The following is a 140675-nucleotide window of genomic DNA, read 5'->3' as shown; positions in this document are numbered from 1 at the left end:
ACACATGACAATTGATGGGTGTACTAGTTTGATTCAATATTTGTCCCAAATTTATTGATTTGTGGATTTTTTTTTAGGGTAAATTTGTCGCATATATATCAATTTGGAATATTTAGTAGTCGAAAAATAATTACCAATTTGAAAATTTTCATGATAAAAATTAATTTTAAGTAAATTTATCAATTTTAAGTAAATTTATCATTATCTATGATGTACATAATGTACATTGATATACCGCAAATATACCATTTCCATGTTGTATGTGGGAAGCGTAATGCTGTGTGAAATCATTGCTGATTGCTGGTGAATTGGATGATGTTCTTGCATTTTATTTTTTTAAAATGGCATTTGCTCATTGCTTAGCTCCCATGGAAATGGTATTTTGCTACACACACGAATAGTGATTGCAGTTGCATTTTTCACTTATTCACAATCTCTTAAGCATTCTGTTGCATTGGGCTTTCTCACGGATTCTGTCAATTGAAGAGCAAGAACTCAAAACCAGCACACCCAGCAAAAACCCCAAAGCACAAGGTCACACCCAACTTCACAGAAAGAACGCGACAAAGTCCTTGCTTACATTTCATATGCAAAAGAGAACCCAAAATCATAAACAGAGACCAAGATCCATGTGCAGAAAACCACCCCTGAGACCCTAGTAATCCTCGGGAGCCAACGGCTGGTGGAGCGGATGATGCGGCGCCTCGGTCGGTATCACCATGAACTCGTAGATCAGCCCGGCCAGCGCAGCCCCAATAAACGGGCCCAGCCAGTAGATCCAGTGGTGCCTCCACCTCCATTCCACAAGTGCTGGCCCGAAGGCCCTGGCCGGGTTCATGGATGCCCCGTCGAATGGCCCGCCCACCAGGATGTTCGCCCTAGGATGAATCCGATCGCGAGGGGCCCGATGATCCCTAGGCTCCCTCGTTTCGGGTCGATCGCGGTCGCGTAGAACGTGTAGACCAATGCGAATGTCATCACCGCCTCCAAGAGGAGCCCCTCAATTCGCCTTCTCCAGAGGCCAAGATGAGCCCGAGCGGTCTCTGCGAAAGCAGTGTCACACTTCGAATTAATTGTGAAATCAGTGCACAAAAAGAAAGTTATGTGAGTGTTTAGTACCTCTAGGAGAGTTAGCAACAAACATCATCAACATCACTAACTTAAACAACATAATCGACATCTGTCAGTGAAAGTTATTCCTATGGAGAGCACATAAAATATTGTACCATTCCTGCAGTGATCAGCCTCAACAGGAGCGTGGCGACTATAGCGCCAAGGAGCTGAGCGATCCAATAATATATGGCCCTGATCAGTGAGATTCGGCCTCCTACCAGCGCCCCAAAGGTGATGGCTGGGTTGAGGTGGCCGCCGGAGACATGGATGCTGGATGCAACAGCGGCGGAGAGCGATAGAGCGGACGCGAGCGCAATCATTATCAAACTAGTAACTGTCGTGCCAGTGTCCGTGTACATCTTATCTGAAAAGAAGAAAAATTGGAAAGGAGAAAAAAATTACAATCCTCAGACATACATTCCCAGGGTGAAAGAGCCACAGATCAAATCTTGGATTCACTGGTTAATGTTCCTAGTGAACAACATGAACACTTGGATCCTCCTTAAAACTAAAATTACCACGATCAAGTATACCAGCACAGTTCGAATTTATTCGATCGGCGTATTATTGGTAAAAATCCTAACCATTCGAGAGATTTCTCACATCAATGAACTGTGCAGATCAAGTTGTGTGCATATAATAACCTCATGGACTAGACAGACTGCGAAAATGAGCCGGTCAAATTCCGTCATCTCATGCTGATCATATCCGTACATAGCAAGTGGCACATGAATCACATCGTATAATCTACTTACTAGACTCACAAATAGGAAGGAAAATCAACTGTACTTGTGTCGAAACTACAAGGATGACGATATACCGAGAGCGAAGATGGAGCCTTCAGCCGCAAAGACGAAGATGAAGGTGGGAAGAACTCTGCCAAGGCGGCCCGGATGGAGTCCGGTGCGTGGCCTCGTCCTCCCTCCGCAGCACGTAGCTCCGAACCGGCGGCGGCATGGGTGTCAGCTAAGGCTTCGCTTATCCCTGTTCACGTCCTCAGCTACCCACGATCCCAAACAAGAGTCAGCAACACCCCGCTTCTGATTTTCCTCTCGTTCCGCTCGTTCTCGGACGGTTCCGTTTCTTCTATTCTCTTCTCTTTGCAGACTATAATAAGACGATGGAGGACGATGGAGTTGGCGATTCCCTGCGCTGCTCTTGATTCTTTGCATGGCCGAGAGGTGGAAGCGTCGTGGTGCTTGAGCCTTGGACTCGTGCGGGACACTTGTGGTACGGTGCGCATGAATCGCGACACGTATCGATCACGTCTTCTTGTTTTTCCTTCCTTTCCGCTCTGAACATGAAACGGTCCGTCGTCCCTATCATTTCGCTTCTTGCTTGTTCTTTTCTTTCGTTTCTCTTGTTTGCTAGCTATATATATATATGTATATATAGCATGTTCTAGTCTTTATCATCTTGTGTGCATATAATTCCATTCGATCGTGCTTATCTCCTGGATTTCATGCGATTTTTATGGCACAGCATATCGAAAGAGTATACACCTAATGGTAACTAAGAGTTTCTGTGGGGTAACAAAAGAAATTTTTGGATCAGGAAAACTAGCTTTCGACCTATCAATTGTACATAAATTTTCAACATCGACCGGACCGTTTTCATAACTAGCAGTTTTCCAGTATTGCTGTAACTTCTATCGTAGAAAGCAAACAAATTCTATGCTCAGTAACCTGACTTGTGAATCTATCTATTGATATCTCCATGTGACGACAAGTTTTATATGCACCGGAATGACTGTCGATGAATCTTCATAACAGTAATTTTTACACGATGTAATAAGTTTTTGGAGATTCGATTAAAAATAAAATATTGCCAGTAATGAGACAATTGTCCAAAAAATCATAAACTTATTGTACTTTTGTCAATTTAATCATAAATCTATCGATTTTGTCAATTAAGCCATGAACATTTTCACGCTTTATAAATTGAGTCTATTGAGCCAATTTTGATTGGAACATATTGATGTGGATTTGTCCATCATATGTGGCACGACCAGCGCCGATGTGGGCAAAGATCTCGCCAAAGAGCACTTGGTTGACTTGTTTGCATATTGGAGTTAACATAGTAAAATAGAAAAAGAAAGTCAAATGTGGACTTGGTTGACTTGAATTACTTGCTATAGTTATTGAATATAATCAGAAGTTGAAAATTACTAAGAGTGTCTGAATAACTCAAGTATAGATGTAATTTCCACAGTATTGCTTAATTTAAAGTAAACTCATGTGCTACTCTTCTTGTGAACCATTTAAATTTAGTGTCCAGTTTATTTCCTTATATTGTTTATTATTGTGTTCGATTACTTTTCGCAATATTTTGCATTCCCATTCAAGATTGATTCCTGAGGCTGATGCTTTTCTTTGGCATGCTTATTCTCAAGGATTCATCCCTTTGTCTCCTGAATGTGTCTTTCCTTGAGACGTCAAAAGGACGACCTAAAGGAATAATCCTTCAGGCCTCAGAGCAAACATCATGCAATCTAATACACACCACGAATGAGACACTGTCCATCTGTGCAACAATTAGAGCTCTGTCGATGCCGGAACCAGAGGCTTGAATTACAGGCTTTATTAATGCTCATTACATAAAGAATAGGAGGATCAATATCTAAACTGTCTGTCTACGATGGCGAATTGCAAAATGCTTCAAGAATGTGAATTTCATTGATGTAGCTAGGCCAGGCTATAATCAATATTTTCATACTCCACATCGCCAAAACTATCACAATTGATGATCAGCACTACGTACAACGAGTGTTAAGTCAAAAGATGCACCATGGGGTCGAAGCGCTTTCGTGCGGTATCTGCAATCAATATCATAGGGGATGCCTGTTGAGTAAAACTGAATGCGCATGATCTGCGTTGAAAGAATGAGTTAAGAGTTGGTTCCATGCGCAGCTGGAGTGGCACAACTTGAAGTCCTTTCCTTGAAACGGTCATGGGTTCTTCAGTTGTTATGTTGGTTCCCTATCTCGATCTCTTCTATTCTTCTAAGAAGTTCGCTCGCCTCGGGTCTTCTTTCTGGTACTAAGTCCGTACACTCCAGAGCTATCTCTGTGAGCTTGAGCATGTCGTCGTGCCCTTCCTTGGCAGCAAATATTTCTATATCTAATATATCGGTGGACCACTCGCCTTGCACCGTCTTTTCACCCACTCGGAAAGATCGCTGGCTGTTCCCTGATTGTCAACCATGGTCTCCCCGGGTTTCTACCGGTAATGAGCTCTAGTATTATTATTCCGAAACAGTAGATATCAGATTTGTGTGTAAGCTTCTTTCCTGGGAAAATTCAGGCGTCCTTCCAATTGCTAGATTTTCTAATGACTTCCTTGGCGAAAGTAATGGAAAGAACCCGAAATCTGCTAACTTAGCGCAAAAGTTCTGGTTGCTATGAGAGATAAGAACATTGGAAGACTTGAGATTTGCATGCGGAACTTTCTGAGATGATGACGACTGGTGCAGGAAACTCAGGCCCTTGGCTATGTCCTTAATGATGGACAGTCTCGTGTCCCAAGCCAGAGGTACTTTTCCAGGTCCTCTGTTCTCTGGCACCCAGAAAATAGATTTTAGGGCCAAGCGGTAAAAGTCAAGCACATATCGTAATTAGATGACACGACAACAACGATAAAAAGTAAGCACATATCGTATTTTGATGACACGACAAAAACGATAACCATAAATCCTTTTGTTGGTGTTTGACAGAGGAAAACATTTTGAGTGATTTTCGGAAATATCCAATGGAAAGGGTAAAGAATCTGGACTAACCATGTAAAAGCTCAAACAAATTGCCATCGGAGACAAATTCATAGACAACCAGCTTTTCCTCCTTGGAATAGTAATAGGATATGACCCTGACAAGGTTTTTGTGCTCAAATTTCCCAGCATCTGCATATGCTGTTTGAATTCTTTCTGGCCCAGCCCGTTCATGTTGTTGAGTCTCTTAACAGCAACGACTGCACCAGAGTCTAGTGTTGCCTTATAAGTAGTACCGAGTTTCCCTCTTCTGAGTACTTCAGCTGACGCTCTCAGTAGATCATCCAAGTCGAAAGCTTGACTCTCCCCGTTGAAAATATCAAGTTCCACTGTTCTTTCTGGATCCTCCCTGCTCTTTGATTGAAGTCTGCTCCTCTCCATCGTCTCAACCGAACCACTGACTGAAAAGACAACCTCAGAGCATGAAAACCTTTTAAAAGCTATTTTCATCTATTAACTGTCTAACTGTCAAAGCATCAAACGAACGAATGAACCACTCGGAAAGTTCCCATAAATTTCTTACAGATAATGCACAGTTGAGAATGCGCTGCTAGTTTCTAGGATTAATGGGCAAGACTTAGTGTCTTATCCATTCTTACCTCGGTGGTCTTCTCTTGCTTGCTCTTTTCTACCGGACCCCATTTTACAGTAGAACACGACAACGGCCACAGTAAATAAAGGAACCACAACTGCCGCTGCAGCAATAAGAGCAATAATCCATGCTCGTAGACCTTTCTTTGGCTGGGCCGGTGGTGGAATAAATGGAACGAGTGAAGGAGTTGGCGTTGGTGGAATATATGGAGGAGGCGCCACCGCACATGGAGTCTCCAGGGGTCTTCCACAAAGACCTGGGTTGTGATCATAGGAACTACTCGGAAACTTTTGAAGAACACGAGTTTGTGGAATAGGGCCCTCTAGATGATTATATGAGACGTTGAAACCTATCAGAGTCAATTGACTCAAAGGCGGGATCCGCCCGCTCAAATTGTTCTCATGCAGCTCTAAATTCTTCAATCTCGGCAGGTCGACATAGTCTAGAGGGATTGGACCGGAGAATCGGTTACCAGAGAGCAACACATCTCGCAGGTATACGAGATTGGTAAGGTTAGGAAGGGGACCGGAGATGGAGTTGTCTCTGAAGCTAAGTCTACTCAGGAAAGTCACATTTTCCAGGAATCCAGGAGGGAGAGACCCTGTGAAGTGCAATTCATCAAGTACAAGGTGGACAACGTGTGAGTTCAAGCAAGAAAGACCAACCCATCTGCTACTGTTGCTAATACAAGGCGGTCCTGACCAATTTGCTCTCAGGCTAAACGTAGGAGACTTCAGATAATCTCTTAGCCTCACCAAATCATCCCTTTCATAAGCATAATAAACACCATGAACACAGAGTGTAATACTTGAAAACTGAGCTACAAGAATCAAATGGCAAGGCCAAGCAATGCATTAGAAGCCAAGATCATGATCAACAATGGAACTAAAGATGAAAACAAGCATGGGTTTTTTTTTTTGTTGATATCAAGAAAACGGAAAATCAAACGGGCTGTGTGTTTTTGCCAGAATTTCATACCTGTTAATCGCTACCCTTTGACGAACTGTGCAAGGCAAGATTCTGCTCAGGAGCGGGCGGAACAAGGAGTCGTTAAAAAATTCATGACAAGCCGACAGCTTTGAGGAATATTTGGCAACGATTTTTCATTGTCAAATTGACAGCTATGTTGTTGGTCGGACTTTTTCTTCCTTCCTTCCTTCCTTCCTTCACTTCAGGATGAAAAGCGTAGTTCGTGGGAAGCAAAGATGACATGAATGGAATCCTGCTCGAGGGAAAGACAGAGTCATGCTCGAGCACGAACTTTGGTCGTCGCTCGTCGAAAGACATGCATCGCCATATTCTATCTGTTTCAAGAATCAACAAGATTATACAAATACGTCGTGGGTCCATGCATGTTCCGACCCTTTGTCATGCCATGCCACGAAGGCTGAGCCGAGCTCACAGGCCCTGAAAGAGGCTACGGACTAAATTTGGGCCTCGTCCAATTGAAAATGACGAACGGCGGGGCTCGAAGGAGCGCTGCTGCCGCTCGGGGAGGCGCGCGGTCACTCTTCGTTCAGGCTTCACGAAGCAGATTGGCCTCGCCGTACCCCTCTCCCTCCCTCCCCCCGAGCTCCGATAGCCGCCGGCATTGAGCGGAGGTGAGCTTTCTCTCTCTCTCTGTGTGGCTCCGTCACTTCCTCGTTGGACAAGGTTAAGGCCAGGCGACATTGTGTCGTTTTGTTTCGCGCATGCTGGTGCATTGGCATTGTATTTCTCTGCCGGTCAGGCTTGGCGAATAGGTGAGGCTAATTATGTGATCCGCCCCGATCGGAAGATGCTTTCCTCGTTCATTCCAAGCTGTCAATTTTGATCATTTGCATTTGTTTCAAGCGAGAACTTTTATTCGTGGATCTTGATGAAGACTGGAGGAGACAAATGATTTGACTTCGAGGTTAATTAAGACCTGCTTAGTAATCATCCTATTTTCCTATTTTTTCCATTTTATCGTTTCTTGAAATTGGAAAAAGAAAATTGTTTGGTAACGTTGGCTAATTTTTTCATTCATCAAAATAGCTAGTGGCTAGGGAATAATTCTGAAATAAAAGAAGTAAAAAGAAAAATTCTAATTCTTTATTCTAGAAACAATTTTTTGAAACAATGTCATTTTTTTTTTTCCTTCCTTCTTCTTCCTCTTCTTGCTGATGGTTAGGCCTTAGGATCGCTGGTCAAGCTCGATCTCGTACCAGCCACCGTGAGGTCAGCCTTGCTATGGTCGAGCGAGGTCAACTTTGCCTAACCATGGTGAGTCGCCCGATCATGGTGAGGCCAACCTCACTTACCTCATTGGGCCTTGTCTTTGGCTAATCGTTGGCCATCATCGAGGCCTAGTGACTAGCTAGAGGAGGAAAAATGAGGAAAAAAAGAAAATAAAATAATTCAAAAATATTAGAAAAATCTCAAAAAATTATTAAAAACTAAAATAAATTTAAGTCACAAAAAAAATTTGAAGGTCATATTAAACACTTTTCTGTTTTTTTATTTTATTTTGAGAATAAAAATTTTAGAGTCATACCAAATGCATTTTTCTGTTCAAAAACTCGTCTAAGGAAAAGAAATGAAAAAAAAAAAAAAAACTATTTCTAAACATTAATGTTACCAAACACACCTTTAATTCCAAGATGTTTTCCGAACTGTTTCGGCTCTATGAGCTGGAGAGGCTGTGGATGCTGTTTGATCTCAGCAATGATGATGAACATTTTGTTTTTTAGCTACCCTTCTCATTCAAAAGACGCCTTTCTATAGGAAATTGAGATGTATTTACCTCACTGTCCTAGTCTTCTCCGAGCATCATTTACTCTACAATGGGACTGGCTGCAAATTTCTGTATTACTCTACATTTTGTTTTTTAGCTACCCTTCTCATGATATTGCACATAACTACCTAGTGAATTTCTCAGAATCTCTCTCTCTCTCTCTCTCTCATAAAAAAATCATTGACTGTGGCAATGACCAAAGATCTGGGTTATCATCATTCACAGGACTAATGGATCACCAAAAAGTAGAAAAATAAGTCGTCCTTCATATGGAATAGAGGTTTCTGTGGATTTCACGGTCTCATATGTTTGTGCAACTGAGTTAATTTTCTATTATTCTGCTTTTGGATCCTTCAAAATGTTGTATAGGATGTTTTGCATGTTTCACTACTACGTTGCTTACAAGCACCATTGTGTTGCTTTCAATCATTCAGTGGATAGGTTTTCAGCACTTGGCGGCTTATTTCTTCGGATTCATTTTGTACAGACTATTGTTTAGACCAGACCTACAGAAGGGCTTTACTAGCTTTCGGAGCAGTGACATGTCAACTGGCCCAGGACTTGATTCTCTTATAAATTGTATGTCCCTTGACTACCGTCTTCAGTTTCTTGCTTAATTTTCTTTAAGATGTCACATGGGAGGAGAAGAAACCCAAAGTGATGCGAGTTGAATTGTAAAACAGGCCATTGAAGTAGGCTTAGGATGACGATCCATGAGAATGGTCTTGCTTCACCATTGAGGAAATGAAAGGAGGCTTTCATTCTTTTTGCTCTCATATGCTTAGATTAACATTTCGCTACGCATTTAACATAGCTTAGGATGTGTAAATGCTATGCAAGAAAAGTAACAGCAATATGCTTGTCGAAGATTAACTGGCTACTATATGAAAATCGTATAGACATATGCAGCACTTTTCTGTTTATCTCCAACCGTGAACTTGCATTGTTCATAGCTGTCCGGCTTATGGTGTGGTCGGCAATTTTTGGAGGCAGGCTTGTGTTTCAAGCCTGTCCTTTCTTGTTACTTTACATCATAGGATGTTAAATTTTGCTCTGTCGAAGCTAAATGCCTAATGTTAACAGGGATATCTGCTCTACCTACGCGTTTTCCACTCAATTTCTTGAGGCGTGAATATTTTTCTCTGTTTTGCTCTTACGACAGTTGTGCGCAGAAACAATATCAGTCATTACAAATGATGGATGTAACATTGTGGTACGTTTGGCCATTAATATTTCTACTTCTATTATCCTAGAGTTGATGATAACTACAATGTTTAAATCTCTTTAGGGGCTCTGAAAGGGCTTTGACCTGGCAGCACATAATATTCTTGATGAACGTCATGAACGTGTTTACTCCACAAAGGTTTGTCTATGATCCATTTTTCCTGTGTCGCAGTTTTGATAATCTGATCTCCTAAGGCTTTCAGTAAACGGAGCCTTAACATGAATAACATTCTGGCTCATTGCAGGAAGGTGTGCAGCGAAGTCCATCTCAGTTCAAGCCCTTTTCTGTTTTTCTTTTCCCTTTGTTCTTATATCAGATACAACAGAAAGCAGAAGAAAGGAAATTGCCGCATTTCGATTTTTTTCCATCTCCGTTTTTCTTTTTACTTTACTTTAGCTCTGTGTCTGCCTCAAAGTAAATTCTGTTAATGAAAATATTTTTATCGGAATATTCCATGTTCTGTTTTCACAGAAGCATTGTCGGAGAACTAGATGAGGAGCTTGATTCCAATCTGGACTTGTCCAAACTGAGAGCTTATCGCCTTAAGCCTGTAATTAAGTGATCATGTGCCAACACTGTCAGATAAGCAAGCCAGTCAGAGGGTTTGTTTACCAGGCTTTGCAGTGTATCGTTTCTATGACATAATACATGTGCTACATCAGAGTTTCGTGCATTTTATTTCGTCCTAATCGTATAGGTTGGTCAATGATCTGTCTAGAGAAAACTTAGTACTATTTGTGATTCTTGCTGATGCAGAAATGTGGTTGACGACCTATCTAATGGGCAGTCAGCAGTTGTATCATCAGGAAACTGAAAGGTCGCTGACGGCCCATCTTTGGTATGTTACAAACTAAACGTTGATTTTGAATATTTGGGTTGTTACTTGTTACGCCCCATGTGTACTTGGTTGGCGATCCGGTTCTAGACCTCCTTGGTGTGAGGTCATGCCCCATTATCATATGACTTTGTAGATTTTTGAGACCTTAGAATGGAGAAATTCCTTATGACTGGCCACAGCATTGAGAATGATAGATTGGTTTCACCTGATTGCACCGATCTATCATCAATTTGGAACAAGGATTCTACTCCTCTGTCCAGGAATTTGATCGATTTGTCGTTCATACTTCAGACATTGTGTCATTCACCCTTTTGCTTAATGGAGATGAAATGGGGCTTGTATTGCATAATCCTATTGTATAAGCTAAATGAATCTGAACTGTAAAATCTAGTAGGACCTATAGATGACCCACTTTTTCAGATGGTTCTCATTCAACTTCGACGCATATATTAGGTTCATCTATTGAAACACTACCAAAGAGAACTCTTGTATTTTACGTTTTGGCCCATCCCATACCAAGCCTTACAGTTTTATCATCCTAATAGTGCTGTAGCTTAGGCTCGCTTAACTTTAGAATTTCAAAGAAAAGTTTACCGTTATATCAAAAGGCATCTCCATAAGTTAATTTCAGTTTTTACATATATATTTTACAATTACTCTACCCTTTTTCGGAGCATAATTCATTCATTCCTACCCCATTCGTCATCTTAAAAGCCATTTAGAAGCCGCTCCTTAGCTAAGCTCTCTTTGGCCCTGACAACCACTGTTTGCTCTCGTCAAACCGGATCATTACAGTATCGTTATACCCATAATCGAATGTCAAATTCAAAAGCCCTAACACACATTACCAGGACTATAAGATCAGATGAATCCATTCGGCATCTCCAATGGTCAGCGGACAATCGAAACCCCCAGATAGCTCATCCCAACACGTGATCTCAATGGTATTTCACTAAGAAGAAACAAATTTGAATCTTATAGCTTCTTCTTTTTTGGGGTATGGACTGGGGAACGAACTGGCCGAGCTCCGATCGCAGACAAAATTTCCTTCTCTTGCACGCTATTTTACTCTTGAACGTGGAGGACTCCACTTAGAAACCAGTGTAAGAAAATAAGAATAATATCATCTCGATTACCTCAAAACTATGTACCTTCATCTTCCTCGGGGCGAATTTGACTCTGGAGATCTGACTTCGGATGGAGCGATTTGGGATTTACAATATGTTTAGCATTCAATTCCGTGTTCAACGCTCCAACTCCCACTTGGATTCAACGTGCAGACAATCGTAATTAATGACTATCTTATACAATAGTTTTTTCCACATGACATGACGGTGGGATTCTATTTTAGGGGCATCTGCAGTATTAGACGCAATACATAATTACTATCTCTAGTCTTCATCGACGCTAAAGTCAAAGTGTAAACTGCACTAGTTACTTTGGAGATGCCATTAGAGATTTGGGAGTGTGCTCAGGTAAATTCCCTTTTTAACTTCAACTTGTAGATGGCAAGTTTCCTTTTGCTACTCCGGGAGCGCAAACCTAACTAGCTGGCTACATAGAGGGGAACTAGCACAATAATCCACCGCCGTGGCCACCGACTTAGCTCCGAGTTTCCCAAGGCAGAAATAAAACTCCGACTATTGGATTCCAAGTCGAATGCCTTAGGTAAAACACGAACTGGAAAGAAAGAAGCCGAATGCTAGATCTGTTCAGTTTGTGGTCCGGTGATTACAGCGTGAAATCGTTTGTGTTTCTCTACCCGTTGTTGAATTATTGATTTTCCACTTAGTCGTTCTTGGTTAGAAATTTGCCATGGACGTTATTGGGAAGTATCTTCGGGAAATCACTCAATCCAGAAAAACTAAATCACATCAACAACGACATGTCACCACTTTATAAATTGATCTTTCACCGCTTAAGACCACTTGCATACCGATAAAATATCCGATTACCTCATAAATCGAGTAAGACGGGACCTAAAGTCAAATATGGAGTTGTTTACATTGATGGAGTAGCAAGGCGAATCTATGTTATGTGTGTGAGATTTTGTGAGGCTATTACTAATTATTTTAAAAGTTTAAGTTTTTGAATTAGACTTTTTAACATAGTATCATAATTAGTATCATCAATTTGCAAATGCGTGTCCACCTTCCATTTGTCAAATTCCACCCCATGGGCCGCTCATAATTTGGCCTACATGTGAGAGTATTGAAATATTGTCTCATATCACTTGATAACGAGTTTTAAATGTATATAGTCTCTCTCCATCTATTAGCTTAAACTTTTTGGTTGAACTTTCTGACAATATGTGTTTGATATACACACGCATCACCTCATGGAATTAATTTAATTCTTGTATTTTTCTACTCTGGAATATGGTTGGCTAAGCTTACCATGTCGGCTGAAAAATTTGAGTTCCACTCACAAATTTCAAGAAAGATCATTACGCAACCAAATTGCGTGCACCGCAAATCAAGAGAGCACTAGATACTGCCTTCTTGACACAAAAGTAAAAGAAACGATGCTGTTCTACACCCGAACCGTAGAATACAAGGTTTGGAACAAGAAATTTCAGCCCCTTTTCGGTCGATCCTTTACGTTGATTCTACGTACCATGAGCCAATCAACTGAGCTTCTCTAGCTTCACAGATCACAACCCATGTCTTCATCCATGCATCTTATACGAAGACCCTCCTTCATGTAGCAGTTGACCCATGTATTCTGCACGACTCAGCTACCGTATGTATATTTTTACGTGTGTTTGGACTTACTGAGATGAAATGAATCACAGGGTTGACAGCACACGGTGCGAAAGAGCACCGTCCTCGGCCCGTCTTCTCATTTCCGGATTTAATATTATCCTTAAAGTTGACTGGGGCTAAGCACGCTCTTCCTGGTCTTCTGGTTCGTCCTGTGCAGTTAATAAGCAGATAATAATAAGTTAATTACACATGCAAAATCCTCATGACTGCACATGGGGGGTTGTACTGCTCGAGAGTGAAGAGCTGTGTGTACTTGAGATAAGACATTGTATGCCGATTTCCATCCTCGATAGTCAATGCGGATGGAATTTCGAACCCCGGTTGCTACTTCCAATTCAATTCAATTCAACAGATCCAAGATTTTCCAGCTTACTTCATTTATGACATTATTTTTTCTCCTTTCGATATGTCAAACCCTAACTTCTACCTCTCTTTCCCCTCTCTATAAATAAGTGGCATAGACAAGCAAGTTTCTTCAGGCCTTCCACTAACCCTTAGTGTTGCCAAGAAACACTGTCTAGGTTAGTCATGGAAGCCCATAGTACTCCAATGTTCATGACCCTTCTCTTGTTGTTGAGCTCCATTGCCCTCAGCAACGCTGACCTCTATGGCAACCCCTCGCCGCCTCCGCCACTGGCCGGGCCAGCCCCACCTCCACCCTCAGCTGTGGCCGGGAAGGTGTTCCCGCCCCAGTCGGTCCAATGCAATGACCCGTTCACCAAGTGCTTTGCCCAGAACATCACCTGCCCCCAGCAGTGCCCAGCCTTCAAGCCTGCTGACCCAACTGCCAAGGCCTGTGTCATTGACTGCAACACCCCCAAATGTGAAGCCACTTGCAAGAGTATGTCTCTCAAAACTCTCTCTCTCTCTCTCTCTCTCAACTTGCATTTCCATGCAGAGAAGCTGTATAGACTTCTCCTTAAGAGGCCCGTTCATAGCATTGAATGATTCATGCATATAGATTATATATGCAGTCGAAGATCTTCTTGAATAATAATGAATAATCTGAAAAAAATTCTAGTGCACTAGGTAGTAATGCAACATGATTACGCCATTTGAACCATTGCTGGTGTTATAATTGCAGACCGCACAGCCAACTGCAATGGAGTAGGCTCTGCATGCGGCGACCCAAGATTCATTGGAGGCGACGGTATAGTCTTCTACTTCCATGGAGAGACCAACAGCCACTTCGCTCTTGTCTCTGACCAGAACCTTCAAATCAATGCCCGATTCATTGGCCGCCGCCCTGAGGGAAGGAAGCGCGACAACACATGGATCCAAGCCCTAGGCCTGAGGTTCAACCGCCACACCTTCACTCTCTCCGCCAAAAAGGTCCCCCACTGGGACAACAAAGTTGACCAGCTCGCTTTCACCTACGACGACCAGCTGGTCCACATCGCTGACGGTCACCTCTCGAGCTGGTCGGCTCCGAATAGCCCTCTCTCAGTGGAGCGGACTGCTAACCACAATGCCATCACTGTAACTCTTCCTGGCGTCCTGGAACTTTCCGTGACCGTAGTGCCCATCACCAAGGAAGATGACAGGATCCACAACTATCAAATTCCCGTGGACGACTGCTTTGCGCACTTGGAGGTGCAGTTCAGGTTCTTCGATCTCTCGGAGCAGCTGGAGGGCGTGCTGGGGCAGACCTACAGGCCCGATTTCCAGAACCCGGTGAAGAGAGGAGTCGCGATGCCGATCATGGGAGGTGAGAAGAAGTACAGAACGTCCTCTCTCGTGTCCACGGACTGTCAGTACTGCATCTTCAACCCAGAGGCCACGTTGTCTGCAGAGGCGAAGCCGTTGGCATTGGAGTCGGCAAACGCAATGGAGTGCACCAGCAGGTTCAGCAATGGACGTGGAGTAGTCTGCCGCCGGTAGAGATAAAGCCATTAATAGGGAATATATATGTACGGTTGCTGGTGGAATAATAATGTTGAGAGTTTTTGGGTTCTGTGATAGGGAAAAAGAAGATGGAAGACGATACTAAGTTAGATTGCAGTAATATTGTGTACCAGTTAATGCATGTGTTGTATTGGAATAAGTGACTTTCATTTCAACTTCAAGCATTGTATTCTCGCATTGACGCGTACATTTCTCTGAGCCACTATTGGAATTCATGAAGTTAAAGCAGAGATTCATGCCTGGGATCTCATTTCTTTACTAACCAAATCTCCAAAGCCGAGCTCCGAAATTACAGCTGGATCATGAGCTTTTGAAAGGACATCGTCCCATTCTTGCAAAAAACTTAATTAGACTTGGATCCGTAGAAGTAAGAAATTATTATTGAAAACGAAAGTGAGTTGAACTTAGACCAAATCCCGGTCCTCTCATCGTAAAGAGAAATGCTGTCAAAATACGCGTCAGATTGGCAATTTCAAGTTTCTACAATGAATCGATCACAAAAAGTCTTTAATACTCTTTTTAAGACATTTGCACCAGGAGGCAGAGCGAGGAAATTTGGTAAGCTTTCAAGGCAATGTAATAATTTAGTGCCAATTCGATGTCTTGTACTACATTTCCTACTTCGAGTAAACATCAAAACTGAGCATGCAGAACGGCACATATGCATCCACTCTTCATTCTTCGATCCTTCCTCGTTGTCAGAACTTTCATATGCTATGCCCAGCAAGCTTTTTACAGGATTTTCCGATTCAATTTTATCCTCTGCTTCTGTTGGCGTGGGATGCTTCTTCACCTGGTCAGCCTTCAATTCGGAAGTCACATGATTATTGTATATGGTGGTTGCTTGATTCGCATTTGGTGGGCTAGAAACCTTTTGCCTCTTAGGCTTGATTTCCACAACTTTCTTGAGGAGAACTTGCTGCCTGCGTTAGATGGACAGTTAGAACTGTTAAGAGGAGGAAAAAACCTAAAAATTCCAACCTTGCACGTGCACTGAAAAGAGACAATACCTGATCCCACTCTTTGGTTTTGGTTCGACACAAAGAGGCAAAGGCACGGATGCAGGAGATGAATCTGCTAAACTTGCAGCTCTGTGTCCTTCAATTAAGTAAAAAACTCAATGAAAGCACTGTGACAGGGCCTCCATTCTACCTCTTTTAATGACCTCTACATCTATATGTTATCAAAACAATGACAGAGAAACATTTTGACACATTTTAAAGCCAAGAATTCGCGCATCAATGTCAAAAAACTATCCCAATCAAGGCTTCAAACATCAACAAAGTTGACCATCAGTTCTCTGTTCTCCCAATCAAGATCACTTAGGTGGCAACTTAATCATAATAAGACAATAAAGAGATCCGAAACATAATTTTCAATGCGCATGCCAAAAGAAACAATTAACCCAATATGTATACTTTGTTCCAGCAGATACGTCTAACTATAACAAGAAACTGAGATCGCACCTGTTGGTGTTTTGCGGAAGCGTGTGTTAATGTGTACAAGAGAGTGTTAGAAGAGAGTACAAGGAAACAAAAAAAGAACTTTTTTATTATTGATTATAGTACAAAGGGAAGGGAAGGAGCTTGCTTACATTTGTTGGTTTGCTACGCTCCCCTCTCTACTAAATACAACATTCTAGATTTATGTGGAATGTTGTCCACTTAGACTTCTTCTAGGAAATTCTAGATTGTAGTTTATCCATTCTTCTTCTAGAGATTTCTACCTTCTACACTTTTCTTTTGCCACCTAAGCTAGATTTTCTTAAGGATTTTTCTTGACTTTTCTAGCTAATATCAATCTTGAAATTTCTAGAAATTGGATCAATAGTTTAACACTCCTCCTTGATTAAATTTCATGTTACACCAAGCTTCTTCCGCAATGTCTCAAACTTGGCTAGTGGTAGTGCTTTAGTAAAGATGTCCGCCACTTGTTCCTCGGTTTTGCAATATTTCAGCTCGATCTCTTCATTATTTTGCTCCTCTCGTATGAAGTGATATTTGATGTCGATATGTTTGGTTCTTCTATGAAATACTGGATTCTTTGATATAGCGATTGCGGACTTATTGTCGCAAAGTATCGGAGTTGCTTCCATCTGTGCTTCTCCAATGTGTTCTAGAATTCTTTGAAGCCATATTGTTTGATTGGCGGTCATTGCAGCTGCAATGTATTCAGCTTCTGCAGTAGACTGTGCCATTGAGTCTTTTTTTTTTTTTTTATGCCCATAAGAATATTGCAGAACCCAGTGTGAAGGCATAGCCAGTAGTACTTCTCCTATCATCAACTGAACCTGCCCAGTCGCTATCGGTGTAGCCAATGAGCTTGGCGTCTATACTTAGGCGATATCGAATGCCATAATCTATGAATTCTCTTGGCAGCTCCAAAGTGAATTTGTCTCGGACTTTGCATGAATCGTGATAGTAAACTTGTCGCATACATAATATCCAGGTTGTGTAGCGGTGAGATATAGACTCGCTAATCAAACTTCGTAGAGGGAGGCATCAGCTTTTTGCTCCATCTTCTTTCAATAGTTTCTCATTTGTCATGAGCGGAGTTGAAACTGCTTTGCAATAGTTCATCTTGAATTTCTTTAAGAGGTTCTCGATATATTTTTTCTGCAAGATAAACACTCCTTCGTTTTGGTCAATCTCGATGCCAAGGAAGTAATGCATCAAGCCCAAGTCCGTCATCTCAAAAGTCTTCATCATTTCTTTTTTTGAATTCTTGGATCATTGTCTCATTATTTCCTGTATATATGAGATCATCTACATATAGAGAGACAATGAAAGTGTCGGACTTACCTTGGGTCATGATGTAGAGTGTCGGCTCACTCATACTCCTCCCGAATCCTTGCTTGATGAAGTACTCATCGATTCTACTATACCACGCACGTGGTGCTTGTTTTAACCCATACAAGGCTTTCTTGAGTTTGAGAACTTTTTCTTCTAGGCCTTTGAGTATAAAACCTTGTGGATGTTCTATGTATATTTCTTCTTGAAGATATCCATTTAAGAATGCCGACTTCACATCTAATTGATGGATCTTCCATTCTTTTGTGCTACTAGGGCTATAAGTGTTCGAATAGTATAGAGGCGAGCAACGGGGGCAAAAGTTTCAATATAGTCGATACCTGGTTGTTGCAAGTATCCTTTCACCACAAGCCTTACTTTATGCTTCTGGATTGATCCATCCGCGTTGAGCTTCGTCTTGTAAACCCACTTGACGCCAATGATCTCTTTGTCTTTGGGTCGATTGACAAGCTCCCAAGTTTCATTTTTCTCGATCATCTTGATCTCTTCCTCCATGGCTTTTATCCAGACTTCTTCTTTGGATGCTTGTTCGTAGTTTTCTGGTTCCAAAATAGCAAAGTTGCATGTGTCGTAAATTCTTCTTAGGGCTTTTACCCTTAGTACTTGGAGACTCTAGAGTAGATTCTTCTTGCGTCACCTTGGAGAGCTTGGTGGAGTTATGTTGTGAGTGGTGGAATTCGGTACTTCTCCTTCTTCTTGTGATATTGACTCCTCTTGAGTAGGTGGTATGTTTGGCAAGGTGATGTACTTCTTCTCGATCTTCTCACTCTCCCAATTCCAGGCAGCATTTTCGTCAAACTTGACGTCTCGACTAATCATAAGCTTTTTAGTTCTTAAGTTGTAAACCCGATAGCCTTTTGATTGGTCACTGTAGCCAAGGAATATTCCATTTTCTGTCTTTTCATCTAGCTTACTCCTTCTGTCCACTCCATGCTTCGACTGGAGTTTTATTTTGACTGCTTTAGTTGGACACCTATTTATGTATACTTTGTAGTATAAACTTTCGCCCAAAAAGTGTTGGGAAGGCCTTTCTCCTTTAGCATGGACCTCGCCATCTCCATGAAGGTTCTATTCTTCCTTTTCGTTTACTCCATTTTGCTCCGAAGCGTAGCCAACGTCAGTTGATGATGGACTCCTTCATCTTCACAGAATTTATTAAACTCCTTTGAATTGTATTATGTGCTTTTGTCACTCCTTAGGACTTTGATTCTTTGGCCACTTTGATTCTTGACGTGGCTCTTGAATTTTCTGAAGATAGAGAAAACCTCTAATCTTTCTCGAAGAAAGTATACCAACGTCATTCTTGTGTAATCGTCAATGAATAGGTTGAAATATTTATTTTAACTGGGTGTAGGTGTCCTCATCAAACCGCACGGAGTTCGTGTGGACAAGTTCCAATGGCTTCTTAGCTCTCCATGCACCTCTAGATATGAAGGACTGTCTCTGTTGTTTTCCAAGAAGACAGCCTTCACAAACATCTGAAATTTCTGTAATGGCTGGAAAATCTCTCATCATATTTTTCGATGGAGAGTTTTTAGCCCAGCAAAGTTGAAGTGGCCAAATCTTGATGCCATTGCCATGAATCATCAAGTTGAGCTTCCATGGCTATATCTTTGACATATTTCCATCGAATAGGAAAATTGTTATTTTTCATCTTAACAAAGGCAATGACATTTTTATATTTTATCATAGATAATGCAGGCATCTCTATTAAAATATAGAGAATACCCATTTGTATCATTTGGCCCACACTCAAAAGATTTTGTGCAAGACGAGGGACTAGATATACATTATGTATATATTTTGGGCCTTTATTTGTTTCTACGGTAATGGTGCATTTTCCTTTGACATCTACTAATGCACCATTGCCCAACTTTACTTGGGATTTCACCGACTTATCAATATCAGTGAATATAGATTCGTTCCCCGTCATGTGATTGCTACACCCACTATCAATGTACCATGTTTCATTTTATTATCATTTGCCGCTTGGCTTGCATATAATGTATTCTCTTCACTTTCTTTTTTTCTACATAGTTTGCTCGATTATTTGTTTTCGAGCGACAATCTTTTTCTGTGTGGCCATATCTTTTACAAAAGCGATATTGTTTTTTTATTTTTAACCAACAATCCTTCTCCAAATGATTTATTTTCTTGCAAATACCACAAGGTGGATAATTTTCCTTTTTTATAGTTTCTCCTCCTTTTTTATTTTTCCATGAGCTCCTTCCATCATTTTTAGATTGATGAGACCGTATATTTACTTTAGACTAAAAGGCATTTTTAACTGAATCTTCATCTTGTGCCATTAGTCTTTTTCGTGTGCTTCTAGAGAACCTATTAATTCACTCCTTCGATAGGGTCGTCAAGTCCTTAGTTCCTTCAATAGTTGTAACTATGGAGTTGTATTTTTGGTAAGTGACACCAATATTTTCTCAACAACCCTTTGATCGTTATCCCATCTCCATAGGCTCTCATTTGATTAACTAGTTCCTTTAATTTTCCATAATATTCTTGTACGGTCTCATAATTTTTCATTTTAGAATTCTCAAAATCTCTTCTCAGAATTTGAAGGCGAATAGTGCGTATCTTTTCCAATCCTTGAAAATCTTCTCGTAGTATTTCTCAAGCCCCCTTTGCAGTCCTTGCTCCAATTATTCTTGGAAATACGGTTTCTGAGGGTGCTTGCTGGATAAAGTATAGTGTCCTTGCATCCTTTTGTAGTTGATTCTTTGAAACACTTGCACCTTCTTGCGGAGCCTTGCAACATTTTTCCACGATGTCCCACAAGTCTTGAGTCATCAAGAATGTAGTCATTTTTATGCTCCAAAAATCATAGTTGTTCCCATCAAAAATGGGGATGGGAAATGAGGATGAGGTAGAGTTGGTCATGGTTTAGTTATTGGGTATTTGGAAAGGGTAGTTTTAGGAATGGGTAGGTAGGACAAACACCCAATACCAACCAAAAACGTGGCTCTGATACCACCGTCGATGTTTGCAGAAGCGTGTGTTAATGTGTGTGCAATGGAGTGTTAGAAGAGAGTACAAGGGAACAAAAAAAAAGAACTTTTTTATTATTGATTATAGTACAAAGGGAAGCTTGCTTACATTTGTTGGTTTGCTATGCTCCCCGCTCTTTCCTATTTATAGGGATTAAATACAACATTCTAGATTTATGTGGAATATTGTCCACTTAGGCTTCTTTTAAGAAATTCTAGATTGTAGTTTATCCATTCTTCTTTTAGAGATTTCTACCTTCTACACTTTTCTTTTGCCACCTAAGCTAGATTTTCTTAAGGATTTTTCTTGACTTTTTTAGCTAATATCAATCTTGAAGTTTCTAGAAATTGGATCAATAGTTTAACAGCACCGCTACATTGCCTTGATATTATTGAAATCTTGTTCCATTTTGCTTGATAACGGATCTTAAATTTTCTTATATTGATGTGATCTCCCTCCACCTATCAGTTTAAACTTTTATGAATATCCTTTAGTCACTAAAGTCACCTCATGGAAGTAAATTTAATCTCATATTTGGGATAGCTTACCATTTCAGCTGAAAAAATTGAGTTCAACTTACATGTTTCAAGAAAGATCATTACGCAACCAAATTGCGTGCACCGCAAATCAAGAGAGCACTAGATGCTGCCTTCTCGACACAAAACTCAAAGAAACGATGCTGTTCTACACCCGAACCGTAGAATACAAGATTTTGAACAAGAAATTTCAGCCCCTTTTCGGTCGATCCTTTACGTTGATTCTACGTACAATGAGCCAATCAACTGAGCTTCTCTAGCTTCACAGATCACAACCCACGTCTTCATCCATGCATCTTCTACGAAGACCCTCCTTCATGTAGCAGTTGACCCATGTATTCTGAACGACTCAGCTACCGTATGTATATTTTTACGTGTGTTTGGACTTACTGAGATGAAATGAATCACAGGGTTGACAGCACACGGTGCGAAATAGCACCGTCCTTGGCCCGTCTTCTCATTTCCGGATTTTATATTATCCTTAAAGTTGACTGGGGCTAAGCACGCTCTTCTTGGTCTTCTGGCTCGTCCTGTGCAGTTAATAAGCAGATAATAATAAGTTAATTACACATGCAAAATCCTCATGACTGCACATGGGGGGTTGTACTGCTCGAGAGTGAAGAGCTGTGTGTACTTGAGATAAGACATTGTATGCCGATTTCCATCCTCGATAGTCAATGCGGATGGAATTTCGAACCCCGGTTGCTACTTCCAATTCAATTCAATTCAACAGATCCAAGATTTTCCAGCTTACTTCATTTATGACATTATTTTTTCTCCTTTCGATATGTCAAACCCTAACTTCTTTCTCTCTTTCCCCTCTCTATAAATAAGTGGCATAGACAAGCAAGTTTCTTCAGGCCTTCCACTAACCCTTAGTGTTGCCAAGAAACACTGTCTAGGTTAGTCATGGAAGCCCATAGTACTCCAATGTTCATGACCCTTCTCTTGTTGTTGAGCTCCATTGCCCTCAGCAACGCTGACCTCTATGGCAACCCCTCACCACCTCCGCCGCTGGCTGGGCCAGCCCCACCTCCACCCTCAGCTGTGGCCGGGAAGGTGTTCCCACCCCAGTCGGTCCAATGCAATGACCCGTTCACCAAGTGCTTTGCCCAGAACATCACCTGCCCACAGCAGTGCCCAGCCTTCAAGCCTGCTGACCCAACTGCCAAGGCCTGTGTCATTGACTGCAACACCCCCAAATGTGAAGCCACTTGCAAGAGTATGTCTCTCAAAACTCTCTCTCTCTCTCTCTCTCTCTCTCTCTCTCAACTTGCATTTCCATGCAGAGAAGCTGTATAGACTTCTCCTTAAGAGGCCCGTTCATAGCATTGAATGATTCATGCATATATATTATATATGCAGTCGAAGATCTTCTTGAATAATAATGAATAATCTGAAAAAAATTCTAGTGCACTAGGTAGTAATGCAACATGATTACGCCATGTGAACCATTGCTGGTGTTATAATTGCAGACCGCACTGCCAACTGCAATGGAGTAGGCTCTGCATGCGGCGACCCAAGATTCATTGGAGGCGACGGTATAGTCTTCTACTTCCATGGAGAGACCAACAGCCACTTCGCTCTTGTCTCTGACCAGAACCTTCAAATCAATGCCCGATTCATCGGCCGCCGCCCTGAGGGAAGGAAGCGCGACAACACATGGATCCAAGCCCTAGGCCTGAGGTTCAACCACCACACCTTCACTCTCTCCGCCAAAAAGGTCGCCCAATGGGACAACAAAGTTGACCAGCTCGCTTTCACCTACGACGACCAGCTGGTCCACATCGCTGACGGTCACCTCTCGAGCTGGTCGGCTCCGAATAGCCCTCTCTCAGTGGAGCGGACTGCTAACCACAATGCCATCACTGTAACTCTTCCTGGCGTCCTGGAACTTTCCGTGACCGTAGTGCCCATCACCAAGGAAGATGACAGGATCCACAATTATCAAATTCCCGCGGACGACTGCTTTGCGCACTTGGAGGTGCAGTTCAGGTTCTTTGATCTCTCGGAGCAGCTGGAGGGCGTGCTGGGGCAGACCTACAGGCCCGATTTCCAGAACCCGGTGAAGAGAGGAGTCGCGATGCCGATCATGGGAGGTGAGAACAAGTACAGGACGTCCTCTCTCGTGTCCACGGACTGTCAGTACTGCATCTTCAACCCAGAGGCCGCGTTGTCTGCAGAGGCGAAGCCGTTGGCATTGGAGTCGGCAAACGCAATGGAGTGCACCAGCAGGTTCAGCAATGGACGTGGAGTAGTCTGCCGCCGGTAGAGATAAAGCCATTAATAGGGAATATATATGTACGGTTGCTGGTGGAATAATAATGTTGAGAGTTTTTGGGTTCTGTGATAGGGAAAAAGAAGCAGAAGGAAGACGATACTAAGTTAGATTGCAGTAATATTGTGTACCAGTTAATGCATGTTTTGTATTGGAATAAGTGACTTTCATTTCAACTTCAAGCATTGTATTCTCGCATTGACGCGCACATTTCTCTGAGCCACTATTGGAATTCATGAAGTTAAAGCAGAGATTCATGCCTGGGATCTCATTTCTTTACTAACCAAATCTCCAAAGCCGAGCTCCGAAATTACAACTGGATCATGAGCTTTTGAAAGGACATCGTCCCATTCTTGCGAAAAACTTAGTTAGACTTGGATCCGTAGAAGAAATTATCATCGAAAACGAAAGTGAGTTGAACTTAAACGAAATCCCGGTCCTCTCATCGTAAAGAGAAATGCTGTCAAAACACGCGTCAGATTGGCAATTTCAAGTTTCTACAATGAATCGATCACAAAAAGTCTTTTCTATACTCTTTCTAAGACATTTGCACCAGGAGGCAGACCGAGGAAATTTGGTAAGCTTTCAAAGCAATGTAATATATTAGTGCCAAACGATACACTCGAACCAAATTCGATGTCTTGTACTACATTTCCTACTTCGAGTAAACATCAAAACTGAGCATGCAGAACTGCACATATGCATCCACTCTTCATTCTTCGATCATTCCTCGTCGTCAGAACTTTCATATGCTATGCCCAGCAAGCTTTTTACAGGATTTTCCGATTCAGTTTTATCCTCTGCTTCTGTTGGCGTGGGATGCTTCTTCACCTGGTCAGCCTTCGATTCGGAAGTCACATGATCATTGTATATGGCGGTTGCCTGATTCGCATTTGGTGGGCTAGAAACCTTTTGCCGCTTAGGCTTGATTTCGACAACTTTCTTGAGGAGAACTTGCTGCCTGCAATAGATGGTCAGTTAAAACTGTTAAGAAGAGGAAGAAACCTGAACATTCCAACCTTGCACGTGCACTGAAAAGAGACAATACCTGATCCCACTCTTTGGCTTTGGTTCAACACGAAGAGGCAAAGGCACGGATGCAGGAGATGAATCTGCTAAACTCGCAGCTCTGTGTCCTTCAATTAAGTAAAAAACTCGATGAAAGCACTGTGACAGGGCTCCCATTCTTCCTCTTTTAATGACCTCTACATCTATACGTTATCAGAACAATGACAGAGAAACATTTGGACACATTTTAAAGCCAAGAATTCATGCATCAATGTCAAAAAAACTATCCCAATCAAGGCTTCTAACATCAACAAAGTTGACCATCAGTTCTCTGTTCTCCCAATCAAGATCACTTAGGTGGCAACCTAATCATAACAATACAATAAAGAGATCCCAAACAAAATTTTCAATGCGCATGCCAGAAGAAACAATTAACCCAATACGTATACTTTGTTCCAGCAAATATGACTTTGTAACTATAAAACTGAGATCACACAGCTAGATTGCCTTTACATTAAACTACAATGACCGGCCACCAAAGAAGAGCCAAAAACATAAAAACCCCAGAACACCTAGGTAGAATCATGCACAATATCCCATGAAAGCCTCATACAAAGTCCAATCCCAAAGAGCACAAGTATGGAAATTTTCATTGCACTATTACCATATTTGCATAAAAACTAGACTAATCTTGTTAGCCAATATCGACAGTGAAGTACACTCCTTCAAATGCAATGTAAACCTAAAAAAAAGCATCATCTTCACAATATTGACCTCACCAATCTCAATGCTCCATCATAAATGCATCAAACTTTCACCCAAAAACAAAAGAGAACCCAAACATTGAAGGATATTTTAAATGCAGCAAATGCTCGTTTTTCAGTGCGGCGTAGAAGGCGTTCTGCATCCTCCTCAGCTTCCATTTGTTCCTTGAGATATAGCAGATCATCACTGTCCAGGGCTGCACAATGAAGCCCAAACAAAGTTCTAGAAAGTAAAGGCAGAAAGAAAAAAGGAAAGAGATAAAACTGTGAAAAACCCAGGAATGAGCTTTCCCATCACTTCACTGGGTGCACCGCAGCGAAAGTTTGTCTACAACTATGCCTACCTCCTCGTCCATGAAGGTAACCTCCACGTTCTCCAGCAACCTCTTGCATCTGCTTGTATCAGCCACCCGGTAAAGGCCAAGATCCCTGCCCGGGCATGTTATCAGAAAACCATCCTAATGCAAATGCTTAATGGAGATCGGGACTGAAGTAAAATTATATGGCGAAACAGACTCCTGTTCTCGACCCGCTAACTAAAAAAACAGTCTTTATAATCTATCAAGTCAGTGCCCGAACGTAAATTACACTAACTAGTACATTTCCATGTTCTAGAACAAAATTAACCAAGAGCTGATGCACGTATTCTTACATCAATGCCACAGGCATGATCACTGTAAAACGACAATCACGTAAAATTTCTGCAGACCCGTCTTAGTCCAGAACATATGAACAGAGGAACCCAAGTTCCTAGCCTAGGACACAATCCCAATGTGCAGCTTCTCGGGCACAACACACTTCAGTCCACGGGAACTTTTCTTTCATTTAATCCCATCGTCATCTATATTTTAAGTAACATCCTAAGAACATTATCCCACCAGAAAAGCTAACCCAAATTGAACCATTGATATAATCTACCCGTTCCAAGCACCATGGAGGCCAGGCGCTACCATGCAACACACGCACCAAACAAGACTCAAGCTCGATCAGGTTCAGAAGAGACAGGAGACAGGGTGGGGCGGGAGATGGATGGGGCTAACCTTGGCGACCATGCGCTGGAACGTGATGTCCTCGTCGTCTATTTTGTCCTTCCCCTTCCCCCATTTCTTATCTGTTCCGCAAATCACGACACGACCCAGAATCCCATTTCAGCCCCCACGAATCTCCACAAACCAAACCAGAGAGAGAGAGGGAGGGAGAGAAATCGACACGAAGAACTCGAAGATCCTACCTTTGGGATCGCTGAGGTTGGTGTACTCGCGGACTTCCCTTCCGGCCATAAATTTCGCGGCAGAAACGGCGAGCACCCACGGGACCCCACCGAACAACCCTAGTCGCTCCACCGCCGACGACAGCGACAGCAACACCCGAGCGATCGAAATCAAAGCGAAATCTGCAGGGCAGAGGGAGCGAGCGAGCGAGAGAGAGAGAGAGAGAGAGAGCTGGGGGAATTTTCGAGAGCTGGAAGAACACGGAAGGGAAGGAAGCCTCAGGCTACCAATGAATCTTCTAGATTTTACAGGGATCGGCGGTGATACGAGGAGGTTGCAGGAGAAGGCCCGTTGGAAGCCCGAACTGTCCGAACCGAACCGCCCTCCTCGGGCCTCTTCCGTTGGGTTCGGCCCGGCCCGTCGGTAGCTCGCTGCCGTCTTGTCGTACGAGGAGGGAGGGTGTTCATTTTTTGTCCAGACAAATTGTGAGGGAGAAAAGTCATCCATAAAATTTGCTGAAAATTAATGCAGCATACCAATTTATTTTAAAAAAGTCTCAACAGTTTTGTGCATCATTCCTCTTTTCTCATAAAAAGAAAAGACCATCATTCTTATTGACAGTTTAGTTATTTATTTTTGAATTCGAGCTCACCTACCAATCGGCTTGGCGAGGAACTTCTTTTTACATGCTTTTTTTTTTTTTTTTGAGTTAATGAATTATGTATCGGCTGTATTGAAATGTAAATAGCTACCCCTAAATCTCTAGATACATTAATTTATATGCTCTGTAAGAGAGAAAGAAATTCTAATATCATGGAAATCACAAAAAATGCATGCCTTGCCATTTTTAAGGAAGCAATCAAATTACCCACGAAATTCTATCAACTTAAAGCAGGCTCGAGCCCCAGCCCCAGCCCGACGGCGACACGCATCTTCTTCTCCGGCGAACACTCCGGATTCTCAGTCCGTCCGTCCGTCCTCCGCCGCGACCGCCGTTTCGAGAAGCAGCTCCGACGCCGCAGCGCGCTCGAACATGTCTCTCCTCTTCAACTCTCCTACGTTTGCACCGGTTCGTCCTCCCTCTCTCTCTCTCTGAGCACAATTCGTGACTCTCGTGCGCGCTGTTCGTTCTAATCGATTCTTGGATCCGTCAGCAGCAGAAGTTGAGGAAACCCGATTTGGGGGACCGTACGAGACTCAACCCGCCGTCGCGGTCTCTATTTTTCAGTGCAGAGAAGAGGGTCTTCGGCAGAAGGCACGGTGACTACCGTGGGAACGGAGTCCGGGCGTTTTTCTTCAATCCCACGGAAGAGCGCATCATTAGAGAAGCTCTCAAGGTACTCCTTGATTAACTTGATTCTTGCGCTGTGGCCTAATGCTTGGCGGTTGCTATTGGGTCTTGGGATGGACAATTAGAGAGCTTTAGGATTTAAGCGGCAATTGTTTTTGTTGAGCTAACTGGATGATGTGCCAACATTGAAGCTGCATGGTCTAGAACTTGGTAGCATATATGAGATTAGACATGGTTAAGAGGAATCAAGGGGCTCTAACTTAAAGGATTTGAAAGTGGGGTGTTTGATTTTTCTTGAGAGCCTTCTCTGTAGGTGCAGAAGTTTTGATGATTTTCTGGGGTTTCCTATAAGAGCTATTAGCATGCCAAACATCTTACCTCTTCCAAGATTTGCTTTTTTCCGCCAAACAAGTTCAAAAGATTGATCTGCTATTGCTAGACGAGGTGCATTTTTGGGCATTGCTAAAACATTAACCCAACGTGAACTGAATTGCTGCGTCTGCAAGAGCTTAAAGAAAGTTGAAAATTAACACTTGTTGGATTGGGACTTGTTGATGTGTATGTGTTGCGGGGACAAATTAATAACTACTTATTTGAGGCTTCAGAATCATTTGAAGGGAGGGGTTCCTCTGAGATGGGACTTTTCTGTGCGAGTTGTTTCAATCATTTGTATTGGGTAGCCTGAGATAGGGGGAGCAGGCTTACTGTTCCTGCTTCATCATTCTGATATGCAAGCAATAGAACGCAAAGAATAAAAGCTCAGATAGAGGGTCTTCATAGTTAAATTTCCATGATCAGACCATCTATCATGGGCTCAGGCTGGTAAGGATTTCTTTAGGCAATGATTCGTCTATAGATTTCCCAAGGCTTACTGTTTGTGGTTGTAAGCTTCAAGAAAGAAGTAAGAAGAAAAAGGGGTTGTGAGATCTGGCATGTCTTATGGGTTCTACTAGTTAGAGATTATGAGCTAGTAAAGTCTATTTGTGAAAGTAACGAGTCTAATAGTTAAAGTGGATTTGTCATTTATTAAAATCAAGAGGAAAAGGGGAAACTTGATCAGATCATGGAATTTTATGAAGTGTGCATAGAAGGGCCTCAGGCTTATTTGTCTTAAGGTAGATCATGAAAAATATACGTTGGAGAGTTTCAAACTCTTAAAAGTATTACTCCTGGGACTCTAGGACCCTAGTAGTTCTCTCTGCCGAATTAGAATGAGAATCAGGGACAAAAGCCATATGTTTAGGCTTCATTACCATACCAACCCAAATAATCCTTGACTGTGTAACCAAATTTAAGTCAAACAAGCTTCCTATATGTCTATCTTATGATGTGCCAAAAAGATCTTGATTGTTGTAAGTCACAAATTTGAAGGGAAAATTGTATTGCAATTTGTATCCGTTCCAGCTTTAGCACTTACAACAGTTGACTCCTAAGTCAGTAAGAATGCTCTCTGCTCCTCCATAAAAATTCAAATTCAATTGCCACTATTTATTTGTAACCTATATCTGTTTAGGAACCGGTTGCTTTCATGGGTGGGATGTTTGCTGGTATTCTGAGGCTCGATCTGAATGAAGATCCACTGAGGGAGTGGGTTACCAGAACAGTGGAAGCGTCAGGGATTTCTCAGGAGGAGCTTGATGCAGAAGGATCCAAAGAAGCAGAAGAAGATGCCCCTCAACAGATTGAGATTGAATGAAGGTCGGGTCAATAATCGCATTATACCTTCACTGCATAGTGTAAACGCAGGCTGAAATAGCATGGAAATCAAGTAAATTATCCATGGACATTTTGTATCTGTTGTGAACAAACGGCGGCATTGTTTAATTTCTTGAAAAAAAAAATAAGCTGTTCTTCTGCTAGTTTGTGGAAATTCTAAATGTGAGATTGGTCCGTGGTCATGGCCCCTTGTATCGATCTAACTGATAAATGATAACCCGGCCATGGTATCGAAGTGGCCAAGTATGAGTTTATGCTGAGTTGCATCCATGTTCTGGCAATTGTGTAACTGGCGGCAACAGTGGAGGCAGTGGCCGCTGCTGCTCCTCCTTTGGCCACATTATGACTGAATTAGTCTCTCTCTCTCTCCCTCCCTCTCTCCCCCTGTAGTGTATACTAAGAGAGCGATTGGTAACGTTTCATTCAAAAATCGTTCTAGGGAATAAAAATAGAAAAACTATTTTTGTTCCTGGAACAATTTTTTAACAGAATAACGCGTTTGGTAACCGCACAAAATTTTGTTCTGGAATAGAAAAAAAAAAAAAAAAACAAAAACACGTTTGCTAAATTTGTATAATTTTTTTATTTTAATTTTTAATATTTTTTCTTTTTTTTTTTTTTTCTTTTCCTGGTCGCCGACCTTGGCCAATGGCCGGCAGCCTCGCTTAGCAATGGCGAGGCTTGCCGTCCGACGCGAGATCGGCCTTGCCTTGGTTGGGCAAGCTCGAGCTCGCCCAACCACCAACTAGGCTTGGCCTCGCGGCCACTTTGCCCAGTCGGCGTCGCCCTAGCAAGGTGGCCGGCAAGGTCGTCGGCCCTCAACGGCCAGCCATCGGCATCGCTAGCCCTCGATAGCCAGTTGTCGGCCATGGCCGAGGTTAACAATCGGCCAAAGAAAAAGAAGAAGCCAAGGCGAGGCCGAGCTTGCCCAACCACTGACGAGGCTCAGCCTCGTTGGGCCATCACCAGGTCGGTGTCGCCTGACGGTGGCCCAACAAGGTCGCTGGCCCTCGACGGCTAGTTGTCGGCCATGATCGAGGCGCGACATGGGCCAAAGAAAAATAAATAAATAAATAAGAGAAAGAAAAATTATTTCGGGAACAAAAAAACAAGTTTGTTTTTCACTTACTTTGTTTGTTCCAAATTTGTTTTAGAAACAAAAAAAAAAAAAAAAATTAGATTTTGTTTCGGAAAATAAATGCGTTTACATTCTTTTTTTTGCCTTCAAACAAAAGAGCAGAAATTGTGTTCCGGAGAACAAAAACAAAAAAAAGAACCCAAACAAACAGCCCTAATTCTTTTCTTTTATGTTGGGGCAAATAAGAAATAACCAAAAACGGTGCAAGTCCCTGGAGAAATTGTCTGATAATTCATGGTGCTCAGAACTCGATGGAACCAGCTGCCATCGATTATTGTTAAAAACGTCTCTCTGATTGTGAGTTAAATATTGCTCTTGAGACCCATTTTTGTATTCATCCGAATTAGAATCCTTCGATATTTTGGCCCATAATCACTCAGAGTTATATTGCTTCCCAAGAAATTTTGCAACACTAGACGCACGTTGTCAATGTACAACATCAATTGTCATAGCTCTAACGTGGGTAGCTCACCTTCTTAACTTTGATAAGCACATGGGACCATATATATGCAGTTGAATTCGCTCTTTTTTCAGTTGACCAGTGAGATAGACACGATTGGAACTGTCTTATGCAAACGCAAGAATATTCCCAAGAACCTAGGATCAATTTAATCACAAGGTAGACGAAAGAAATGTTAGATAAATTCTTGCCAAGACTCGGTCCTCCCAGTGATCTGAGTCATCAGATGCGGGAGGCCGGCAAAATTTAACGGTTCAGGTCCGTCTAGGTAAGTCTGTTCGCGACAATCGTTTTCCTGGAAGATTCAGTATGGTCCTCTGTTATTGGACACGTCAAGATCGTACACATAAATTTCACTGGCTTAGGGTGATTGAGAGAGCCCTGATTGCCTGGAATTTAAGAACCAAAACCGGCATTGATTCCTACATGTCACTTGCACAAACAGTTCAAACAGATGAGAAGCTCAACTACCTCCAAAACATCCTGGTTCTAGTATGTGATTTTATTGGTACAATACAGTTGAGGATAGATACCTGTTGGAGCTCTCCTATTGGATTGCAACTTCTCCAATAGAGGGAAAACCATTTCAGACAAGTCCCAATGAGCAGAAGAACTTGACAATATATATACTCCCCCACTTAGAAGCAGAAACAGAGTATGGGGCAAAACTTGCATGACCCCAGAGAAGCAGCAGCCGGCCATGGCGGACCAACAGAAGATTCACCTGGTTGCAGATTTGGAATCACCACCCACCGTGCCTCTTGTGCCTCCTGGCGCCCCAGCTTCCGACAAGGCCACTAGCCCTCTTCACCATCAGGGTCGTCCCATCATCATCCCCTCCCGGCCGCCGAGAACCAGAAGCTGCTTCTGCAGGTGCTTGTGCTGGACAATTTGCCTCCTGGTGGTCCTACTACTTGTGGTCGGGGCCATGGCCGCGATCCTCTATGCCATATTCCAGCCGAAACTTCCGAATTATTCGATACAGAAGTTGAGGATAACCAACCTGAGGCTCAACATCGACTTGACCCTTTACGCGAAGTTTGAAGTCCAGATCAAGGCCAACAATCCGAACAAAAGGATTGGTATATACTACGAGAAGGGTGGGTGGCTAGCCGTTTGGTACGAGAATGACAAGTTATGCCAAGGTTCCTTGCCCATATTTTACCAAGGTCACAAGAACGTTACTGAGCTCAGCGTCTGGTTGAGCGGCAAGACGAAGTCTGGGAGCACATTGATGAATGCACTTCAGGAGCAGCAACGGACGGGGCAGATACCACTGAGTCTGAATGTCGACGCTCCGGTCACGGTCAAGGTCGGGAGGTTGAAGCTGAGGAAGGTGAGGATTCTGGGAAAGTGCCTGTTGGTGGTGGATAGTCTGAGTACCAACAATCTGGCCAGCATCAAGGCGAGTGACTGTAGTTACAGGTTGAAACTTTGAGTCTATGATCTTCCTCTATATGATTGTCATCGTTTGTTTGTTTGTTTCCGAGTACTTAGATCGAAAAGCAAAAGGCAACACATACCTGCACGCGCATTGTACACATATAGAGAGATATAATTCTTTCATCGATATCGAAATAAAATAATTGCAGTCCGATTTCCATCCTGTCGTCCCGATTTCTCCTGATCGAATCTTCATTATGTTGTATTGTTGCTTGGATTCGGGATAAATTGTAGAGCTTGTGAAGGTAAAGCCGTCATGACTCGTGCTTCCTTCTTCTTCTTGGACTTGAAAGGAAAGAAGTGGCAAATTTAGAAACACCAATTACGAGAAAAAAGTAAAAATTAAAAATTAAACTGGCAAGAGAGAGATGGCGCGTAGGCGGAAGCAATGTGCAAAGTTTTGTCATAAAAAACGAAAGTTATGATGAAAATAGATTTTCCAAAGTTAAAAGAAGGTATTATATCCTGAGTTAGATCCAATTTTATCTTAATATTTGCTTATGGACATGCCAATGTTCATACTAAGAAAAATAAATAATCAATGAGACTTCGGTCGCTAATTGACCTATGTGATATCTACATTAAACCTATTATTGTAACAATAAATATTCGGTGTTATGTGTACTACGTTTTCGTGATATTGTTTCTGTGTTTGGTGGACCAATGAATACTTCCCAACAAGTATTTGGATTCCATTTGTTTTGCGAAAAAATAAATGATTTAGAAAATATTTTCTTAAAAATCATATTTATATCGCTTGAAATAATTAATTCATGAAAAATATTAATTATCAACAACAATATACAACTAAATGTTTTTATTCATTCATTTTTGTAAGTAATATAAACGATTATTTTTAAGAAAGTATTTTTGAAATAATTTATTTTTGTGAAATAAACATACCTTATATTTCAATGTACGTAGAGTAGAGAGAAAAAAAAAATGGACCTTTGTTCACTTCAACTTAAGTGAAAAATAAAATGTATTTTTATGTACTTTTTCAGATATACATAAAAAAAATTATGTAAATCTACATATGGACTTCACCGAAAAAGGAAAATTCGATGCATGTTTTGTGCTCTATTCAAGTAATTTTCATATATAAAAAAGAGATCAAAATGCAAAATTCACCTTTAGTTATTACTAATGTCCCTTTTTCCATCTGTTTTTAACATGGAGAAAGGAAAGAAATATTAACCTTTATTACTTTACATAAATGTGGTATGTTTTCGAAAAAAAACCGTATTTTTTTAATGAAAAAACAGTTTGGTATTAAAAAAAAATTGGTATTTTCTTTTACTTTTTTAATTTTTTTTTTTTTTTTGGACCGGGATGCTCGAGACGCTGCTGAGAGGGGGAAGGGAAGCTCCGGGATAGAAGACTGGTGCGAAAATCCTTCCGCCTGCTCCAGCTCGCCGGAACCTCCATACCGCCCACCTGGGACAACCGTCCGCCGTCGCCGAGCATCGGAACCTTCCCCCTTCGTCCTCTCGAAACCCAAGGTCAGTCTCGTCTCGTCTCGTCTCGCCAACCCTTCAATTTTCAGTCGCAAAGATTCGTCCTTTAAGCTCGTATCGCCGCGACACCGCTTCTTCTCCAACTCGCTAAACGCCGGCGACCCTTTTCCCCGAGCCGTGGCCTCGCTACGGAACCGGCTTCAAGTTGGTTTTTTGGCGGCTGGTCTGTCGACGCGCGGGACTGGTCGCCCATAAGCGCCAGCGTTTCTGGGGTCGTGGGTTTTTTGTGTAATTCCGCGGGAGGGATGGAGGTTGTGAATTCGGCGTCGTTTTCAAGTTCCGGCGAAGTTGCGTGGCGGTAGCCACGGAGATGTTCTTGAATTGTCGGCGGTGCTTGTGTTTATGGCCCCTTTTGATTTGTGTAGGTGAGGGAGATGGGTGAGGAAGATGACTCGATCGAGCAAGCCGTTGCCGCGAGGCGAGAGAGGCTGAGGGCTCTCAGAGCTGCTCAGGAGCTGCTCAATGCCCCCAGCGAGGATTCTGCTGCTCAAGCTGATGATAAGTCGGATGGCGAGAATGAGAATGATGAGGATGACGCCCAAGAGGAGTGAGTGTTCCTTGTACCTCTTCTTTCTTTTCTTTTCGCGGATGATTCTCGTGATATTCACGAATTTCTTTGCTTCAGGGTTTTCCTTGCTATATCTTTAAATGTTCTTCATGTTTGGAAGTTTACTTCAGGGTTACTAGCCAGAGCCAGATGACCATATCCTTGTTACGTATCTGGATGGAAAAAGAGAGAGAGAAATTAAGGATTTCCATTCATAGGACTTGTGTTACCAATGCATTAGAATGGGAATCTGTTGCGCTGCAGTCCAATGGGTTAATTCAACATATTTTGTTTTTATTTGGTATTTGTTATAGGCTGTTCACAAACTTATCTTGCATCCTTTGTCCTCAGTGTTCTCTTGCATCCTTATTGGGGCTTATTTTTGTTTCATGGAAACTTCATTGCTTAGCCCTTGACGACCCTAGATACTTTCTTCCACCTTGGAAGTATTAGGAATTAGCAGAAAGATCTGTGTATGATATTAAAAGTTCCGGTGAATTTTCACACCTGATCGTTTTCAGTCTGGTGTACCAACTCGATAGAATTCTCATGAAGAAATAATTCAAAGAGGGAGCACATTGTCTGTTTACTGTTATCATTCATGCCCCTAATACCGGCATATGTGCTTAGTTCGGCTCTTGCTTTAACTAGGATGCTTGAATTTGGTGCAGAAACCCTAGCATGAAATTCCGAAACTATGTTCCTCATGATAAGCAACTTCAGGAGGGAAAGGTTGCACCACCTGTTCTACCAAAATTTGAAGATCCTGTTGCAACAGAACCTCCTCCAGCTGAAAAGAAGGTGGGCTTTGGTTTGATTGACTGTAGCACTTGTTCCAGCTTTCCCATGGTGCTTTAAAATATTAATTTCTCATTTTGGATATTCTGTAGGACCCATTTATAAACATTGCTCCGAAAAAACCTAACTGGGACTTAAGGAGAGATGTCCAGAAGAAGCTCGATAAGCTTGAAAGACGCACACAGAAGGCAATGTATAAGATTGTCCGTAAGTATCTTTCAATCTTCTTTTCTGGTGGATGAAACATCTTTTATTTGTCTCCACTGAAGGTCTAGAAGTTGATTAACAGTCATGGTGCTAAGCACTGCCTGGAGAGTGAAAAAGAATTCAATAATATCATCTTTTGTGCCTCCTACCAAATAGAAGTGCAAATCAAGTTAAGCCTGCCAGATGCCACACCTTTTAATGGCTAGGCTTAGTTCTAATTTTATTCATCTTTTTGTCTTCCTGCCACACTGGGTTTGCAGCTCTAGTATTGTCTTTTGTTTATGATGTGTTTGAAGAAGAAAAGACTGGATGATTTGGTATTATTGTCGAAGAAAAATTTCAATCAGGCCATGGTTCTAGAAGGGGATATTTCTGTCCACAACCTGTTAGAGTGCAAAAAGGATTTGATTTACCTCTCCCTATAGAAAGTAGAAGTAATTGCATGAGAGCTTGCTCTCATGGGGGCAAAAGCATCTGTCCTTCCAAATAGGCCGGCTCTTTTAATCTTCTTTCACATGATGGTTGGTGAATCTGTTGACAAGATGCTTATTTTCCATAGAAGGGGAGAGAGAATGTAGCCTCTGCAGTGTATCGTCATGGAATTCTTCATTTAAATTTCTTGCAAAAAAGTGCAAATTGATAGGTATGCTATTCTAAATTTCTGTGGGATAAGCTATTCATCTTCAGTCGTTAAAGTGCCTTAATGATAGGAACTCAATGGGTATAAAGATGGAACCTTGTATGTTGGAATTGTCTACAACTGATTATGTATGCTTCTCTAAGGATCTCTATCGTTTCCTAATGGTTATCAAGGCATCAACATGCATATCCGTACAGCAAATGACAACAGATACCTTCTCTTTGAACCAGCATGGCTCCTTTTCTCAGTTTCTACTTTCTAGATATTACTCTGAGAGTACTCTTAGGCATATTGGCGTAAATTGTGAACTGATAAAATATAAAGTTCTGTCAGTAAGCGATTACTAGGTGCATAATGCAAACATTTTTCTCCCCTTTTATTCTTGTGCTTTCGTAAATGACATACCGTGGTTTATGATCATATTTATTTACATGAATTCGGGGTCTCTTGGTGCAGAGGAGCAGGAGAAGCAAAAGGAGAAGGCTGAAGAAGATGGTGAAAATGGAGCTAGCGAAAATGAGATCAAAATGTTAAGTCCAGAAAGATCTTAGGGAAGGTGAAACCTCGTTGGCTGTGTAACCTACGAAGAACTGGATGGGGGGAGCTGATACTCCTTACTACCCTCTGTTACATGGGCTGGCTTCTTTCCATGAATCATCTCCTTGCAGGGCCTTTAACAGAATCGAATGGGGAACAAGAAATGAAGGGAAACTTTCCCTTCATGTTGTCTTTTTAATTGATATTGGATTTTTGTTGCTAGATGATTCTACATAACGATTGTGAATGATTTGGGATTTGTTATAACGCCAATTGTCCCCTGCACCTAAAGCTGATAGGCTGAGGGATGAAAGTTTTGGTCTTTGATAGATACTCTCCATCATTTTACAAATAATGTTGCCGGGAAAACAGAAAAGAAACGACCTTTACATGAACACGCGAAGAACCAGAAAAAGAAAAGAAAGAAAGAAAGGTCACAGCAGGATCGCTTTCGTTTCTCCCTACTGGGAAAGTAATTGAGCATATTTCTACATAAGGAATAGAAATCTGTTCATCCTGGCAAAGAAAGATAATCTAAGTAGCAAGTGGCTGGTCCCGTGTGAATGATCCTATATTCGAATCATGTGCTTCCTACCGAAAGTAACTTTAGAAGTCATCTTGTGAGGCTGTCACCGTGTATGAATAACACGTATCATGTACAGGGACATGGTTGTTTTTTTTTGTTAATTTTGCGTATATTTATGGGGACAAACGGAGACGAGAGGCTTGTACATTCCACGCAATCAGAAAGAAAAAGAAGCACCACTTGACATTGAATAGCAAAACGGAGGCACGGGAACGTATGACAAGCATTATTTGTAAACATTTTTATTATAAGCATTAAAAGAAAAACCGTTTATTTTCAACCAGGGAGGAATTACACACGATAGTTACTTGTACAATGAGCCCTATAACGAGAGTAGATCACGGCGATAAGAGAAACAAACCGGCACAGAGGGAAAACTGGGGAGAAAAGCACCGACTTTCTCGTTAAGGGCCTTTCCATGAATTTGCGCCCCATGTATCTTTGTATTTTCCGAGATTTAAATACAACATCATCTTGCGTCGCTCTGGAGTTGGCCAGGGCCTAAGTGCCCCCCGTTGACATTAGTCTCGTTCCAGCAGTTATCCACGGGAGGGAGTTGATAGTCGTCGGGTTTCAAGGCCAAGGCAAAGTCAGGCAATGTAGGTGCAGTCTCCATAACCCTGTCGTGAATGACAACAAGAAAGTCGTCAGTGAAATCATTCACCTGCTGCTTTTATTAGAATTGAATGGAAATGCAAAACTCAGATTTAGTCTTAAGTCAGAGTAGCAAATCTTTACCTTTCGTTAGTGTAGAGATCACGGTTTATCCGAACCTTGTTCCATGTGTCTTTTGGAACTTTTTCACAGAGAAACTTCATGGTTCCCCATAGTGGTGGGTTCCTGCAAGCAGAGAACGTCAGCATGACAGGAGTACGAGTTCTCAGTTTCTACGCAGAGACAATAAACTTTATTCATGAGAGTCTCCATTCTGCATGGAGATAATAACCAAGAAGCAAGTTAAAAAAATATCTACAACTAGCAGATACACGGTCTACCTCTCTACCAAGGGAAGTCAAAATTCCCTACTGCGCACTAACCCAGATCTGCTTGCCGGAAAATAAAAATAAAAAAACCAACTCGCCTAAAACGCATCTTTCCTGCACTACTGAAGCAAATACAGGAATGAGGACATATCCGTATGTTCTATACCATCCTAATTTATTTGGTTTGAGGCAAAAAAAGGACTAAAAGTTCGTAGAAACTGACATCCATATGAAAATTAGATACTGGCAAGCCAATCAATTAAAACTAACTAGCTAATGCTTTGAAAGGAAAAGGGAAAATGCTTAACCAGATTACCTTGAAAGAGGAGGAGTCGCATTAAATGCCTCTGAGACCTTCTTGCTTTCCTTCAGATATTCATCTGCCGCTTGTAAAGCAGCTACTGCCATTCCATGAGACTTCTCCGTGTTTCCCTCGTCCAGAATCAGGCCGTGGTAGTAATATGCTGCAGCCTGATTGAATAGATTTTAGGAATAGCGTGGCTCTATTGCTGATGCACAAATGTTATATAAGCAATCATTTACCAATTAGACTAAAAATCAGAAAATGCTGCATGGGAATTAAGCTCTGTTACTCCTCAATTTAGCGATGACCAGCAAGTCTTCATGGAATAATTACATCCATATTTGCAAGTCCATTATCTTATTTTTCCCATTCAATATTTCTAGTGCTGCTATTGTAGCTAATAAAACATGCTCGTCCTGCCTGTCCACTCATATAGTAGATACAGCATGATTACATCTTCCATTCTGCATCTATGGTTTTTCATTAGAAGAATTGAATAGGAGTTGAAATTTCTCCATGAGAACGTGACTGGTTCACCAGGCCAAGGACAAATTATTGGAAACAGAGTGAGTTTCTTTCCACGTTCACAATGATGCACATGTGTATGATTATTGGAACATTAATCCTCCTCAAAGAGTCATCACAAGCCAAATCATTCTTTGGATCCAACTTCTATTATTGCTATATTAAGTCAGTTAACATGTGAAAAATGCCATCACTACAAAACTGAAATTCCCACTTCTCCATGCTGTCAAAATTTCCTTTTACTATGATAGTAAATCAAGTACGACGTCACTCGTCTTATGTAACTCGCTCAAACCGCAACAATCAGACAGTGATCAGTATAATGTGAAAATTTGCAATGTAGAAATTGATTTTCCCATTAGCTTATCATCCTCAACTCAGAAGAAAATTTTCAATCCAGGACTTCGGTTTCTCTCACTTGATAAATTCTTCAGTGTACTGATTATATGTTGCCAATCACCATGCAGAGTTAATCATATATGCAAACCTAAATGTCATGTCTTTCAAGAATGATAAAGAGACCACCAATGAGGTAATTACATTTAGAAATTCAGAAAACGTATCCTGAGTTCAGGAGAAAAGTAAACAGCGAATGAAACATCTTGTCATACCTTAGCTTCATTATATTTCCACTTTACATAAAGACGATGCTTTTCTGCCCAACCATTTGTCAAAGGAAGGTTCATTAGGTTATCTTGAGCCTATAAAGGAAGACGTGCAGAGCAATCAATTTCTCATTAAAGATTAATAACAAATGAAGTTATTTTAATAGCACATAGGTGACATAACATGAGCGTCAAGGAAAAACTTGTTAGTTTTTAAGGAAAACTGCAAACATATAAATTCAAAAACCAGGTTCCTCAAGGTACATCAACAGTTGCCAATAGGATTATAGATACATGGACGAAACAACCTATCTTAAAAGATGACCAGTGACAGGCCGAATGCACTGGATGATCTACCAACGCAGACCTATTTTCTGTTTCCTTGTTACTCACTGACGGAATAAGGATAGAAAGACCTATTTACCTATTATTTTGGACTATACATATTAAAATACACACGACTAATATGAACAGATGCATATGAAGCATGTGGAATTGATATTCTTGTACATGAATGTGCATACTCCATAGGTATGTAGAATTACAAATAACAGTATTTTTAATATAGGACATCAACAGCATATTACACAATTCATTGTTGTTGAAGCGCTTAAATAACTAATTGCATTTCCATTATTCAAGTTCAGACTTTGAAAAGAAACGGTAGGGGAGTCTTTGCCGTTCCATTTCACTTTACCACAATACCAGGATGCTTTGGACACATCTCAGCATGCATGGAGATGCTCAAGTGATTCACCACAGAACTACTGGACAGAAGATGAATAAAAGTACTCCAAGCAAGAACAAACCAGATACAATGCAACACACTAGAGTGGTTGTTCTTGGACATAATTATGTTTTCAGCTATAGTGAACAATGCACACGTTATCTGCACTGAAAGAGGAGTTCCAGCATACAAATCAAAAGACACCTTATCCAAGCCAATAAAAGTCAAACAAAATGCAGAAACCTTTTCACCATCCATTATAAAACTGAGTCTTGAATCAGATTCATGGGTGACATGTGGTCTAATTTTATAAGACGAGATTTGATGTATACCTGCTGCCAGTACTTTACCATCTCACAAGCAAGCCTACGTTTGACTGCCAGGGTGGCTTTTGTGCTATCAATTGCCATTCCAAGTTGGACATCCGCACCCTATGTCAAACATCGGAGAGAAAATTCCCAACTATGATTAGTGTGGGAGAAACTATGAAATGAACTTCAAAAGAAAAGCCATTTCCGAAATGATTTTCAATTGCTTCAATTAATATCATAAAATATAAAATGTAGAACTCCAGTAGGAATAAAGATATGTGATTATGCCAACTCTCAAATATCTAAAAGATTACTTCCTCACTGAATTCTCCAAATATTAACTAATAATTTGGAAGCCCAAAGGAAAATCTTGAAAGGATCAAGAATATACAGAGAGTGATTCTTTTTGGATTTTCATATTAAGCAATAGTTAACACCTCCATCTTCCTTCAATATAAGAAAGAAGTATAAAGAAAATTGCACAGAAGATATAGGTAAATTTAGAAGAAAGTCTTATAAAATGATGTTATACCTATTGATTATTAACTCGATCATCTTTGGAGAAGCACTGACTAATAAATGAGTTTGGAAGAGGCACAATTAGTTCATCAATTGCTATATCCGCTATAAGAAGAGTACCTGCCCCAGTGCTTGGAGGCAAAGTGCTCGAAGAACCCCTTCTGCAAGGTCTACTGGTAATTCTCTCCTGTAAATATGAGACAACAAGGGAATTACAAGATGAATTGTACACCCAGCATAAGCATGTCACAACAATATTACAGATATTGCAAACCTGAGTTCAATCAATAACTGTGGAAGGACATGCCGAACAGCACAATCCAGATACCCTGCTGCCTTCAAAAATATGTCAACGGAAGCTCGCCTGTTTTCTATAGAGAGAGAGAGAGAGAGAGAGAGAGCTGATAAAATTAAGAACAAGACCAGAGCTACTGGATGAACATATGCTGAGCAGAGGTGTACATAGCAGCAGTCATATTAGGGAGGAAAAAGAAACATCAAAGGATTTCATTCTATCTTTCACTCTAGTATCAATCCATTAATCCAAGTTCTAAGAGGTAATATTGAATTGCATTATAAGTCATCAAATTCTTCTTTTACCTTCTCCTTTGATACAATGGGCTCTGCATCTGTGAAGAATTTGATTTTTTACTGCCTACCTTCCTCTTTCCATTACACAACTATACTCTTTCTTCTCCAGTAACTTAACGCATTTCGCACTTGTTTCATTCGTCTAGCTTATCATTGAATCAAACATGCGAATTTTGCTCCAAATTTATATTTCTCATGCCATCAGTCATTTAGTGGAACATTCAATGCACCTCTAATATGCAAATGACTTCTACTAGTTCCACAGCATCAGCTACAGCAATCTCAGCTCAGAGTTGATTAGATTGACAGCTATGAGGAATTTATACTACTACTTCCGACAAGATGTCATTAAGTCCATATATCAACTACTATCCTTCTTTTCATGCAAAAGCAGGGGCTGTCAAGAATTTTAGCGAATGAACAGCTTGAAGGTTGGAAATTTGCCAGATCTCTTTTGCAAATGCACTTCTGATTTCAGAAGTGCCTTAATGTGCCATGACTATCTTATGCCATTCCAAAAGATGGAGAAAAGACTATGGATACCATCCCCCAACAAGTATCACCATCCAAAACCCACTCATCAATTCATAATTTTCTGAAGCACCAATTATCATAAGAACACATTGGAAATTAGTTAATGGTCAGCTTATTTAGATCACTTTTGCAAACTTAAACCTATGTTCTCATTTAAGGTGCCTTATTATTAGCTGATTAGCTAATTCTTTCCTAAACTTCTAATTTAAGGTGCCTTATTATTTAATTCCTTTAGAGGCTGTGGTGCATGACGGAAGAGGAAGGCCTCTTAAAAGACCTACCTTCTGAAACTTTGGCATGGTGACCATCAGCAGATGTTCTTGGAAGGAGCAGTAAGTTGGCCTGAGATAACGCTAACATTGCCATCAAGTGTAGCACTGACAGAACCTCGTACCAGGCATTAGATATGGCTGTTTCCTGAAAAAGAAAGAAAGATCATTTATATGCTATAACCAACACGAAGAAAAACCAGTAAAAGAGCATGTTGCTTCTCCTACCTCCGCGTCATCCTCCTGATTTATCCAAACAAATGACACTTTGTGTTGTAACAGACTCCCTTCACCATCATAGATAGAAAAGATTTAGATTCTTCATCATGTAAACATACAGTACAGAAATAAGAAATAAAAATAAAAGATATGCTTTACCGTCTTTAACTAATCCCAAAAGAACAGGCAAGTAATCTTCAAGAGCCTGAAGAAGATCAGCCAATGTCGAACCTCCTGTGGCCAATTCATTCACATATAAAACATTGGGCTCATAGTAACTAATAATCAAGCGAAGCTAGCTATAAATTTGCTACAACTTACCATGTTGGGTGGCACTTTTTCTCCTCGTTCTTGTGATTGTTGGAGCTTCCTGGCCAGCCATCACAACTATACGAGTCCTAAGGGCAGATAACCGTTCGACCAAGTTTCTGGACAAGTGGTTCCCAAGCGACTGAGAAAAATCAACGGGCTTGGGGATTCGTAGACCAGGGACATATACAGAAATTTCGCCAATGTTTCCTGGAATCCTTCTGATGCCACCGGAATCTTTTGGCGTAGAGACCAGGCATCCCATTTTTCCGAGACTTATTCGACTGTCAATTCAATATCATTCATAATCAGAGAGACGAATTTACCAAGGCATCTACAAGTATCTGCATGTTATTGTAAATGCAAGAGCATCGCCACCAGAAACACTTCATAAATTAAATGAATTATGAGCCTCAGAAGAAAATGAACAATATACAGACAGCAAGCCATGAAGATGAGCAATTAATTCTCCAACCATTAAAGCAGGAGTAGTAGGTTATCTATCACCAAAAAAAAGGAAAAAAAATTCAGGCATAAACAACAGCTACTCACGAGCTGAGTCCACCGATTCCAAATTAGGACTCTCTCTCTCTCTCTCTCTCTCTCTCTCTCTCTCTCTCTCTCTCTCTCTCTCTCTCATATGTATATATACCAAATAAAGCTGCATCTAAATTATCTCACCTTGTCCTTATTAATAGTTCAAATGATGGGTCAACACTTCCAGCAATTTCTGGACATTAAATTCGCTCCTCAAATATAGCTAAAAACCTGAAAAAGGAAACAAAAAGAGCTCGTACAGTGGTAAAAGATCACAAGAAAGGCATGAAGTATGACAGTTATACGTGACTCCCAACTTGAACCAAAAGCATGAACAAATTCACCACAAGCCGCCCATTCCTCAGCCATTAAAGTTTCGTCACGAGCAAAATGTGAAAGCCAAAGAAGTCAAGTCCAAGAAGAGTCAGCATTCTCGACGATGTCTTAAAAGAAAAGAAACAGAAGGCAACCCAAACCCAATCTCAACAACACTTGCGAGTAAAGCATCTCCAATCATGCCCCATCCAAACAAGCAAGAAACAATCAAAGCACCATTGCCCTTTTCTCGACTTTGCTCAAACTCGATCAATGAGAAGAATTGGACGGTACCCAACAATGCAAATTCAAGAAAAAGAGCCCCCCCGAAATTCAGCTAATCACTCCAGATTCGCCAGTTAAACAGAACCCAAGTCACTCATATCCTAAAGTTAGCGGGAAAGCAAAGCGACACATATTTGATCAGCTCCTGACAACATTGCAAAGCAAAATTTCAGAATCTGCATTCGAATTAGCAGCTCGAAAAAACCTTCCTTTTTCGGCGTTCCTGGAGAAATTCAACAGTATCTCAAACGAGAACAAAGCAACGCAAGTTTTCGCGAATCGGAGGACCAAATCACAATCATTTACACCTTACCCTTTTCCACTTCCCAAATGAAGAAGTCCCCCACGCAGGTGTACAGCAAGAAAGCTGGCGTCTTTGCTGCCTTTTTTAACTCAAAACGAGGAGCTAAAAACCGAAACTTTCGTCAAACCCAAGAAAGAATAAAGAAAGGAAGGGAACCCTTTCCCTCGAATCGCAAAGGACCAGGCGAAAAAGGCCTCGAATTCAGTTTGCAACGCCAGACATTCCTTTACCCAAAGAGAGAGAAAGTACGGAGGAGGTTAGCAGAGAGAGAGAGAGAGAGAGAGAGAAGACGAGGAGGAGGACTCATGGAAGGTTCCACTCAAGTTGGTATATAATATAGGCGAAGAGGGCGCGGGGCGCGGTACGTACGTCGAGCCGAGATGCAACTGCGGTGCTGATAACTATAAAGGTGGGTTTTCTAATGACTTCTCTTTTGAAGCCGATCTCGGCCATGGCATCTGATTGGAAAGCTGCTTTTGTTTTTCCCTTAAGGTAAAACAGGCTTTTCATTTCATCCAAGGAGCATGACTCAGCCGCCATTATCACCTCACGTAATAGGTTGAAAAAAAAATTATCTCTTGAAAAATTATTTTTCTACCTTTCGATATTTTCTGCTGGGTCAGAGACTTTTTCCAGGTTTGGACAGCATAAAACTAATAAATTTATGGAAAGCGTTTTCCAAAGACTAAAAACGACAAATTTGGATTAAGGGAAAACAATTTCCCTTTTTGGTAAGAAGGAAATTACTTTTTCCTAATCACTAAACAAATGAAAACTAACGTTTCTTTTAAAATGATTTTCATTAAAAATATTTTTATTATGAAATTTTCAGTAAAAAAGTTATATCTCGGCCCCGTTTGTGTAACAAAAATGAATTATTTGAAATATACTTTTTAATAATTATTGCTTTAATAAGTGATACAAATGATTAATTTAAGAATGATATTTTCTAAATTATTTATTTTTAAGTAAAGTAAATAATTTTTAATTTATTTTTAGTTACAATTGTTCGAATACCATAGTAAAATACCGATTTTAACCCAAGGTAAAATTACGTTGTGCCTCCGTTTGTGTGGCAAAAAAATAAATGATTTGCAAAACTATTTTCTAAAAATTATCATTTTAATAAGTAATACAAGCGATCAATTTAAAGAAAATATTTTCTAAATTATTTATTTTCCGTGAAATAAATAAAGTCTTTAATGTAATTTTAGTTACAATCGATCAGTATAGTTCAGATACCATAATAAACTACGGATTTTAACCCAAGGTAAAATTATCGAGAGAACTACAGATCTGACCAATCCAACAAGACTTGATAGGCTTCCCTCTTTCACCGTTAAAAGCAACACGTAACCACATGATGTTAAATTCGTTCTATTTACGTAGCTATGAGAAATCACGCGAGTAGCCGACAGGAGTATCATGATTTGAGAGGACACACCATATGCGATTTCGCATACCAACATGATTTCACATGGCACATGTCCTCCATCGTCCTCAGGCTTGTTACTTTCCTCCAAGTAAAATTTCCTTTCAATTTCCACCAGCACGTGGCACGGAAGACGAAAATGACGCGACCGGTAATGAACAGGAAGGAAAAGACGAGGGCATTGACGAAGGTTGTCTAAAAACGAGGTAGACAGCGCAAGATGGGGGTGGGGGGTGGGGCTGAAAGTCAATTTAGTTGGTGGAAAATGGCTTCTTTCGTTCTGAAGCTAACATGTGGACATTCAAAGAGAGTAAGGAAGCCTGCAGAAGGTCTCTGTAGAAGGTCTCTCCAATGTTCCAAGTCTTTAATCACGATTAATTATGATATTGAACTAGTCAGCATCAAGACTTCAGAAGTGTCGTGGACCTCTCAGTCGCAAGATTAGATCTATTTCAAAGGTAAAAAGGGGCTCGCAACGGGGATTCTTTCTTTGCCCCGACCAGGTGATCAAGAAATCATTCCTCAAGATCTTTTTTACCTCATGTCGGTTCAAACTAAGATTTTCGTGACAATCAGTTCTTTCTTCCGAATAGATTATGATCTTGCAATGGGGAGCATTGAAATTTTGAAAGCATCATGGACCTCTTAGTTGCCAGATTAAATCTATTTGAAACTAAAAAGGGCCACAATGAGGGATTCGGCCCTTTTCGCAGCCCTTTTTCTTTACATCGAGTAGATGATCAGAAATCATTTCTTCAAGACCCCTTTTACCCTTTGTCACATCATTCAATTCTTTCTTTGCTTCAATGCATTTAGTCCGACCCGTCCAATTAAGAAGCTCGAGATACGTTGAAAATCGGTTAACCGCCTCATTGACATTAGCATGAACTTGCTTGTGGATGATGTCGTGACTGATGGTAGCAGAGACCGAACTCCCGACAATCTGGAGCAAATGGAGATCGCATCTTCCTCAGGATTTCACAGAAGTCGCGACACGTTTCGTCGCGCGCGAAGTGCCACAACAGTTGATCGAACATGGCCTTGCCTGCACCACCCCCAATTAATAACGATGGTCCGACGTAGGAGATGGACGAGGAGACGGGTCGCTGCTGTCATTTGCCATGATGAGTAGGGCACTGCGATTCTTTCGACACGTGGCTCTGTCAGCCACTTTATTCGATGATGGAAATCTAAAGCTTTAACTCTATCTGGCATGCCCACCTTGTCCTTTCATTTCTGTCAATATTCTGGCTGGACCGCGTTTCTTAATTTTGTCAATCGTACTCATTTCAACTGCCTAATGTCTCTTTTAAGTAATGTAATTGTTGCCGTCGAAACCTTAATCATAGTAAAACAAGGTGCCGTGACGAGGGCATAATCTATTTTATCTGCAACGACCGACTTTGAAGGATGATTTAGTGATCAGGATCGAAATAGTCTCATCTCTTGGTCCATGCGAGCTAGTTCCTAGGTCGCAACCACCTAAGATTAAAGTTCCTTTAAAAGTGTTTCCACATGATAGAAAGCTATCCAAGGAATACAAAATTTTTCATGAGGCCGGTCTCAAGCTGCCATCCGAGCACAAATAGCTTCATTTAAAAAGAACAAATGTTGGTGCTGGAAGTTTAATATTTGAGATCTTTTGCTTGCACCTCGCGCAAGTGAAAGTCTTATCTGATGCATATAAACGAGACAATTTGTTTATATATATGAGAACTAGTCAAAATGCAAAGTCTCAAAAAAGGAGAAAAAAGAAAAAGACAGACAAAGACTTCTTAGGTACCTAGCTGATTTTCAATGATAGCTTACCGATAGATAAAATAATTGCTGCATAGACCTATTAATATGATTAGTGAACTCCCACTTCATTTCTTTAAACTATATATCTTTTGGTATAGACATGAAAATGTGTGGATCTCAAGAGATGTTGGAGTTATATAAGATACTTCAAATATATTGCTTGAAAAAAAATGAATAAACAAAAAATATCTTCATCGCTCATGAAAACATTTGGTATAAGTTATTATCGATGATAAAAATATTTTTTAATGAGCTTAAGAAATTACTTTCTACCACCCCGGGAGGTTGCCACCTCCCGGGACCTTTCATTGGGGTTTACCAGCCTAGTTTGCTAGGAGAAGGCAGTGACCTCCCTCCAGACGAAATCCCAGCGCTAGAAGCGCTGTGGCCAGAGAACTTAGTGGGGCCTTTATTCCGCGTTTCTTCCCCTCATTTGCCCGTAAATAGCTTGTGGGGGAAGACACTCTGAAATGGCCCGTTCAGGGTGGAGCAATTTAAAGACATGCTCAGATCTTAAAAAGTGCTTACTTCTCGCCAAATAAAAGACAAAGGCCGTGTATGTCTGTATGGACCGACGTGGAGAGCGAGCACACGTGATATAATATCTTACGAGGTACGTCGCTTATAGTACACGAAGAGACGACAACGAAGAGACGCCTCGTGGCGGAGCCACAGGCTCGGAGGAGACACGAATGGAAAGATGAAAATCTCTCGCAAATCGAGCTGTCGTTGCCGATGTAAAGCGCTCGACGTTCCCTATTCCAAAGGACAAAAGCTGCAGTGGGGAAAAGCAAAAACGTCATCTTCCTTTCGACGCATCAATTCCAACTCCTTTTTTCCATGCCGTATGCCGGGGTGGTCGCCACCGTCCTACAAGGAGAGCGCCATCGTTACGTGTGGCGTTCACGCTCGTCTAGGGTTTCTGTCGAAGTTTAACGAGAGATATCGTTTGACCCTGTCCTTGATGCCAAATAAGGGCATCCTTCGACACGCTACAGCATGTGGCCTCTAGGGCTTCGCGCGGTCGTACCTCCACCTACGAATGTGACAGGACATCGAAGATATCTTATATCGGTCGGGTTGTTCTCACAAAACGGGACGATGGTCATTTGAAACATATGTCAAATAGAATCAAATATAATCCGGTAAAAAAAAACTAATTTTGATCAATTTCTATGTAATGCAAATCTACATACTTAACGTGACATATATTACTAAAACACTTATCCAAATAGAAGTGATAGTGCAAAGTGAGTAAGTGTAAGATCAAGTCAAAACAAAAAAGAATGAAGAGAGAATCATAAAAGTATATTGTGTTTAAATAAATTATAAATCCATTTATAACTTATTTAACACTCATACAACATTTAAACTCGTATGATATGTTAAATATAACTAATTCATACAACAACTCAGTTCATCATATACGGATTAAAAAAAAATGAGTTTATGACCCATATTGACGAGCCTAATGGAAAGCAACAACCTCATTAAATTGTCCTTCATTATCTTCCTTTTTATCAGTTTCGGCATTCCCTCTAGAGTTGAGAATAACTTTAAGTACACTTCTCTACTTCTTCTCCCCAAACCAATACTCAAACTGTCGCATACGCTCAATTTGACAGATTCAGACAAACGCATATTACTATAAACCCAGCAAAATTCATATAAACAATCACATCATTAAAGAAAGAATTCTTATAAATTGATTAATTTAGTCCACCCCATCATTCATACATATAGATATATATGTATATAATATAAATTTTCATTTTCTATCAAAGATGCAGAAGGGGGCCAATAACCACAGCCAATGTCCGTGTGTCCCTGTTGTGATACGAAGATCAGAAGTGTTGTAAAGGAATGGACAAACGTGAAAAAGATGATACATACGGATGAGAGATGCCTTTCCAAGCTTGCTTTGGCTTTTTGTTGACCTCCTTCAGACGCGGTTTCTGCGTGGCTGGAAGGGCAAGAAAGCTACTGATTGCACCACACTACACACTACATATAGCTCCACAAAATTCCACAACTCATCATCGCATTGATCTAATGCCTATATTGAAATGACCTCATTCTTATGTCGGGGTTACGTCATCGTTACGGCGACGCAAGACCAAATACTTGTCAAAATGATCCGAAAATATAAAAATCTATTTATGAAGATTTCTATTTAAGCAATGTGATATAGTGTAGCATGTGCATTGGAAAGAGACAGTGAGTGATGCAGTTGGAATGACCAAAATGAAGTTCAAAATTTGTGAACGTACAGATAGTTGCAAAAATATAAAAATCGCTGTAGAGGAAAATTTCGAAGAGAACTCTCGACTAAATTATTGAAATAAAACATGTCTTTATACTTAGAAAATCTCGAGCGGTTGCTATTTCCACCTAACTTTGGCTCTATACACAACTTTGAAAGTTAAAACGACCAAAAAGACCCAGCTCGAGTCCACATTTTCAATTCTTTTTCTCTCTTCCTCCTTCATTCACGACCAGCAAGCTCTACAGTCGAGAACCAGCATCAACCTAATAAAACTCAACCATCGAACTAATCTCTACACGATATATATATATATATCACCTACAAATATAAATTAACAAATAAATTTTGTTTTCATTATTCACAAAAAATCTAAAACATAAACTGTTATCAATAATGAAAATATGTGTCATTGTCTAACTATTTCAACTTATACAAATGGTTGTTTTTAAGAAAGAGTTCTCCTAATCATTTATTTTTGATGAAACGAGCGGAACCTAACATGAGCGAATCCAGCAATTTCTAATTATCTTTTTTGTTTATGTTTTGTCCAAAATAGATTGTTATTTTCACAATGGATTAAGGACAATCACATAAGCATCTCCTGAACAGTATAGTACTCAAATTCTGTCCACCTTTCAACCTTTTTTTAGCTTATTTGATCCCTTCAGAAAAGTCACCGCGTCACTGACTTTGATATTTAATTTTGCATCTGGTCAACGAAGGTAAGGGGGAAACCAGAAGTGTTTGTAGCAGGAACTTACTGATAAAATGAATTAGAACCCCTTCAAGTTTTACGCATGAAATGGAGGATCGGTGGAACCAAACTCAAGCTGAAGAGGCTCCTAAATCCAAAAGCTGAAAAGCATGACAACCAAATTAAAGAGATGATACAGGACTCCCTTTTATTCTTATTTGAGATTGACTTAAGGTCGGATGTAAAGGTGAGAATTAACTGCTACTTGCCCGGCGATACGCTACTAGTTTGTTTGTGCTTTTCTCATCATACTTACGTACCCTACCCCACCCTGTAATTATCCATGTAGAAACCCTGCCACGTCTCTCGTTTTCCTTCTTCTTCGACCCTTGTTTAGTGCGCTTATCCGTTTACATCAATTCATAAAAAAAGTGTGATATTTTTGTGGAAAAAGACACAAATTATCCCTGAATTTTGATCCAATATATAATATCGTTCTTGAACTTTTAATCTATTTGATGTGATCTTTGAACTTTGATGAAAAATACATTATCATTCTTGAACTTTTAATATATTCAATGCGGTATTTAAACTTTGGTTCAATGTTTAATATGGTTTCTAAATTTTTTAAATATTTTTATATAGTTTATGGATTACATTAGACATTTACCAATAGTTAGGAACAACATTGTAGATTGAGCAAAAGTTGAGGAATTATATTGCACATATTAAATGTTCAAGGATGACATTATATATTGTCATTTGTACTATCATTTTTTTTAGGTACAGAGAATTAAACTTAGCTTTTTCCTCCAAAAAGAGATAAGTAGGTGAATTGCCTCAATAGTGGGTCGAGACTCGGTGTCTCTGTTAAGCACGTGTTGGTTATCATTTTCTAATTTGGTAGGAACCGAGAAGCCCCACCGCCAATAGACGCCACCGTCCGAGAAGGCTGAGCCTTCCACGTGCACCGCAAAGCCACCGCCCCCGCTCGGCCGTGCACCGATCGATTGGGCCAAGGAAAATCCCACTCCTATGTGGGTTTGGGCCATGACCTTTGCAGGGAACAGTTCTGACCAAGTCAAGATGAAGACCATGAGCAGAAAAGATCTAATTACACCCTCTGTGATTGTTCTTAAACATATTCGAGATACATTAATTATCATTTATTTTAATTGAAATTTTTGCACTTTGTTCATTTTATTTCTTGAGCCATCTTTTTCTCATAAAAAATGAGACTATCTGTTTTATTTTTCTCTTCAATTCATCTGAATATTCATTTATTAGAATAAAGTTTCTTTTTCACCTTAAATTTATCTCGCTCAATCCTCCGAAAGATACCTATTATTGAATTCAAGTAAAATCGAATTGTCACGTGTTCCTCGAGTCATCGATATAAGATCCAATCGACATTATTATCGGATGCTACTTTGTTTTTCCTTGTCAATCCGCTTACATGGTCCATTTATAATTATTTAAGTTTCTTTCTAATTTTGATTTTATTTCCAAGTTAATCCTCAAGAAGAATTTACTTATAATCAAATTCAAGTGACACTAATTAATTCTGTAATATCTCCTCCCTCAGCATTATGTAAGTTATTTCATTCGGCAGCTTTGCTGGATATCCATGGATTTCGGTTACCGCAAATCCTTAGTGGAGATTCCTGATATCTCATCAATGCCTTTGCCGGGAAAATTTGACTTTTGTAATAATGTACAAGTTAAGTCGAAGTTCATGATTCACTTGGCATCCCAACGACTTTGGTTCTTTGCCGCTGAGGTGCTGTTCCAGCCTTAGGAAATTCCCAAGCAGATTAAAGCTAAGATCTCTCCAAACTTCTTCTTGAAGGCTGCTCAAAGCTTGAAGAGGTTCCTTATATTATTGGAAAGATGGAGCTTCTCCAGAGGCTTGAATTGTCTGGGAATGCGGTTAAGGAATTGCCCATCTTCAATAGAAAATCTTGTCTGTTTCCAGGCTTTAGCTTTAGGTTCCTGCAAATATCTTACATCTTCCCAACAGCCTTTGTAAGTTGTGAAATCTTGAGACTCTTGTGCAAGCCGATGTCCAAAATTCGTTGATTTTCCAGAGCACAAGCGGATAAAATAACAACCTTCATCCTGGTATTCCTCTTCAGAATGTATTGGAGATCAAACAAGTCTGCACCTTGCAACCCCAAAGGAAACTCTCCTGTTTGGTTCAGAAATCAATTTTTCTTTTTTGTGTGGCCTTATCTAAAATTAATCGATCTCCAAGATGAAATCCTCTCAGAAATGAGCTTCCCTGAGACCCCAGACTGCTTTTCCACATTTTCAATCTTGAAAAAATTTCTGGGGATAATTTTATTTGCCCCAATGCATGCATAAAATAATTCATTAACTTGAAAGTACTGGAGTTAGTTAACTGCAAGGAACTTGAAAAAAAAAAATCCAGGAGCTTCCCCCAAGTATAAGGCCAGTCCATGCAAGTTACGCTGATCTTTTGGCTGAGAATCCTGGGAATGGTGTAGAAGATAAATTACCAACTCAGGTTCATCTCTCTCTGGTTCTGAATATGTATGACTCTTCAAATGCGCCTTTTCATTACCACATAACTTCAACTGCATGGGAATTCTGAAACAAGGGTGATAGTTCCCAGAAGCAGGGTTCCAGATTTGTTCAGCCATCAGCGAGGGGGTAGTTCAATCTCTTTCCAGGTGCCTTCCCATTCGTGTGATAAAACCATAGCACTCCTCTCTGGCGTTATTGGGTAAACCGCACAAGATATATCTTGTGAAGTGAAAATCTTCATCAATGGAAAAATAATATGGTTCACCTCTTATCAGAGTTTCAGTTCAGTGGGATTAGATCACTTGTGGCTTCAATGCTTACCCCTAAAGTCAGTTGAGGGGCAACGCATCACTGGGGAGCTGATCAATGATTTGAATTTCGCAGAGTTACAATACAAAGTCCATCCAGATCAAGAGGATGATGATCAAATTAATTTGACAGAACAGATGAGGAAACGGAAGCTTCTACTAGAGAATATATTAAACAGTGCGGCACACTCCCAATTTGTGCTGGATCTGAAAATTGTAGTAATCTTCTTGTAAAACTATACTGAAAGTGTCCACAAGATACAGACAGACCGATGGATCTTAGTAAAGAAATTTAGAAAGAGATTTTGTGAAGACTCTTGAATGTGATGATACACAGTGTTTTCAGTGGAAGATGGCCCACAGTATATCTAGCATAGGGCATATGATGCAGAGGACATGCCCAAAAAAGGTTCGGTTAACCATCCAAACTCAGAGCACAGAAGGATGGGCAAGGGCAAGAAGAGGGTGAAGAGGATGTGCTGTGGCTTACTGGCAAAAGGATGCGGTCAACTTGGAGTCGGCCTTGGAATCAAGTGTAGATTTCTTATCCCACAGGGATGCAGGAGGCCAAGAAAGGGAAATGTTCCATGACTTTATATCCTTAGTTTTGGCTGGGGCTGAATCTTTGTACATGTCTAGTGATCATAACTCCTTGCGATATGTGTATGGAAAGTGACATGCTTGCGAAGGTGCCCCATTTTTGGATTTGAATTTGTTTGGTTTTATTCTTTCCTCATTTTGCTTTATTACTTCTCAGGTCCGCTATTATTTTGTAAGGCATTTTTTCAGCTAAATAAATTTCTGCATGTATCTGGGAACTGCATGTTTCCTAGCTTCAGCCTTAGGTAGTCGTGTTTCAGCATGAGTCGTTTCAGCATGCATGCTTCTGGCGTGAGATATGATCACACGGGGCAAACTATACAACAACTTCTTGTTTGTCCTTTTATTCGTCGATGTATACTTCCTCTCTATTTCACTTGCAGATCAAACGATGTTATTTTGATTTATTTTTGAGTAATTTATCAGTCATAAAACTCGCACCTCTCAGTTGGGACTAATGTCTGCTCATCCTTGCAAAAGTTTTGTCTATACAATAACTGCCTCTATCAGGCTCGTTGCATTTTCAGATTTTATTTTTTTGCCAGTAGTATGACATTGAGAGCATAGATGGTCCCAAAGCTTCAATTACTCAACCATCATTTAACTTACTGATGATGATTGATTACTTGGACAATCATTTTGCAAAAGCTTCTTGATCAACGATGCTTGCATCTCTCCTGCTTTATTTAAAACTTCTGCCTGCTTGCCGTAGAATCATCATTTATATAAGTTGTTCCACTTATTCCGTTTGTATGAAAATGCCGTTGGCCTTGAATGGTCCATCAATAGGCTTTGACATCGAAACAATTTCAGGATTATCAGATAAAGAAGCTGAAAGTGGTTCTTCAGATATCTTGGTTCTCATTGTTGTCGGCGAATAATCTGTCATCACTGATTCTATTGTGGATTGGGAGGTAGTTGGGGTCTTTCATGTGAAGAGGTTCAGTCGATATTATGATTAGCTTTACAAGCAGAAAGAGACACCACCTAGAGTAGTTGCAAGTGATAATTGCACATGAAGAGCTACAAGCACCCGACCAACCAAAAAAAAAGAAAAAAAAAGAAGAGCTACAAGCACGGACACTTTCTGGTCATTTGAAAATGCAAGCACCAGCTGCAGAGCATATTCCTCTGCTTTGCCAGCCAATAAACACACGTCACTACCTACAAAGAGTTTTCTCTAACTTCAACTAACTTCACAAGGTTTTGGGCACCTAAAAAACAGAAGACAATATACTAACTTCACAAGGAGATTTTCGCTTCTTTGGCCGCAGAAAGGGCTTTCTCGAGATTCTTGAAGGCTTTCTCATATCTCAGGAACCCCATGAACCAAAACTCGTAATCATCTTCGGTTACAATCTGCACATACTTCTGCGCCGGCTTGTCCACATTCTCACTCTCATTCGCTGATTTTATTTTCCTTGTTGGTATTGAAACCTGTTGAGGAGCCGTAAGAAAATTTATTTAGCAAAACTCTTGGTTCCCTGAACACTCTTGCAATGAACAAATCCATCACATAATGACGTGAAAAAAGCTCACCTTGTAAGGTGCTTTGACTATTTCTCCAGTTGGGGAAGGGAAATCGATGGATCTGTCACTGCAGAAGGCAACTTTCTCAGTGGAGATGAAGAGAAGTCCTCCTATTGGACCAGACGATGTGGATAAATAGCACTGCGAGGCCTTCAAGAACTTCTCCTTCTCATTCATGCCGAAAATATGCTTGAAAATGTTCTCCCTTCCGCCTTCTTGAATCACTTTGGCTCCCAAACTCAGCTTCCCCTTCACGGTTTCAGACAGCTTAGCCCCGAGCTTCACTGCAAATTTTTCCACATGAACTCTTCAAGATTTGAAATTTCTCATTCGCAAATCACCTCAATGCCTTCTTTTGCAACTAACTAGACTCGTTACAACAAGACCAAGACAATCAAATGCGAAGAGAGGACGACACATGGAGTGGCCTTCACAATCCACATGTTTCCCTTTTGCATTATGATTCGCTCCGTTTGTCCCGTTAATTATATTTTCCTTTTCCTATGATATGAAACTTGTAGGGAAAGCCACAGTTTCAAGATGAATACTTACCATGATCTATTACTCTGTATGCGAAGCTGCTGTGTTTTCTCCCCAACTGCCTGGTGGTTCCCTTCTTGGAGTCCTCTTCATCTACACCTGGAGAAAATTTGTCACGTGAGTCCCAAAGCAACAAAAATGAATCTTTCCTGTTGGGTATCATAAACCGGTTGCCAAAGTGACCTGCTGGGTTCAGACAATCCATTAAGACAAGCACACACACAACAGGAACCGCTGAAAGGAGCATGAATAAGGCAAGCTAGCTAAGCACAACCAATCTGACATGAACACACAAAACAGTCTCAGAACCTACCCATTTGACTTTTCTTTCTCCACTTTCCCTATAACTAATTCTGTACCATATCTGCCAAAATTTGAGACTAGTTCACCAAGATCTGGAACACATGGATATGCACAGGTCCACAGAGAGAGAGAGAGAGAGAGAGAGAGAGAGAGCATACTGGCGTCGAAGGAAGGACTGGGAGAGCCATCCGAAGAAGAAGGGCTCTGGGTTGTGCTGAGATGTTCAGAGAGAGAGAGAAGGGTCTCTCTGGAGTTGTCTCGCCAGACTTCATCAAAGGACTCCCACCAAAACGATCTCTTTCCTGGTCCTTCATGCTTTGAAATTGCTTCTCCACTTGATCTTCCTCAGACAAGAATACCCACTATCTTCTTGGTGTTTCTCACAGCTAGAGCTAGAGGGAGGGAGAGAGAGAGAGAGAGAGAGATGTCTCTCCTGGGGAGGATGAGAATATAGAAAGGGATGCAGAGCTTCCAAGCAAGAACAAATGCAGAGAACCCTTAAAACAAGGAAATGCCGGTGGCCAAAATTTTCAACCCTCTCTCTCATTCACACTCTGCCCCCTCTCTGGCATACCTGTATCCGTGCACCACACGGTGAGAAGCGGAAGCCTTCAGGATTAGGTTGTTTCTAAGTAAGATCATGAAGCCGATCCAAAGCCCCAGCCACCGTCGGATCGAAGGCAGAAAAGAATCTCGACCGTCCGCCTGCAAAACCCTCAATAAACTTGGTCCGCTTCATGACATCTTATACGAAAGCGACAGAAAATATTGGCGAGTGATGATAATCCGTTTACGGACCGTGGACCCTTGCACCGTCTTTCTACTATGAATATTAATACAAACAGTTAAAGCCACCTGTCTCAGCAGCTTCTCGTCGTGTTCCCGCAGGTCTTGAGAAAAAGCAAGACACCTTTTTTTTCCAAACTTCTTTATCTTTCGCTTTCCTCGTTCCTCATACCTCATACCTCATCCTCCTGACCGCGTTCGATCAAAGTCAAGAAAGGGTGGCCGTTCAAACCCGGGGATGGGGTGGTGGTAGGGACCCGGGGGAGCAAGAAAATCCAGCGAGGAGTCCCCGTCACGCCAGTGTTGCCCCCGTAGCTGGTCTGGTTTTTCACTTTTCAACTGGAATGGCGCCCAGCGCGTACCCTGTTCGTGTGGACTGCAGCACATGTCCATTAGGATTTCGCTTATCCATGGGCACTGCCCGGACGGGGCCGTGGCGTCATGATGGGTCGATGCACAGCAGCATGTGCAGTTCTTGCAGATGGTGGAGGGAAGGTGTCACTGACAGGAGACCACCAGCGAAGGACTTTCTGAGAACGAGCCATTCTAGTACACAGGGGTCCCTCCATGACTTCACATGTGCCTGCATGTGCAGCAGCGGGGCATTAGATATGGCCCTCACACAGTTGCAAAGAAATCCTTAACTAGAAAAAGAAAGGAAGACCCTGGTGATGAGGGCCTTCATAAACATGTATTTACCTTACTAATTTGCCTTGTCGATGTGAAAAATGAGGTGTATACTATCTTCACCGTTAGATGATTGACATGTGAAGTAATTCGACTCTAAGCATGCGTGTTGCTCATCTAAAAGTAAATGCATAAGAATGATTTTATATCAAAGGCGGATGTGACTATAGCTCTTATTTAATATGAGAGGAAAATATGCGAGGAATGTCTTAGAAGGGCTCGCGGTAGGGCATAATTTTGGAACTTAGCAGGTTTTATGGGTTATATTATTCTTAATTTTTTATGCTTTTTTTTCTCGTGAAAAATATAGAACATCTCATTAGCATTGGGCCATGCTATTTTAAGTGGTCAATACTACATTATTAGCCTAGTCATGGCCCAGAAAATAATTTTTTTCTTAGAATCTTTTATATGTTTGGTGCACGTAACCGAAAGTGGATTAGGTACCATGTCAATTAAGTACCCGAAATAGTGGGGCAGGGTAGGTTTGGAGTTGGTACTTTGTGGATGGGCCTTGACTTGCATGTTTTGGGCCTTTACCAATGTCTATGATCCAAGCCCAATATCATCTTTGCATGAAGGAAAGGCCCATTTGGTGGGGATGGCCAATGGGCTTTTCGTGGGTCGATAGAATAATCAAAAGTGCTAACTTTCTTGATAAACGGAGGACCCAGTCACGTGATTTTCCATGGGATTTGGCATAGAGGTTCATAGATATGGCATGACCAATGAAGGAAATTCATCCATCTTAATCTTATTTCGACCGATATTACTTCATTGAGGATACCGACCGTTCTCGAATTTTTTAATCCTAACCACATCGTGCATGAGGAACTTTCAAATGAATCATAATTCAAAGATAAATTCCTATTTCACCAAATCCATTTTCAAAAAGATGCTTTAGACGAATTGAACTTTGCTAATCATGTGACTTTATGGAGACATCATGACAGAGAGGCTACATCTTATCCTGATTGTTTCCAAGTTTTTCCATCGTAACCGCATTCAAATAAATGAGAAGGCAAAGATAAATTTATGTTTCGCTAATCCATTGTAAAAAAGATGCTTTAGGCTAATCTGACATTACTAATCAAGTGACCTTATATATCAGTACAATGAAATATTTTGATTGTTCTCCAATACTTCCATCCTATCTGCATCATGCATGCTCATCAAGTGATTTCGTAGGGACATGGGAGCATATCGCGTGAAAGATATGCGCTGTGGTCTTATGTTTGATCTCTTGTTCTCTCTCCCTTTCTCTCCCTCTCTCTCCCTCTGCAAGTACAACGCACGCACTTCCATGTCCACAAGATCGGACATCGCTCGGTGTCGTGACCACATTAGCCCTCCCCCGTCTCCGTCTCTGGTTTCTTCGACGAGTCCTGCACTCTCACGTTTCTTCGACGAATCCTGCACTCTTCACGTATGATCATATCAAACCAAACCTTCTTTCCCTGTCGCTTCCTTCTCCCACTGACCCACTTGCTCAGGTTTCCTCCCATCGCCCTTCCTCAAACCCAGAAAAGAACACCAAAAAGAAGAGAGCGAAAAAGCCAAGGGCCGGAGCCAAGAAAGCGACCGAGAGCGGACCGAAAGACTTTCGCATGGTAATTGAAAGAGGGTGTGCGGCATAGCATTGCATGCACAATTCCTTTGCGTTTAGTTTCTAAGGATACGTTTGGTAATTATTCCATTCTCGAAAATAATTCATACTTTAGAAATGATTTTTTCCAATTCTGTTGTTCAGATGAATTTTTAAACATTCGAAAGACGTTTGGTAATTGTATAAAATTTCTATTATCGAATAATAATGCATTTAGTATGATCTCCAAATTTTTTGTGATTTAAAGTTTCTTTTATCTTTTAGTAATTTTATTATATTTTCTGTTTTTTTCACCAGCCTCGATTTAAGCCTCGCTAGTCATCGGCGATGGTCGACCTTGTCAGGGGCCAAGTGAGATTGAGCCTTGCCAAATTTGGGCTAGCCAAGCCAAGCCAAGCCCAACCACAACGAGGTTGAGCCTTGGCAAGGTCCCGCAATCAGTTAGAGGAAGAGAAAAAAAGAAAAAGAAAAGAAATTTTTTTGAGTTTAATAGTACAATTGTTCCCAATAATAAAGAAGTAACTTTTTTTTTACTTGTTAATTTTGTTCAAAACTATTTTAGAATAAATTTGTTTATGAGAACAAAAACTTTACCAAATAGATTTCTATTTTTTTTTTATTCTAGAAAATACAAGAATATAAATAGTTATTGTTTGGCTGGTTACCAAACATGCCCTAAACAAGTATTGTTCTATTATCAAACATTTAATCTAGTTGTTGTCATTAAATGCCATTATTTTTCTTTAGACTTTCATGAAAGTTTTATTTGCTAGATCAAAAAGAATTCTTGAGAATCTAAATATCAAAAGTACTTTGTGATTTAAAATCGATCTGATGCGTATGTTTAGTTAAAAATAAATATTTTTTTGAGTTTGTATTATGCCTGTTTTTTTATGGTAAAAGAATTCAATTACTAGGGCATGTGTATGTTCAACTCAAATCTAGAAGATCAATCTTATACTTGATATTTCAAAACTTTGAAATTTTCTTAATCTAAATCTTGCTATCACTCAACTAACAGTGGTTAAGTTTACTCAACCATCATTACTTAATATCAGACCGGCTTGTGCCCTAATTCGTACACATCCTGTATATGAGATAAACCCATGGGAAACTCTCCTATACATCAATGATCTATAGACTCGTTCACAAATAGCGCAATTATTTTCTGAAGGTGAGCACCGATAGTAGTTCTAGTCGAGATCTGGACCAAACCTCACGGCTCGATTCAGGATGATTTCTTGTTTCTTGTGCCTCGCTGGATCGATTGGAGCGGACTAATCAGCACTTTTTTGTGATAAATTTAGAGGGAAAAAGTTATTAAAAAAAAACCCCAAATTATACTCATTGTGATAAATTTACTTGAACTTTTTCTTAACTTCCAATTTATATTTATATGACATATTTACCTTCCATAGAGATTCATCAAATTATTTTTAAGTCAAAACAACGTCGTTTTTATTTTAGGTAAATTACATGAGCGCTATGTCAACACCGTTTGCTTCCCGACGCCAATATAAATAGATTTTTAATGGTCCTCTTTAATGACCCTCGTTAGGGTTTGGTGGTTTGGAGGTTTGGAGATTTCGGTTTCGATTTTCTGTGATTATTCGATGGGACGTTGAGTGATTTGTCCGCACCCAGCACGCGCCGCTGCCTTTCCAAGGTCCCGCCATCTCAACGAACAGAGTTTGTCACCCTTCAGGTTTCTACTTGGGCTGCGTTTGGTTCGGCATTCCTAAGGGGCTTTCAGCCTCCAAAGGCTTTTAGGGAAATGCTAGACCGTTTGGCAACCGTTTTGAAGTAGCTTTCAAGTGAAAGTCATCATTGGGAAAGTTGAAAACCCAATGCTAGAGGGACTAACTTTGAACTTTCAGCATTTGATCAAATACTAAAACTTTTTTTTTTTCCACAATTATCATCGCTTATTCTTCAAATTTTGATTTTGCCCTCATTATTATTTTTTAAATGCCAAATAATGCTAAAAATATCAAACTTATATAAATGCTAAAAAATTAAATATATTTTGGTCTTTTTTAAATATATATATTCGAGTTTTTAGCATTATTGTCAAATTTTATATTAAAAATTGCATACATTATTCTTTTAATTTCAAACAAATAAAAATTAAAAATTACAACGAAGGGTTTGATCTTTTTTTTAAAAATTATATATATTTATTTTATTTTTTTTAGCATTATTTTCAAATTTATATTTAAAAATTACATACATTATTTTTTCAATTTAAAAAAAAAAAAAAAATCGACGAAGGATTTGGTCTTTTAAATATATATATATATATATATATATATATATATATATATATATATATTTGATTTTTTTAGCATTATTGTCAAAATTTATATTTAAAAAGTTGCATATATTATTTTTTTCAATTTTAAACAAATAAAAACTAAAAAAATTCCGATGAAGGGTTTGGTCTTTTTAGTGTGTGTGTGTGTGTGTGTGTGTGTGTGTGTGTGTGTGTGTGTGTGTGTGTGTGTGTGTCTATATATATATATGATTTTTAGGATTATTTTCAAATTTATATTTAAAAAGTTGCATACATTTTTTTTTTAAATTTTAAACAAATGAAATTTAAAAAAAAACAAATATTAATCACCTAAAGGGCTTTTCAAATGTGTTTTCTACCAAATGACATTTCTCTCAAAGTTGATTCTCAAAACATAATTTACCAAACGGTTTTGCATTTCCTAAAGCCCTTTAAGCTAAATTACTTTTCATTTTCCCAATGGGCTTTCAAAATGTTGAACCAAACGCACTCTTATCTCTCTTTCCCCCACTCTTCTTGTGAGGCTGTCTCTCTCACTGCTTCGAAAATCTCAACGCGATTGAGGTTCGCTTTTGGTTGAATCTCGATCATTCCATTCTATCTGCTTTCGCCGTGGCATCGATGATGAGTTTGATCCATTTTCTCCCTGAAGAAACATTAATTAGAGAATCTTCCATTCTCCGAGATGCTCCTCTACATCTGCTCTATTGGTCTCATCAATGAAGAAGAAGACTCGATGATGTTTTCCTCTTTGGTTCGACGGAATATTCCTTGATTGTCAACTATTTATTTTAGGAATTGTGTTTCTGGGAGATAGTTTTTATCTGATAAACATAGCAGAAAGCTGGCTCTTTGTTTCCCTCTCGAATTCATAGTGGGATTAAGAGTCCTAGCTCTTGATCATCGCTAATTCCCATCACGAAAGCCAACTAATTGTCTTATCAATGAAGAAGACTCGATGAGTTTTAAATTTTAGCCACTTTATCGCAACAAAATTAGATAAATATCGCATTATTTTTTTCCTCTTTGGCTCGATGGAATATTCCTCGATTGTCAATTGTTTAATTTAGGGATTGTGTTTCTGGGAGATAGTTTTAATCCAATGAATGTAGCGCGAGCTAACACTCTGTTTCCTTTCCACTTAGAATTTGAATTCCTAGTGGGATTAAGAGTCTTAGCTCTTGATTTTAGCTGGTTTCTGGGTTGTGGTTGTGCATGTCGTGCTTGCTTTTAGCTACCCTTCTCTTTTACATCTCGGCATCCTTCCACTCATTTTGACTTGCTCATCTTGAGTGTAAGTTTTGATGTCTTGATCTTTTGTATAGTTTGATCATTCCCCAATATACTTCTTATTCCTACCCAAAAAAAAAAAGTTTACGTAGCTCTTGATCATTACTAATTCCCATCACGAAAGCCGACTGATTCTCTATCACCTCTTGTAGCATCCTGTTTCGTATCGATTTGATAAAGTCGAGGCTGATGAGAAACTGGGCAAGTCTCCCACAGGAGCTGCTAGAACTATGCTCGCGACATCTTTGTCCCGAGGACTTGAGGGCGTTCCGAGCAGTGTGCCGCTCTTGGCGATCCGCTCCTCTTGAAGAGAGGAGCAATGTCCCATGGGTGATGATTGAGGACCATCAGGAGACGCTGTGGCGCGAGTGTTTTTGCCTCTCGTGTAAGCAGGTTCATAGAGTGCTCATGTCGGAAGCGAAGGGGAAGACATGCTTCTACTCGCAGGCTTGGGTGTTGATGCTCAGCAGTGACTGGGAACTCCACATGCTGAAGAATTCCTTGTCACGTCACAATTATATTATTAGGCTTCCTAATTTGAGTAAGTTTCTCGACGTCAAAGTCTCATCTCGCTATGATATATTCAACACTAAGTTCGTCGTATCTGCTAGCCCGACTACATCTCTAGACGACTACATGGTCATGGTCATCTACGAGAGGGGTGGACGGCTAGGGCTTTGGAAACCTGGTGTTGGGAATAACGGATCCCCGAAAATCGGATTCGACACTAAATCGAACCCCTAAAGCAATGCGGAAGACGAAGCCCGGGAATAACACGTATCACCGATCGTAAAGCACGTCACGGATTCGAGCGTACCTTATTAGCCACAGATTAGACACCAATGCCGAAGTGAGGAAGAGAAAATTGGCCCTTGTTCGATCCGATGACGCCTTGAAGGGAAAACAGTGTCGCCGTTTGCTTACTGTTCCTTTTTGGAGAGAGAGAGCGTGCGGGAGAGGAGAAGACGTACGTTGATTCTGATTTTTCCAACCAGTGTCATCTCTCTCTCTCTCCTCCCTTTTATACCTTCCCCCATCCATGGGCTCTATTCCCGTGGGCCGGGCCTTTTGGGCCTAGCATGGGCGGACGGGCCTTAAGCCCATCACCAATTAAAACCATCATCTCCCACTCGCACATGGTGGGCTGAACAGGATTCTCTTTACCTCTCTTCAACATTCATACCGGTGAATAATTCGTGCGACCAGCATACTTTGAGAGCTCGTTGTCATATATCTGTTAGGAATATATAGCAGCTCATAATAGGCATCACATCCTGAGTAGATTTAGTATGCAGTACCCTAGATCGATTGATCACATTTATATCTCTCTTGATTTCTTTTAAACAATGATATAAATATATATATATATATATATATATATATATATATATATATATTGTATTCACAATTATGATTATCACAAAGACAGTCATAATTGGTTAACCGGTGAATACAAAACTACAATGTGATTCTCCAAATTCGATCTTCCTCTTCCCTTCAAACTCTCAATTTCAGTTCAGCTTGCTTTTCTAGAAATGCCCCATTAGATCGAATCAAACTCATGACCATTGGCAACATTCTAAGATAGCAAACACTAAATAGAAATCTTGAAAATAAGTAAGAGTCATAAGCGGACTAAAAATTGAGGAACTCTTTTCCTCAAGAGTCTCACACGACATAAAAGTTGAGATCAAACTTTTGCCACTTTTATTGGTCGTTTCATGCATACGTAGTATGAAATACGTATTACGGTATTAACTCATTTCCCATGGAGCGTATGTCTACACCTTCAATACCGTACAGATGATAGTTCAGACATACCCAATGTCTAACTTGAGTTCACGTATCTACCCATTCACAAAATTCATCAAAACTCACATCTGGCATCATAGACAGATAAAGTAAAATATGTGTGGTATTTTACTTTTGGACATAGTAAGTATTATGTTCTCATCTTAACACTTTTAGTTAAGGCGACATACGTATTTTAAGCTTGAGCTCTCGATTATCACCTAGATAATAAGCTTAAAAACAGTCTCATCTCTATTTATCACACAGTAAATAGAGGCGATTACCCGTGTGAGTAGGCTAATCTTATATCTGTCCGACATACTTTCTCAACTTAAAATAATACACTAAGCATTAAGATGCATAAAGATCAAACAAAGATTCATAAGCATTAATGATGAAAAACACAAATTCATCAAATGTGAACGCTTCAGGGAAAATACAATCCAGTACATCAGACTCTACGCAATCCTAAAAATTTCATATAGCCACAAAACATATCTCTAGGTATTGGCTTTATCATAAGATCTGCTACCATTCTATGCGTAGTATGTACTCTAAGTTCACATCTTTTCGTGCAATTTTATCCTTGATAAAAATATACTTGGTATCTATATGTTTGGTCTTGCCATAATATTTTGGATCTTTGGTGTACGCTTTCGCTGCTTGGCTATCACAGTTAACCAATAACAAATATGTAGCACTTCTAATAACACCTAAATGATCCAATAATCTCTTAAGTCAAACATCTTCTTATACTGCTGCTGATAATGCCACGAACTCAGTTTCCATCGTGGACAAGGCTATACACTTTTGTTTCTTACTGCTCCAACATATGGTGCCATTATTCGATAAGAGAACAAACCCAGAGGTAGATTTCCTTTCATTTAAATCTCCTCCCCAATCAGCATCAGAATAGCCTTTGAGTTGCAGATCCTTTCCATAATAACTCAACGTATAATCAGCAGTCCCCTTTAGATACCTTAGTATTCATTTAATGGCTTTCCAACGTGCTTGACCTGGATTGGATTGGTATCTGCTCACCATTCCAACTGCATAACATATGTTAGGTCTTGTACACATTATAGCGTACATCAAGCTCCCAACAGCACTAGCATAAGGAACATATTTCGTTTGTTCCTTCTCTTGTGGAGTCCTTGACACAGTCTATGGCTCAATCCTTCACCTTTTGCAATAGGAGTGTCTATGGGTTTAAAATCCCATATCCTTCAATTCAAAATTGGAAGACAATCAACTTTTGACAGTATTGACAAGCTCCATATTGCTTCCGGCAATTAGTATATCATCAACATATAATGATATGATCACAAATAGACCTTTGGATCTTTTGATATATATACAATGATCCTTATCTATCATTGTAAAATCATATGCCATTATGGCATTATGAAATCATATATACCATTGTCTTGACGACTGCTTAAGACCATATATCGACCTCAAAAGTCGACATACCTTTTCTTCTTGGCCTTTCACTATGAAACCAGCAGGTTGTTCCATATATGTTCCTTCCTTTAATTCTCCATTGAGGAAAGTAGTCTTTACATCCATTTGATGTAACTCAAGATCCATACTAAACGCTATTGCTAGAATTATGCGAATCAAGGTAAATCTCACTACAGGAGAAAATGTATCTTCATAATCAATATCTTCCTGTTGATTATACCCCATCGCTACAATGCGAGCCTTATGCCTTTATATCGAGCCATCAGCCTTTTGCTTTATTTTGAGAACCCACACTTTCCCAATAGTTTTGCGTCCTTTTGGAAGATCAACCAGTTCTCAGACTTGGTTTGATTTCATTGACTCCATCTCCTCTTTCATTGCATAAATCCATTTTTCCTTACTAGGGCAATTTAGAGCCTCATTAATATTTCTTGGCTCATCCTCATCTTGTGGAGCAATTATAAAAGTGGCGACTTGTTCGCCGTATGGGAGATGTACACTTTAGCACATCATTCCCAATTATGCTCCCACTCGGATTAGATAATGACGATATCAACTTATCATGTAGTTGTAATTGAGAATGAGTTGAATTCAATTCATCACTTCTCATATTACTCCCACTTGGACGAACTCCACTAATATCATTATCTTGATCCAAGGTTTCAAATAGGAAGTAATCTTCTCCTATTTCGCCCCTCTTAGGAAATTCATCCACTAAGGATGTGACATCCCGTGATTGAAATTCAGTTTTACTCCCACTTTCCTGCTCACCTACGAACACATACCCTTTCGAGTGTTCGGAGTATCTCATTAAAATACTCTTCTTTCCTTTAGGACCCAATTTCCCAAACTTGTGAAATGACTTATGAGTATAGGCAGTACAACCCCATGGCTTAAGAAAACTTAAGTCCGGTTTTCTACCTGTCCATAACTCATATGGAGTGGAACTAACTAATTTGAAAGGCACCCAATTAAGTATATAGGCAGCAGTTAACAACGCATCACTCCAAAAGGTGATAGGTAAGTTAGCATGCACCATCATGGACCTAACAATTTCCATTAGGGTTCTATTTCTTCTCTCCGCAACACAATTTTGTTGAGGAGTATATGGAATAGACAACTGTCTTTCTATTCCCTTTTCATCACATAATTTTCTGAACTCATCAGATAAATATTCTCGACCACGATCGAATCTAAATACTTTTATTTTCTTGTCTAATTGATTTTCAACCAAGTTCATAAACCTTTTGAAACAACATAATGCTTCAGATTTATGAGAAATCAAATAGACATATCCGAATCGAGTATAATCATCTATAAAAGTGATGAAATAAACAGCCCCATGCCTTCTTCTCACATTCATTGAACCACAGACATCATAATGGATTAAATGCAGAGGAAATTCAGTTCTCTTATCTTTTTCAAATGGTTTCCTTATCGTTTTCCCTACTAGGCAATGCTCACATATTGGCAAATCGCATTTTTCAATATTGCCCAACAAGCCCTTTTTGGCCAGTCTATTCATATGTTGTTGGCCAATATGACCAAGTCTAGCATGCCACACAATCACATCATTATCATGTGAAGTAGAAGACGTGAAACAAGGGAATAACAAATATTGACATCACCACAGTCAACATTTAGTACAATAAAACCATCTAGAAAGTGACCACAATCATGGTAGTTTGTATCCAAATACAAATCTACACCGTTATTACGGAAGTTCACACTAAAACCAAGCTTAACCAACACCAAAACAGATACAAAATCTCGACGAATCTCCGGAGCATATAGAACATCATGTAGGAACAAGGTGCGTCCATCACACATGTTCAATTGGCAGGTGCCAATCCCTTTAACTTCATCTCTAGAGTTATATCCCACATAGATCCACTTAGTTCCAGTTGGTACTCGTCGGAATTACACGAAGGATCCTCTATCCTTCGCTACATCGTATGTTGCTCCTGCATCTACAGTCCACAAAGGATTGGATTCAGTCTATAAAGTAGAACTTAACACAAAAGCAAAGTTCTTAAATGTACAAGAGGTGTATACCTTCTTTGACTCACAACAGTCGTGAGCATAGTGACCTCTATTGTCACAATTGTAACACCTCACACTTGACTTTTTCTTCACTTGATGACGTTTTCCTCTTTTGTGTTGGTTAACTCTTGATTTCTTACAACAAGGACTTGGTCCTTTGCATTCCCACATATTGAACGAATCAATACGCTTGCGCTTAGAGCTCAAAGCCCTTTCTGAGCTAGGACCAGCATAGCCAATGTCTATTTTCGGCTCAAATGCCGATAGGCAATCCTCTACTAGCTCAAGGTGGCGCACAACATCCTCTAGATCTTCCATAATATGGTCAAGAGCTTCTAGTGCTTCTAGTTTTTCCAGCACATATTGAATCTTCATATTCAATATTCCACAATTGTTGCCGTTCATATCAGCAATTACGTTCTTAGTTGCTAAAACCATCGATCTGAACACATTAGACTTATATGCACGAATAATTAATGCCTATCATTTATGCATCCCTTTTGCACAGACCCATCATATTAATGAACAATTTCAAGTAAGGTTTTAGAATCAAAATGTCACTATGTTTCCAATCATCCTAAAAAAATCCTAACTTAAAACTATCATTAATATGATTGTCATATGCAAAATCAATTCTATGAATCTACAAAAACTTCTAAACTACCCACAGCTAATTACCCACAACAACCAGCAATAACAGAAAGCAACAGATAATTGATATCCAATAAAACAATAATGCTTTCAACATAATACAACAATCCATTATACTAAGTAATATACACAGAAGAAAATATCAACATAGAAAAAGATATTCACACCCATAAAACATCTCATAATTAATTTAAGAAATAAATAGGGAATAACCCTTCTAATCTATCAGTCAAAACATCTAAGATTTTTGAAGGCACATTTGCCAACCATGGAAAAACTTTTGGAGAGCTCTCATGTCGCCACCAAGGCGCATTCACTCTGCGCCATGTGGCGCTCAATCTAAGGGTTGAAGTTTTGGCCAACTCAATCCTATAAGTACTCTCTTACAAAAGCTTCCACTAGCCTCCTATAATCAGGGACCACGTTGACCTCCCATAACCGATCTAACTGCTTGCTTGCCATTCATGTGGAAGAGTGTTCATCAAAGCCGGCACCTTCTCAAAATCCGGCATGAGATAACCATTCCGGATGATTTCTGTATCATCGATTGACCCGACCATGTGTGATACTAAATCACCATCAAGCCACCGATAATCAGCTAACTTTTTCATCAGCCTTTTCAGGTCTAGCTCTTCCTTCGTCCGTTCTCGGGATTGCGGAGTATCCTTGCATAACGCATCATAGTTCCCGCAACAAATGCAGAACCAATAAAATGGATCACTTATAATCCATAATAAACAAAATGGAAAATAAATAATTTTCCATGATTCATGTAACAAATGTAGAATAAAAATAGATTACCTCTAACCTACACAGACATAATTGAAAAAGAAACAAATTCATTTTTTTTTTCGAGTCAATGGTCGTCGGTCAACGAGTCAACGGTCGGTCGCCGAACCGGTCGGATCGGTCGGACCGGACAGACCGGTCGGACCGGACGGACTGGTCGGGGCCGGGTTGGGCGAACCGACCGCACGTGCGCGCGTGCATGCATGGGCGACGTCACACGAGGCGTCGGCCCGCACGTGCCGCACGCGTGCCAAGCGTCCGCGGTCGGGTCGGGTCGGCTTGCCGTCGAGTCTCCGGCCGTGACCGTCCGGCCAACCGTCGTTGGCGACGTCATCGATGACGTCACCCTAGCGATTACTGCCGTTGGCGGGTGACATCGACGCTTGCCGGTCCGCCCGATCGGCGCGTGCCGGTTCGCCGCCGGCGTCGCGCACGTGCCGGTTCGCGACCGGCGCGTGGGACGCACGCGCTAGCCCGTGCCGGTGCCGGGCGCGTCGCGCCCACGCACAGCAGCCGCCACGTGTGGGTGCGTGCGGCGTCTCCCGGCGGCGCACGACATGTCGCCGGACTCGCCTTGACGACCTTTTTCACCCAATGCCTTCAGAAATCGATTTCAACTTATGGAAACGCAGAAAAAAGGACAAACAGGTCTCGGGTGTCGGGATTTCTCGTCCCGATCCGTACGGCCGAATTGCTTTTGCGAAAAATCAATCAAAAAACGTCAAACAGGTCGGGAAAACGTGAACTAGGGCTCGATACCATTGTTGGGAATAACGGATCCCCGAAAACCGGATTCGACACTAAATCGAACCCCTAAAGCAATGCGGAAGACGAAGCCCGGGAATAACACGTATCATCGATTGTAAAGCACACCACGGATTCGAGCGTACCTTGTTAGCCACAGATTAGACACCAATGCCGAAGTGAGGAAGAGAAAATTGGCCCTTGTTCGATCCGATGACGCCTTGAAGGGAAGACAGTGTCACCGTTTGCTTACTGTTCCTTTTTGGAGAGAGAGAGCGTGCGGAAGAGAAGAAGACGTACGTTGATTCTGATTTTTCCAACCAGTGTCATCTCTCTCTCTCTCCTCCCTTTTATACCTTCCCCCATCCACGGGCTCTATTCCCGTGGGCCGGGCCTTTTGGGCCCAACATGGGCGGACGGGCCTTAAGCCCATCACCAATTAAAACCATCACCTGGCGACAAGGAGTGGACGGAAGTGAATTCCCCCAACCCCAGGAACAATATCGCGGATGTTATATTTTATAAGGGGTGTTTTGTTGCTCTTGATTGTGACGGTAGAATCTTGAGGTGCGACGTGAATGGACCAACTCCGTTCCAAGCTCAAGTAATTTTCAAGATGCCGCAAAGACTTATACATTGGGAGCACTGGATCTAGTTCAACTAACAACGGGAGCGTATTTTAGTGCAATCAGCAACGGGATCTCTATTGTTGGTGTTACGATGGAAAAATGTGAACCTACTCGAACCTTTCGATTTCAGGTTTTCGAGATTGACTTGAATGCTCGAACATGCATAGAAGTTAAGAGCTTGGAGAACATGTCCCTCTTCTTGGGATTCAATTCTTCCTTCTGCTTGGAGGTCGATGAAAAAGCATCATATTAAGCCGAATTGTATTTATTTTGCTGATGTTTCATCGCCCTGGCTGAGTGAAGAGGGAGGAGGCGGGGACATGATAATATACCACATCGAAGATTGCACGACCAAGTTGTATTTTATGGCGATGACTTATGGCCATTGTTCTCCTCCGCTTTGGATCAAACCAGGCTTTTAACCCATAGTTAAAGAGTTTGGCTTTTTAATTATTGATGAGGTGAGCAGATTTGAGGAATGCTATGCTATGTGTAGTTAGGAATTAATTTCAAATTTTGCCCCTAACGAGACTCTGCTTCATATCACGTCTGTTCTATTCAAAAAGGAAAATAGGGTGGAGGCAAGATATGTTGCTTGCACTTTGAACAAGTAAGAAACAATGAAGAGATGAGAATATATTGATTCCTTAACATTTGGATTTAGATCAGACTGCAGAAAGAACTCCACAAGAATCTTGATTACTTGAGAAGAGAAGGGTGTGTTAATTGTGTTACTTGATTGAAAAACAAACCACGATGGACAGTGAAATTAGTAATTATCCACGTTGTTAACACGGAACTCCCCAATCTTTGACAATTAATAGCTATATCTCTCTGATTCAATGAAGACTACATGTTTGGTTTTTTTTATTTTTCGCGTATATATAGAAATATATAATACATATCAACTAATAATATTTATTGTGTTTGGTTTTATTGAGGACTACTCCTAACGACATATTGACATCCTAATATCGAGTATACCTTCATTCAGAGAATGCAAGGTAGGACTTTGGTGTAATTCATACAAATCACAAATAACTCAGGAACTTTTCAGGACATATGGAGCTACTTAAGTCAAATGGGCAATTCCAGAAGAATATGTACTTAAAAGGCATGGTTCAATTTTCTGTTGATCAGAATTTTTTCTTACATCAAAGCAACTCATCATAAAAACTTTCAACAGTTTTCCCAATTTGTTTACTCGCATAATTATTTCCGAATTAATGGAAATTCGTGTTTAATGTTAGGGGATTTCAAATTTATGGATATGATTTTTAATGTCCAACTCAAGCCATTTGCTTTGTTATTATCTCAGCAGGGAAACATGGATTTTGGTATCTCTACTTCTGACATTTGAAGAATTCTTTCCTCGCTCACTTTCTTCTTGATACTAATTTGTTAAATCTGCAGGGGTATTGCAACTTCGTCTCAGATCCCCAATGACTCAAATAATTAAAAATCAACTTCGATTGCTATTTCTGTTTCTTATTGAAAGGCGGCCCATTCGATGCTAAACCTTTGAGAAAATTCTAAGTAAGAGCCTAAAATATCATCATTTTATCAAATAGGAGCTTCAAATGAATATTGTTTCAAATAAGGACCCAAATTATACCTTGTTTCAACTAAGGGCTTGAAATGGCCACATTAGTCTTAAATAATGATTTGTCTAGTGATGAGTAATTTCGTCTTTTTAATTTTTTTTCTTTCTTCTTTCTTTTTATATTTTTTCCAAGAAAAACTTAAACTGAAAAAAAAAAAAAAAAAAAAAAAACCTTGGGAGGAAGGGCTCCCTCCCGCCTTTGGTTGGTAGGCGTATTGCTGCCCCATCATTGATGCCTACCAACCAAAGGCAAGAGCCTCACCAAAATGAGGGAGGGCGGCGACCCTCTCCTAAATTTAGACAAGGGTCGCTAGGCCTCGTGTAGGTCCGGTGGCCCTCACTTCACCCTCCCCTAGGTTTGGGGGCCTTTGCCCCATTTTTGGCAAGGGCCAAACCGAGCCCTCACCTCTTGTTGGCAAGGGTCACCAACCCTCACCTGAGCATCAGCAACCCCATGGCCATTTCACCCCCCACAGGGGTGGCAACCCTGTATTTCTGCTTTTTCTTTTTTAAGTTTTATTTTTTTTCTTAACTTATTTAATTAAAATTTCAATTAAAAATGTGTTTGAATGAAGATACTCTACGATCGATCGAATAATTTGTCAGCTGGCGATATTAGACTCTTTCTTGAAATATATGTAATCATTTTAGACTCTTATAAAAAAATGAAAATGTTTCAGACTTTTATTTAAAATAATATTTATCTTAAAAAATTTATTTAAAAAATGATGGTATTTCATCTTTTTGAAATTTTTTGAACTTTTCAATCGTATGAATTTAATGTTGTCAAAAAAAAAAATCGTATGAATTTAATGCATGATACCTCTGCATGTAAAACGCACTTCCATGTCCCTATGGTCAGTCAGACATCGCACGCTGTCCTGACCACTTTAACCCTCCCTGTCTCCGTCTCCGTCTCCGTCTCTGTCTCTTCGACGAATCCTGCACTGTCACGTTTTCATATCGAACCAGCCTTTCTCCCTGTCACTTCCATCTCCCACTGACCCACTTGCTGAGGTTTCCTGCCGTGCCGTCCGCCATTCCTCAAACCAAGAAAAACCAAAAGAAGAGAACCAAAAAAGCCAAGGGGACAGAGCCAAAAGCGCCACTGACGGTGGACCGAAAGATTTCCGCATCATTAATTGATGGTCCATGTTCTCTGGCGTCGCACTCGTGTCCTCACGGAGAATCTGAAGAGGGTCTGCGCGCGCGTCTGTAACTGAGCGGCTTCGTTTCATCTTCTTGTTCAGAGAGCCTGCCTTGTGGTTAGCTCGCGCTCTTTCTCTCTCTCTTTTTGTGCAGAACCCATTTGACTGTGTTTCTTGGACTCTTTTTAGATGTGGATGCAGAGATAAATTAATCTGCTTGAGACCGCCCTTCATTTCTTCCCGGCCCTTGTTGATGTTTTCGTCTTGTTCTTTTTAATGTGCGAATGGTTATTTTATTAGCTTGATCCTCGTATGGACAGCCCGTCGCCTCTACTTAAGGATCGCAGATCGATTCTTGCCTGGCACTGACTGGACAGTATCTTGATTCTAATGGCATCTAAATTTGGAACGTGGGTGGCGATCGTAATAAATATAGCGGTGCTGATGTACCGAAAATCTGAGCCTCACACCTATGTCTGGGAGAATCTCCCCTTTTAGCAAATGCATGATAAAAATGGGCTCCACCCATTTTAGATTTTTTTTTCTCTCTTTTCCAGTCCAGTCCCTTTAGTCTAATTTAGTCAATGGGTTGGTTATCTTTAAGACGAACCGATTGGCAAGCAGATACTCTTTTTGGAGATCGGTGTTGATTAAAGATCTTCTGTGTTGATTACCGGGTAAGCGTTCGGTCGTGGTTTAATTGCTTCTTTCTATTCTGCTTGGGGTTGGAATCTGGTTTTCAGAATCGCAGGGAATATTGTTCTTTTTCAATGGCTTAAGTGAAAGATAAATTTTTATGGGTTTATGGGGCTGGAGTTTCTTCTTTTCTTCAGATAAAAAGAAATTTTTTGTATGATGATACCAATGGAACCAGCGAATATGATCTTGGTGTAATTATTCATCATAAACTTAAGTAGATGTGTTACGCGGAGTGAAATGATTTGCTTGATGGCCTCTGGTTGACAGCTTTGTAGGTTCTGTTAGAAACTTGGTATCTGAAGGTAATGCCTTTTCCTTTCTGATAGTATGCGAGATTTTAGATGAACATTTTTTCCTGCATCTTATTATGTCTCAGCATGTTTAACATGTTAGAATGAAGCACAAATGAGTTTCGAGGTCAAGACCATCACTTTTATCTTTCTGATGACATTATGGTTTACCATCCGTTTCATTGGTCATTTTCATGTTAAAACTCAATTCTGCATATGATTTGTTCACATGTCATCAATGAATGGATTATCGTGATTATAATATCTCTTACCTTTTAAAGGAGGAATGAAGACTACCATTTAATCGGTTGCTTCTATCCTTCCATCAATGTGCCAAACCTTAGAGATTGGATGGAGAAAGCTTTTGTGTTGTAGAAATAACGGTTAAATGATTGTTCTGTTATACCTCTTTCTCATTGTGCCACCTCCGTTGATCTCATTGTTCATATTCTGCAGCTATTGTGTAATTAAATAAATTAATTACCTCACTCAAATCCTTGCTCATAGTGATGTTGCTTGTATCTCCCTTACAAAAGTTTCTTCTTGTGGAATCCAGCATGTATACGGATGAAATAGACTTCCTCCAGTCACAGAATTTGTGTTCTTCTGCTGGATATCTTAATGCCTCTTGACATTGTAAGTCTGTATGTTTGATAACTAGGGCGTTCAAGTGAAGCATCATCAGAGGCTTTCATTTTTTCCTGGAAGCATCATTTTAATTGCAAGTGGCTTCTACAGGATCAAGAAAAGATGCATGGTGTTCTTCAAAAGTCCCATAGCCGTGTTCAGCCTGTCTCTGACAGAGGGAATGCTTCCTTGCTGATGAAATCTTCATATTGGAATAATTTCAGAAATTCAGAGGTCATCCATTAACTCAAGCTAGATAATTTTGTGGAACTTTTGCTTGGTGAACATTTTCGCTAATTTGTTTCTCACATCTGTCCTCTACATCAGGATCAGGCACGATCTGTCCTTTGCGGGATCTCCAATCATAGGTAAGGAGCCATTTTCAGTTCATCTCTTGCTTGGACCATTAGGAGTGCAGAAAGAACATAGTTCGATGCAATTGTTGTAGTTAAGATAATTAAGCTGTTGCACCATTTGTTGTCTACTGTTTAAATCATAAACGAAACTTCATTTCATTATATTCATTTTTTATTATCTTCATGTTGCGAATTTGCAAGTGATCAATTCCCGTCTGAGTTTGTCAGGTGTACTATGTTGACCTTCCTTACCCTTGAATCTGATGGAACTTGGAGAATTGTCACTATACCTCTTCAATATCCTGAACAGAGAGGCCTCCTGCTTTATGGTGCTCACACAAACATGGATAGACTGCACCCAATATTTAGCCAAGCTGTCATTGCTGCTGACAATAATCGACGAAAAGCACATAAAGGGCCTCCAGGTGGTGGTTCTCTCTTAATGCACTCAAGTACAGTGAGTAAGTCTTTTAAATTAGATGTGAGATGCCAATTTCATAAAAAGGCCTTGCCGAACAAACCTTTTGCTGAATATTCTGGCTGTAACTGTGGTCTAAATTCTTCAACCTCCAACTGTTATCCTTGTTTGCTTCAAGGAGACCCTTGTGCAAATGATCCTGTGGAGCTTACTGATGGAGACAAGGCTGACAAGGATATGAGCAAAAATTCAAGAAATAAAGCAAGAAGAAAACGGAAACACAGGAAGAGTCTTCCATTTAATGGTATTTTGAGGCAATTGGAAGTTTTAGCTGAGGATTATGACCATGGTAGCTCAATATCCAGAACCTGTGGTATGAAAAATGAGATTGATGGTGAATGCATAGTTCCATTTAGGACTGGTTCAGAACTTCAGCTCAAAGCTGAAAAGAGTGAAGGCATTGACTACTCTGAAACACCACGGACAAGCATCTCTGATTTTTATGGAAGAGACACATCTGAAACTGCTGCTGCTTCTTTGGTTCCGATTACCCATGGGCAGAGTGCTAGTTTCAACGATGGGGATGAATTCAAAGGTAATGATACAGAACTTTTTGCTTTTGACTATCTGGAAGAGATAAGCAGTAGTCATTAGATGCTGTTTTTATCTTACAAACTACTATAGACTCTCAGATGTAAATGGCTCCTTAGATTTAGATGTACCTTTGATCATTTCAAATGAACATGTGAGGGTTCAAGTCCATGTGATTGAATCCAATGAAATGAGCAGCAAGCAAGTGTGATGGAGATTTTCCAGCTTTGAGCTCCAGAAAGGAATACTTCCTCTGACAGTGACTTGATAAATGATGCAGGAGATTCTCGTGATCATTGCAAAGAGACAAGGCAAGAGAATTTGGATAGCAGCATCATTATGCCACTGGTTGTGCCTTGCTGTGATAATAGGGTGAATAAATTAGAATTTAACAGTCCGAGTGCCAGTAAAATGGGGAGTGTTGGGAATTCACATCAACAAGCTGGAAAAGGTAATAATTATCCTGTTTGGCAGAAGGTACAGCAGAAACATGACCATGAGTGTGTCGATGACACTAAGAAGTCACGCTCTACTGAGTCAAAAATCGACATTTCCTGGAGAAAGGCTCCGTCACTTAAACAAAATGGCAAAGTTGCTGAGGGGAATATGGAATTTAGAAATGAAAGTAAGCCGCAGTCACATCCTCAATTTTTGCGTAAATCAAAACGAACAGGCTTTTTAGATTCAAAAATCGAATTTGATGTCCATTCTAGGAAGGGATCTTTCACTAACAAGGCCAAGCTTGAAAAATCAAGTGCTTCGACAAAGATCCGGCCATGTGTGAAAAATACTTCAATGCCATCTCAAGTGAATCAAAATGAAGGGGAGACTGAATCGAAATTTGTCTCTCAGAAACCGCCAAAGACCCTTTACGGTGATGCTTCTATTCTGGACAATGAAGATGCAAAAGATGAGGATAATTCATTACCAGTATATTGCACTCAGTCTAACCATGTCAATCATTCTGAGCTTCAATCTTCAGCATCAGCTCCCCATCTTTTAGCTGATGAAATTTCTCCGCTAGGAAGACAAGTTTCTGTAGCTGACTGTAGTAAGCAGAAGTGTAGCTCTGGATCTCTTACACAGAAATGGGTGCCTGTTCGCATGAAGAATTCTCTGTCAACAGACCACATCAGATTGGACAGTTGTCTGGGACGTTCTTATGATGCAACTGTTGAGGACATGACTTTACTACATCCCAAAGATAAAATAGGCTTAAATGATGAAAATGATATTGAAACAGGAGCTATGTGCAGGTTCAAGGAGTCTAAAATGGAGAATTATCCACCCTGTGATGATGAAAGTCAGGTTGAGCCCTTGAGAAATGAGAAATCATGCATGCTTAAAGAGCAGAACCGCGAGCTTGTGCCTTGTAGCTTCTCAAGGGATGAATCAGAAAATCAGAAAAGCTCTGTGGTTCAAATTCATCTAGACAAGTTAATGAGGGCTATACAAGAAGCATATAGGATACAGTTGGCCTCAGAAGCTGTTCATCTTGTAACTGGTGGACCCATTGCAGAGTTTGAGAGGCTGCTACATTTTACTTCTCCAGTTCTTTGCCAATCACAGGGTATGGTTGGTTGTAAGACTTGCCCAAGAGAATGGGTTGTTGGCTCATTACTCTGCCAACATGAGAGACCCAATGTATCTCTGGAATGCCTGTGGCAGTGGTACAAGAAACATACCAGTTATGGGTTGGAAGTTAGGGGTGAAGATTACATTAACTCAAATAGAATAGGTGTTGATCGTTTTTCGTTTCGTGCCTACTTTGTTCCTTATTTGTCAGCTGTCCAGCTGTTCAAGAAATGCAGCAGCAGATCAACCTGCAGCATAGATGGGGTTCCCGGATTTGAGTTGGAGGTTAATGAAAGATCTGAAAAATCTGTTCTCAGTGGCCTTCCCACATTCTCATTACTAGTACCTCAGGCTCGTAATGGAGGTGCAGGCAACTTTCTTCATGCAGATGACATGTCTACTTGTCAATCTTCACCTTCTTCTGGAAATAACATGTCCAGTCCTACTGACAATGAGCAGTTTAAGGATTTAGAACTGCTTTTTGAGTATTTTGAGGTGGAGCAACCTCAGCAGAGACAGCCTTTATATGACAAGTAAGTTCATTTATTTAGCTGGGCTATGCCTTCAAATTATCCTTTCAAAGTATTTGATCAAATGGGCCCTTTTAACTCAGTGGTAGGGTAACACCATGGTAAGGCAGAAGTCATTGGTTGGAAGATCATACAGACCATGAATTCGTAGATAAAGCTGTTTTTAACTTATTGCTTGTTCCTTGTATTAGAACTAGTTATTGAGTCTTCTTTTCTCGTGAACCTACCATTGGGCTTCAAATAATGTTGTCTTGTTGCTTTTGGTCAACTATAAACGCTATGATTCTTGCAAAATTATCCAATGTGATAGATGCATTGCCTACTTTTTGTTCTTCTTTTTCTTTCCTTTTCCTCACAAACATGTGAAGTTTGTTGGCTTTATCCATGTACTCAGATGGACTAATTATGATTTTAGTATGAAGAGACCTTCTTGATGTCTGACAGGATAATTGGGATAAAAGTAGTACTATATTTACTCCTCGAGGAAATTAGATTTATTTGTTATAAACGTATCAGGTCTACTGGTCATATGCTGCTCTATTCTCTTTGGAGCAATTGAACCTGAAATGTTGACTGCAAAAACTGTGAGCAGGAAAATCGAAATACTGCATGCCACATTTTTGGGAAGTTTTATGCCTTGGGTTCTTACTTTCTTAGCTTATTTCATAACTAGCAATTGGTTGGCCTTCTTTACTGCAAAATGGTGATGTTTAGATGTTCATTTCAGGATCCAAGAGCTTGTTGGCGGTTGTGGGCCATCTCATTCCAGAATTTATGGAGATCCTTCAAAATTAAACTCTGCAAATCTATGTGATTTGGACCCAAGATCATGGTTTGTATCTATTGAATCAAACCTTGTCTCAGAGTTTTAACTCTTTTTGTGAGCCGAGCTTTAGTTTCAATAAAATTCAACATCGTCATGATTAAAGCCTGCTTATATCCTTTGCCATTTCAGGTACTCAGTCGCGTGGTATCCCATCTACAGGATTCCTGATGGTAATTTTCGTGCAGCGTTTCTGACGTACCACTCGCCCGGGAATTTGGTTCGTAGAGAAGCCACTTTTGATTCTGTCAATATGAACCCTTGTATAGTATCTCCCGTAGTGGGTCTGCAGAGTTACAATTGCCAGGTAACATAACAAATATATTCCCCTGCTTGCTTTGGTTTCCAATCATGCGTGGATGTGATGCTTTGACAATGCTTTCTGATATAACAAGAAAATCATAATGGATAGCTTTTAAGACAATACCAACTGTACAAAATGTAATCTCCATTTGTCGTAGCTTAACCCAGTGTTTTTGTTCAGAAGCATGCATGGATGTGCTGAATTAGTCATCTACTTATTCATGTTCAGAGGGGTGTACTGAAATCTATCCTCGTCGATTCTGTATGGAGCTAACAGTACTTATATTGGGTCTTGACCATTACGTTTTAACTATGCATACGTATCCTGCTAAAAGAAACAGACAGATAGCAGCATTGGTCTAACAACGAGACAAGAACTATTGGGCAAATGATGATCCCATGAAAGATGAAATTTAGATCTTGCTTCAAGCATGTTGCGCAAAGCCACATACCTCATAACCTTCATTCGATCTTCATTTATATGAACAGAGTGAGTGCTGGTTCCAGTTGAAGCCCTCTGCAGTAAGCCAGAGAAAGGAAGTCTTAAGCTTAGATCCACCAAAGATCCTGAAGGAGCGGTTGAGGACGCTCGAGGAGGTAGCTTCACTGATGGCCACAGGTGCTGTCACTAAAGGAGATCGTAGCACGGTGAATCGACAACCTGATTACGAGTTTTTCGTGTCCAGAAGACGCTAGTGAGCTACCTAGGCGTTGCAGTCTTCTTAGTCATCGTTGTTATTTTCTCGCTTTCTTTGATTGTATAGGTTTCGCCATTTCTGTACATAGCATCGATGTACATTCTTTTCCCCTTGCCGAAAGAAACCCAGAGTCCTTTTTTTTTTTTTTGACTAATGGAGTGTAAGTGGCACTATCCTGAAGTCAAATCAGTTCTTAGACTTTGATTCAAATACATGTCAAGAATTCGTCACTCTGCTCATGGATGTGCTGCATACTGATTGTTTATGTCCATAGGTGAGTTTTGAAAATGCACTCTGCGATTAAATGCTGGGCTATTCGTTGAAGATAAAAGCACATCGAACCCATATGAAGTTTTACCATGAGCAGATTGTATCCATTGGGCAAATATAGGTTCGATTACGATTTGTTTCTCTGGAGTACCAAAAGCAAGCATGACATCATTATGAACATAAAGCCCTAAAGTGTGGAACCCCAGAAAGAGGCTGGCCCAACTTAAATGGGATATGATAGCTTCTTTATGGTCTAACATTCTTGCCAATACATTATCCTCATTCTGTTCCATTGTAATCTCCGTTTCCAGAAGTGGCCTTGCGAAAGTTGGAGTAGGGGTGTAAACGGTTCGGTTCGGTTCGGTTTTTTTGAAAACCGAACCGAAGGCAACCGTTAGAAAAATCTTCCGAAACCGAATCAACCGAATGCACGAACCCGAACCGAAATTTCGGTTCGGTTCAGTGCATTTTCGGTTTTCGGTTTTCGGTTTATAGACTTTGGTTTTCGGTTTTTTTTTTTTTTTCTGTTAAACTTAGATTTCTCCATTTTTACTTGTTGGTTCGGTTCGGTTCGGTTCGGTTCGGTTAACCGATAAAAACCGAACCGAACCGAACCGAACCGAAAATTTTCGGTTTTTAATGAAAACCGAACCGAAAAAACCGAATTTTTCGGTTCAGTTCGGATTCGGTTTTCGGTTCGGTTCGGTTCGGTTTTCGGTTCGGGAATTGACACCCCTAGTTGGAAGGCACAAGGTTGATTTACCTTGATCGACTTCTTTTGGTGAAAATAAATGTGAAAATAAATGTGAAATCGTTATCAAACTTCCACCTGAATTATGATATGTGCTGGTTATAATTATCTAGGCTCATGGCCGGATAAGGGCTGGTCGGATTTTTCCATGTAACCCGAACCCATTTATATTCCCTTTGGGACTCACATAGAGGTGTCGGTAATCAACCAAACCGAACTGAAAAATTCGGTTTTTTCGGTTCGGTTTTCATTAAAAACCGAAATTTTTCGGTTCGGTTTGGTTTTTATCGTAACCGAACCAAACCGAACCAATAAATAAAAAGTAGAGAAATAAAAGTGGAGAAATCTGAGTTTAATAGGAAAAAAAAAAACGAAAACCGAAAACCGAAAACCAAAGGTTAAAACCGAAAACCGAAAAAAACCGAAAAACCCGAACCGAACCGAACCGAAATTTTCGGTTCGGTTCATTACGGTTCGATTCGGTTTGGTTCCGGTTCAGAAGATTTTCTAACGGTTTGGTTGATTCGGTTTTTTTAAAATCGAACCAAACCGAACCATTGACACACCCTAGACTCACACACCTAGGTGGGTCTCGCGGGCCACCCGCCATGATCACCTCTAATAATTGACCCCCTAATTGCAATTGATATTCAATTTTCCGTACACAAAAAGTGAAGTAAAGCATGATTTCTCATTTTGTCCTCCTCAATTTAATTTGACGCGCTCAAGTTAATCCAATTTTGTAATTGCCCCCAAAAGTGGACGATTTTAATGCAACAATAATGCAGCCAAGGTGAAGATGGTGACTGTATCATCTATCAACATTGTCTCCATCAGTTGACTTGGGAAAAAAGACTTCCTAGAACTGAGTGATTGGCAAGCTACTCGTAGGAAGATTCTTCACCGCAGAATCTCGCTCAAATTTGAGTTCTTACAATTTGGGATAGATGGAAATCTCGTCGAAGCTTCAATTTTTCTCCCGAACCGGTACACGCCCACCCTTAAGCACATTACTGCATTAATTGAAATGCGGCACGATCATTCAAGTGCCTTAGATCGGTGAATCCGGAGAATCTCATGTGATGTCTACCGAATTTCAAGATTGATTGAGTTGAATGGCTAGAGATAGGAATAAGATGGAAATTAAAATTAGGAAATTTATATATAATTAGATATATATTAATAAATGATATATCATTTCATTTACAAACTTTATTGAATAACTATTATAAGATAATATCTTAATCAAGATAAATACAATTAAAGGGAGATATATGTGCGATATACATATAATATTGAGAGATATCATAGACATTTTTAACATAGAAAAATATCCTAAAGCGATTCGTAATTATTTCTCGGTGAAAAGCGTGCAAAAATCAAGAAAGTGACCCAAGTTAGGCTAATTCCCACCGCTTGCAAATTTTCATTTTATGGTTCTCTTGGTCTATAAAGAAGTACAAAAAGCAGAACTTCGTGGCATCATCGCCATCCATGCTATGTTCAGCCAAAACGAGCAGAAACTATTCCGAAAGGTCAAGCCGACCTGCGACATTTCAGATCTCCTCCGACACATCCTCCTCAGCCATTCTCCCAAAAGACAGCACATGTGCACCAGAAAGTTAGGAGGATCTTGCTCAGTCAATTACTTACTGCTGGTAAGGCTAGGCATAGTTGAGAGTTGGAATAATGTCTTTCTAGTACTGAAAGGACACCATGAGAATTAAGGGTGAGCATCGGTTCAGAGTTAACCCTGGACCGGCCCAACCCTACCGGTTTTGGTTCGATTTTCAAAGAGACCGGTCAGTCCTTGATCCTAAAATTTCTAAACCAATACTATGCGAGTTATATTATTTATAATTATTTTATATAAAGAAAACCTTTAAAATAAATGGCATCAACAACATTAAACAATTATTTAGTGAGGAGTTCAAGTAACTTTACACTATTCTTTAGTAACTTAGATTTTTAATGTCTTTTACAGTGTTAATAGTTTTTTACGAAAGCAAAAAAAAAATTGTGATGAGTTCTCACAAGCATCTAAAATGGCATAAATAGCTTCTTATGGCATTCTCCTTTAATACTTGTTCTCTTTTGTCTTATTTGTCTTCTTAGTTTTCAATTTGCCAAAATCAAAAGAAATAACTTCTCCATTCGTCACTCGACACTCGTCTCACTCGTTTTATGTCATTTACGTCACTCGCCGCTTGATGCTCGCTTAGCTTGTTACTCCCCGCTCGCCACTCAATACTCACTCTGTTCGACACTCACCCCACTTGACTCTCACCCCACTCAACCCCACCGCTTGCATTTCTAAGTTGACCTCGCTCGTTATTAAACTCATCGGGTCAGTCCGGTCCTCGGTTACCCTTTCAAGGAGTACAAAAAATGAAATAAATTATTAGTTGGTCCCAGGTCAACCTAGAAATTAGACGGAACCCATTGGGTTAGTTCGGTCTTCAATCGCTTTTTCAATGAGTATAAAAAGTGAAATAAAAAATTATCAATTGATCTTGGTTTGATCTTGAAACCAGACCAAACCCACTAGGTCAGTCGGGTTATCGGTCCCAAGCTCAATAGAGTTGATCTTCGGTCTTAAAAATTGAGGACCAAAACTGTATGGGTTGATCCTAGAGTTAGGAGGTGGATTGTCCAAACCCGAACCATGCTCACCCCTACTGAGAATATGCTTTAGTGTTTAGCAAATTCAACGTGTGTATCATGGCTGAACTGGAGCTGTGGTGAGAAGTGCTCTGTCTCCTTATTTATGTCTAAAGCCGAAGCATCTCGAAAGCAGAAGCCGATGGAGCAGCAACTAAAAATTATCGTGAGTCGATGCTCCCATGGTGCTGCAGCTGTCACCGAAGTGTCTGGTTCATGACACTTAAGCCGGCCACCATGAAATGGATTTAGCGACTACATTGACCTCGGCTTTGGAACGAATATTCGATTTCACCTTACTTGTTTCTTTTCATTCGTCATGCATGCATGCTCGTATACTCTTTTCCCACTAGTACGGATGGCGTGATCCTCCAATAATATCATACATATTTAAAATGAAAGTCAATAACCATCGTTCTTCTCAAACAAAAGCCGCAGAAGATGCCATCGAATCCTTTCACATTTAATTTAACAGGAAAAAAGAAGAAGAAATTTTTTCATAAATTCCTTATGCCCTTTCTAGTGATGGGTAATGGCTCTTTCAGATAATCTGGTAAAATGCATAATAAAAGTGAAAACCTCATCGCAATCTTCAAGTCAACTCGGCCTCACTCTTCCACAGGCCCACGTGAATAGAAAAATTGACTAAAAATAGGGAATTGAAATTCAACTATGCTGTTTGGAAAAGAAGAGTCCACCATTCTGTAGTAAGAAACAGCTGACCGTCCCCCTAATTCCGGGTCCAATCGGAACCGGGTCCTTCGGGCGACTCGAGCATTGTAATGTTCATAGAGTAACGTCAATCCCACGTTTCTGTTACGTAATGGGATGGTGATCTGGTCGGATAAGTTCACATCCATAATTTCAGTCAAAATAAGAAAAAAAATCAAATACTTATTGAGCACATCACGTGGCGGTCGACCCTTTCTCGACGACCACTTTGCGATGTCGTAAATTAATTGCTATTATGGAAAATCAATACCCTCGTGATGAGAATTTCACAAGTTACAACGATGTGATTTTTGAATATTGACACAGGCATTAAAGTCCCTATCATCATCATCATCATCGCATGCTTCCACTTCTTATCAGTACGAAAGGGGGGATCATCTTATCTTCCTCCTCGCATTGATATCTTAACCACGTTCACATGATCATTTTTTTCACAAGTTTTTGAAATTTGGGCCCAAAAATATCACCATAAAATCAAAGAGATATTATATATGATTTTTGACCAATGCTCTTTAAATATGTATCAGTCATGTTTAACAAATGAATAATTTTCCTTTTTAATGTACCGATTGTGCATATTACAGATAGATGGTAATCATACACAACATTTTTATGAATGATATAATAGATAGATCAATAACGTTATTGAGATGGTGTTAAAGCATATATCTTTAATAAGATAGTTTTTAGTCTCCTTGTATTTGAATATCATCAGTTCGGCCAAGCACAATTAGGGGCAACGTATATGGCACGTCGAGAACAAGTCGATACTTTATTGCAAAAAACATGAACCCGGTCAATGCTAGACGACATCTTCAAGACGTTATATAATATCACTGTTATTTTCTAAGATAGTGCTCTCTATTGTCTTCTTATACCAAGGCAAGACACTATTTGATTCGAAAACAACATTTTATTCACTTATAATCGTTGAAATAGTTGATTTGTAATCTTATCAAATAAGTCAAGGATTCGAAAATGACATTTCATTCACCTATAGTAGTTGAAATAGTTGATTTGTAACCTTATCAAATAAGTCAAGGAAGGTACGAAATGACAATAATAATCCTCTAAGTTCCATGACAATCCACTCATTAGTCTATTTTAGAAATTCTTTCACGGCTAGCTATCTTAGCTAATCCACTTCACACTTGAATTCTTAGGTGTGACAATGCCATGATCGATTTGTCTGGTGTAGTAAGATTCCCAACTCCATAAATAAAATATTTTAACCTTTAAATCGATTTTACAAACAACAAAAGATGCCTAACGATGTCTTGAGACCTTTTTCTAGAAAACTAAAAGCAGAAATGCTTCAAGTCATTGACTATTCTTATTGCAAAACCCTTTTATCAAATAGGTAGCTTCCTAAGCCTTGCTGCTATTGCCGTCTTTGGACTCATTTGCTTGTGATTTGGAACACTGATTACTGGAGATAAGAAGAGAAGAAAAACCATTTAAATAATCTCTGGAAACAGTTTCTTCTGCTTGTAAGCTTTGCCGCCAGAAAGAAAAAAAAAAGATTTATGAAGAAAGCGAAATAAATATATTAAACTTTGACGAAATGATAAGTGAAATAAATATTGCAGAAGATTCTCGAGATTCCCTGGCACCTCTATAGCCGTAATTGCACTGTAAGATCACATCTTGCTTTATCTCCTAGCAGTCAACTTGGTGAGAATGGATTCATGAGCTGTCCATGACCGCTTTGATTACACGCATGAGAGCTGCGAAAAGTGAACAGTCCCACATGTGACATCCCAAATTCATATCCGCAATACCAAATTTGCTATACACATGAAGAATATCAGTTCGATTTTGCATTGGTATGTATTAGAACTGATATTCTGCTTAATCACAGTGGAAGGTTTCTTTCTTGCTGTGTAACCTTTGCCTTAAGACGCTTCTTGATGAATTGGTAGATTAATATGTTCTACATCAAAAAATCATAAGTAAAGAAAGGACATAATGTTTAATTTGGCACCAAAAAAATGCCTTTTTTGTCTAAGGAGGTACCCATTTTCTTGTTTTGCTTTTGGGGCGGAACTGAGCTTTCAGTTACAAAACACTAACATGGAGACCATTTACGGAATACATGGCAAAGAGTTGTAGAGCCCACCAAAGTTTAAGGAGCATTCATTGCTTTTCTTTTTTCTTTCCCAGTTAAGGAGAACCGAGCGAATCTATCCGGAAAGCAGGCGCAGATTCAACGTTTCTGTCGATCATTTTCATTTGGTTGCCCGTTAATGTCTGTGGCGCATTCATTAAAGCCTGCTTATATCCTTTGCCATTTCAGATACCCAGTCGCGTGGTATTCCCCCTAAAGGATTCCTGATTGTAATTTCCGTGCAGCATTTCTGACGCAGCACTGGCTCGGGAATTTGGTTCGTAGAGAAGCCACTTTTGATTCTGTCAATATGAACCTTTGTATAGTATCTCCCGTAGTGGGTCTGCATAGTTACAATTGCCAGGTAACATAACAAATATATTCCCCTGCTTGCTTTGGTTTCCAATCATGCGTGGATGTGATGCTTTGACAACGCTTTCTGATTTAACAAGAAAATCATAATGGACAGCTTTTAAGACAATACCAACCGTACAAAATGTAATATCCATTTGTCATAGCTTAACCCAGTGTTTGTTCAGAAGCATGCGTGGATGCGCTGAATTAGGCATCTACTTATTCATGTTCAGGGGGATATACTGAAGTCTCTCCTTGTCAATTCTGTATGAAGGTAACGTCACTTATATTGGGATATGACCATTACATTTTAACTATGCAAATAAGTCCTGCTAAAAGAAATAGCCGGACAGGAGCATTGGCTAACAACGAGGACAAGAACTATTGGGCAAATTATGATCCCAATGAAAGATGAAACTTAGATCTTGCTTCAAGCATGTTGCGCAATGCCACATACCTTGCAACCCTCATTCGATCTTCATTTATATGAACACAGTGAGTGCTGGTTCCAGTTGAAGCCCACTGCACCAAGCCAGATAAAGGAAGTCTCGAGCTTAGATCTGCCTAAGATCCTGAAGGAGCAGTTGAGGACGCTCGAGGAGGTAGCTTCGCTGATGGCCACAGGTGCTGTCACTAAAGGGGACTGTAGCATGGTGAATCGATAACCTGATCGCAAGCTTTTCGTGTCCGGAAGACGCTAGTGAACTACCTGGATGTTGCGGTCTTCATTGAAGATGTGAACTCGGGAAATTCAGCTAGGAGCTCACCTGAACAAAAGAAAATAATGCCTAGGGTACAATTTACACTTCTTTTGTTCAACTTTCTTAGTCATTGTTGTTATTTTCTCGCTTTCTCTGAGTGTATAGGTTTCACCATTTCTGTACATAGCTTGGATGTACATTCTTTTCCCCTTGCCGAAAGAAAGTCTTTGTTTTTTTCAGACCAATGGAGTCTAAGCGGCACTATCTTGATGTCAAATCAGTTCTTAGACTTTGATTCAAATACATGTAAAAAATTCAGCACTCTGCTCATAGATAATGCTGCATAGCGATTGTTTGTTTCCATAGGTGAATTTTGAAAATGCACTCTGTTTTCAGATCCGTTTCCAGAAGTCGCCTTGTGAAAGTTAAGAGGCACAAGGTTGATTTGCCTTGATTGACTTCTTTTGGTGGAAATATATGTGAAATCGTTATCAAACTTATAATATGCGTAGGTTATAATTATCCAAGCTCAGGACAAGATATAGGCTGCTCAGGCTTTTCTATGTAAGTTTTTGGCCTGAACCCCTTTATATGCCCTTTTGGACTGACACACCTGGCCGGCTCTCGTGGGTTGACAACTTGACATGCCATGATCACCTCTAATAATTGACTCCTCAATTGTCATTGATATTTGATTTTTGTACACAAACAATAAAGTAAAGCATGATTTCTCATGTTGTCCTGGTAAATTTAATTTGACACGCTCGAGTTAAATCCAATTTTGTCATCGCACCCAAAAGTGGGCGATGTGAATGCAAGAATAATGCAGCCAACGTGAAGATAGTAACCATATCATCTATCGACATTGTCTCCATCAATTGACTTGGGAAAAAGGACTTTCTAGAACTACGTGATCTGAAGGTTACTCGTAGAAAGATTTTTCACCGTAGAATCTCGCTCAAATTTGACTTCTTACAATTTTGGATACATGGAAAATTTCTTTGAAGCTTCAATTTTTCCAAACCAGTACACATTCGTCCATTTGTCATATTACCGCAATAATTGCAATGCGGCATGATTAATCAAATGTCCTAGATCAGTGAATTACACAACTTGCAATGCATTTAGATTGGCGAATTTGACGAATCTCATGTAATGTCTATTGAATTTTGTAGGATTGATCAAGTTGAATGGCTTGAAATAAGAATAATGTGGAAAATAAAATTAGGGATTTTTTTTATATAATTTGAAATATATATCAATGAATGATACATCAGTTTATTTATAGGCTTTATTAAATAATATTATAAGATAATATCTTAATCAAGATATGCATGCAATAAAAACGAGATATATGTACAATATACATATAATCTTGAGAGATATGGATAATTAATATAAATGTTATAATTATTTTTAATATAAAAAAATCCTAAAAAGATTCGTAATTATCTCTTGATGAAAAGAATGCAAAAATCAAGAAAGTGACCCAAGTTAGGCTAATCCCCACTGCTTGCAAATTTTGATTCCATGGTTCTCTTGGTCTATAGAGAAGTTAAAAAGCAGAACTCCGTGGCATCATCGCCATCCATACGTGAAGCCAAAACGAGCCGAAACTATTCCGAAAGGTCAAGCCGACCCGCGACGTTTCACATCTCCTCCGAAGACACTATCCTCAGCCGTTCTTCCAAAAAGACAGCACGACTGCACGCCAGAACGTTTCGAGGATCTTGCTCAGTCAATTCCTTACAGCTGAACTTCCCTCTGCTGATAAGATTAGGCGTAGTTGAGAGTTGGAATAGTGTCTGTCTAGTCCTGAATAGACCCGCTGAGAACATGGTTTAGTGTTTGGCAATCGTGTTGTGTGTCGTGGCTGAATTGCAGCCGTGCTGAGAAGTGCACTGTCTCCTCATCTCTGTCTAAAGATAGTATCATAAGCCGACGCTCCCATGGTGCTGCGACTTTAATGGGAGTGTTTGGTTCATGCCGCTTAAGCCGGTTGCTCATGAATGGATTTAGCGACTACATTGACCTAAGCTCTGGAACAAACATTCGGCTACACCTTACTTATTTTGAGTATTAAATTTGTAGCTTACCAATATAAGGATATGCTGTTGTTTATCCTAAAGCGAGCCCGAGCATATTCTTGAAAAAATAATTCATTGTTCATCTTCTCTCTCATAAAAAAAAAAAAAAAATTCTTTTCATTCCCTGCGTAATTCATGCTAGTGTACGATTTTCTTAATAGTATGGATAGCATGATCCTCCAATGACATCGCGCATATCTAAAACACGTTAAGAAAAAGTCAATAACTAAAATTCCTCTTAAAGAAAAGCTGCAAAACATGCCATCGAATCTTCGCATCTAATTTATTAGGAATTAAAAAAAGAAGAAGAAATCTTTGTAAATTCCTTATGCCCTTTCTAGTGATGGGTTTAGCTCTTGCAAATGATCTAGTAAAATGCATAAAAAAAATAAATAAGTCATGCATTCTTCAAGTCAACTCGGCCTCACTCTTCCACAGGCCCACTTGAATGGAAAACTAAAAATAGCAATTTGGAAGTCAATTATGCTGCCTGCAAAAGAAGAGTCAACCATTCTGTAGTAGGCTTCAGCTGACCGTCCCGCTAATTCCGGGTCCAATCGGAATTGGTCATTCGGGCGACTCGAGCACTGCCATGTTCATACAGTAACGTCAATTCCGCGTTTTTATTTCTAAATGGGACAGTGATGTGAGTAGACAAGTTCGCATCCATAATTTTTAACTAAAATAGGAAAAATGTAAAACATTTATGGAGCAAATCATGTGACGCTTCATTCTTTCTCGATAATCACTTTGTAACATTATTAATCAATTGTTATTATGGAAAATTGATGTGCTCGTGATGAAAATTCCACGTCGCTGTACCATTCACGATGAGATTGATTTTATAGGGTATTGTCTAAAATTTGACCATAGCGAAAACCGTCGCGGTTAGGAATGTGGATGCACAGTCTCAGGCACGATTGATGGATTCTTTATTCTTGGGCGGGGCCGCGGGGAGGGTCCCTCTGCTGATTTGATTTTTGGAATTTTTAACGAAGGCATTAGCGTCCCTATCATCATCATCATCATCATCATCATCATCGCATGCTTCCACTCCATATTGGTAGAAAGGTGTGGGACCATCTTATCTTCTTCCTCGAGGTGATATCTTGACCACGTTCATATGATCCTCTTTCCACTCCTTTTGAAATCCGGGCCCAAAATGTCACCATAAAGTCAAATACATATTATATGCGCGCACACATGTATATATGATTATTTATCATTGGATATTTATTGATCATCATATATTAACTAGTGAATGATTTTCTTTTTTGATGTACCGGTTATGAGGAAAATTACCTAAAAAGTCTTAAATTATTGCAATTTTTCCAATTCGATTTTAAATCTTTTTTTTTTCAATTGTAAATTATTTTCAATTGTGCTAATTTTTAGAAGACTTTTATAATTTTTTATTTTTTATTTTTCCTCTTTTTTTTGCTCCTCCCTCCTCCTTCATCTTTGCTTCAGCGATTGACAAGAGGGGAGGGTCGATTCCTAGACTAAGGTGGCCGGCCAATGGCAAGTGAGCCCTTGCCCAAGCACTAGCGAGGCGAGCTCTCATTGGATCTGGTGAGCCTGCCAAGTCACTAGAGCAAGAGGAAGAAGGAGGGGAGAGAGAGAAGAAAAGACAAAAAAAAAAATTAATTTAAAAAATTCAAAAAATAAAATATTATTAAAAAATTGTCTGATTGCTTTAGTTGCCGAGCTGCCAAATTTGGCCAAATGAATTGAATTTATACAATTATAAAAAAAAAAAAAATTAGAACTTGTTTAGTAATTTTCCCACTGATTGTGCATAGTACATATAGACAATGTTTTAGAAATGATAAACAATATTTATGAATAATCAGTGATTTTATATATGATACAATGAATAGATCAATGACATTATTGAGAGGGTGCCGAATCATATATCTTAAGTAAGATCATTGTTAGTCTTGTTGTATTCAAATATTGTCTATCCAACCTAGCAAATTTAGGGGTGACATATTTGGCATATCAAGAAAAAGGGCAATAATATATTGAGAAAAACTCGAATTCAATACATGTATGAAATCTTGAGGGTGTTATACAATACGACTATTATTTTCTAAGAGAGTACTCTATATTGTCTTTATATCAAGGCATGACACGGTTTAATTTGAAAACGACATTTTATTCTCTCATTGTCAATGAAATGGCTGATTTGTAGCCTTGTCAAAAAATTTACGGAAGATACAAAATGGCAAGAATAATCCTCCAAAATACCATGAAAATCCACTCCTTTAGTCAATTTAGAATTGCTTTCACGGCTAGCTGTCTTAGCCGGTCCACTTTCTTAGTTGTGAAAATGCCATGATCGATTTGTCTGGTGTAGAAAGATTCCTAACTCCATAAGTAAAATATTTAATTTGTAAATCGATTTTACAAACAACAAAAGATGCCCAACAACGTCTTTAGACCTTTTTTCGAGAAAATTAAAATCAGGAATGCTTCAAGTCATTGATTATTCTTATTGCAAAACACTTTTATTAAATAGGTAGCTTCCTCAGCCTTGCTGTTGTCTCCATCTTTGGACTCATCTGCTTGTGATTGTGAACACTCATTATTGGAGAAAAGAAGGGAAGAAAAACCATTTAAAGAATCTCTGGAAACAGTTTCTTCTCCTTGTAAGCTTGGCCACAAAAAAAAAAAAAAGATTAATGAAGAAAGCGATATAAAAATATTAAACTTTGACGAAAAGATAAGTGAAATAAATATTGCCGAAGATTCTGGAGATTCCTCGGCACCTCAATAGCTGTAATTACACCGCAAGATCACATCTTGCTTTATCTCCTAGCAGTCAACTTGGTGGGAATGGATTCATGAGCTGTCCATGACCGCTTTGATCACACGCGTGAGAGCCACGAAAAGTGAACAGTCCCATATGCGTCAGCCCGAATTCATATCCGCATTACCCAATTTGCTATGCACATGAAGAATATCAGTTTGATTTTGCATTGGTATGTATTGGAACAGATATTCTGCTAAATCACAGTGGAAAGTTTCTTTCTTGTTGTGTAAACTTTGCTTTAAGACACCTCCTGATGAATTCGTAATAACATATCATACATCACAAAATAATAAGTAAGGAAAGGAGATAATGTTTAATTTGGCACCAAGAAATACCTTTTTTGGGTCTAATTGCAATCCTTTCTGGAGATATGCATTCTCTGGGGTGTGCAGAAAAGTGGGCATGAGAATCTGAATTTTCTAAAGAGGGACCCCATTTTCTTGTTATGCTTTTGGGGCATAGTTGAGCTGAGTTTTCAGTTACAGAACACTACACACGGAGACCGTTCACGGTAACACATAGCCAAGAGCTGTACAGCCCACCAAAGTTTAAGGAGCAGTCATTGCTTTTCTTTGCCCTTACCTAATTAAAGGAGAACCGAACGAATCCATCCGGAAAGCAGGCGTAGATTCATAGTTTTCTGTGCCCGTAATGTCTGTTGCGCATTCATTAACCGGCGAATATACAGTGCGCATGCGCTGAAAGTGAAGCCAGCAAAGGAAGAAAAAAGTTAAGGCGTGAACGCAGTTAAAAGTGGGGAGAGACCTCACAAGGCTGAGTGTACCCGCATGTCAAAATCAGAATCCCAAAGAGACAACTTCGTACGAGGTGGCGGTTGACCGTGACTTGTGGCCGGTGTCTTTGTCTTTCTTCCCCCGCCTCTTTGGATCCTCTTCTTGTTTCCCTTCATATTAAATCAAACCTTTCATGTTCACAATCAGATTACCAAAAAGACGTCCATTTAGCGGATCCCTCACCTTTTCCTTCCTTACTGGAAGGTGGCGAGCGGAAGAAAGAGAATTAAAATATTAGCCCGGTTTACGCTATAAAGCCACCCACGAGAAAAAGAGTCCCACCAATCGAGCCCCTCCTAATACGTTTCACGACCCAAGATTTCGATCCCCCTCCTCTGTTAGAAAAGAGAGAGCTTTCGGTGGAAAGTCGGAAAAAGTCACAAATGGGGAGAGACGATGGAGTAGAGAGTGGGTATGGCTCAGACGACCAGCCCAGGAACAGGAAGCATGCCAAGAAGGAGAAAGAGGAAGAGGAAGAAGAGGCGATGATGTCGGTGGAGAGGGTGTTCGAGGGCAAGGAGGTGCCGTCATGGAGGCAGCAACTGACGGTGAGGGCCTTCGTGGTGAGCTTCGTGCTCAGCGTCCTGTTCAGCTTCATCGTGATGAAGCTGAACCTGACGACTGGGATCATCCCGTCCCTGAACGTGTCCGCTGGCCTCCTGGGCTTCTTCTTCGTCAAGACATGGACCAAAGTGCTGGAGAAGTCCGGGATGTTGCAGGTCCCCTTCACGAGGCAAGAGAACACCGTGATTCAGACCTGTGTTGTCGCCTCCTCCGGGATCGCCTTTAGCGGTAACGACCCCCTCAATCCCATTTTAGCCATAAAAAAATGATTTTTCTGTCTTCCGTGACTTGCATCGCGTTGTCTCATTTGATTAGAGAAAGAAAGATTGGTTTTGGTATGATTTGTGGCCTGGGAATCTGCTGTTTTTGGAGAGTTTGCTGAGGGAAAATCGCAGCTACTCTGTGATCAGTGCATTAGTGTGGTAGATTTGGTTGTTGCTGTTTTTCCTTTCCCTTTTCTTTTTGGCTTGGCTCCATTTGTATGTCTTAATAAAAACCAATTTTTTTCTACATAATGAATACCAAATTGAGTCAATAATTTTCAAATTTTTTTTTCTCTTTTCTCTGGTTGGTTCTTGAAAACAAAACTAACTCGTTCTTAATTCTTATATCTGCTTAATCGTGGGTTGTTTGACCATTTTTGTTCTTTCTCAAACAATACTGTTGACGCTTATGTTGTATAATTCTTGAAAAATGACTAATGCATATTGGCATCTGTTTCTTTTTTTCTTTTTTTGGTCAGGCCAAATCAGTATGGTTATTTCGAATTAATAAAGAAAGACTGATTTTTTTGTGAATTCTGGTTCCCAGAAATGGGAGTATGCAGTTCTGAAAATATTGTTGTGAATCAGTTAGTCTGTGATATGTGGAGATTAATATGTCTGGTTGATATCAGTTGAAGTTTCATTTTTACCCCTTTCATGTTTCATAAAAACTGAGATTGGACCATAGCCGGCTTCACCAGGATAATTCCAAGTAGAAATCGGACTGAATCTTGTTAAGCTGAAACTTTACCGTTGACATTATACCGTAGGAGTGCTTTGCTAAAGTTTGCATAGTGGACCTGATCCCCGTTTCTTTCTAAGGTTCCTTTCATCAGCCGGTTTATTTTATTTTTTTTTTTATGTTTTTGAGCCTACATTAATCTTTTCTAATCTTGTCAAAAGACCACGATTTTGTTCATCTGCCCAACCAAATTCATGTTTATGTGTGAGTGGTCTCTTACAATATGACAGTGTTGGTATTGGTGCTCATGCTTTGTTCTTACTTTCACTGATATGTACTTGATTGTAATGGCTAAATGAACATTCTCTGGGATCTTTTCTCTCCTTTCCAATCTGAAATTGGGCAGGAGGTTTTGGGAGCTACTTGTTTGGAATGAGCGATCACATTGCTGAACAGATGGGGAACGGTCCTGGTGCAAATGATTACAAGAAACTGTCATTGCCCTGGATTATTGGCTTCCTCTTCATTGTTAGTTTTCTGGGGCTCTTGGCGGTGGTGCCTCTCAGGAAGGTAATTGCATTGCATTTGACGGTTCTAACGAGCAGAAAAGGCATTCATTCATTTCTTCTTTAGTAGTAGTTACAGGTTTGAGGACGTAATGAACTTGCATAATCATATTTTCTCTTTGCAGATCATGATCATCGATTTTAAATTGACTTATCCAAGTGGCACTGCGACTGCTCATCTTATCAACAGTTTCCACACGCCTGAAGGAGCCAAACTAGCTAAGTTAGTAACGTGAATTATTTGTGCTGAAATTTGATCTTGCCTGTTCTGATGGGCATGCTTTCTCATGATCGTGCAGGAAACAAGTGAGAACACTGGGAAAATTCTTCTCATTCAGTTTCTTGTGGGGATTCTTTCAATGGTTCTACACTGCTGAAGATGGCTGTGGATTTGTAAACTTTCCAACTTTGGGATTGAAAGCCTATGAGTACAAGTAAGACGCAGTTTCAAATTTTACCTGAAGAGTAAATTTCTGTTCTCTTTTTATTTGGAATGTATTTCAGCTAGGCCTAATGTAAAAAGAGTAATTCTTTAGATGATTCTTTGGGCAAATATGCAGGTTCTACTTTGATTTTTCTGCAACATACGTTGGTGTTGGGATGATCTGCCCCTACATCATTAACGTATCAGTGCTTCTTGGGGGAATAGTGTCTTGGGGCTTGATGTGGCCTCTCATTGAGAATAAAGCGGGCGACTGGTATTCTGCTGATCTGAAACTGAGCAGCATGCATGGCCTTCAAGGTTACAAGGTAATATTAATCGTTCTAGAAGAGTGGCTTGGCTCAACTCTTTATCTTTATATCTATGCTCCTGTTTGTTGATACACCAATCTTTAATGAATAGGTATTCATATCCATTGCCATGATCCTTGGTGATGGCCTCTACAACTTCTGTAAAGTGTTGAGTGGGACCCTCTTGGGTATGTATCATCAATTCAAGGGAAAAAACAGTCTTCCAAGGGTCGCGAGCAGCTCTCCCCCTGAATCCCCTCAGCTCTCATTTGACGACCAACGCCGAACGAGCCTCTTCCTGAAGGACCAAATCCCCACGAGTTTTGCCATCGGAGGCTACATCATAATCGCAATAATTTCGATCATTTCTCTCCCTCACATATTTCACCAGCTCAAGTGGTACTACATACTGGTCATGTACCTTGCTGCCCCCACCTTGGCCTTTTGCAATGCATATGGATGTGGGCTCACAGACTGGTCCCTCGCATCAACCTATGGGAAACTCGCCATTTTTGTGATTGGGGCATGGGCTGGTAAATCCCACGGCGGGGTCCTTGCCGGCCTTGCCGCTTGTGGGGTCATGATGAACATCGTCTCCACCGCCTCTGACCTGACTCAGGACTTTAAGACTGGCTATCTAACCCTCGCTTCCCCTCGGTCCATGTTTGTTAGCCAGGTGATCGGGACTTCCATGGGCTGTGTCATATCTCCATGTGTCTTCTGGCTGTTCTACAAGGCATTCAAGGACCTAGGTCTTTCTACTAGTGCATACCCCGCCCCTTATGCCAACATCTACCGAAGCATGGCTATATTGGGAGTGGAGGGATTTTCATCACTGCCCAAGCACTGCCTCTCTCTCTGCTATGGATTTTTTGCAGCCTCGATTGTCATAAACGCGATCAGGGACGCAGTCCCCAAGAAGTACTCCAGGTTCATCCCACTCCCAATGGCCATGGCCATACCATTTTACTTGGGATCGTATTTTGCTATTGACATGTGTGTTGGGAGCCTGATTTTGTATGTGTGGGAGAGGATCAACAAGGCCAAGGCTGATGCATTTGGACCAGCAGTCGCCTCGGGACTGATTTGCGGGGACGGGATATGGACTTTGCCGAGCTCCATACTTGCCCTCGTGGGCGTGAAGCCCCCGATTTGTATGAAGTTCTTGTCGAGGGCGGCGAACGCCAGAGTTGACAACTTCCTGGGCTCGTGAATGGAGTGCAAAAGATGGGCTTATGGGAATTGTAGCACGCGATGTTTATATAAATGTTCGACTTCACTTTATTTTCTCATTGTAGCTGTGGATGGAATTTTAGAATCGAGAAAGTCAGGTTATGGATTGAAGTGAATAAAGCATAGTCATTTATATATAATTTATGGTATAACGTTAATGTAGGACTTTGCTGATGTGGTTTCGAGATGTTCAAGCCCAGTTAGAGAAAAACAATCAGGGCTCTTGCCTTTTTTTTTTTTTTGGTTCCCCTTACATGATAAACATTTGAAAAGGTCCGTCAACTCAACTCATCAGCGTGAAATGTGCAATGGACAGATACACGAACGATGTTCTGTTCATTTTGTCACGCATGCGATTACTGAAATGTGTCAAATGGACTGCTTCAGAATGTTATGGAGCAACTTTTTCCTATCCTTTTTGGAATTTAAATTCAAAATTTGATGGAGTATCTACCCGTGTTGGTCCAGTCACTCAATCCAATGATCTTTAGCGAGATTCATGGTCTTGACCAAATAAAAAACTAGTTTGGAACTTCAATTAGTTTAGGGTAAATGTATGATGGGATATTAGTCTGGAATTTTTAATAGTATCAACCCAACAAAATATTAGTAATTCAATAAAATTTTTGTAAATGAGAGTTAATAATTAAAAATTAATTGGTACTTTTAGTTTGATAAAAATTGGTAAAATCATTGATTAAAATTGGTATTTATATAAGAGTTATTAAACTCGAAAACAACAGTAAGTTATGCAAAATGAAAGTTAGTAAATTAGTACAAAAATTGCTACACCACAAACTATAAAAAATAATTCTGTACTTTCGTATAGGTGTAGGCAAATCATCAACAAGTTACCTACCAAAAAAATTAGTCACCGGTCATTTTTCTTACCTACGAGATTTCGACACTTACCGCCACTCAAAGGTTACTCAGTGCATTCGGATGACAAACGCATGCGTCCATGTTCTAGGTCAAATCCATGATTATACTTATCAGAAGTCTATCTTAGTCGGGCCCGCTCCAATTACGGTTCACTGAAGGTCCCAAACTTGACTCGATGCCCCGACGACATCGTCTAAATCATCTAATGTCACAATCATGGAGAATCTGGTACAAGAAAAAGGTATTTTAGACCCGGGTAATGCACGTTTTAGGTATTTCGCCTGTTTTTATGGTTTATATCTTTTGTCTCACTTCTTGCTTGATAATTATTACACACAAATTATTGCTTTGTCCAATCAAGTACGTTAACAAATTCAAGCATTGAGCCTTGTTTCTCATCTCATGACACCATACTGAGGCTGATGGTCAGATCACCCAAACTTAGATTTTTGCTTGCGTGCACTCTTCTCTCTCTCAACATTTTTAGATTCCCCAAAGGGAACAAGGCAGAATTGCAGCGCCCATAGGAATTAAAAAGCAGGGTCCTAATCTTAATCGAGCAATGAATTAATGTCTCTTGACAGCTGCCAATTCCGAACTCTCTACTTTATGCCTTCTTTTCTCTCGTTAAAAATGGCAACTTCTTTGTCCAACTCCCACCCAAAACTAAAAGCACTTGTTCTCTTGACTCTTTTTTAACCTTGGTCTGCGATCTGCATAATCACCATGGGTTGTAATTCTCTTCTTGTTGGCTTCAGGTGGATGTCACTCTTGCCTCTTATCGGTGTCATGTCCTCAGGATCTTTTTTCGCAATCACAATGCTCGAATTCTGCTCGACTGCACCCCTGTCCATTTCATAAGCATAATGTCATGTCAGGGACATATCAATCTCACATGGCATGGCTCCGCCGGGCATTGTCGTAAGGCAGCCTTAGGAAATCCTTGTGGCATGTGCCTTCACTAATGATTTCAACGACCCCATGAATTATATTGGACATGTCAGAATAGAATTTGGCCGGTCTTTGCAAATCCCTGTAGCTGCCAACGTCACCCTATCAGCATTGTGCTAGCTTTTCAAGCTTTCAAATCACTGGTAAGAAGATTTGGAAAACTCAATGATGTTGTTTCCCATATCAATGTAGGGTTAATGGTTCCCCAGATGGCAGTGCGGTGAAGCAAGAGAGGAAAACGACCCTGCATTATCAATATGAGCGGGAAGGCCAGAGCCCTTGGTACGACGGCATGAAGCGACCCGTCATGGATTTAATTCCACTGACAGCAAGCGAAATCAGAGGCGTCAGTACTAATCCAGTAATCGGTGGTTGATATGACATTTTCAAGCTAACACCAAAGTAGCTCGATTTGTATGTACACGTCGCTTGAAAATGTCATATCAACCACTGAAATTGGAGTATGCTTGATCCTCTATATCTATGAATGAACATTGGCCTGCAGATTTATGAAAGAGCTATGCTGTCGTCAGATGCCTATCTCTCGCAGTTCAGGTAAGGAGCTCAGGCCTCGAGCTAAATTTCTGTCCCCAAAAAGCGACACTTTTTTCCGGGAGATAGATACCTTTTGCAGCTAAATAATCCGCTGGTTTAAACACCAACCAAGAAAAAAAGAAAACTCGGAACTTAGACAATGAGACGATGCCGGGCAGTATATCGCGGCGAAAAATCTGGGAAGGAAGGACATGAGCATTGATGTTGATCCAGAGAACTGGTACAAGCAGGGAAGGACATGGAAAGTCCATACTGGGCAACAGCTGTCGATGGTGCTCGGAAAGCCTGCGAACTCTTTCCGCCCATTTATGCCCAGACAGACGGAGAGGATGGCTGTGTGTCCATGGAGGTTTCGCCAATTCTGGCTTGCGACGCGCGGCTGACAACGGAGGACAGAAAAATGCTTCATGAGAAGGGGAAGTTCGTTGACGGGAAAAAATTATTCGATCAATTCAATTATAAATATTTTAATTTTATTAATTTTTATAAATCATTTAATTACATTAATTTAATTTTAAATATTTTAACAATTTGTCAAACTAGTCATAAATCTTTTAACAAATTATCAATTTAATCATTTTGATTGAACATCGTTAACTCCGGCCATTCCACATGGCGTGATCGATGCTAACATGAAAAAATTTAAAATTTTTTTTTAGATTTGTTCAATTAATTTTTTATATTATATTATATATCTATTTTCTTTTTTTTTCTTTTTACAGAGGGTCGGCAGACGTTAACCACCAGCTAAGAGGAGGTGACAATGGCAGGCAACCCCACTGGGCCTTGGGCGAGGGCTATGAAGCCCTTGCTAGAGGCTTGGCCCTCCAAACCTTTGAAAAAAAGAGGGAAGAAAAAGAAAAGAAAGAAAATAAAATATTAAATATTAAAATCAATAAATAATTTTAAAATATTTTTTTTGAAAATTTTTAAAACTATCTATATTAACTATGTTTGACCAAAATTAGTCAGAATGACTGAATTAGTAATTCATTAAAAGGGGTTTGCCAAATTGTCAAATGTTTTAGGCCTTAATTGTAAAGCTCTTAAAAGGTTTAGAATTAATTGACCATTTTAAAATATATTTATGACTTTTTGAATAATTTTTCTCGGTTAATGTGATAGTTAATTCAAGCGACCAAGTCTCTATCGAGTCGTGCATTGCTTTTAAGCTGTTTTGTGGTAGTGCTCAGATAAAACCATTCTATGGTTTGACAGGTCAAATTCACCTTACCTATATGAATTGCCATGTTATGACACTGTTTAATTCAAAATCAATGCTTGAATTGACATTTTATTTACTCAAATTAAATAGTTGATTCGTAGCCTTGTCAATTAAGTTAAGGAAGATAGGAAATGACTGCAATAATGGTCCCCATTTGATGAATTCTTTCAAGGCCAGCTATGTTAGTTGGTTCACTTGACTCTTGATATCTTAGGTGGGAAAATGCCGTCGTCCTTATAACACATGTTATCATGAGAAGAGCGTATATGGAAACATACTTCTTAAGAGAACATATATACATGTAAATTGATAGATAGATAGATAGATATTTTAATCGATTTTACAAGCAACAAAAAATGCCTAATAATGTCTTACGACACTTCCTAGAAAACTAAAAGCAGGAATGATTCACGCCAACAAATAAAGAAATTAAGAATGATAATGAAAAGTGAATAAGATGAAGTGTAGTAATTTAACTTGAGATAAGTCAGGTAAAGAATTCAATCTTCTAAGACTAAACTAAATCAAAGGTGTCCACTAAAATCCTAAACGATGTGTATGCTAACTAAATGAAACCAAGCTAATTTTAAGATAATTATAATACTAAAATCGAACAACCTAATCAAGGCCTATTTTTCCAACTAATTTTCCCTGTTTTATGTTTTATTTATTATATATTCTGGAAAAAGGGACTCGGACCAGGCCCTTATGCCCGGTCCGCAGATTTGGGGGAACATCCAAAACACCATCAAAGATCCATTTTCAATTGGACCCAGGCCAGGCCCTTTGGCGAGGCCCATCTATTTTAAAAAATATATATATATATATATATTTATTTATTTTTTTTTTTTGAACCCATTCTTCTTCTTCTTCTTCTTTTTAAATCTCTTTTCTTTTCTTTTATTATTTTGGTTCTTCTCCACCGCCTTCTTAGGTGCCCTGATGCCTTCATTTGTCTCCTTCATACTACAGAGAGCACCCAAAACATCATCAAAGACAAAGACACGTTCGGATTGAGGACGAGATGAACAAATCGGCGCCACCGAGCTTTGTAATCAAACACTCGGACCGTCGTTTCTGCTCGTGCCGGCTCCTTATCGGCGACCTTCATCGAAATGCAGCAAGGAGACATGCCAATACAGAGAAGAGAAGAGCAGAACAAATGCATTCAGATTTAGGTTTAATGATAATGAAATATAACCAGAATCGTATTAATGTGCGCATCTTTAGATTGAACTAAATCGCGAGCTATTTCATGTCTGCGTCTAAGAGGCATATTATCGAACTGGTTGGTGGTCAGTAAACTGTGAAAGTAAAATTTAGCTCTATCTCGGACTAAGATTCATGGCCTGATTCGGAGGAATTCAACGAGCATGATTTGGAATCGACTAAAAAGACAGTCCAATCATTTCTAACACTTGCTTCAACCTAGGAGAATGAACATTGAATCGACTGTAATTAGTTCAAGGCAAACTAAAAAGCGATAAGATATTGCCAGACTAGCTAGATGAGATGAAACTGTGTCTAACGACTGGATTAGCGATTGAATTAGGCTATGTAATATCGGAATTGATGGGTTGATCCAAATCAACGGGTATTTATTTGTTCATTCATTCTTTTTTATTTTTACAAAAATGAAAATTTGAATTTTCTTCTCGTGTTCTTTTGGGCATAGCCAAGCTGACTTTTCAGTTACAAAACGGACCATAAGGGAAGCACTACACATGGAGACCTTTCGCAGCATGCAATGGCCATGAGTTTGCAGTCCTGCCGCGGTTTAAGGGCCGTTCATTGCTTTTCCTTTTGTCTTTCCTAATTAAAGAGAACCGATTTACTTCCGGAAAGCAGACGTAGATACAATGTTTCTGTGAATTTCGTCTGCTGATGCACTTCATCTGCTTGCCCAGAAATGTCTGTTGCGCTGTCATTAACCAGCAGATGCATAGCGTGCATGCACTGAAATGGAAACGGCAAAAGAAGGAAAAAAGAAGAAGTTGGAATGCATTTAAGAGGGGATAAACCTCGCAAATGGTGGATAGATCACAGGGCACAATCAGAATGTGAGTAGGAGGATGACCGTGACTCAGCCCACAAACAGCCAGCGTCAGATCTCAGTCCTCCTTTTCCTTCCATTCAATGTCATACAACATCACGCCTTTGAATTCATAAAAGTCGACATGTTGCAGATTTCTTCCCTATTACGTCCTTACTGAGAGTGTTGAACGAAAAACAGAGAACTACGATTATTAAGCCCAAGCGTCACGCTATAAAGCCACCCACAAAAAAAAAGATTCACATCCACAAAAACCATCCTGAAGAGATTCACAACCCAAGATCCAGACCCCCCTCCTCCGTCAGAAAAGAGAATACTTTTTGGTGGAAGAACCGAAAGAATCACGAATGGGTAGAGACGATGGAGCAGAGAGTGGGCATGGCAAGAAGGACAGAGAGGAAGAGGAAGAGGAAGAGGTAGAGACGATGGTGTCGGTGGAGAAAGCGTTCGAGAGCAAGGAGGTGCCGTCGTGGAGGCAGCAGCTGACGGTGAGGGCCTTCGCGGTGAGCTTCGTGCTCAGCGTCATGTTCAGCTTCATCGTGATGAAGCTGAACCTGACGACCGGGATCATCCCGTCCCTGAACGTGTCCGCTGGGCTGCTGGGCTTCTTCTTCATCAAGACCTGGACCAAAGTGCTGGAGAAGTCCGGGATGTTGCAGGTCCCCTTCACGAGGCAGGAGAACACCGTGATTCAGACCTGTGTTGTCGCCTCCTCCGGGATCGCCTTTAGCGGTAACGGCCCCTTAAATCCCATCTTAGCCTTAAAAAAAATGATTTTTCTGTCTATTTTTTTTTCTGTGACTTGTATCATGTTGTCTTATTTGATTAGAGAAAGAAAGATTGGTTTTTGGTATGATTTGTGGCCTGGGAATCTGCTGTTCTTGGAGAGTTTGCTGAGGAACAATCTCAGCTACTCTGTGATCTGTCCGTTAGTGTAGTAGATTTGGTTCTTGCTGCTTTTCCCTTTTTTTCTTCGCTCCATTTGCATGTCTCAATAAAAACCAATTTTTTTCTACATAATAATTACCGAACTGAGTCTATAATTTTCATTTTTGTTTCAATTTTTTCTCTTGTTTTTTCTCTGCTTAATCGTGGGTTGTTTGATCATTTTTTATCTTTCTCAAGCAATATTTTTGAGTAAATGTTGATTTCAGACGCTTATAATGTTTCATTCTAACCCATTTCATGTCTCATAAAAATTGCGGTTGGACTTTATCTGGCTTCACCAGGATAAATTCCGAGTTGAAATTGGACTGAATCTTGTTCAGCTGAAACTATACCGTTGACATTATATCATAGGAGTGCTTTGCGAGAGTTTGCAGAGTGGACCTGATCCTAGTTTCTTTACAAGGCTCCTTCGCCAGCCAGTTTGTTTATTTGTTTATAGTTTCACGGCTACACGGATCAATTGTAATCTTACCGAAAGACTACGATTTTGCTCATCTGCCTAACCAAATTGATGTTTATGGAAACTAGGTTCTCGTGACGTGACAGAGTCGCTGCTCGTGCATTGCTCTTATATTCACTGATATGCACTTGCTTGTAGTAATTGCCTGAGTATTCTCCGTGTCGTTCTTTCTTTTTTCCAATCTCGATTGAGCAGGAGGTTTTGGAAGCTACTTGTTTGCAATGAGCGGACGAATCGCCAGCCAAGCGGAGAGCGGACCCGGTACAAATGACTACAAGGACCCATCATTGGGCTGGATTATTGGGTTCCTCTTCATCGTTAGTTTTGTGGGGCTCTTGTCGGTGGTGCCTCTTAGGAAGGTAATGACATTTGATGGTTCTAACGAGCAGGACACGTGCTCTTGCCATTGTATGTACGTGATGATTAACATTGCGTAGACATTTTCTCTGCACAGATCATGATCATCGATTTCAAATTGACGTATCCAAGTGGCACTGCAACTGCTCATCTGATCAACAGTTTCCACACGCCCGAAGGAGCCAAGCTAGCTAAGTCAGTAGCGTGAATTAGATCTGTTGTAATTTGATCTTGCCTGTTCTGATGGGCGTGCTTCCTCGTGATTGTGCAGGAAACAAGTGAGAGCACTGGGGAAATTCTTTTCATTCAGTTTCCTCTGGGCATTCTTCCAGTGGTTCTACACTGCTGCAGATTACTGTGGGTTTGTTAACTTTCCAACTTTGGGATTGAAAGCCTATGAGAACAAGTAAGACGCCAGTTTTAAATTACCTGAAGAATAAATTTCTGTTCTCTTTCTAGGCCTGATTTAAACGGAGGAATTCTTTTAGATGATTCTTTGGGCAAATATGCAGGTTCTACTTTGATTTTTCTGCAACATACGTTGGTGTGGGAATGATCTGCCCCTACATCATTAACATATCACTGCTTATTGGGGGAATACTGTCTTGGGGCTTGATGTGGCCTCTCATTGAGAAAAAAGAGGGCGACTGGTATGATAAACCAGATCCAGGCAACATGCACGGCATCCAAGGTTACAAGGTAAGGTGAATAGTTCCAGAAGAATGGCTTAGCTCGACTCTTCATTTTTATTGCTATGCTCCTCTTTGTTGACAGGCCATTTTTCATGAATAGGTATTTATATCCATAGCCATGATCCTTGGCGACGGCCTCTATAACTTCTGTAAAGTGTTGAGTCGGACCCTTTTGGGTTTGTATCATCAACTTAGGAAAAAAAACAGTCTTCCGAGGGTTGCGAACGGCTCTCCTCCCGAGTCCCCTCAGCTCTCCTTTGATGAGCAACGTCGGACAAGCCTCTTCCTCAATGATCAAATCTCCAGTATTTTCGCCGTTGGGGGCTACATCGTGATCGCGGTAATCTCCATTGTATCTCTTCCTCACATATTCCACCAGCTCAAGTGGTACCACATATTGGTCGTCTACCTTGCAGCCCCCATCTTGGCCTTTTGCAATGCATATGGATGCGGGCTCACTGACTGGTCCCTCGCGTCGACCTACGGGAAACTTGCCATCTTTGTGATTGGGGCATGGGCTGGTGCGTCCCATGGCGGGGTCCTCGCTGGCCTTGCTGCTTGTGGGGTCATGATGAACATCGTCTCCACCGCCTCTGACCTAACTCAGGACTTCAAGACTGGGTATATGACCCTAGCTTCCCCTCGGTCCATGTTTCTGAGCCAGGTGATCGGGACTGCCATGGGCTGTGTCATATCTCCGTCCGTCTTCTGGCTGTTCTACAAGGCGTTCAAGGACCTTGGTCTTAAGACCAGCACGTACCCAGCCCCTTATGCCAGCATCTACCGAAGCATGGCTATTTTGGGAGTGGAGGGATTCTCGTCACTACCCAAACACTGCCTCACTCTCTGCTATGGATTCTTCGCAGCCGCAATAGTCATAAATGCGATTAGGGACTTGGTCCCCAAGAAGTATTCGAGGTTTATCCCGGTCCCTATGGCCATGGCAATACCGTTTTATTTGGGATCGTATTTTGCTATTGACATGTGCATTGGGAGCCTGATTTTGTTCTTGTGGGAGAGGATGGACAAGACCAAGGCTGATGCATTTGCACCAGCAGTTGCTTCGGGATTGATTTGCGGAGATGGGATCTGGACTCTGCCGAGCTCCATTCTCGCCCTTGTTGGCGTGAAGCCGCCCATTTGCATGAAGTTCTTGTCGAGGGCGGAGTTGCCGAATTCCTAAAGGGCTCATGAATCGAGCGCAAAAGATGGGTTTCTGAGAATGGTAGCACATAATGTTTGTATGAACGTGGCAGTTAACGTTATTTTCTAAATGCAGTTGGATGGAAATTTAGAAGAGAATAAAGCATAGTAATCAATATGGTTCATAGTGTCAAGTTAATGTTGGACTTTGCTGATATTGTTGCTTGGAGATGTTCAAGACTAGTTAGAGGGAAACAATCAGGGCTCTTGCCATATTTTCCTCAATGTAAATTGAAAATCATGGAGGCTCTTGTCCATATCTTTTTCCAGTGAAATCAATTGTCTGTAAATTGAAAATTGAGATATATGGTCTTAACCAAATAAATATTAGTTTAGAACTTTAAATAGTGACTCAATAAAACATTGGCAAATTAATAAGAACAAAAATACACATCAAGAAGTAACTCATATAAAAGTTGGTAATTCAAAATTAACCAATACTTAGTTTGACGGAAGGTAACAAATCATTCTAACTAAAAGTTGGTGATTCATATAAGAGTTAATAGATTCAAAATTACATTTAGTTTCCCAAATAAAAGTTGGTAAGTTATTATAAAAATTGATACTCTACAAAATATAAAAAAGAGGTATGTAATTTCATATAGGTGTTGGTAAATCATCAATAGATTATCTAGAAAAAAAAAAACATAGTCATCGGTATGAAATTCCTAGACTTGACTTGATGCAACAACAACATGACTAAATCATCAAACTAAGGACCTTCAAGTGCACCTGTCCTATGTATAAAATAATACTTTAAAAAATCCAAACTGATACACGTATGATAAATTTACTTCAAATTATTTTTTTAACTATGAAAAATCCCAAACTTGTATATTTGTGACAAATTTACCTTAATTGGCTATAAAAAACTCTAGATTGGTATACTTGTGATAAATTTATCAAAAATTAATTTATAATACCATCAAAACCCTAAATTAGTACATTTGTAACAAATATACCCTATGTTAAATTGGAGTAATACCACAAAAAATCACAAAATACACTAGCGAACTGTCACGTGTCATTCAACTTGATAAATTGACTAAAAAAATTCAACGAAGGTAAATTTGTCACAAGTGTACTAGTTCGAAATAAATTTATCAAAGATATACCAATTTGGGGTTTTCAGTGATCAAAAAAATAGTTTTAAATAAATTTATCGTAGGTGTACTAGTTTGAGATTTTTCAGGATATTAACCCTAAAAATATAGGAAAATAGGGGGCTTTGAAGGTTGTACCATTGGGGATAATGTTCATAAAGTTTTAAACCTATCATACAACAATCAATTTAATTATAAACTTCTCTGTTTGATCATTTTAGTTATAAGCCTTTTGATGAATTTCTAATGTAGCCCTTTTCACCAAATTTGGCTGAAAATTGTTGATGCATGGCGATTCATTAGACTTTTTTTTGTAGTTTTCGAAAAAAAAAAATGAAACTTTTCCCACTATGTCTCCACTAGATTTGTTCTCAATTTTTCTATTATTTTTCCCTATTATATTTCTTTTTGCTAATGGCTAGTCCTAGCGATGGCTGATGATCGACCATGGGTGAGGGGCACCCTCATTGACCAATGACCACTCTTTACCTAAATCTAGCAAGGGGTGACTGATTAGCGAGGGCCACGAAAACTTCGCCCAAATGTAGGGTAGTGCGAACCTTGCTTGTGGCCGATCATCAACCACCATTGACATGGGCCATAGGCAAAAAGGAAAAGAAAATGGAAAAAATAGAAAAAAGAAGGGTTAATACCTTAAAAAACTCCAAACTGGTACATTTGTGACAAATTTACCCCAAACTATTTTTTTACCACGAAAACCTCAAACCGGTACACCCGTGACAAATTTACCCCGACTAACTATAAAAAACCACAAACCGGTACACCCGTGACAAATTTACCCCAAATTAATTTATTCGACCACAAAAAACCCCAAACCGGTAAATTTGTGACTAATATACCCTCCAAAATTAGATTAATACCACAAAAAAATCACAAAAATTATAAACTATGATAAACAGAGTGTAAAATCCCAAATTGATATACCGGTCAATTGTCAAGTGTTATTTAACTTTATAATTTAACAAGAAAATTGAACTAAAACTAACAGATGGTAAATTTGTTACAAGTGTACCAGTTTAGGGTAAATTTGTCAAATGTATACCAGTTTGGGGTTTTTGGTAGTCAAAAAAATAGTTTGGGGTAAATTTGTCACAGTGTACCGCTTTGGGGTTTTTCAAGGTATTAACCCAAAAAAGAAAGAAAAGAATTGAAAAAAAAATCAACAATGAAGGAAATTTTTGAAAAAGAAATGCAAAAACTGTTCACGTCAAGCCAAGTCACGTGGAACAACCACGTTTACGTTAGTAATTTCCGATTAAAATTTATTAGAATGACCAAATTGAAAATTTTTCAAAAGATTTATCACTAAATTAGCCAAATTGAAAATTTTACAATTGAAATGAGTGCTGTATAATAAGTTTATGATTGTTTGAACAATTTTTCCTATAATTGAGTGAGAATGAAATTGGTTAAAGTGGGATTGGAACTTACCAACTCCATGCCATGTATTTTTTATCATTTCTTTCTTATACTTTAAGTTTAAATAATGTTTCTAACCATACATCATTATTTTCAATACATAATACTCTGCACATTACATTAAGAAATCCCCCTTCTTCATTTTGATCTTATTGCATTGCATATCTCTAATTAACATTCAAACAAAAGTATTTGTATAACACAAAATGTCATCAATCTTACTTCAATCGAATGAACTGGACGACAATAAAATAAAATACTACAAATTGCTATAAGATTACCCTCATTTTTTCCCATTAGAGTTACCCATATTACCAAACTATAAAATGTACTATTAGTCCTAGAACAACAACTCCATCACAAGTATATCATGTTAAAATATCATTTTCATTGTACGTTAAATTGATATACTTGAATCTGAAAGGATTATTATATCAAACTTTATAGAAGTTAAGTTCTTTCATATATCACACGGGTTTTTCTTAACATGCTTTTTCTTAGAACCATTTGATTTCAGTCTAATTCAGCTTTTACACATCCATTTAACTTTTTCAATATTTCAATTTCGACCACGTGAAAATATCTCACAAACACGTAAGGTATGGTACAAAGGTACTTAAAGCCGGTGAAATGTACTAGTATTTTACTAGTCTGTACTAAAAGTACAAGAACAAAGTGAAACGGTCCATTACACACTACTGTATTCTTTAAAATGCAAACTGTTCGTCGAGGCTTTGGGCCTCCACGAATGTCAAGAATTCATCCTACCTCGACCGGACACGGTGAGCCGCATCATCTCTTATCATGAATCAGAATCGATGATTCGAAAGACATGATATGCAGCAGACATTGGCTGTGATCAGTTGGTGCTTTCTTGCATATCTCAACCGTGCCCGACGAAGCTCTGAAAGCATTCATGCACCACGGAGTCGTTTCAAGAACTATCGATGCAAGCACATCAGAGGCTGCATGCAGTTCGGTGAAGCTTAGCTCATTTACCGTCATCTCTACCTAACATTTCCACAATAAAATCATGGTACTTAATAATAATATGGTCATAGCATCCGTGACGCGTCAAAAAAATTTAGCAAGATTATGGTCTTAATCAAATAAAAATTAGTTTGGAAATTTAAATTGTAACTCAATAGAATTTTTGTAAATTATAGAAATGAAGAATATATATTAGGAAGTAACTCAAATGAGAGTTGGTAATTCAAAATTAACTGGTAATTTAGTTTGACAAAAACTGACAATTCATTCCAGCTTAAAGTTGGTGATTCATGCAGAGTTAGTAAATTTGGAAATTACGGTAAGTTATGCAAATGAAAATTGGTAAGTTATTACTAAAAATTGATGCTATGCAAACTATATTAAAAAAAAGTCTGTCATTTCATATTGTTGTTGGCAAATCATGAATAAATTATCTAGGAAAAAAATTAGTCACCGGTCCAAAATTCCCAGACTCGATGCGACAACAACGTGACTTAAATCACCAACTAAAGATCTTCAAGTGCATGTGCCCCACGTATAAAAATAAAGGAAGGTAGGGTTTTGAAGGATGTACTCTAGGGGATAATGGTCCACAAAGTTTTAAATCTATAGTACAATGGTCAATTTAATTATAAATTATTTAAATTAACTAATTCAATCCTAAACTTTTTGATGATTTTCAAATGTTACTCTTCTCGTCAATTTTGGCCGAAAGTTACTGAAGTAGCAATCCAATTAGCACTGTTTCTTCATGTGGCACAACTAATACTAAAATGAACAATTTTTGCAAATTTTCTTAAGATTTTGAAAGTTTTCCTGCCTCATCTCCATTGGATTTGGTCTTGGTTTTTCTTCTTTTCTTTTCCCTATTCTTTTCCTTTTCACCAATGGCTAGTCTTGGCGATGGCTGATGACTAACCATAGTGAGGGTCAGCCAGTGATAGGGGTTATCATTTATCAAAACCATCTACTAAGGATTGATTTCCAAAAATTAGAATTGGGAATCGCCGATAGTTCCATAAACCCACTTGGGAATTGGACTGTTGATGGGTCCATAATCAAGCTTTGTGGTTAGACCACATTATCATAAAACTCCAATCCCTTTCACTTCCCTTGGCATTACTTAGAAACCAAAAGACCAAATCAAAAATCCGATCGAAGAGGAGATGAAAGAAGCTCAACGGTCCAGCCTCATGAAAGAAAGGCTTCCAGAGGCTCAGGTTAAAAGGGGCAGAGGAAGATCCAGAAAGACGCAGTCATGCGATGAGACGGTCAGGACGATCGTGACTCATAATAAAAAGGCGTAGGGGAAGACCTCGGAAGATAGAGAATGCGGAGCACGAGACATGGCAAATTAGTTATGTGAGAAACCATGCCTTCATGAAGACCTCAAACTATTTGAATGAGGTAATATGTGTGTGTGTGTGTGTGTGTGTGTGTGTGTGTGTGTGTGTGTGTGTGAGAGAGAGAGAGAGAGAGAGAGACCATCTGACCAGAAAAAATTCACTAAAAATGGAATGCATATGGCTGGTAACTCACTTTTCAGAGTTCAGAATTTCATTCCTTAAGTCCTGAGCCCGTAAGTCCTGAGCCCGTGATTCTCTAACAGCAACTTTTGTCACACTCTTTGCAACGTCCTGCTCCACATTAACAACTAAATGCTTAAGATGTTTGACCTTAAACCTAGTTGTTTGTGTTGATCAATGACATTATCGATGCTCCAGGCAACCAACATAGGAACAACAGGATATAACCAACCACGAACATAGAAAATATAATCTGCTTTGGGACAAAACAATCTCCTAGGCATGATTGGATTTTCATGGGTCAGAACCAGAAAAACGAATAAAAGCAATAGACAGTTACATATTCTCCCTTCCAAATCTCAATGTTAAACCATTCAAGTGATCTTTGCCATAATGTCCACAAAAAAGATGGGCGATCCCTATTTTGTCATATCTGGGAGGAAAAAATTATCAGGTTTGATGTTATCTTGTACTCATGTCTTAGACACGGCATGGACAAGAAAGATAATTCCAATCTAGTATGAATGTGCGTGCGTGTGTAAAGATCAAGTCAAATTACCTCAGCTCTATAGCGTAAGGATTCAACGGCATTCTTTGTGAGCAAAGGAAATGGCACAAGATTCGACTCTTTGTTCTCATCCTCCCCTAAGAAGGATTTTATCTCTTCTAAAATATCCATCTCCTTAGGGGAAACCTGTCAAATAAACCAGTGATTCCATAGCAGATACGGTCATTACATACGAAGGAAGAGATGGATAAAAGAAGAGCTCAAAAAAGCTTCAAAGCACAAACTTTAAAAAAAAAAAAAAGTTTGGAAGAGCTAACAGAAAAACCCAACATTGAATTGGCTCTCCACTGAACTAGAAAAACTATTCAAAAGTAAAACAAAAACCAATAAAAGATTTAATGGTTTCATGATCCATTACGTCTCTAGTTCATTCCCTCGTATCGAGGTCATTTCATACTCAAGTTAGGTCGATTTGAAATTTTTTTTTATTCTTTTCTTTTATTCTTTTTTTTGATCTTTCCCTTTCTTTTTTTTAATTAAAATAATATTCATAGTTATTCATGTTAACATTGATCGTACCACGTCAGTAATATTCAGCCAAAATTAGTCGGAATGGCAAAATTGACACTCAATCAAAAAGTTTAAAACTAAATTGACAAAATATAATATGTTAAAGAATTTTTCTGATACTTTTCCCCATTGGATTTTATGTGAGCCGTGCACTACCTTCTAGTTATCATAAATGGACCGACACCATCGTAACAGTCCCCAATCCAATCCTAACTTGATTAAAGCCGACAAAGTCACCAAATTCATTTTGGTGTGACGTAAACGTCGACCAAAAAAATCTAAACATAGATTTTGGGTTGTCATGATTTGTGTTTTCCATAGGGAAAATGTAAAGGTGAACCGAAAATTGCGGGACTATTCGACAGCATCTACATTTAGTTTAGCAGGCTCCCACATAGACTTCAATGTGTAGACAGCTACCAAATCCACAAGCTTTGGATCCTCAGAAACATTCAAGGATTCAGAGACTATTCGACAGCATCTACAGTTAGTTTATGCCTTCTTACTCGTGATCAGATCCTCTGCTTCCGGCAGTGTTTCTATCCGGTACCACATCCTGTCTTAACTATTGATCCATAAGAAAAAAGGTAATTGTGTAATCTATAACTAATAAATCCACGGGTAAGATTCATTGAGGCTTCAATATAGGCACCGAACTAGATAGGTGATCCTTGCCCGTCTTTAGTCTCATTATAAATAGCGACTTCTGGTCTGTATATACTGTGCCTCAGCCTGAACAAGTGCCATGGCTTGCAATCACCTTCTTGGCTTCAGATCACTCTCGACCCTTGTCGGCTCAAGGTGATTATTGCTTCTTCTCCTAGTATTGTTGTAGATACATCATACGCTCATCAGTGGCTGATTTGTCATGACTATTCATGGCCTTTTGTCGTTGGAAACAGTAGAACATGCATGGCTTCTGTGCTACAATCTGATCCATCCATCCTCAATTTTCATCAAGCAGAAGTATGATTTCAGCTCAGCCAATGAAGTTCACAAACAAAGACTATATATTACTGACTGGACTGTTTGGATGAACCAAAACTGGTTCCTCTTTTTTAGTAGCTGTCATCACCACCCCATTCGCAAAGTGATTTAGCTTTGAGCTTCAACTGTTGTTGGACTTGCATACTGAGATTTCTTGACAAAACAGTAATCAACTAAGCCACTGAAAGGACATGCAACAGAATAGCAAACAAGATGGGCCTTTTATAGACCTGTCATGCCTTGGTTTAGAAACTCTAGCTGTTCATAGAAAATTTCATTTCTTGTTCTTTTGCGCCTCAGAAAGAAATGTATGCTTTCCATGTATATGCAGGATCAGTTGCTCCTTCGATGGCAGCACCAGGAACCAAACAAAGAGAACAACACTGCATCATCTGTACGAGAAGCAAGGCCAAAGCCCTTGGTATGACAACATGAGACGACCAGTCACGGATTTGATTCCACTGATTGCTAGTGGAATCAGAGGTGTCACTACTAATCCTGCGGTAACTACTAAATGCAACTTTAATTGTTGAAGCCACTGACACTGGATTTTGCTTCTCTAACTATGCATGAAATATGGCTGCAGATTTATGAAAGAGCTATGTTGTCATCAGATATTAGGTAAGGAGCTAGTGAAAAGCTTAAAGCTTCATTTCTGTCCCCATAAGTTATAATACTTGCTCTATAATTTGCCAAATAAATGGCAACTTGTGAGAAAAGGTAACTAAATTCTAACAAGAATTTGACACCATAACTTTCAGCACCAGTTGCTTAAGTGACCCGTACATGCAGTCACTTTGGAGAGGCCAATCACCACCTTTTGCAGCTGGCTGCACTGTCTAATCACTCTTTGGTCACACCTCCATATGAAAAGTTTAGACAGCCAAAAGAGAATATTTAATGTGTCATTTTGTATTCTGAACAATCCGCTAATTAAAGTTTGCAACTTAGAGATGTCAGACTGTATCTCAATAGACTATTTCTTACTAACATAAACGTGAGTTGATTCAGGGAACTCCTACAAGCAAAGAAGGATGTTGAAAGTGCATACTGGGAAATGGTTGTTGATGATGCTCGAGAAGCATGCAAACTTTTTCAAACCAATTTTACTGATACAGATGGAGAAGATGGCTATGTCTCCATTGAGGTTTCACCCATGCTTGCTTATGATACTCGGCGGACAACTGAGGAGGCAAAAAGACTTTGTGAAATGGTGAACTGCCCAAACATATGCATCAAAATCCCTGCAACAACAGAATCTATAATTTCCATCAAGGAAGTAATTTCACAAAGCATATGTGTAAATGCAACAGTAAGTTCAAGCAACCAAGTAACTCCACTAATATGATTCTCCCCATGGTGGTTAAAATCACACTTGCTCAGTACATTGGTATTGCTGGTAATTTGTCCATATGACAATTGATAAAAGTTTGGCTACATCTGCTTTAAATAGCCAAATTACACCCATCGCATTTTTTGACAATGGATACTAATAAGACCCCTTGTACTTTTGTTTACTTGCTCTATATAGAATTAGCTGCATCAAGAGCTTCTCCAAATAGGAAAAATTAACTATCAAAGCATCTCTTGCTTGAAGTTCTTACGGCACACTCAAACCATCCAATGGTTTGACAGGTCATATTCACCCTACCGACATATGAAGCTGTTGTTGATGCTTATCTGGATGGACTTGAGGCTTCAGGGCTCATAGATCTTTCCAGGGTCACAAGTGTTGCTTCATTTTACATAAGTAGGGTCGATAACCTTATTGATCAGAAGCTTGAAGAAATCGGTACCTCCCAGGCACTTAAGCTCAAAGGAAAGGTATGTGCATCCAAAATATGAAGGCATGAGTTGTCTTTTATATGCAAGTCCAGCCCATGCTTTTCTTCCTCACTTTCAATTGAACCTCAGGCTGCGGTAGCGCAAGCTACTTTAGCATATAAGCTTTTTCAGAAAAAGTTCTCTGGGCCACAATGGGAAGCTTTGAGGAAGAGAGGTGCCAGGAAGCAGAAGTTGCTTTGGGCCTCAACAAATGTCAAGAATCCATCCTATCCTGATACCTCCTACATTAATCCCCTGATAGGGCCAGACACGGTGAGCTAGCATCTCTTACTGTGAAGTGCAAATCATAATTGACCACTTCAAGGACTATGTAGCAGAAATGGTAGGGGTGCTAATAGTGATTGGTCGGTGTATTTTGTAGGTCTCGACCATGCCAGATGAAGCTCTAAAAGCATTCTTGCACCACGGAATTGTCTCGAAAAATATCGATGCAAATGTATCAGAGGCTGAATGCACTTACTGTATGCTTGAAGAGTTGGGGATTGATTGGAATGCCGTTGGAGCTCAGCTAGAACTTGAAGTAGTGGGGTCTTTCAAGAAGAGTTTCCAAAATGTGCTGAATAGTTTGCAAGAAAAGGCATAAGCTCTTCAATTCAGCAATGCATAGCTTGTGACTATAATCTCTAAGGAGCAATACCACAGTAACTGAGTTTATTGGATAATAAAGGGCATCGGCATGGCAATAATAAGACTGATGATCTAAAAAGTTTATGTTCTGATTACAATAAAGCATTGAGATCTTTTCACCATGTAATATGATAGCTCCTCATTATGTTTAATGATAGCATTCATATGCAACATGGTTTTGAGCAATTAACTTGAAGAGGTGCCAGAAGAAAATGAGGAGAATAATGCCATCTGATTTCAGACTGATGAGTGCCCTATACTCGGGGCTGAATTCCCATTTCCTTATGTTTTATGTATGCCCTTAGAAACAGGCTTCTTGGGAAGGTAGTTGAAAAGATAGAGAGTATCTTCATAACTCAATGATACTATTTCCTGGGGTCTTGAGTACCTTCCTCTGTAGGAATGAGTTCCTCACCAATTCCACATCATCCCATTGTTCAATAGATGCAAATAGATCTGATAATAAAGCATAGCGCCCACCATGATCTGGCTCCAAGTCGATCAAGTGTTTCCCAAGTTGTTGACCTAACTCAATCTCTCCATGAATCTTACAGGCAGCAACAAGAGCTCCCCATAAGCCAGGATGAGGCTCAATATGCATCCCCTTAACAAATTCCACCGCCTCCCTTATAAGCCCAGCTCGCCCAAGCAAATCAACCATCGAACCATAATGCTCTGACCAAGGTTCAAGCTGATACTTTTCTGTCATAAGACTAAAAATTTGACGACCCTCTTTGACTAACCCTGAATGACTGCATCCACTTAGCACAGCAGTGAATGTTACGTGATTCGGAGTGTGACCCAAACGCTGCATTTGCCAGAACAGTGACAGTGCCTGCTTTCCATGTGCATTCAAGGCCAAGCTAGCAATCATAGAATTCCAAGAACAGACATTCCTTTTGGGCATCAAATTGAACACTTTGACAGCTTTCTCAACATTTCCACACTTGCCATGCATATCTACAAGCGCAGTGCCCAGGATCACATTCATTGCGAACCCATTCTCCACTGTATACTTGTGGAGCCAAGTTCCCCACTCAATCGCACGAAGCTGCGCGCAAGCCGAAACTGCACTCACAACAGCAGCCTCATTGGCCACAATTCCTCCTCCAACCATCTCCTTGAAAAGCCCCAGTGCATCTGCACACATCTTGCATTGGGCATAGCCAGAAATCATCGCACTCCATGACGACGCATCACGTTCTGGCATCATGTCAAAGAGCTTCCTCGCGTCAGAAATTCTTCCCGACTGTGCATACCCTGAAATCATCGCGTTCCATGAAACGACATTCCTCCGCGGCATCCTATCGAAATAAGACCGGGCCACATCGATATCACCAGCCTTCACGTACCCCGTGACCAAACTAGTCCAGGAAACAACATCCACGAGCCCGGAACATTCGTCAAACAGCTGGCGCGCATCCCCCATCTCTCCACAGCTCGAATACATACTCAGCATATTGTTGACAACGTAAATGTCGCGACCCGACCCAAATTTCACGACGTGGGTGTGAACCTGCCTGCCAACCAGCAGCTGCGACGACAGCGAACACGACCGCAACACAAAAGGGTGCGTGAAGTTATCGGGGAAGACGCCGTTCCGGAGCATCCGAACGTAGTACGCGACGCCCCGGAGGCAATCCTGACCGGCGCACTCGGAGAAGGCCCGGATCATGGTGTTGTACATGAAGAAGGTGGGGACTCGGACGCCGCCGAACATGGCCTCCGCGTACCGGAGGTCGCGGAGGGCGGAGACGGCGGCGCAGGCCAGGAGGCGGGTGGCGGTGAAGAGGCGGCGCGCGAGGCCGGCGACGAGGAGGTGCGCGTGGGCCTGCTTGAGGTGGGACGGCCTCGCGAAGGCGTTGAGGGCTTGAGAGAGGGACGGGTGGTGGAGGAGTTCGAGCGCCCTGGCGGCAGCTTCATTCGACGCCATGCCGATACCATGTCGTGGTCAACCTCGGAGACTCCGAGCAGAACGCACGAGGAACTTAAGGTCAGCGCGACAGCATAGGGGGTTCTTCGAGATAAATTAACTTTGTAAATTAATCAATGTATTAGGACAACGTGAAGCGCCATCAGGAATAAATAAGCAGAAATGGAACCTCCAAAGATTGATGAAAATAATGAGGCGATCGTTAGCTTAAACCGTATAAATTTATCAATCAATTAGTGCCTATAATACAATCACATCAAGACCAAACTTTTGTCAAATCTTGATATCACAATAAAATTTTGTACCTAGTGTTTTCACTTTCTTCAAAGAGATGGTATTAATTTTTGTGACTTTTTATAAATCAAATTGAAGAGATCAATTTAACAAATTCGTGACACAAAATTTTAGCTTTTCTTTTTCTTTTTTTTTTTACCAATTTAACTCAATTAAATTGTATATCACTAATCCCAACTTGAAAACCACTTTTATTTCGTGTAATGGTTATGGGTCAGGATTAACATCTTTTTTTTTTACCAATTTAACTCAATTAAATTGTATATCACTAATCCCAACTTGAAAACCACTTTTATTTCGTGTAATGGTTATGGGTCAGGATTAACATCTTTTTTTTTTTACCAATTTAACTCAATTAAATTGTAAACCATTTGAAAACCACTTTTTTTGTGAAATGGTTATCCACAATGAGAGCATAAAAAAACCACCTTATCAAACATCTTTTATGGAAATATGTTGATAAAATAATGTATTAGTTTAATTTAGTTTGTCAATCCGTGTCATCCAACGGTTGACGATTGATGATAAATATTCGAAAGGGAATATTTTTTAACCACAAAGATCTAATCATTTCAATATCCTTCTTGAGTAGCTTTTCTTATATGAATGAATTCCGTCTCTCAATGCGGATTGGGGATCTAGTGTATTACGCACGTAGAACATCCATAGTAGATTGCAGAAATTACTCAAAACTGTCAAAAGAAACACAAAGACATCATGCCCGTGAAAATAACCTGTTGTATATACGATTTACATAGTGATATAGTATACATTATTTTACTTTAACAATAACAAAAAAACTTACTAGCTATTCTAACAGACGGCCTTTCCCAAGATGGAAGATAAGTAACTCTATGGCTATGGTTATTGCAGCAATGCTTTGGCTGTATAGAATACTGTGGATAATAAGACATCCGCGAGCAATCAAGGGACGCGCTTGAATGTCTTCAAGTATGCCTCGGGCAACAAAGTGTAGTCACTTTTACAATCTCAAGCAGTCCACTCTGCATCACTTCCTTCAGTACCCTGGATGGAAAAAGAAGAGAAAATTATTGAGTGCCAGGACAACACATGTGTAATCTCAATTTGTCGCGTCAAACGTGATAGAGCTGAAGGGTTTAAAGTTAAGTAAAACTTGCGCCAGCAAACCTACAATTTCCAGCATCCTATCAGCAGTTTTCAGATTGCTGTCAAAATGATGTTCCCAGAGAATCAGGGCTAACATCAATAGCTTCATGTTGAAGGGAAACAAAATGCTTCATTAATTTCATCCAATTCAAATAGTACCTGTGATGCGCTTGGTGACTCTTCAATGGGGTCCTCTTCAACCTACAACAGTTACTTATATTAGCTTGTTGTGTTTTTTACTTGGACAATATTAGCTAGTTCTCTAATGGTGGCAAAAGGTGAATCTTGGGATGGTACAAGATTCATTCCTTTGGCAAATGGCAATCGATAGCAGCAAAATTTGAATGTGGAAAGAGTTGACATCTTTAGTGAAAGCAAAGATGGATTATGCCATAGAAACTATCAAACACAAGATTATGAAAGTTAAGCCCTTTCCCATGATAGAAATGTCAATGTCAAATTTGATCATCATGAACTTAAGGATGAACTAGCTGAACCTTAACCAGATCAACACAACAAACAGCAATTGGGAGCTTAGAGTTTCTACTCATTTGCATGCTGGACCATTTAATGACCATCAAATCTCTCCTCTGCTAACATAAATGAATTGTGACCATCACATGGAACAAGAGGCTTCTAAAAGTATGCTCCTGTGGGCATCTACCTAGGTTGCACAACTGACGAGTCATCAATCTTCTCTACATATAGACAAGAAGGAATCTCAAACATGTGGAACTAGAGCACACATAGTTACATTACAGACATTGGCCTTTTGCCCTGATTGACAGTATAAACATTACAACCTACATACTTTCTAACCAAACAAGCTAGTGTCTGCAGCCCAATCTGTCACCAAGTCCTCTCTCTTATTCATTATTTTAGAATGCATTTCTAAGAGCTTTATGCTCAACAAATAAAACAGTTTTGCAACTATACATGCAAGCATTCAAATATAACAAATGACAACCAATGAGACTGACAGAAGGTATAACCATAGTAATTAGAAATACAAGAAGCCATCAAACTGAATACAAAATTCTAATGGTTGAACGGGTTACCTCGAAATCTTCATTTTTTGCCTGGACCTCTGGAGCTGCAATTTCAAATTCAACAATTAATGGCTGACAGTCTCTCACTATTAAAAGAGTAATCAAACACATGGTCGAGACATGCATTAGGCCAATAATTCTGGAATATAAACCCATGCCATTAAACATGTCCAGGACCTTGAATCTGCATTCCCTATCACATGAAAACAATTGGATGGGTCGAGAAGGAGATTTCTCAATAATTCATTCCATTAAGCATCTTTTGAAAATTGTTTGAAAGAGATTGAGGAAATTTGCATGTGTTCTTGTCAAAAACATCTTTGCTAGCTTGCTCCTAATTAACTTGACTGACTTATCTGTCATCACGCAATACTAAGTTTAAACCACCAGTCCCCTCTGTCTTTCCAATAATCCTTGCCTGTTGGCTACATGAATGGAAGGATGTCAGAAAACATGGCACACTCATCTGTTCAATAGTCTTTAACTAAAGTTTTCTACCCCAGGGAGGAGGATCATTCTTGGCCAATAGGTTGGAGCTGTTGAAGAAAATCTAGACAGGCACGCTCTGGATATAATGGAAAACACTTAAATATTCCCCTTTTATTGAATTGAACATCCAAAGGAAACTGAATATCAAATTATTTCAGTTTAGTTTGGTTTGCCACGATTATTTGGGGAATTAGACAGTACGTGCAAGTTCAGACAATGGCTATCAGCAGGGCATATTGGAACTGAATATTTCATGTTCTTGAACCTTTTACTCTATTGGTAAATTGTTATCTTACAAAAAACGGAGGGGGGGATACTCATAAGTGCCATAACTTTCATACAGTGTTCACTTGAATTCCATAACTTTTTAAAAATGATTACCCAATTAATTCCAACAAAAATTCAATGGAAACATAATCCAATCAATAGAACAAGTCAAAATTTTCTACTCTCCCTGGAAACTTTCTCAGGAGAACCACAAGAGTATCATGTATGAAGAGAGACAAAAAAAAATAAAAAATAAAAATTTGAGAGTTATATTAGTTAGTACTCTATGCATGGATTCCACTGCTACTATTGGCACCACCATAAGATGAAGATTTTATGAAGTCAGGTGATGGTTAGGGTTCCATCATGTATCTGGAAGACTGGAACCACTCAGCCCCATATTTCTCCCTAACACATTTGGCTGTTGGCCAGCCCACTTGTAAGATACAACTTATTGGATACAGTGAGCATTTATGGATAAAGTGGATACTCACAAGATAGACATAAGCTAGATAACACCAGAAATACATCATGAATTGTCAGGTTACCAGTTATGCTTCTAAATGTCAAATCTTACTCTTGAGACTTCTTCAGGAAGTCCAGGCAAATAATGTTATCATGCAGGAAGTTAAACTTGGTTTGATGCATGCGTGGGAGTTAGCTGGTTTGACCAGACGTTGTCCCCTTTTAAGACTTTCATATCATAGACACCTTGTTCGCACGTCCTCTGCCTATTTTCATTGATTTGGACAATCACAGCCCTCTGATAAGGTTGGCTGGACATTGTACTCCTTTTATGGACAGAAGTCATCATCTTTCACCCAAAGATACATGGGCCAGCCAAATAAAAGGATTGAAAGCATATGCACACCCCGGGAAAGCAGGAGATGATAAAGAGGGAGAGGCACAGGGAGAGAGTAGACTAACCACCGATTTCTTTTCCTTTAATCACTTTTCTCTTTTTATTTCGTCCCTCCTGAGACTAGAATAACACAAAACAGAAGAAAATCAGTATTTAGAAAACGGTTAATAGCCTCATTAACAAAATATAAATACCATAGAGGAAGGTGCGCCATTTTAGGCAAGAAGGTGCAACAGAAAGTCAAAATGAAGATGGCTTGTGCAAGGCTCCCTCACCTGATCAATTTTCCTCTTTGATTCAGTCTTCCTTGCTTTCTTCCCAGAAACTGAACAAAATTACAGATTTGTTTCTATCAGGATCCTAGTGTTTCTCTCATCCTATAGCCAAGAAGAAAAGCAATCAGGAAGTTAATGAAACCTGTAACTGATCGAGATTTCTCCTGCTTTTCTGGTTCCATTCTGAAATAGAAGAGCTCTGTGAGAAAATTGTGGCCTGAATATCATGCAGATTATTGGTATAACTACAGAATTTCTAACATGAAACATGATACAACTCCCAACCTTCTATACATTAAGAAGCTTCGAGCAAAGATGGAATTTCCAGAAAGGTAAGCAGATTGCTAGAAACCTCTGGCCAAAAGGAATTGCAAGGAACCTTGTCTCAGATGAGACGATAACAGCTACTGACCTTAATTTCAAGGAAAGGCCTATCAATAAAATGGGGAAAGTTTCAAACATATCTGGCTCCCATGTTGGAGTCACTGAAGATTTTTAAAACCAAATCAACAGAAAAAATTTGAACAGATTAAACACACAAGACCAGGAGAAAAGATACAAGCAACTACTGTAAGAAATAGTCTGTCTCCAGAATTATAGGGAAAAGGTTAGGGCTTTCTTAATGAAAAACAAGAGTTCCACACCCAAAAGTATGGATAACCCTTATGAATTCAATTAAGACAACAAAATATAGGGCTAAGAATAGCTCAGCTTTAAATATCCATCTGCAATTCTCCCAAAAAGAAAATAAAAATTTTAAAATTGGAGAAGGCAATCCTCAAGGGGAAAAACAGATTGGTTCTTTTATATTCTATCAGTATGAGATCAGTAATATAAGTGATCCCAGCATTGTGACTCCTTTCTTCCATGATTAAAGGACAATGGAAAGAAGTGAGCGTTTTAAGCACTGCAGCACCTATATGTCTCATATATACCTTTTTCTGATATCTACAGGACCATTCTAGTACAGCAGAAAAACACAAAGCAGATTAGAAAGAAAGCATGTTTAGTATGAACTGCAGCACACTCCAGCAGTTATCATTGTTCATACATGCTGGAAAGAGTACAATGCCTAAATTCTTGGTTGACTACTTTTCACTGATTTATAACACTCACCTTTTCCTCCACTTTCTTAAACAATGTAGAGATAGTCGCCTGAACAAGTGAACCATGACTAGCACGAGAGGTTTCCTTGGACCTGGTTGAAGTAACAGACCGTTTCTTAGACTTGGTTGCTGATACTGAACAGTCTTCACTTTGTTCCATCGTTTCTACAGAATCTCGATGGTAAATGTTAGATTGTCCTACCAAGGAACCTGGAACCTATAGCAATCAAAATTGAGAGTTTTAAATGAAAGCTTTATATAAGGTTTTGATGACAATAAAATAATTATATGGATCAAGAAACAGAACAGAAAAAAGACAATCATAGCAAATCTAAGAGTAAAAAATCCATTTTGTACAATCGAATTCAAGATCAACCTTTTCTTCTTCTGCATCAGCCACACCCAAATCACTTCCGATAGAATCATCTCCAGAAGAAACCTCCATATATCTGAACCATTTAAAAATATTAGCAGGAAAACTTATTCCATTTAGAAACAATAGGATTTTAAGCAACAGAACAACCTAGTCAGACATGATTGAAAAATCCAGAATGCCGATCACCTACAATAAAATACAAGAGGAATAAAACGTCTTGCCTTGTTGTCTGCAATCAACATTTACACTTTATTGTCCGGTTCAATAATTCTTTCACAAACATGCATACATGTGTTATCTATCATCAATTGCACAATCTAGGGTCCAGGGTACTTGAACCCTTTTTGTCAAGACCTCCAAAGAGCCATTATTATCATCAAATATGCCTTAAAAAAATTTGAAAATAACTAGCTGAAATATTTGATGAATTACAATTAAACTGTGATGGAAAACCCAAATTTCTGAAAAAGGTAGCATGCATTTAAGAAACTATGACAAGGCTACACAGCTGCCAGAGTACATTCAGTTTTGATGATGAAATCTTTTAGAGTTAGGAGTTTTCTGCTAGTTGACTGTCTTATTGCTCTTTGTAATGCCTAAAGCTGAGAGATGCTGCAACTACCAATTAGAACTCTCTAGGTCAAAAAAGAGCGTTCACGAAAAACCAAACTGTTCATAACCCAAATCAATTGTTCATTCTGTATGTGCAAACCCATGCATGAGAGTGAAAGGTGCTACATATCGAGACAAGATAAACAGTTCACATCATCTTGCATTGGCACCATAACCTAACTGGAGAAATTCAGTGGATGTTTGCATCATTTTTGGAAGAGCAGTATAAATGACATCAAAGATAGAAACTGAAGGGCGCCAACCTTAACTTTTTTCCCATGTTTCTCTCTGACTGGCGAACTGGTGTCACTTCCATTGGTTCTTTCAACTCATTGCCATCATTTGACACATCATCTTCAGATGGAGATCTAGGAATCTGGGGGTCTTCTGCAATTTTCTTTGCTGTTCTATTACCCAGTAGCTTATCTACAATGGTTGCACCTGCCCCACCTTTAAAGTCATGCTCTAGATGTTGGCCCTGAAACCAAAAGAAAAATCACGTAATTCACTAGAAATGTCTCTACCTTTTTCCTTGCTTCTCTATTCTACTGTTGGAAAACAAGCCAATGGAATGACAATGGACAAGTTTGAAAGATTGAATAGAAAAGCTAACCTCAATCAACTCCTCAGGAAAATCCAAACGTGCTTCCTCGGGGTTCTCATCCTTTTTCCCTATCCACCAGGCATCCGAAAATACAATCTGCCAGTATCATCAATATCAAGAAAGGACAGAAGGGTCATGCCTTAGGCAAAACATGTATTTCTGTTAGAGTTGAAAAGTGCATGCTTAAAGTAGTGTAAAAGTTTCAAAAATGAGCTGTTGGTATTTTTCTTTTTATGCATTCTCATAGATTTCAGAATCAAAATGAAGTGCCGTCTCAAGACAAATGCAAGAAGGCACATGGGCATGCCATAAATAAACTCTAAACTTTACCACAAATAATGATGAAAGAAGGAAAGGATTTCTCAGATGACATAGTCAAAATGCACATGGTGCACAGCACCCAGAAAAGTGATGATCGGAATTTCAATCTGAAATTGCTCAAGAACACCATTGACTTTTTGTCCACTAGTAGAAAGAGAATATCCTTGCATAACAAAATGATACGCTGCATCCTCTGTATATTCAACTCAAACTTCCATTTTTCAAGAGGATTCATACCTTCACAATATTCCAGACTGTATATATAGTTGATTTGAGATGTCAGCAAGTTGTGACAAGTGACAGCAAAGGCAAGTTACAACTGATAAAACTTTCAGTTTAAGATTCATGCTAGGGAAATAAGTCCAACATATACTATCTGCAAATCCAACTGTGATTACTTCTTCAAAAAGTCCTGAGATGCATTGGTTTCTTGCCTTTATATGGGCCAGGACAAATACCAGGGTTGTAACACCTTAAATTTCCAGATTCATGCTCAGTAGATGTATCATAATAAGCACATGCTAATTTACAAAGCCTATTGACTAAAATTCGGCCCTAGACTTTGTCAGATCAATGTCACTCCTCTTTATGTACAGAACTAGTGAAGGATATTAATCATCAGATTAAACAGTTATGAAATGTCCAGCTTTGAACTCAGTATGAAGGAGAGAAAGGAAGAAGAGCAACATCATAGAAAAGTCACTGCTTCATTGAAATCGACAAGTATATGAAGGAATTCCCTCGAAGACTCGGCAGGCAACATCAATGGTCACAAATACAAAGTCGTCAAAGCAGCGATGGGAAAAGTGAGCAAGTAAGATGGAGGCAGGCAATGGAGAATGATATGGAAAAACTGACCATGTTATCAAAGTAATCCTCGCACATGACATTCTTCCCGCCTTTAGAGAACTGCAATGTCAGATACCTATTCTCTGGAAATACAACTGTCCCGAACAACTTCATCTGTCCCTACAATTTAACAATGAAAAGAGTTCCAAAAAATCAATAGGCAGACTCAATACATTCATCAATAATCTTAGTTCTCCAGATTAAATGGAGAGAAGAAAGTACAGATTCCTATCATCTGCTTTCCAAGTTTGAAACGATTTCAGCAGTTTGACAAAAGAATGAACTGCTCATAGATATTAATCAAGTAAAAAGGTTCAATCAGAAGTAGATGAACTGAAGAAAAAAAAGGCAAAAATAACAGAACTTTGATCTTGAGTGTAGCAGCTATTTGCAAAATAGGCAAGCAAATGTCTAGCACATGTTCATTATTCTGACTCAATTTGCAAATTGGGAAATCACCACCTCTGATCTTCGGCTTTAGCTAAAATTGAGGTCCTGAGAAGTAAAAGCCAGTGACTAATCTCGGTCTCGATTCCTCAGTTAAACATACAAGACAAAGTTCGATAAAACAGAATCAATTTTCCATTCTCTCCAACCTAGATTCTTCCGTTCCCAATTTGCCTCGTCTCTCTGCCTTTTCAATCAACTCCAGACAACGTAAACTGTCGAATCACAGAGGGATTCGAACACAACATCGAGACCGAAAACGCGAATACCTGAGGGAAATCGAGGTAGAGGACGGGGTTCTTGGTACCCAGGTCCTTGAGCTCCCCGATCTTCCCGCCCCCGATCGGGGCGAGAAGCCCCGGGAACGAGAAGAGGAAGCGGTTCTTCCGCTGGGACTTCTTGATGATGTCCTTCCCGTGGTGCTTCAGCACCGTCTTGGAAGGGCCCAGCGGGGCGGCGCACCTCGCCGGAGCCTCCGACAGCGCCCCCTTCGAGAAGGCGAGCTTCTTCAGCCTCCGCCGCTCCGCCGCCTCCGGATTGTCGCCGCCGCTAGGGTTCGACCCCGCGCTCTTCGGAGCTCGCCCCATCTCTCTCTCCCTCTCTCTCGCGGTCGCAGTTCGATTTCAGCTTCGGAAAATATGGCGGGAAGCGAACTCTTTCTGCCTCCTCGTCGCTCGCGCTCCGGCCAGTGTGCCTAAATTTTCACTTTTCAATTTTTTTTTTTCTTTCGAACTTTTAATATATATATATATATATATACTTTTAGTATTTGGTTACACGACCTCAAATCGCATGAGTTTTGGAAAATACTAATGTCTTTTCTTTTCTCATACTAGGTTACATTAACGATGACCCCCCACCAAGTCATTCGACCAAACTATTTTGTAATTCATAATAATTGGATTTAAATCTCCACCGAGTCTCCTGCTAGTTGCTTATAAAGTTTATTTTGGAATATATATTTGTATATAGTTCGGATATTCATTGAAGATGAAATCATTGACTAATTAAGTGATGTCTATGATAACAGATGTCAAAAACATGTTAGAAAAAGATGCCACCTGATCAAAAAGGGAATGGTGATGTTATTTAATTGTCTTGTACAATATATATACCATCACAAATTTTCTCAATTATATATAATCTCGCTAATATTATTCATTTCTTGCCTAAAATTTGTCACCAATAGTTAAAAAAATGCCAATAATATGGGGAATGGATTTTCCTATGGTAATTGATAATCAGAGAGTAGCGGTGTTTGTCGAGCGTGCTCCAATCAAGTGTCGGATTGAATTTCTATTACGAGAACATATATATAATAATCATGCAAGTCAAGCAAATCAGACTTAAAAAAAAGATAAAAAAAAAAAAAGAGGCTTTATAATTGTAGACCCTTGTCTAAACCCGCCCAATATGCGTCAGGCCCTTGTGGCATGGGTCAGGCTTAGGTGAGCCCGTGAGATTTTTAGGGCAGTGATCAAGTTTGTTGGAGAGTTGCATCTAGGAGTCCTTAATCACAAATATTCAATAGTTAGAGGATCATCAGAAAAAAGATTTAAATTTTTCGCATGAAATTAAAATTTAAGGAGAGGATAGTACATAAGAGACTGAATGGAAATATGTGTTGAATATTCTTTCTTTTTTTTTTACTATTCTAAAATCACATTACTAACTCCAAATCTTTTACATAGTACGGCAGCTTCAAGCAAAGATGGGATTCTGAAAGGTAATTATATTTGGTGGTCCTAACGAGCATCACATGGACATTCGTTTCTTCTTTAGCTACAATTCATATCCATCGCCATGATCTTGGGGATGGCCTCTACAACTTCCGTAGAGTGTTGAGCTGGACCTCTTGGGTTTTATCATCAAGTCGGCAAAAAAAAGCTATACTCTCGAGGTTCACGAGTGCCTCTCCCTCCGAGTTCCCTCATGAAAATTTCGACTAATATGTATAAATAAGGGCACCCCTCGCCTAGGCCAAGCCAGCTGACTTATTCACCTTGAGTTTGAGAAGGTATTAGAAACAATTATGGATTTCTCCAAAACAATTTTCATTGTTATAGATATTTTGATAATTCTAATCATTATTGTATCTCCTAAGACTATACGTATATTGCACGTATAGGACATGTAAATGACACGTATAATGTACATATATCTCAATTTGATTATGTAAATCTTGATTGAGATATTCTATTAGAGTAGTTATTTAATAAAGTATATAAACGGCCAATGTAAATCTTGAACATCATTGCCACCGCCTCTTCCCCTCGATCCCTAGGTCTTGAGACTAGCATGTATTCCACCCCTTATGTTAGCATCTACCGAAGCTTGGCTATATCGGGAGTAGAGGGATTTTCGTCATTGCCACTCTTTATTATAGATTCTTAGCAGCCTCAATAGTCACCAATGTGATTAGGGAATCAGTCCCAAGAAATACTCCGAGTTCATCCTGCTCCTATTGGCCATGACGATCCCATTTTACTTGGGATTATATTTTGCTATCAATGTGTGCTTTAGGAGCCTGATACTATTCTTGTAGAAGAGGATCGACGAGACTAAGGTCAATGTGCATGGACCAGCAATCACCTTGGGATTGATTTGCGGGAACAGTGTATGGACTCTGCCGAGCTCAATACTCGCCCTCGCGAGCGTGAAGCTGCCAATCTACCGAGCTCCATACTTGCCCTCGCGAGCGTGAAGCTGCCAACTTGCATGAAATTCTTGTCCAGGGCGGTGAACCGAAGAGTTGACGTATATCAAGTACATAGGTTAGAAATAATTACAAATTTCTCTAGAACAATTTTCATTATTATAGATATTTTGAAAATTCTATTAATTATTGTATCTCCCAAGATTACACATATATTATTGCACGTATATGGCACATAAATGGCACGTATGGTGTGCACATAAAATTCTATTAACCCAACAGCATGCACGGCCTTGAAGGATACAAGATAATGTTAATCATTCACGGCTTGACTCGACTCCTTAATATTAGTTCTATGCTCCTCTTCGTTGACACGAGTTCTTTTCTGAATAGGTATTTATATCCATCGCCATGATTGTCGGCGACGGCCTCTACTACTTCTATAGAGTGTCGAGCCGGGCCCTCTTGGGGTTTCATCATCAAATCAAGGCAAAAAACAGTCTTCCAAAGGCCGTGAACAACCATCCCCGGGTTCCCTCAGCTCACCTTCGATGAGCAACGCCGAATGAGCTACTTGCACAGGGACCAAATTGTTGGAGAAATCTTCTTGAAGTGTTTTAAAGTTGACAAAACGTTTCTATCAGTCTAGTCTGAAAGCTTGCAAACTCTGTTATTTAAAGTCTGAAGACTTCCGGACAGCCAGACTCAAGATTCAAAATCTATCATCATTGACAGTCTCTAATCCGTTGAAGAAATGTTATCCAAAACTGGATGTTTCGTTAAGGATTTAACCTTATCATCTGGAGAAGATCTCGTGGCTGGAGAAGTCGTAACAGAATCCTTTGATTGATCAAGATTGATTTGATGATTGAAGATTCGATGATTGTCTAAATATTATTGGAACATTCTACTTATGGAAACCGAGATCCTGATTGTATGGGCGAACAGGATTGATGGGCTATCAACATGTTCCTTTAATAGCTCGAACAATCTTCCTAATTGATTCCGTCCAACTGGTAGATTGGAGGAATTCCTTTGGTAAGTGCCAACGGGTATGATGGCATAAAGGAGTATATAAGGAAGACGTTCTTAGTTGTTGGAGGTCTGCGTGATAGAAAAATTCCAAAGTCTGAAGCTCTTTTTGTTTAAACAATTCCTTTGAGCGAATACTTGTATACAAAAAGAGAATCTATATTTGTGAGAAACCTTGAGGAGGTGTGATAGAACATCTACTTTGTGGAATCAAGGCAAAGCATGTCTTGTACTTCTCTTTTGATCATAGTGAAATCCAGCCGGTGGGCTGTCGGTGCGGAAGAGTGGACGTAGGCTTGGAATAAGCCGAACCACTATAAATCCTGTGTTCAATTTTCTCTCTCTCACTCTCTCTACCTTGATCGTATTTCATTTTGTTAATCAAGAGAGAATTTCCATTATATCGATTGCCACGAATCGCTTCCGCATCTCAATAAATTGTTTGTGCACCTATTCACTCCCCTCTAGGTGTTTATACTAGCTATCTCACAACCATCGCAGCCTACTTCCTGATCGTAGTTATTTCTATCATATCTCTCCCGTATATATTCCCCCAGCTTAAGTGGTACCACTTGCTGGTCTTGTACGTTGCCGCCCCCATCCTACCCTTCTGCAATGCCTATAGATGTGGGTTTACATACTAGTCCCTAGCGTTTACTTACAGGACACTCGCAATCTTCATCATCGAGTCGTGGGTCCGGCATCCAATGGTGGGGTCCTCGCCGCCCTCGCTGCTTGCGGGGCCATGATGAATGTTGTCGCCACCGCATCTGACCTTATGCAAAATTTGAAGACCGGCTATTTGACCCTTACTCCCCGGTCCCTATTTCTGAGCCAAGTAATTGGAATAACCATTGGATGTGTCATATTGCCGAGCATCTTCTGGCTATTCCATTAGGCATTCAAAGACCTTGGTTTGGCAACGAGTGTGTACCCTTTGGCTACACAGGGAGTTGAGGGATTTTCATCGTTACCAAAACATTGCCTACCCTTCTGCTATGGATTTTTTGCAGTCTTGATCATCACAAATGCAATCAAGGACTCAGTCCCCAAAAATACTCAAAAGTTCATCCCACTCCCAATGGCGATGGATCATGTTTTGTTATTGACATGTGCTTTGGAAGCCTAATTCTATTCTTATGGCAGAGGTTTGACAAGACCAAGGCCAATGCATTTGGACCAGCCGTGGCCTCAGGATTGATTTGCGGGGATAGTGTGTAGACTCTGCTGAGATCCACTCTTGCCCTTGCAGGCGTGAAGCCACAAATTCGTGTCTAGGGTAGTGAACCACAGAGTTGACAAGTTCCTCCACCCGATGAATGTTCCTATCTACTTCATTAAGAAAGTCGTCGTTCTAGATGGAATGGAATAAAATGTAGTTATTGATGTTGTTTATGATATAAATTAATGTTTTTTTTTGTCTTTGAAGGAACATGGCCAGGAAATGCTCGCGTAGTAAACCTCCAGGTGACCACTCCTGAGTCACACTTAATACACCTAGCGCCTTCCCTGAGTTTTGAACCATTCACCTCTTCGTTGAGGATCGCGAGATCTTATCCGGAGTGGAGCCATCGCGGCCGGTGGTGATATAAATTAATGTTTATACTTGTTAATATCCAAATTTTTGGTCCACATTTTAAGTATTCATTTATTTTGAAAAAATATAAAAATCTATGAAAAAAAAAAAAAAAAAAAAAAAAAAATATAAAAAGCGAAAAAAATAATGAATGAGTGAAAATATGAATAATGAATTAAAATGATTAAATGAACGAAAATGAAAAAAAAAAAAAGATCAAAAAAGATAAATGAAGTCATGTGGGCCAGCGTGTCCGGCCCACTTATCAAAATTTTCGGATAGCCCTTCTTTCCCTTAGCCCATTTCTCATATGTTCTCAAGGCCAACTTAAGCCCAAGGGAAGACCGCAATCAATGCAATTTACTTCCTCAAGTGAGAGCCTAGTGCTTTAAGGCACTGTAACGCATCACAACCCAGCGTACGAAACGATTGTTTTTCAGTATCTTTTGATAAAGGTGGTCGTCCTTGTCAGGAAAAAAAGAGGAAAAAAGAGCTTTGCTTTCTATTACACTAAATCCAAATCCTTCAGCCCTAATATTTTGCTCCTTTTGATTTTGTTAATGTTCTTATATGGATTCAGAATCCCATCATTCATTCATAGCAGTTTCTTGAAATTGCACTTTTGCTTATGGCAGGTTACTGGATATAGTGCACAATGAGAAGAGGTTCTACCTGTATCTAGTTTTTGAGTCTCTGACTTGAATTTGAAGAAGCACATGGATTCATCTCTAGACTTTGCCAAGGCTGCACGTCTGGCAAGAGTGAGTGAGCTGTTTGCTCCTACACTAGGAGTAGGAGGTCCATGCCTTTGTGCCTGAAGTTAAGATCATTCATTACAAACATCACACTAAAAGGTTTTTTAAGCCCTTAGAGCAGAACTCCATACTCGCCCTCATGAGTGTGAAGCTGCCAATTTGCATGAAATTCTTGTCTAGGGCGGTGAACCGGAGAGTTGACGTATATCAAGTACATGTGTTAGAAATAATTATGGATTTCTCTAGAACAATCTTCATTGTTATAGATATTTTAAAAATTCTATTAATTATTTTATCTCCCAAGATTACATGTATATGGCAGGGTCAAAACGGGTTAAATGGGTCAAATATGGGTCAACCCATTTTTGACCTGACCCATCCACTTGATGGGTCTATCACATAGCAATATACATTAAAATAAATAAAAATAAAGACACACCCTCATTTTCATCCTACCCAGGTTAAAGGGCCTTCTGACGTGACAACCTGCACAATCTCTAATCACTCTTTACACCAAGATCAAATTACTTTGTGGCTTCACAGCCTCATAAATGAACCTAGTTTAGCAATTGCATACGCACCTCTGTGTTATGATCCAAGGAAGTGATACAATTTAAAGAGTTTCCGTACAAAGGACCCTAATCAAATAATGAACGAGTGACTCTCAATTATCCCCAAGTCCTAGTGTTTTCTTGAGTATTCTAGAATATTTCTTGGAGGGGCGATACAGTAATTATATACTCTTGTAATGAATACAGGTAGTTGGGTAGATGGAAAGAGGTAATATCTACCGTTAGATTAATGAGAAATTTACGGTTATGGTTATGTTATGCTTTTATATATATAGGAGCTTCCTCTCCTCTTTTGCATCCATCTTACAAAGTGAAATACAAATATAATCCAAAACTTTTATTTCTAGAGTTTTTTTCTATACAATCCTTTTGAGCATGAGCAAATAATACCAAATTGAATCATTCGGCAAAGCCTTAAAATAGAAGAAAAAACTAAATCAATAAACATAGCCCCGATGAGTGGAAGTTGACAAGAAAAGCAACTTTGTTTTTACTTCTATCCAAAACATAATAAGTAAATTTATGAAAAATTTTGCAACAGAAAAATTTGTACATTATACATTGAACAGGAATGTGTATTTCCTCAACTTTGAACGAGAAAAGATGAAAATATTAAGGGAAAAAGAAAGTCGTTGACCATATAATCGACGGTTTTCTTTCTAGTTGGCTTGTGATTCTCACTCTAGACGGTTTTGCTTCCGCGCTTTTGATTTCCCTCTGCCTGCTGCCCCTTCTGTCCAGACGTCCAGACATCACTTCCAATTTCCCTCCTTTTATTAGTCCTCGAAACTGGGGAAGAGACGCAAGAGAAAGTGCGTTGAGCATAAGGAGAAATACTGTTTCGCTTGCAAAAAGTCATATTTTGAGAATGGATTTGCGGAGCATAACAGGAGAGTGCACCACAGCTACCAATGTGGTGCCTAGATCGTTTTTCTTCAAGCGCTTGAAGACTTCGCCGGTGGAGCTTGCGCTGGGCGAAAGGTTGATTCTAACTAAAGACCTAGAACCACATTCTGCATATTGTGAAAGCATGGAAACAAGGTTTTGATACTTTTTATTTTTTGAGAAGACATTATCATGACCGAAAAATAATGTTATCAAATGTTTAGCATAAATCTCGAGGCAATTACTAGTAAGATTTTATGTAACCGTGGAGGATGACCGGGATTATATACTAATCCAGGAAAATGAATTCTGACTACCAAAGTTCAATCCGATTGATACACAGCCAGGAGAAAATGCAATACTAGTTTAAGAAGTTAGAGCGTGCTTCATCGCTGAACATTGAATATGGTGGGGTACAAGAAAATACAGCTCAGATATTTGTGATTGTTTTTGCTGCCATTTGATACATGTGGCTCTGAAAGCTGTATATCAGGCCAAAAGAGTTAAAGATATCGTCAGTAAGACACTGACAAATGTAACATTACTGAACCAAAACCATTTTCGCCACTTAATTTCATATGAACAGGCATGCAAGTAGATACTTGAGATGGACTGCAGAATTAGACAGTCCTGAAATTTAACCATAATGAGATGGTTAATAAAGAAATAAATCAAATCATAGTTATAAAACCATTACAAATTGGCTGCGGTCAAAATTTCCATCTGTCCTGGATTTAATTTGAGTTTTCTTGTTCTTTTCTTGTTCTTTTCTTGTTCTTTTTTCTTCTCTCCGATCTAGATTTAGGAGCTCTCTTTTTTTGTCTAGTTTTAGATCTAAGAGTTTGAACTTTCCTAATCTACTTCTAGACCTAGGAGTTCTTGTCTCTAAATTTAGATTTGAGAGTTTAACAATGTTTTCAGAAATTTGATATTCTCATGCTTTGTTAACATATAGGTTCTCCGCCTCCAGTTTCAATGATAATTGCAGCAATTTTGGTGTCTCGCTGAACTATGAAAATTTCAAAGATTCAATACCTCCATGCTATGTTTGTATATAGGTTTTCCGCCTTTAGTTTCAATGATAATCGCAAGAGCTCTGGCGTCTCGTTGAACTATGAAGATTTGTCTCTTCCAAAAGTTAGATTTATGCTTATTTAAACTATTTTGGTTGTCTCCATACGACGATAGTGTAGAGGAAGCCAAATCTAAGTGCGTATCGCCAATTAGCAACAACATAGTTATTGGAGAAAAAAATTTCTAGCATGTACTAATCATGATATGAGATCTAGTGATCGGTCATTAATTATTTTACTCGACAGATCCATTCTTACGAAATGAGTGTACACTTAATCTTATCGGTGCTCCGTTGATCCTCCTTATTTTCTGAATTTGGTTTTGTTTTGTAATATTTTGACCTTTACTTTACTTTAATTTGCTTTGTCAAGAAGGTTTATGTACTTCTCATGAATTTTTTGAGAAATAAATATAATTTTCTTTTGACAAAAAAAATAAGGATGATGGTAATGAATATTCGAGGGAAACTTATTAATCAGGTTTCATTTAAAACAATTTGACTTTTAGAGCAACGAATTACACATAACATTAGCGGTTTGTACATTAGAAAATGCACTACTTAGTCATAGTTATTTATTAATGCCCTTTATGCACTTATCAACAAAATCCTTTGTATAATAATTGCAATTGATCTAAACAAAATCTCATGTTCCTTTTGGAAAATTGTGCCGCAATTTAATCTATCAATCATATTAATTGTTGCGACACTACAATCAAGTTATAAAAATTCGGATGATCCTGTGCGCATGGTGATCGATGACGGACAAGACTTTGACTTGAGCAAGTAAACTAATCCACATGTTGTAATTTTAGGGATGGGGAGAAATACAGACTTTATGAGAAAAATTTCTAAAAATACATAACAGATTTTAACAAAATCACGCCGAACACTAGATGGATCGTATATTAATGCATTTGGTTAGACTTTTGGGGAAAATCTTTAGGACAATGCAAAGGACTTTAAGTGAAGAGGTTTTTCAAAATGTAAATTGCGTTTGGAAAATTATAATATGAAAGTCCATTACGGAGTATCTTTGAACAAAATGGTGTTTGGAAAACTTATATTTACAAAGCACCTTTATTATTTAAAAAAAAAAAAAAATACTTGGCCGGTAAGGGCGGCGGTTGCCGGTGATATGGGATCGCCGGCGGTGGTTGTCTAAGGTCATTGGACCTCAGGCGGCCCCTGGAAACCATCGACGAGGTACGCCCGATGCCGGTGGGGGTCGCACGACCCCCGATGAGACCCTCACCTGAGGTCGGGGGGCCTCAGCGGGGGCTGCGCCCGGGTCGCATGATCTCGCTGGCGATCGGCGCAACCCCGATCGGTTGTCACCGAGGCTACGCAACCCTTGCTTGAGATCAAGGGACCTTAGCGAGGGCTACGCCTAGGTCGTGCGACCTTGCCAATGGTCACGCGACCTTGAGCAGCTGTCGCCGAGGCCATGCGACCCTTGCCTGAGGTCGCGGGGCCCCAGTGAGATCACTGAGATGCAAATTGCACTGCCCCTCGTAGAGGCTGCCATGACCCAGATGGCGTGGAGGTCACCACGAAACCCTGGCGACGGTTGCCTGGGTCGCCGTGAAGGTCACCTGCCTCCCTTTAGCCAGTTGTCGGCCCCTCACAACTATGCACAACCCCACCGACTGCCCTCAACGAAGAAGATGAACAATGAACGCTGAGATGATGAACAATAATTTTTATATGTGCAGAAGGCTGAAAGCCCAAGACACCCCAAGACCAACCTTGGGCTTTCGGCCATGAGAAGGCTGGCTTTTGGCTAATGAGACTTATAAAAATTTTCCCAATCACCTTATATTTAGCTTGTGTTATCGTCATCGGATGGACACAAAGACTTCAATTTCTTTTTTTTTGGTCACAAAGACTTCGACTTGAACCAGCAAATAAAATCTCGCCGTACACCGCCAGTTGGGTGGCCCATCAGTCCGGCCGGGTTGGTCTAGTCCTAGCTTGGAGCGTTGGGTGGTGGGCCACGAACGCGCATGGGGCGGGTGGGACGCACTTAAAGCAAGAGCAGAATTTCTATAAGAGACGTCAGGCGTGTGCAATTTGAGCACGAGGGGCCTCGAACTCACTAAAAGAATAGTCTTGCAAAAAGTAGAGAATAAGAAATGGGGAATTCTCACCGACTGGCCACGGAAACCTCTGGGGAGCTTCAAGGTAAACTTTGCTTATAATTCAGGTTTCTTGGCCGGTTTCAAAAACATTGCCTAAGGTTGGTGAATATAGAGTTTTGTCAAAAAGTTGGCTAGAGTCGTTCTTCACAATGCCACATTAATTGCTCGATATTAGAGCTGTGTAGAGGCATTTTGTATGAACAATCTCTTTTCAGACGAAAGAATTTTCACTTGGTAATGCTTGAGTTCATCGTATCGAGAATATGTTATTACAAAGTAATTTTTTTATAAGTGAGATAACGGAAATCAGTTCACAAGTAATATAATGAAAATTACTATTTCAACTATCGAGAAAATAGAACAAAAAGTGGCAATTCCGATAACTATGGAAAATAGCACACTAGTTCCAACATATGCAAATTATAAATTATGTAAAAATACTGGGGGTGATTGGATCCCGGTCCGATTTAGTCCCACCTAAGAACCAAGAACTGGATCGGGAGGATTGACTTCCAGTTTTTGGGATTAGGGATCGGACTGGACAATCTTGGGATTGGGAACCGAACTCAACCGACTAGTCTAGTTTGGTCCGGTACCATGGAACTGATCATTTGGCAAATGAAAATTAAAAAATTGAAAAAAAAAAAATAATAAAGTTGTTACTATTTTAGAGTTTATTACCATTTTTAAAGTCAAACCACTATAATTCTCTGTTAGTTGTTGTTTTCATTTATTTACTCTTATTAGTGCATAGTTGCTTCACAACTTTGCTAAACATCACGTTGACCTAATCTTTACTTCGCGATTAACTAATTTCTGTAGAAAATAGTCAAAATTTCTAAAACAACCTATTCACCCCCTCTGGGTTGGACTATTAGCTACCGACACCCTTTATGCCCTTATAAACATTATAATACTTGCAATTGATCAAAACAAAATCCCATGTTCTTTCTGAAAAATTGTGCTGCAATTTAATGTATCAATCATATTGGTTGTTGAGATACTAAAATCAAGTTCCAAAAAATCGGATGATCCTTCGTGCATCGCAATCGATGATGGACAAGACTTCAACTTGAGCAAGCAAACTAATCCACATGTTGTAATGTTAGGGATGGGGAGATGTACAGACTCTATGAGAAAATTTTCCAAAAACACAACAAATCTTAACAAAATCAGGCCGAACACCGCCGGTTGGACGGCCCATGAGTCTGACCACGTTGGTCCAGTCCTAATTTGGGGCGCTGGGCGATGGACCATAAACGTGCATAGGGTGGGTTGGAAGACGCACTTAAAGCAAGGGAAGTTCTATAAGAGATGTCGGGCATGCCCAATTTTAGCGCAAAGTGTACTCACCAAAAGAATAGTCCGCCAAAAAGTAGACTAGAAGAAATGGCTTCCAAACCAGGAATTCTCACCGACTGGCCATGGAAGCCTCTGGGGACCTTTAAGGTATACCGCGCTTTTAATTCGTGTTTCTTGGCCTGTTTCAAAACATTGCCAGAGGTTGGTGAATTTAGAATTCTTTCAAAAAGTCGGCTTGAGTCGTTGTTCACGATGCCACATTAATTGCTTGATATTAGAGTTCTGTAGATGCATTCGTATGCATAATCTATTTTCAAACGAAAGAATTTTCACTTGATAGTGCTCAAGTTCATCGTATCAAGAACATGTTATTGCAAAACAAGTTTTACGAGTGAGAACGAAAATCAATTTAGGGGCAAGATAACAAAAATTAGTGTTTCAACTATCTAGAAAATAGGACAGAGTGGTAATTCTGATAACTATGGAAAATAGCACATTAGTTCCAACATATACAAATTATATACCATGCAAGAAGTACCTCTGGACAATATTTATGTCTGGTTCAATCTATTAATTTGATAACTACCAGACACACCCTCGTCAAC

At 39.8% G+C, this 140675-nt stretch overlaps 13 protein-coding genes, 2 long non-coding RNA genes, 1 other non-coding gene and 3 pseudogenes across 26 annotated transcripts; 11 read left to right on the top strand and 8 right to left on the bottom strand.

Moving 5' to 3' along the window:
- Positions 1–655: 655 nt before the first annotated feature.
- Positions 656–2356, bottom strand: LOC104431537 (annotated as a pseudogene).
- A 1715-nt stretch (positions 2357–4071) lies between these two features.
- LOC120286962 lies at positions 4072–7754 on the bottom strand (annotated as a pseudogene).
- Positions 7755–8722: 968 nt separating this feature from the next.
- On the top strand, positions 8723–10336 carry LOC104456443. Its single transcript, XR_727329.2, has 4 exons — positions 8723–8801; positions 9395–9435; positions 9511–9585; positions 9692–10336. It is a non-coding gene; the product is annotated as an uncharacterized LOC104456443 (long non-coding RNA).
- Positions 10337–13529: 3193 nt separating this feature from the next.
- Positions 13530–15116, top strand: LOC104456442. Its single transcript, XM_010071239.3, has 2 exons — positions 13530–13891; positions 14135–15116. Exons 1-2 carry the CDS (start codon positions 13579–13581, stop codon positions 14929–14931), a joined length of 1110 nt encoding a protein of 369 aa, XP_010069541.2. The 5' UTR covers positions 13530–13578; the 3' UTR covers positions 14932–15116.
- Positions 15117–15386: 270 nt separating this feature from the next.
- LOC120287836 lies at positions 15387–16306 on the bottom strand. Its single transcript, XR_005546100.1, has 2 exons — positions 15966–16306; positions 15387–15878 (listed from the first exon to the last, which is right to left on the bottom strand). It is a non-coding gene; the product is annotated as an uncharacterized LOC120287836 (long non-coding RNA).
- Positions 16307–22161: 5855 nt separating this feature from the next.
- On the top strand, positions 22162–23761 carry LOC120287712. Its single transcript, XM_039300972.1, has 2 exons — positions 22162–22523; positions 22777–23761. The coding sequence occupies exons 1-2, from the start codon at positions 22211–22213 to the stop codon at positions 23571–23573; spliced, it is 1110 nt and encodes a 369-aa protein (XP_039156906.1). The 5' UTR covers positions 22162–22210; the 3' UTR covers positions 23574–23761.
- Positions 23762–24040: 279 nt separating this feature from the next.
- LOC104456441 lies at positions 24041–26853 on the bottom strand. The gene is made up of 6 exons (XM_010071238.3): positions 26583–26853; positions 26392–26462; positions 25696–25744; positions 25442–25548; positions 24628–24710; positions 24041–24540 (listed from the first exon to the last, which is right to left on the bottom strand). Exons 1-6 carry the CDS (start codon positions 26629–26631, stop codon positions 24303–24305), a joined length of 597 nt encoding a protein of 198 aa, XP_010069540.2. The 5' UTR covers positions 26632–26853; the 3' UTR covers positions 24041–24302.
- Positions 26854–27444: 591 nt separating this feature from the next.
- Positions 27445–29829, top strand: LOC120286751 (UPF0426 protein At1g28150, chloroplastic-like). Of its 2 annotated transcripts, none has more exons than XM_039299214.1 (3): positions 27445–27631; positions 27717–27899; positions 29367–29829. In XM_039299214.1, the coding sequence occupies exons 1-3, from the start codon at positions 27596–27598 to the stop codon at positions 29547–29549; spliced, it is 402 nt and encodes a 133-aa protein (XP_039155148.1). In that variant the 5' UTR covers positions 27445–27595; the 3' UTR covers positions 29550–29829. The 2 variants fall into 2 exon arrangements, with proteins under 2 accessions (XP_039155148.1, XP_039155149.1); XM_039299215.1 differs by having other exon boundaries at positions 27447–27631; positions 27720–27899.
- Positions 29830–31867: 2038 nt separating this feature from the next.
- Positions 31868–32605, top strand: LOC120286961 (NDR1/HIN1-like protein 6). Its single transcript, XM_039299576.1, has one exon. The coding sequence runs from the start codon at positions 31868–31870 to the stop codon at positions 32603–32605; it is 738 nt and encodes a 245-aa protein (XP_039155510.1).
- Positions 32606–33950: 1345 nt separating this feature from the next.
- On the top strand, positions 33951–37169 carry LOC104456438 (coiled-coil domain-containing protein 12). Its single transcript, XM_010071234.3, has 5 exons — positions 33951–34112; positions 34493–34674; positions 35346–35475; positions 35565–35679; positions 36776–37169. The coding sequence occupies exons 2-5, from the start codon at positions 34502–34504 to the stop codon at positions 36868–36870; spliced, it is 513 nt and encodes a 170-aa protein (XP_010069536.2). The 5' UTR covers positions 33951–34112; positions 34493–34501; the 3' UTR covers positions 36871–37169.
- Positions 37170–37668: 499 nt separating this feature from the next.
- On the bottom strand, positions 37669–44890 carry LOC104456436. 2 transcript variants are annotated; one of them, XM_010071230.3, is made up of 13 exons: positions 44789–44890; positions 44020–44106; positions 43351–43622; positions 43189–43263; positions 43039–43097; positions 42823–42958; positions 41691–41787; positions 41537–41603; positions 40919–41017; positions 39866–39955; positions 38742–38896; positions 38181–38282; positions 37669–38062 (listed from the first exon to the last, which is right to left on the bottom strand). In XM_010071230.3, exons 3-13 carry the CDS (start codon positions 43601–43603, stop codon positions 37912–37914), a joined length of 1284 nt encoding a protein of 427 aa, XP_010069532.1. In that variant the 5' UTR covers positions 43604–43622; positions 44020–44106; positions 44789–44890; the 3' UTR covers positions 37669–37911. The 2 variants fall into 2 exon arrangements, with proteins under 2 accessions (XP_010069532.1, XP_010069533.1); XM_010071231.3 differs by lacking the exon at positions 44020–44106 and having other exon boundaries at positions 44789–44873.
- Positions 44891–55352: 10462 nt separating this feature from the next.
- Positions 55353–57997, bottom strand: LOC120286960 (GEM-like protein 7). Its single transcript, XM_039299575.1, has 6 exons — positions 57918–57997; positions 57374–57408; positions 56958–57143; positions 56509–56595; positions 55966–56240; positions 55353–55863 (listed from the first exon to the last, which is right to left on the bottom strand). The coding sequence occupies exons 1-6, from the start codon at positions 57995–57997 to the stop codon at positions 55669–55671; spliced, it is 858 nt and encodes a 285-aa protein (XP_039155509.1). The 3' UTR covers positions 55353–55668.
- Positions 57998–74155: 16158 nt separating this feature from the next.
- Positions 74156–81467, top strand: LOC104456434. Of its 5 annotated transcripts, none has more exons than XM_010071226.3 (10): positions 74156–74440; positions 75869–75948; positions 76051–76173; positions 76267–76307; positions 76524–76756; positions 76892–77308; positions 77585–79412; positions 80137–80241; positions 80365–80539; positions 81025–81467. In XM_010071226.3, exons 2-10 carry the CDS (start codon positions 75934–75936, stop codon positions 81229–81231), a joined length of 3144 nt encoding a protein of 1047 aa, XP_010069528.2. In that variant the 5' UTR covers positions 74156–74440; positions 75869–75933; the 3' UTR covers positions 81232–81467. The 5 variants fall into 5 exon arrangements, with proteins under 5 accessions (XP_010069528.2, XP_010069527.2, XP_010069530.2 ...); XM_010071225.3 differs by having other exon boundaries at positions 74525–75948; XM_018861720.2 differs by lacking the exon at positions 74156–74440 and adding an exon at positions 74447–75000.
- A 13207-nt stretch (positions 81468–94674) lies between these two features.
- Positions 94675–98759, top strand: LOC104456433 (probable metal-nicotianamine transporter YSL5). The gene is made up of 6 exons (XM_010071223.3): positions 94675–95297; positions 96421–96584; positions 96706–96803; positions 96880–97014; positions 97141–97330; positions 97425–98759. Exons 1-6 carry the CDS (start codon positions 94889–94891, stop codon positions 98523–98525), a joined length of 2097 nt encoding a protein of 698 aa, XP_010069525.2. The 5' UTR covers positions 94675–94888; the 3' UTR covers positions 98526–98759.
- A 5179-nt stretch (positions 98760–103938) lies between these two features.
- LOC104416275 (probable metal-nicotianamine transporter YSL5) lies at positions 103939–108058 on the top strand. Its single transcript, XM_018861980.2, has 6 exons — positions 103939–104943; positions 105815–105978; positions 106074–106171; positions 106248–106382; positions 106489–106675; positions 106769–108058. The coding sequence occupies exons 1-6, from the start codon at positions 104559–104561 to the stop codon at positions 107849–107851; spliced, it is 2052 nt and encodes a 683-aa protein (XP_018717525.2). The 5' UTR covers positions 103939–104558; the 3' UTR covers positions 107852–108058.
- Positions 108059–114272: 6214 nt separating this feature from the next.
- Positions 114273–119500, bottom strand: LOC104416272 (pentatricopeptide repeat-containing protein At5g06540). Of its 3 annotated transcripts, none has more exons than XM_018861981.2 (2): positions 116647–119500; positions 114273–116239 (listed from the first exon to the last, which is right to left on the bottom strand). In XM_018861981.2, exon 1 carries the CDS (start codon positions 119398–119400, stop codon positions 117817–117819), a length of 1584 nt encoding a protein of 527 aa, XP_018717526.2. In that variant the 5' UTR covers positions 119401–119500; the 3' UTR covers positions 114273–116239; positions 116647–117816. The 3 variants fall into 3 exon arrangements, with proteins under 3 accessions (XP_018717526.2, XP_018717527.2, XP_010025983.2); XM_018861982.2 differs by having other exon boundaries at positions 114273–116254; positions 117301–119500; XM_010027681.3 differs by having other exon boundaries at positions 117301–119500.
- Positions 114754–117447, top strand: LOC104416274. Its single transcript, XR_005545628.1, has 7 exons — positions 114754–114809; positions 115327–115498; positions 115582–115616; positions 116001–116307; positions 116631–116819; positions 116910–117092; positions 117202–117447. It is a non-coding gene; the product is annotated as a transaldolase (transcript).
- A 914-nt stretch (positions 119501–120414) lies between the features above and the next one.
- On the bottom strand, positions 120415–128775 carry LOC104456431 (DNA-binding protein RHL1). 3 transcript variants are annotated; one of them, XM_010071221.3, is made up of 13 exons: positions 128349–128772; positions 127642–127752; positions 126472–126558; positions 126122–126336; positions 125247–125319; positions 124881–125087; positions 123907–123947; positions 123765–123814; positions 123555–123609; positions 121881–121915; positions 120982–121023; positions 120848–120881; positions 120415–120720 (listed from the first exon to the last, which is right to left on the bottom strand). In XM_010071221.3, exons 1-8 carry the CDS (start codon positions 128664–128666, stop codon positions 123787–123789), a joined length of 1080 nt encoding a protein of 359 aa, XP_010069523.2. In that variant the 5' UTR covers positions 128667–128772; the 3' UTR covers positions 120415–120720; positions 120848–120881; positions 120982–121023; positions 121881–121915; positions 123555–123609; positions 123765–123786. The 3 variants fall into 3 exon arrangements, with proteins under 3 accessions (XP_010069523.2, XP_039154862.1, XP_039154864.1); XM_039298928.1 differs by lacking the exons at positions 120415–120720; positions 120848–120881; positions 120982–121023; ... (1 more) ...; positions 123555–123609; positions 123907–123947 and having other exon boundaries at positions 123780–123866; positions 128349–128775; XM_039298930.1 differs by lacking the exons at positions 120415–120720; positions 120848–120881; positions 120982–121023; ... (2 more) ...; positions 123765–123814; positions 123907–123947 and adding an exon at positions 123967–124195 and having other exon boundaries at positions 128349–128775.
- Positions 128776–130698: 1923 nt separating this feature from the next.
- Positions 130699–132988, top strand: LOC120286959 (annotated as a pseudogene).
- The last annotated feature ends 7687 nt before the right edge of the window (positions 132989–140675 follow it).

Source organism: Eucalyptus grandis, chromosome 8 (genome assembly GCF_016545825.1).
Source record: "Eucalyptus grandis isolate ANBG69807.140 chromosome 8, ASM1654582v1, whole genome shotgun sequence".
In the NCBI taxonomy this organism is placed as follows: Eukaryota; Viridiplantae; Streptophyta; class Magnoliopsida; order Myrtales; family Myrtaceae; genus Eucalyptus; species Eucalyptus grandis.
Note: the sequence above shows the minus strand (reverse complement) of the source record. Positions and strands in the feature narration are given on the sequence as shown.

Excerpts from the sequence above, each read along its gene's own strand:
- LOC104456434 (XM_010071226.3), top strand. Across the intron at positions 76,174-76,266 it reads ATAATTTCAGAAATTCAGAG|GATCAGGCACGATCTGTCCT; the intron begins GTCATCCATTAA and ends CCTCTACATCAG. Across the intron at positions 76,308-76,523 it reads TGCGGGATCTCCAATCATAG|GTGTACTATGTTGACCTTCC; the intron begins GTAAGGAGCCAT and ends TGAGTTTGTCAG.
- LOC104416272 (XM_018861981.2), bottom strand. The coding sequence starts at position 119,400 with ATGGCGTCGAATGAAGCTGCCGCCAGGGCGCTCGAACTCCTCCACCAC.
- LOC120287712 (XM_039300972.1), top strand. The coding sequence starts at position 22,211 with ATGGAAGCCCATAGTACTCCAATGTTCATGACCCTTCTCTTGTTGTTG. Across the intron at positions 22,524-22,776 it reads ATGTGAAGCCACTTGCAAGA|ACCGCACTGCCAACTGCAAT; the intron begins GTATGTCTCTCA and ends TTATAATTGCAG.
- LOC104456438 (XM_010071234.3), top strand. The coding sequence starts at position 34,502 with ATGGGTGAGGAAGATGACTCGATCGAGCAAGCCGTTGCCGCGAGGCGA. Across the intron at positions 34,675-35,345 it reads GAGGATGACGCCCAAGAGGA|AAACCCTAGCATGAAATTCC; the intron begins GTGAGTGTTCCT and ends AATTTGGTGCAG. Across the intron at positions 35,476-35,564 it reads CTCCTCCAGCTGAAAAGAAG|GACCCATTTATAAACATTGC; the intron begins GTGGGCTTTGGT and ends GATATTCTGTAG.
- LOC104456433 (XM_010071223.3), top strand. The coding sequence starts at position 94,889 with ATGGGGAGAGACGATGGAGTAGAGAGTGGGTATGGCTCAGACGACCAG. Across the intron at positions 95,298-96,420 it reads CTCCGGGATCGCCTTTAGCG|GAGGTTTTGGGAGCTACTTG; the intron begins GTAACGACCCCC and ends GAAATTGGGCAG. Across the intron at positions 97,015-97,140 it reads TTGAAAGCCTATGAGTACAA|GTTCTACTTTGATTTTTCTG; the intron begins GTAAGACGCAGT and ends GCAAATATGCAG.
- LOC104456442 (XM_010071239.3), top strand. The coding sequence starts at position 13,579 with ATGGAAGCCCATAGTACTCCAATGTTCATGACCCTTCTCTTGTTGTTG. Across the intron at positions 13,892-14,134 it reads ATGTGAAGCCACTTGCAAGA|ACCGCACAGCCAACTGCAAT; the intron begins GTATGTCTCTCA and ends TTATAATTGCAG.
- LOC120286751 (XM_039299214.1), top strand. The coding sequence starts at position 27,596 with ATGTCTCTCCTCTTCAACTCTCCTACGTTTGCACCG. Across the intron at positions 27,632-27,716 it reads ACTCTCCTACGTTTGCACCG|CAGCAGAAGTTGAGGAAACC; the intron begins GTTCGTCCTCCC and ends TGGATCCGTCAG. Across the intron at positions 27,900-29,366 it reads TCATTAGAGAAGCTCTCAAG|GAACCGGTTGCTTTCATGGG; the intron begins GTACTCCTTGAT and ends ATATCTGTTTAG.
- LOC104456431 (XM_010071221.3), bottom strand. The coding sequence starts at position 128,666 with ATGGGGCGAGCTCCGAAGAGCGCGGGGTCGAACCCTAGCGGCGGCGAC. Across the intron at positions 126,559-127,641 it reads AGGATTACTTTGATAACATG|ATTGTATTTTCGGATGCCTG; the intron begins GTCAGTTTTTCC and ends TGATACTGGCAG. Across the intron at positions 125,088-125,246 it reads CTGATGCAGAAGAAGAAAAG|GTTCCAGGTTCCTTGGTAGG; the intron begins GTTGATCTTGAA and ends TGATTGCTATAG.
- LOC104456441 (XM_010071238.3), bottom strand. The coding sequence starts at position 26,631 with ATGGCCGGAAGGGAAGTCCGCGAGTACACCAACCTCAGCGATCCCAAA. Across the intron at positions 25,745-26,391 it reads TCCAGCGCATGGTCGCCAAG|ATGCAAGAGGTTGCTGGAGA; the intron begins GTTAGCCCCATC and ends TGATACAAGCAG. Across the intron at positions 24,711-25,441 it reads GAGCATTTGCTGCATTTAAA|AGAGCTGCGAGTTTAGCAGA; the intron begins ATATCCTTCAAT and ends ATTGAAGGACAC.
- LOC104456436 (XM_010071230.3), bottom strand. The coding sequence starts at position 43,603 with ATGGGATGCCTGGTCTCTACGCCAAAAGATTCCGGTGGCATCAGAAGG. Across the intron at positions 43,098-43,188 it reads TTTGGGATTAGTTAAAGACG|GGAGTCTGTTACAACACAAA; the intron begins GTAAAGCATATC and ends ATGATGGTGAAG. Across the intron at positions 41,018-41,536 it reads GCCTCCAAGCACTGGGGCAG|GGTGCGGATGTCCAACTTGG; the intron begins GTACTCTTCTTA and ends TGTTTGACATAG.
- LOC104416275 (XM_018861980.2), top strand. The coding sequence starts at position 104,559 with ATGGGTAGAGACGATGGAGCAGAGAGTGGGCATGGCAAGAAGGACAGA. Across the intron at positions 105,979-106,073 it reads CGGTGGTGCCTCTTAGGAAG|ATCATGATCATCGATTTCAA; the intron begins GTAATGACATTT and ends TTCTCTGCACAG. Across the intron at positions 106,676-106,768 it reads ACGGCATCCAAGGTTACAAG|GTATTTATATCCATAGCCAT; the intron begins GTAAGGTGAATA and ends TTTCATGAATAG.
- LOC120286960 (XM_039299575.1), bottom strand. The coding sequence starts at position 57,997 with ATGGATAAGCGAAATCCTAATGGACATGTGCTGCAGTCCACACGAACA. Across the intron at positions 56,241-56,508 it reads ATACAGAGTAATAGATCATG|TGAAGCTCGGGGCTAAGCTG; the intron begins GTAAGTATTCAT and ends AAAAATTTGCAG. Across the intron at positions 55,864-55,965 it reads TAGTCAAAGCACCTTACAAG|GTTTCAATACCAACAAGGAA; the intron begins GTGAGCTTTTTT and ends GCTCCTCAACAG.
- LOC120286961 (XM_039299576.1), top strand. The coding sequence starts at position 31,868 with ATGGCGGACCAACAGAAGATTCACCTGGTTGCAGATTTGGAATCACCA.